This window comes from Nannobrachium achirus (assembly GCF_963921795.1).
Source record: "Nannobrachium achirus genome assembly, chromosome: 8".
NCBI lineage: Eukaryota > Metazoa > Chordata > Actinopteri > Myctophiformes > Myctophidae > Nannobrachium > Nannobrachium achirus.
This window is the reverse complement of record NC_137817.1, coordinates 3,082,936-3,189,067: the sequence shown is the minus strand read 5'-3', so window position 1 is coordinate 3,189,067 and position 106,132 is coordinate 3,082,936. Positions and strand designations below refer to the sequence as shown.

Sequence of the window (106,132 nt, the reverse complement as noted above, 5' to 3'; positions counted from 1 at the left end):
GCTCTGTTTACACAATGCTGTACCCCCTCCAACTGTATATAATTATGTTCCCCATTTTCAACTGTTTTTATTGTATTTGTGATACTTGCTTTGGCAATGTAAACCTATGTTTTCTCATGCCAATAAAACTCCTTTGAATTGAAAATTGAATTGAATGTCCGGAGGTAAGGACAATGAGGAGATGCTGATGCTGAATAGTTGGAGAATTCCAGTATAAACGACTATTTTAAATAGAACACACATGCAGTCCCCTTACTTATTTGGTGAAAAGGTCTGGCAAAAACATGTGTAGCAGCCATAGACTGTATAAAAGATATGGACAAAGCGAAGCCATTGGTTTCTATGCAGCGCAAATGACACAATATGAGTCCTTCGCATGGGTGTCGCCATCATCATAGATTGTAAAGGCACCGGAGGATGCTATTGGCTGCCAACGGTCACGTGCAACCGCAGAGATACATGGGAGAATGTGGTCGGAGCCTCCCGAAATACAGCACACGAAGAAGAACACAGCCGGCTGGTATCAGTTTAGTTGGCCACGCCCCCCGCAACTTTATCATCAATTTTAACATAAATGGGACCTTATTTTCACAAAACGCATATCATCGTGATTGAAAGGCAATTTTTAACTAGCGACAGGGACCATAAAGTATGTATGAAAGTGTTAATTAAGGTTAGAAAATGAAAGGGGAATATGAATGGGGTCCAATAGAGAACAATTCTTTTTGCGATTGGCCGGGGGGTAAAACAGCGCAACTAGCGGCCAATCATAGGAAGTTTTAGTTCCGTATTGGGCTCATTTTAAATCGGCAGAACTATGCCCCTGGTATAGCAGCTTACCTGCCACAAAATCAGCGACAGTGGGAGATTGTAATCACCCACTGTCAGGCCTGGCGCCACAGGGGTGCCACAGGGGGCCTGGCACCCTTAGTTGAAAATTCGGACCCCTTTTTAGTTTAGTTTTTATGTACATATTGTTTTATATAAAGAATTACGTGCCCCCTCGCCATTTTCCATCTGACCCCTCGGTCATTTCATCCTGGAGCCGAGCCTGCCCACGGTCCCTGATTTTTGCAGGCTGCTACATATTATGTTTCTGTTTAGTTTATTATCTTGTTTGTATTGTTTGTTAATATGACATTATTGTTCTGTCACTTTATAAATGCAGCGATATGAGACGAGACGGCTTGTGACTTTTAAACCATTTGGCCTAGAATGGCAGGCCCAAAGTAGTGACACCAGGTTGAAAGTAGTTAAGCTGCTGCATGGCATCTTTTATCCACATTATAGTGTGAGTGATGATGAACAAATTGTGGACTCCATTAGGCCTACATGTTTACTTGATGCAGATTTGTATTTTTAAAACAAAACCAATAAAAACAGGTAAAGATAAAGTATCAAATAAACAGTGGCGGCTCCAGGGGGGGCTAGAGGGGGCTTTAGCCCCCCCTGATGAAGGCTTAGCACTCCCTAAGCCCCCCCACCCCACAAACCCAATACTGATGAAAAATATTTAAGGAAAATGTATATGAATATGTGAACGACAATTGACTAACCTCTATGTAAACCATACTATAAAATCATACTTTTTATGCTGGAAAGCATCTTCAGCCTCACAAAAACCCTATCCGATCACCTACAGTCCTCAGATTTGGAACTGGAAAACTGACAATGATCTCATCTGTTCAGTTATCAGACAATACCCTAAGCGAGAGAATCTCGTTTGTCATATTAGTACTATTCATTATTGTTTGTTGACAAAATTAATTCGCCCCCGCTCTTAAAAAAGACAGCTCCCCCATAGCCCCCCCCCCCCCCCCCCCCCGTCACAATTCTCTGGAGCCGCCGCCACAAATAAATAAATCCAAACGGTTTCCTGCTGGGTCAAAGGATCAAGGTCAGGGACGTGCTGGCCATTGGGAAAAGCGGGACAACTCCCGAACGGTCGGTTCATTCCCGGCTGGTCCAGGCCGGCCATTAGGGAAAAATTAAACTGTTTGCACAAAAGTAAAAAATAAACTGTTTGCACAAAAGTAGTGAAAACAAGCACACAACGCCTCGCACCGCGAGGCGTTGTGTGCTTGTAGATCGGCTGTTTTCACTAGTTTAAATCATTTTTAAAATGATAAATACAAAACAAGCGGTTTTGGACATACAAGGTTTCCACCCGACAACGACAAAAATTATAACTCATGTAATTGGCCCACTGGCTTGTCACTTTGTCACAAATCTTTGAGTAGCAGCAGCGCTATAGAGAGAGATCTCTCTCTATAGCGCGCAATGAGGGCCTCTCCAACTCTTTTTCCCGGGCTGAATCAGGGACCCCAGCATGTCCTTGATCAAGGTTATGAGCCTGGCCTCAGTGACACACGGTGTCCTCTAAGGCCTGGGTCAGGTGACACCACATGTCACAGGGTATCACTCACACTCTGAAATATAGGATTTCAAAAATTGGATAATTTTGGACATAACCAGAACATGTGACCCAGAGAGGCAGGAAATATCCCACAACGCGCGCTGCACGCTCTCTCTGTCTGTCTGTCTGTCTGTCTGTCTGTCTGTCTGTCTGTCTGTCTGTCTGTCTGTCTGTCTGTCTGTCTGTCTGTCACACACACACATACGCACACGCACACATGCACGCGCACGCTTACGCACAAGGCACACACACACACACACACACACACACACACACACACACGCGCGCGCGCGCGCAAACACACACACACACACACACACACACACACACGCACGCACACGCACACACACACACAAACCATCTTTGGAGACATATTAGGAAGCATGATCTTTGAAAGATGGAGACAATGACCTAACCTGACCTAGATCAGGGTTTCCCAAACCTTTTTGTCTCAGGACACACCATGAATATATATTTTTTAATCAGAGGCACCACTACATTATACATTTCACTCCCAGCACCTTATATTTATAGCACGTCGTTGTCGGGTGGAAACCTTGTATGTCCAAAAACCTATAAAATGTACTAAACTAGTGAAAACAGCAGATCTACAAGCACACAACACCTCGCATCGTGAGGCGTTGTGTGCTTGTAGATCGGCTGTTTTCACTAGTGTTGTGTGACAGTCTTGTATGATGAAGCAGGGCTTTGCTTTACCAAAAGACGTACACATTTGAAACTCGGAGATACGAGGTTTCCGACAGTGACGATATTTTAGTGATTATGTTGTGAGGAAAACGTTGAGATAATAGCTATTTTGGTTAGAACTGACTGAAAATAACGTTGTACTTCAAGTTTTAAATGATACTAAATATTTTTTTCAAGTGTCCAGTTAAGAAGTACATTTTTTTCCCCGTTTCTACGGTTTCTTCACTTTCTTGGGCTGGATATGGCAGCCTGGAACGGTTGTTCAAGTGCAGCTAAACTTGGCATGTTAGTAAACGTGCCACAATTAACAATAATGCATTGCACCTGTGCAGCTGACCTGCGGAACCTGGGAATATACCATCTTGTCAAGATGGGGAGAATAAAAGTGTGGAGAATATAATTATAATACATTGTTAAAATGACCATTTTGTTAAATTTAGCATTTGTAGTTATTTTACAGTAATTTAACAACATAATAACCAGCGCAGATAGACAAAGAGACATTCATGGATTTAAAATTTAAAAATTTAAAAGTAACAGTTATTTTCCCCCCTGGACCCAGGGTATGGCAGCTGCATACCCCTGCCATACACAATTGACGCCCCTGGTACCTTCCTTTGTTATAGTTTCTGTCTTGTATTGCTTCTCTCTGTCCTCATGCTGCGTGCAACGTGAGAGATGGTCAACTGGTGGCCCGGGGGCCACATGCGGCCCCCACCTTCACTTAATGCGGCCCGCAGGTTAATACCGGAATACTGAATATATTATTGATTTCAGCTGTTACTATTCAGGTTCAGGTTCAGGTTCAGGTTCAGGTTTATTAGTCACATGCATATCCATACAGGTACAGACATACAATGAAATGCTTGTGCCAGGAGCACTCTCAGCCTTATTACACACAAAAACATCAACCCACAACAACAAGACAACAACAAGTCACCCAAGACAACCCAAAAAACAACAAAAACCATACAGTGTAACAGTGTACAGTTTAAAAACTGCGTACAGTGCACATGACTACCTAGGTCTCGCTTTCATCTCGAAACATATTCCAAACATGACCTGCTTTAATTCTGTCAGTCTATATTAGTAGCTTAATGACTAGCATTAAAATGTGTTTTTATTTCATGTCCAATGTATTTATTTGTATTTAAGTTCATAAAATTAACATGAATATAATAAATGTGTTTGAAATTCTTTCAAAATGTACATTTCAGGATTCCAATTCAAAAATAACAAAAAAAGAATTCAGGATTCCAATTCAAAAGAAGCAAAAATAGCAGATCTACAAGCTCAAAACGCATCGCAGCGCGATGCGTTTTGAGCTTGTAGATCTGCTATTTTTGCTTCTTTTGTATGAGATACTAGCATGACAAAGTAGGACGTAGCGATATGCAATGTGGCCCTCTGGAGTGAAGGTGGAAATATAGTGGCCCTCAGATCTCTCCATCATGGAAGTTGCCCACCCCTGCGCTATAGAGATGCTTACAACATTTTATTATTATTGCCAACATTATACTTTCCATTTCCTTTGTAGGAGAAAAACCTTTTCATTCAGATAAAAATGAAGAACCCAACATCAAAGCGACGAGATTTGATGTCCTCGGCCTATCTCTCTCTCTCTCTCTCTCTCTCTCTCTCTCTCTCTCTCTCTCTCTCTCTCTCTCGCTGAAAGCGGAGATGTATTTTGTATCGGTCCTTCGTAAAAATTAGATGAACTTCCTCTCAACTCGAAAGTCATCAAACATCAAATGCTCTCTCATCTGTGGTGAGTCTATTTATACGCTGGAGATCCGCTCTCCAGTTTAAAACACACTGCAGAGTGCTTGGATGCTGGGCGCTTTTAGCCCAGCTGTCAGCCTGTGTACAAGTCTTTACTCGCTGTGTGCTTTACTCCTTTCATTCTCAGCCTTTTTCATTTCAAGGACTACCATTTCATACCTTTTTTTATGAACCAAATGGACCTGTAGGGTATACTGTACTATACTGTACATACATAATACATACATAGCCTACACACATACATACATACACACATACATGCATACATGCATACATGCATACACGCATACAGTACATACCTACATACAGTACATACCTACATACATACATACATACATACATACATACATACATACATACATACATAGGCCTACATACATACATACATACATACATACATAGGCCTACATACATACATACATACATACATACATACATACATACATAGGCCTACATACATACATATACATACATACATACATACATACAGTACATGCATACATACATACATACATACATACATACATACATACATACATACATACATACATACATAGGCCTACATACATACATACATACATACATACATACAGTACATGCATACATACATTCATACATACATACATACATACATACATACATACATACATACATACATACTGTGCACGCACACACACACACACACACACACACACACACACACACACACACACACACACACACACACACACACACACACACATACATGCATACATGCATACATGCAAACATACATACATACATACTAGGGGTTTAACAATATAGTAACTGCATCGAAATATCGTTTTTAATTTGAAAAAATCAAAGTATATTGAAATGAAAACAGCTAAAATCGAATTGTATCGTTTTATTTTGTATCGTATCGAATCGGCAGTGCAAAGAATCGATTGTATCGATACTACCTACTTGTGCATTGTATTTAGTATTTTTAAAAATTAAAAAATTAAAAGGAGGGGTTTAATTACTTTTCCTTTCCATATAGCTACACTGGTCTATCGATAAATGTGTGTAATCTCTGGGTTCATGTCAAGGTGCAGGTTAATCAATGTGCATGTACTTGCTAGATAATCACAGTGTTTACTTATTTATATCCATAATAATACATGTTTCCCTTAAAGTCCTGCACTATCCACACCTTTCACCCAGATTTAATGTCTTTGCTAAATAGTTATATCGATTTTAAATCATTGAATCGAATTGTATTGTATCGCCATGAATGAACCAATATCGTCCATGTACTGTATGTATGTATGTATCGAATCGCTATAACACATCGGCTGCCCCTACTAGGGCCCAAGGTGGAGGGGCCCTAGTAACTTTAACTATTGAAAAATAGCAGATATACAAGCTTGTAGATCTGCTATTTTTGAAAAGTCGTGAAAATGTCTACAAATCTTTGAATATAATGTATTTTTTTAAGCAAACATTTGTAACTAAAACATTGCTTCTGGGGTGGTCCCTGGAACTAAATACTTTGAGATGGGGGTCCGTGGGCAAATAAATATAATTTGGGGGGGTCCTTGACATGTAAAGGTTTGAGCACCACTGACATGGAAACATAGGTTTCTTGCACACGTTTTCACATTTTTTCATGTATATCTGCTATTTTTCAATAGTTAACATTCATGGGGGGCCCGCAGTGAGTCCTTGTACCCAGGGGCCCAGAATTTGGTGTGACGCTCCTGTTCGCAGAAACCCACAAATGGCAAGAAACCACTCCATTCCCACTGAAATGCACAATCCACCGTCACAGGTAAAAACCTGCTCTGACTAAAAAGCCAGAGAAGGTCTTAGAGGTGATTCACCATGAAATTTCACTTTTCCTATTTTAAAACCTTTTTTTGGGGTCCCACTAGCACCTTCTATCCTCACAAAGTTCCATATCTGACCATTGTGTCTATCTCTGGTTTTGGGAAGGCGGAGGTTAAAAGCATCCCACGGGTTCTCAAAACAGGCTGTCCAGATTTGCTGCAGTCGCTGACGTCATCGACGGCCGTTTTTGAAGACAATTTCTTTTTTTCAAAACATTTGGCAGTTCAGGCCAAAGGTGGTACTGCAGCTGAAAATGCCCTGAGAGCCATCTAAAAATGAGAGAGGCTCTATCAGGAGTGGTAAATTTAGCCTCAAACCTTTTGAAAAACGCTTTTGGGACATAAACAATATGACATAAATACTTTTTAAATGCATGGTGTATCACCTTTAAAAATAGCGAAAATAGCTGATCTACAAGCTCAATGCTCTGCCAATCCACTGGAAATCTAGTGAAGTTTTGAAATGACACATCTGTACGCAGTGTTGGGGAAGTAAGGTTACATGTAACTGAGTTACGTAACTAAGTTACATTATGCTGTAACTTGCTGGTAACTTAGTTACATTCATATTTTTGTAACTCGTCAAGTAACTGAGATACTTTTTGGGTCATTTTTGGCTCAAGTTACAAGAAGTTACAAGCAGAGTTGTAATTTTACATTTAAGTTTTGTTAAGATTGGCGATCAAATGTCCTCAACAGATCATCATTTCTTCTTTTTTTAACTTTATATTAGGAACAGATGTTTACTAAAGACCTTTTTTGAAATAAAACATAAAACTCATATTTCTGCTGGCATGTGACTTTTTTTGTAAGATATTATTGTACTGTACACCAAATGTGCATTCTCAATTTAACCCTGGAAAAAAAAAAGTTACTTTTTCTATGTTACTTGAAACTTTATAAGTTACATTTCTCCAGGGGTATAACTTTAACTTGATCAAGTTACTGCCATGGTGAGTTACTTGTAACTGTACAAGTTACGCTTTCAAAGTAACTTCCCCAACACTGTCTGTATACGTACACATTATACATAATGTATATACATGTGTTTAATTATATGAATTCTTTTTATAATAATAAACAGGACACCAAATATTTTTTTTACATCATTCTTTTTTATTTTTTTATATATATTTTTTCAACAATCTTTTTCCATCCCACTGCGTGTTTTGCGATGTTCTTTTTTTTTTTTTTTAATCTTCTATTATATGACGCGTTATATGAAGGTGTCTTGAAAAAAGGTGCAAACGTTAGCAAACAAACGACATAAAAGAGTTCAGGGTTTTTTGGCCAAAGTCCTTTCAAAGATTTGCGACGATTACGTCGTCACTCCACGACGACTCCCCCCCCCTCCTTCTGTTCCTCACCTGGCCACCAGGGGGCAGGCCGTTGCAGGATCTGAGTGGCTTTATTATGACATCATAACATACTCGGGATGGGACGATAAGGCATATTATCGTTTATCGTGATAACAAAAAAAACACTCACGATAATCGTATCGTGGAGATTTCATTCATGGTGATATCGTCCTCCGTCATGCACTGGGATCAATTCACCTTTTATTTGCCCAAGCTGCATATCCGGTACCACTTAAACACTCTATAATTGGTAAAAGGTACTTATAATATACGCACTTGATACAGTCTTTTTTTCACTCTATCAAATGTCTTTGCCAAAAAAATAGCCGATCTACAAGCCCACAACGCATTGCGTTGCGACGCGTTGCAAGCTTGCAGACCTGCTATTTTTTGACAAAATTGATCCACCCCAGGATAATGGATTCTGATTATCGCGATATCGTAAATCACGATTTCTTTTGTCACAATAATCGTGATATGACATGTAGGTATCGTCCCATCCCTGTAACATACAGGTACACACATCGCTAGGGTAAAGCTTTAATTGACCTACTCCATCGCAGGAGGGTGGCTGATCTCCTAAACAAAAAACAAAAAAAAAACAGACCTACAAGCGGACAACTCATCGCGTCACGTACTTAAACAAGTACAAGCGACGAAAACCCTAACCCTTAGCTTGGCGATCTGTGCTTTTTTTTGGCGAGCGCCACCGACCGCTGCACCACGGCGTGTAAATCATGCTTCACCCCCCCCCCCCCCCTTTCACTTCTCACGTCATGACTTTCACTGAAAGTCATGTGACGTACATTACTGTCATGGACCAATCAGAGGCAGCGTAGCTGTGGATTGGGTAGAATGGACATATTATTCCCGTTCAGGTCCTCATCGGGACGATGGTGGCGTTTTCCCGCCAACAAGGCCTCACGTCATGAACAACAGTGTGATTCAACCTGTGGGTCGAGACCCCCAGGGGGGTCCCCAAATTATTTAGTTTTCTCAGATATCACTCAACAGTTAACAAACCCAACATAAAGTGTATAGGGGGGTATATGCGCATTTCTAAAGTGACAATTTGAGGACTTAAACAATGACCAAATTGTCAAATATTAGAGGCAGACATTGTGAAAATAGCCGATCTACATCCTCACAACGCCAATAGAATCGTGTTATACAAAATGTAATGCTTCAACTCTTAGTGCTCGTCAGGGGGGGGGGGGGGGGGGGGGGGTTAAAATATTATTATTTTGGGGGTCGCGGCCTGAAAAGGTTGAGAACCACTGACATAAACAACAGTGTTATTTAACCAGAGGCGGTTATGCATGGCTATAACAGGAATTCAAATTCAAAGTGTCCACGAAAGTATTAAATGATATTTCGTTACAGTGAGAATACCATCATAGATTTAGACTGGGTAGAACATAGAGCATTCCCATTCAAAATCACACCATTCTTAGATATTTTGATTGTGTGTTCTTGATTGTGTGTTCTTGATTGTGTGTTTGCGTGTATTTGAATACAGTGTTAATAACGCTGTATTTGCGGGACCTTGCAGAACAGTGTTCATTTAATTTCAGTTAGAATGTGTGTGTGCATGTTTGTGCGTGCGTGCGTGCGATTGACGCACCACAAATCCAAATTTAACTGGATTAAACGTATTTTCATTGCTCTAATGACGCAGTGAAGCGTCAATGAATGAATCATGTCTTGTGTCACAGTTTCCACCCCCCCCCCCCCCACACACACACACACTCCTCTCTCCCCACAAATCCTTCTCTGTTCCCTAAATGGAAGTAAAAATAATTCTTGGTGTTAACCGGATCCCTGTGCTGTTTAAAGGACAACTTTGTTTTTTACAACAAGGGTTCATATTTTAGATTATAATTAGGGAAAAGAAAAGGTGTGTGTTAAAATGTTTTCATTTGCTTCGTTCTATTGTTTTATCACGTTTACCATGCTAAAATGTAGGGCATGCGTACGCATGGGGGCATGTGTACAAGTGGCTAAATATGTCTTTTAACACAAGCCAGAAGTTTCTTTATTGCTATTTACAGTAACACTTCTAGCCCCCATAAGTCGCATCCAGCCATGAAAGGTTGCGTTCTATCTTGGGAATGGGCTTATTCTGTGTAAAATGACATATTTAGCCACTTGTACGCATGCCCCCAACCACTGAAATAAGAATCTCTAAAACAATAGAAAGAAGTAAATGAAATAATTTTAACACTCGTCTTTTATATTATTTAATTACAATCTAAAATCTGAACCCTTGTTGTAAAAAACTTAAGTTGTCCTTTAATCCTTTTCCTTTACGCAGCGACTCAGCAGCAACGTAGCTGAGCACACTTGGTGGTTTTGTCGCTTTTGTCAACGACAGAGCGAACCCAGCCTCGAAGTGAAACCAGAACAACACTGACCTGTCAGGATTCTAACATTGTGGACATTATGCAGGGGCGTCACAAGGGGGGGAAAAGTGGGACTGAGTTAACAGGGCCCAAGGTGGAGTGGCCTTAATTATTGTATACTTTAGCTATTGAAAAATAGCAGATATACAAGCTCACAGCGCGTCACGTGCCGCGCTGCAAGCTTGTATATCTGCTATTTTTGAAAAGTCATGAAAATGTGTGCAAATCTTTGAATCTTTCTAGTTATTATTACTACTACTAGTACAGGGGAATAACCTTTCTATGTAATTATATCTCATTCTGATGATGCTGTTCTAGTGTTCTGCTGTGTAGCAACTGCAGAGAACCACATCAAACTGAGTGAGTGTCTTCTCCCATGTCCGTTAGCCTCTTAAGCCCCATTTTCAAAAAGGACATTCTGAAATGTTCTGAAATGTTCTTAAATGTTCTGAAATGTTCTGAAATGTTCTGAACCTTTTCACCAATAATGATATTCCCAAAATAGGGCCACCAGGATGCGCTCATTCTGTCCTGCTTAACTAACTCCACCCCCCACTGGCCCCGCCCCCATGCTAGTGTCATTTCTCTATTGGAAGACGATCTTCGAGAGACAATGCTTCTGATTGGTTGCATGGTTTCTCTCCCCCCTCCCTCTCCCCCCATGTTGGAACAAATCAAATGCCACTTCACCTAAATAAATAAATAAAAACAAAATAAACTCCACTTACAACAAACAATGATCGGTTTAAATCCATCAACACATCATTAATAGCAATTATGGGACTCTTCTTCCGTTGTTGAAAAGTTCAAATCTATAATTTGGGTGGTTGTTGTGATTGACGACAAAAGCGCAATACACACTCCTTCCGAATTCTGAGCATTTTCTTGGGAAAGGGATATACTGTAACTGCAAGTCTGACGTCATTCTGAACTTCAGAACGGTGGTCTCAACTGTTCTCATGCACCTGCAGATGTCCTGACCGAAGCTGCATCCGAAGGAGTATGAATTGGACTTAAACGACAACAACAGGGTGAATTATGTTTTAGATTCCAGGGCAGTGAGTCTACATGATGTCATGCAAGGCAGTGTTCCTCAGATACACTCTGAAACACACGTTTACCACACACACATACACCTGGGAAACATAGGGACTATGATAAAACAACCGTTTTTTTGACTTCACATATAAAAGGGAAGCTCTCCTATAAAGGCCATATTGTTATGATGAGAGTTGAACATCACAGCAGGTCCCATAGAGCATAAAAAGGCTCTGCCATGGGGCGTTGGTAAAAGGTAGACGCCTCCACCGGCTCTGCCATGGGGCGTTGGTAAAAGAGGACTGGCAAACATGATTTCTTTTCGTAACGGCGAGCTGGCAAGCCCCACCCTGGCAGCGTGTGATTGGCCGTGCTGCAGTCCAAGGCACTACAGTCCCTTTGAGCCGCATTGTCGCTATGTCTACATGTTATCTTTTAGACAACCCAACTCTACCCCTAACCCTAAACCTAACCTCCGTGGGGTGTAGCCAGAAAAAGTGGCACGACCGGGATACGAACCCGGGGCGCATGGATTGGAATCCTAGAGACCAATCCATTAAGCCTTGCGAGGCTGCCACTCAAATGACGCCTGGCCAATCACAGTGCGTCTTTTCCGGGACTTGCTAGAGATTGCCGTTACATTTAGATATCACCCTATCACAATACAGTTAGTTTCAGTTACTAGAGGTGTAATAATTCACCATGGGGGGCCTTTTCCACCGACAAAGAAGCGGTTCGGGTTCTTTTTCCCCCGCCTATGGGATGGCAACTTTCTTGGAACCTTGGTTCTTTTTTGCGAACCGGCCGCGAACCAACTTTTACGGTTCAGAACCAAGTCCGGTTCTCGGTGTAAAAGCTCACCTCTGGTTCATCCCATAGGCGGGAGAAAAAGACCCCGAACCGGTTCTTTGCCGGTGGAAAAGGCACCCATGAGGTCATCATAGTAGACCAATGGGGGTGGAAATGGCAGGCTAAAAGAAAACAGGTTCGATTTATTTTTTTCTTCTTCATCATGCGGTATAGATGAAAGGCTTTAATCCAAAGCACCTTAACAGTATTACTGCATACATAATGTTTAGCATGGTTGGTTGGTCCAGTGGGAATTGAACCCCAAACCCTGGCAGTGACCTTTACTAAGCTACACAGGGCGTTGGGGAAGCGTCAAACCCTGGCAGTGTTTGGTGCCTTGCTCAACTGCAGCACAAGCTTGGCGAGGGGGGGGGGGGGGGGGGGGATTTAAGTGTCCTATAGCTGGAAGGATAAGCTAACGTGGAGGAGACAAATGGAAACACATCAGGTCAGGGACGTGCTGGCCATTGGGAAAAGCGGGACAACTCCCGAACGGCCGGTTCATTCCCGGCCGGTTCAGGCCAGCCAATTAGGAACAAATTAAATATAAAATGTCGGCCTTCGTTCCATTTTGGGGGATGTGCGGCCAACAAAGTCAGGGACAAACCTCGTATCTCCACGTTTCAAATTTGTACATTTTTTTCGCAAAGCAAAGCCCTGCTTCATCATACAAGGCCGTTGCACAAAAGTAGTGAAAACAGCAGATCTACAAGCACACAACGCCTCGCGGTGCGAGGCGTTGTGTGCTTGTAGATCGGCTGTTTTCACTAGTTTAAATCATTTTTAAAATGATAAATACACAACAAACGGTTTTGGACATAAGGTTTCCACCCGACAATGACGAAATATAACTAAAAATAAATAAAAATGAGGGCCTCTCCAACTCTTTTTCCCGGGCTGAATCAGGGGCCCAGCACGTCCCTGCATCAGGTCCAGTTTCCCACGTGCTGTGAAAGAACAGTCTGGTACAATGGCAGAGCTAGAGGGCGAGAGAGATGAGGGATGAGTGGAGAGCGAGAGAGAGAGAGAGAGAGTAGTGAATAAGCTACATAGGCAGAAGGTAAACGAGAAGATCCAACTATAGAGGAGATCACGACCGGAACCTTCAGTACAGTTCAACGTGAGGAAGTGCAGTTGGTTCACACCGGAGGAGAGTAAGACATCTCAGAACAAATATCAGCAAGCCGTTAAAATAAAAACACCTTCTTAATCCCAACTCGTCACATTATTGGCGACCCGTTGGCGTTCATGAGCTCAGGAATTGGTTGGTTTTCCAGAATTCCTGAACGTACAAATTAGTTTGTAGTGTTGTGTTGTGTGTTTTTTCTAGTGCCAGGTTGAAAGTGTGTAACACTCAAGGGTACCCATGTTTCAATGTGGTCCGATATAGAAGACATCTATATACCGTTGTTTACTGTTGAGATTGGCACATTTCCTGGTGCAAGCTGCCCAGATCACACAGGTCACGTGTCTTCTTATTTTTTTTCACTCTCAAAAAGCGCCTGCAGTGTAGTGCATTTGAAACTACATTGCAGTGCACATCATGGGGTGATCACTGCTTGCCTCCTGTGAATTGTTTTATTTTTATTTATTTTCTGTTTATTTCGTTGCTGAGGTCAGCAGACAAAGTGACCTGAGTGAGATGAAAAAACCTGGGTGAAATCTGCCAATCTCAACAAGACACATCGGTATAGAAGACAACATCTATTTCAGACGTCATGAGAGGCATGCGCTGTCACGTAACCGAGGACAGAATGCAGAGCTGATGGAGAACATTGTCAAATAAGTGAGATAAAAGCAAATCGCACACTCTTAGAAGTTGGATTTTACTCAGTGAACTGACATGGCAGTGCGGCTGCTGACCCAAGTGAGCGCCGAATGTTTTCGAAGCCCTCTTCTGGCGACTCTGCGCTGTCCAGCTTGCATACCGACGGCAGAAACGGTAGGGCGCCTAAACATAACGACTTGGGAGTGAGAATGCGTCGGCTAAACAAGGGAAATGTCACATTCTTATATTCACCAATGCCGAACCCACTAAACCCTGGCACCGCACCCCGGGTACCGCCCACATCAACACTGCCCCCCACCCCCCACCCACTCACGGATAGCCCCCCCCCCCCCTTTTTTGCACAATACCGGCCAGTTTCAAGTTGACAGAGGTGTGTACATTCTGAAAAAAGCTTTAAATAAAAGTGATTGTGTTGACACAAACACATGGCTTAAAATATGACAAATGCATCATTTTGTGACACATCTTTTAAAAATCCATACGTGTTGGGTGATCATATCATGTCATAATGTCATATCATATATATCATATATATATATATATATCATTTATATATCAACAAGTTAAAACGACCCTTCTTCCCCCACAGGAAGTAGTAAAGTTCATCAGTGATAATGGAACCAAACATGCATAATGTACGAACGCCCAGCATTGTGTGTGTGTGTGTGTGTGTGTGTGTGTGCGTGTGTGTGTGTGCGTGTGTGCGTGTGCGTGTGTGTGTGTGTGTGTGTGCCTGCCTGCTTGTAATTACTATCTGCGTGGGGATACAATGTCCTCTCAAGGGTAGTACAGCCAGACAAACGTAACTTATTAGAAAATCTTTCTGGTCCTCTTGAGGAACCATCGTTCTGGTCCTCTTGAGGAACCAGCCTTTGAGGAACCAGCCTTTGAGGAACCAGTCTTTGAGGAACCAGTCTTTGAGGTGTGCATCAGCCTTTTCTTGAGGGAAACGGGAACTCTTTCATGGCTATAAGAAAGATCTTTTAGGGATATTATGGTTACGATTAGTGAAGGATTCAGGTTGGAGTCGGGGTTCAGGTTAGGTTCAGGGATGGGGTTACAAACCCCCCAAATTAACCAATATTACACCAGAGGGTGTGCATTATCACGGTTATCCGGCACGACAGTCTTACCGCAGGAACGAGCCGAAGGCGAGCTCCGTAGGTAGGACTGAAGTGCAGTGATGTCATTACGTGCGCATCCCGCATCAAAAACTCATTCAAGTCGCCCAGGGACTCATTCATGTCATGGTCCTGGGGTCCCGGGGATGCGCCTCCATTGGAGTCCATGTTAAAATAATTTACCGGGTCGCGGTAAAAGAAAAACATTTAAAAATTCCACAGACACCACCATTGTTCATGGGTGAAAGCATCCTACTTTACCCTACGTTAACACAAATACAATCCACGTAGAAAGTCTTAGACAGGCGATAGAAACGCCAATGTTTTGATTCCACCGACGTCCGACGCCATTTTGCGCGCCCGAATTCATTAGGGGCACATGTTTTAGTAGTTTTAGTAGTTCTAAGTTCAAACATTAGCCAAATTGTAAAATAAATATAAGAAATAGGCAAACATTTTGAAAATAGCCGATCTACAAGCTCACAGCGCTCGAAAACATTGTATTGAGGACTCATAAAACTTTTCTGGGACCCATTTGAATGACCACCTGTTACCATTGACCACCATTACATTGAAAACCTAGTAACATCACTGGAAGTGCCAGATAAGCGTGATAAGGCAGACCCTCGAGTGTAATATTGCGATTATACAACTGTTGCCCTTAAGAAAAAAACACAAAAAAAACAGGTCAACTTCATTTCATTGTAATTAAGATATTCGATAGGAATTTGTAAATTTTTAATGCCACATTTAGCTACTATGTCCCTGAACTTCACATGAAAACTGCTAGCCTAGCCGCCTAGCATAGTGTGGGGAGAAGGATCTGCACAGCTGAATTCTTTGCTTGATGAGACAGTGCAGTAGTGCTCGTTATCTGCACTGTTGGAGAGACAGTTTCTCATTGAGAGCCCGACTACCCGTTGTATAATTTTACTTTAGACATCCCATGTGGATAGTAATACATGTGTGTGTGTGTGTGTGTGTGTGTGTGTGTGTGTGTGTGTGTGTGTGTGCGCAGAGGGCAGGAATTCTCCCAGAATTCAGTGCGTTTCAGTCGGCAGTGTGTGTGTGACTAAAACACAAGAGTGACGCCAAGGCAACCGAGCTTCAAACCAAACAGAAAAACCACAGAGAAGCAGAGTGAAACGTCAAGCTTGTATTCTCCAAAAACCAGGAACTTTGTTGTGTGCGTGTGCGTGCGTGTGTGTGTGTGTTTGTATCGTAACATGGCTTAAAGCTTAAAACAGTTATTTGCGATCCCACAAGACTTGAATATGATGGCGATGTTGACGACGATGACGCGGAAAGATGAAGGTGACGAGACAAAGTGTGTGTGTGCGTGTGTGTGCGTGTGTGTGCGTGCATGTGTGTGTGTGTTTCCCAGGCTTGGTGTCAGAAGGGTTTTTTGCATAAAATGTAAATCCCCCCTCCCCCCCTCACCCCCCATCACAGTCAAGAACTCCGCGTTTCATCTCTTTTTTTTCTTCTTCTTTTTTTTCCTTTATCCGTTATCGGTGATTGGTCAATAATGATCGCTGTTGTTGTCGTCGAGGAGGTTGTCGTCGTGGAGACGTCAGCGCTGCCTGTCCGTCGTCGTCGTAGTCGTCGTGGCTGTTCTGGTCGTCGTGTTGATTGTTGTCGAAACAGAGAGAAGGAACTTGTAAAGAGATAGAATGTCCTGTAGGCTACGAGTCAACCTGTAGGCTACGAGTCAACCTGTAGGCTACAAGTCGTCCTGTAGACTACAGGTCGGCCAGTAGGCTACAAGTAATCCTACAAGCTACAAGTCGTCCTGTAGGCTAAAAGTCGTCCAGTAGGCTACAAGTCATCCCACAAGTCAACCTGTAGGCTATGAGTCAACCTCTAGGCTACTAGTCGTCCTGTAAGCTACAAGTCAACCTGTAAGCTACAAGTCAACCTGTAAGCTACAAGTCGTCCTGTAAGCTACAAGTCAACCTATAAGCTACTAGTCAACTTGTAAGCTACGAGTCAACCTGTAAGCTACGAGTCAACCTGTAGGCTACAAGTCAACCTGTAGGCTACAAGTCATCCAGTAATCTACAAGTTGTCCTACAAGATACAAGTCAACCTGTAAGCTACAAGTTTAACTGTAGGCTACAAGTCATCCAGTAATCTACAAGTCGTCCTACAAGATACAAGTCAACCTGTAGGCTACAAGTCAACCTATACAAGTCGCCCTGTAGGCTAAAAGTCGTCCTGTAGGCTACTAGTCAACCTATAAGCTACAAGCCAACATGTAAGCTACAAGTCAACCTGTAGGCTTCTACTCGTCCTGTAGGCTACTAGTCATCCAGTAAGCTACAAGTCGTCCTACAAGATACAAGTCGTCCTGTAGGCCACAAGTAATCCTGTAGGACGACTGTCCTGCAGGCTACAAGTCGTCCTACAAGCTACAAGTCATCCGGTAGGCTACAAGACGTCCCGTAGGCTACAAGTCCTCCGGTAGGCTATGATCCATCCTGCGCTTTGAAGCTCTGGTCCTGCCCCTCCTCCTCTCCGTCGTCGCCCACCTTGGACCCCCCGTTCAGGAAGGTTCCCTCAAAGTCTTTACGTGTTCCCTCCTCGATCTCGTGAAGTGACGGCTCCTTGTACATACACACTGCGGAGGACACAAGAACACATTGTGTTTCTCTTAGACCAGAGTTGTGATGTGCATGTGTGTGTGTGTGTGTGTGTGTGTGTGTGTGTGTGTGTGCGTGTGTGCATGCTTGTCTTACTATACGTTTGAGGGCCAACTGTCGGTAATCTGCCCCTCGCCCCCCAACAACAGCTGACCAGTACAGTAAGTAGTCATACAGTCAGGCTATACAGACAATTAATGAGATTGGCTTATAAATGCGCATTCCCACATTGACATCATAAACATATTAACTTTATTTTAAGATGACTTCTTAAAGTGACAGTACCCCTTTAGGTGACAGTACCCCTTTAACTCACTGAACGCCATAAACGTCTTATACGTCTTTGGACCTCGGTGCCATAAACGTCTTTTACGTCTTTTTAATTAATCAAAAGTTTTATCATTTTTTCATAATTGTAATTTCAAAAAAATCGCTCTAGAAGTTGGCCATATGCCTCCGTGACCTGAGCGATACGGCCGATTTGACTGTAGCACCAGTGTAACACAGTCCGGCGGAAAATCGGTATAGCCGAAGATTGGTTCCGGCCGTTTAAATGTTATCTAAAACGTTCGTTTATACACTTTCCCGTGCATCCCTGACGAACTATAAGTACTCAAAAAACGCAGAAAATTCTCAGGATTCCAGCGGTGCCATCCATTCTTCTCTACCTATCCTTGATCGCGATCGCCAGGGTTCCGAAGTTGTGTAGCATGCTAGCTAAAAGGCCTGGCCAAAATGTAAACAACAGGCCCAAACCAAAAAAAAGATGGACGTCTTCTTCCTTCTTCTGTTAGTTGATCAGATAGTAGGAGACCACCCTCTGGTGGTTTTCAAATGGTATTGCACTCCAGATTGCACACAGGGCCCATCACAGCACACACATATGATGATGATCAAGACATCTTACACATGTTCTATTGAAGCCCAAATCTAATGATAGGATATATATATATAAATATACATGTTTTCCTTTGTAAGAGGGGTAGTGTGGCTTTCGATAGAAGCATAGATTTATATATGTAATTTAAGTACAAAATATGATTTTGGCCCCCATAAAAAGGCAAAATTAAGCAAAATGGCTGGCACCAGTTTTGTAGATTTTGAATAAAGGGTGGCATTCACTGAGTTAACTATGATAGATTCATCAAAAACACACATCTTTTTTTTTCCTTTCTTCTGATACTACCCTCCTAATACGTGAGCTGGCCGTGTTTTTTCGATAACATTTTTCATTTATTTTTAATAATTTATTATTGTATTTTTCCTTCCATTTTCCAAACAAAATTTGTTTGGAAATTAATGAATTATTAAAAATAAATGAAAAACTATTTTCGAGAAAACACGGCCATGCAGCTCACGTATTAGGAGGGTAATATGAGTCACCAGAAAAAAAAGGACGGGTGTTTTTGATGAATCTTTGATGAATCTATCAGGTGTTTTTTTATGTATCTATCATAACACTCTAGAAGTGTTATAGGCTTGTTCTGTTTTTCAAAGTGACTGTCAGAGCAAGTTGTCAGACTGGATTTAACACATTAATTATTCCTAGGATGGTTTCATTCTAATACGGGACCCTCGCTGCTTTGAAGTGCTGAGCTGATGTGACAGGAGCTGTTAGGAGTGACAGGCCCGACCGCTGTTCCATCACAGTGGCAGCTAGAGATGAGACGTTCGCAAACGAATGGAATCTTTTGAACGACTCTTTGAAGTGAACGATGGGATCCGGTTCGTGGAGTAGGGAGCCGTTCATTTGGTTCATTTTGGGGTGGAGGGGGGTTTAACCTATGGATTTAACACAAACCATGGTTGCTACTCAACTGAGCACTGACTTAAAGTACTAGTGGGAGAAATATGTAACAAAAAAAGGCAAATGTGTTCACTTCCGGCAGAAAGCGTGAAAATTTGCACCTAGGGGTATTTTTGTGTGCTGAATTCAAAAATTGACGGTCCCAAGCACTTTTCCCATGGGATCTGGTGGCTCTCATTCACTTACCATACTAGGGAAAAAAGACCCCCCAAAAAATCTTCTTCAAGTAGCATGTGAGGGGTCAAACTAGGTGTTTTTCGGGATTCTGAATCCATTGCAAGCATTTGTTTTGCACGAAAAACATTCCTTTCCGAGAAATGGACACAACAAAACTTTGAAAAGTGATGACTCATCACTAAACCATATAGTTTGTGGGGTCCATTTCTTCCACAAGGAATGTTTTTTGTGCAAAACAAATGCTTGGAATGGATTCAGAATCATGAAAACCCCCTAGATAGACCCCTCACATGCTACTTAAAGAAGATTTTTGGGGGGTCTTTTTTTCCTAACCCTAACCCTATGGTAAGTGAATGAGAGAAAAGTGAATTTGAGAAAAGTGCTTGGGACCGTCAATTTTTGAATTCAGCGCACAAAAATACCCCTAGGTGCAAATTTTCACGCTTTCTGCCGGAAGTGAACACCTTTTTCACATATTTCTCCCACTATACTGTGAGTGAGTGAGAGCGAGAGAGAACAAGGGGAGGAGCGATTTAATTGTTGCCAGCTTGTTTTTTTACACACTTAATTTACACACACATGTTTTATAAAAAGGGTAAATACAAAATTGTGATCTCAATTGTCAGCAGAGGAATGTGGTGCCACCTTGTGGATTCATGTTTCAACGAATGCTTCTTAAAAATATGTTAATATATACAATGAGCCAAATGAGCCAGTCTTTTGAACGGCTCTTTTAAGTGAGCCAGATCCAGATCTGCCACTACATTTCCCTGTGTGCTTTATCCAGTGCATATTAAATATCCAATGTTTGCTGACCACCACAGAATGTGTGATACTAACGTCAAAACAAGCGACGCGTTAAGGGCGAAACAATCGATTGGTATTCGACATACGTACATAATATACTCGGAAGGTTTGCTTTTAGTTTGTAATCAATGTCTTTTAAAAATAACCAAAAGGCTTTACTCTGAAAGGCCATACTGATTGTTCATGTTCATGGTTGACCTGACCTGAACGAGTTCTTTTTGCTCATAATTAGTGCAAAAAATCCCAAGACTGAAATATATTTTCAGACTATGTCCCAATACTGTATGTGATTTTTTTTATGTTTGGGTTGTTTCTCTGAAGTTCTGAACTGCCTGCACTGAATGTGTGTGTGCCAATCCAAGCGTCATTTTATAGAAGTATCTTCTGAAGTTCTGTTGTATTCTATGCTAGTCTGCACAATTCAAATACTCTGATCTTGAAATTATGAATGATCACGCACACGTGCTGATGTACGCATTGCGTCCATATGTATGTGAATAAATAACTTCAGGACATAGATCTTACCTTCTACAGGACAAAGATCTTACCTTCTACAGGACAAAGATCTTACCTTCTACAGAACAAAGATCTTACCTTCTACAGGTCTGGAGACAAAGATCTTACCTTCTACAGGACAAAGATCTTACCTTCTACAGGACAAAGATCTTACCTTCTACAGGACAAAGATCTTACCTTCTACAGGACAAAGATCTTACCTTCTACAGGACAAAGATCTTACCTTCTACAGGACAAAGATCTTACCTTCTACAGGACAAAGATCTTACCTTCTACAGGACAAAGATCTTACCTTCTACAGGTCTGGAGACAAAGATCTTACCTTCTACAGGACAAAGATCTTACCTTCTACAGGACAAAGATCTTACCTTCTACAGGACAAAGATCTTACCTTCTACAGGTCTGGGGACAAAGTGTGAAGAAGGCTTGGTCTTCTTGACTCTGTTCCCCTTCATGATGACCCCGTCCTTGTTGAGGCCCAGGAACCAGGCCCTGCCCGACTCGTGCTGGCGGTACAGCGTGGACGAGTAGATGACGTAGTAGTTCTCAAACACCGACTCCTTGAACTTACACTCTGCAGTGAAGACGTCCTGAGAGAGAGAGAGAGAGAGAGAGACAAAGACAAATCTTGACTAGGTACAGACTCAGTGAGCACAGTCTTGCAATCGAGAAAGGACGTCACAGGCATAACTGGCTCCCTAGAGAAAACAGACTTTGCACCCACTGCACACAAAATGAAGTGGAAACTGAGCTACACTTCTTAACCGCCTGTCCGCTGTACCAAGACATCAGAGACACATACTTCCCACAGATCATAACCACACAAGGAGAGTTTGAAAACATGACCAATGATGGAAAAACTCCCATACCTGCTGGGGGAAGTAAAACAATGTGCAAACACAGCAGCAAGATTTGTGAGCTGCTGCGATAGGAGAAGGATATCAAATGGAACCCAACCACCTTAAAAAAAAACAATGTATATATCCCTGCTCTGCCTGCATGTAACCGTGATGCATGAAAACTGTTTTCACCTGTACATATTTTGTTCTGACTGTATTGTATTGTGTACACTTCTGCTTTGGCAATGTAAACGTATGTTTTCTCATGCCAATAAAGCCCTTTGAATTGAATTGAGAGAGAGAGACACAGAGAGAGAGAGAGAGAGAGAGAGAGAGAGACACAGAGACAGAGAGAGACAGAGACAGAGAGACAGAGAGAGACAGAGAGAGAGAGAGAGAGAGACAGAGAGAGAGAGAGAGAGAGAGGTGAAGTGTGTGCAAACACGGCAGCAAGATTTGTGAGCTGTTGTGACAGGAGAAGGATGTCTAATGGAATACAACCACCTGGAGTTCTACAAATCACTGTGATTATTCCTGCACTGTCTACACAGAAATACCACACAGTAAAGGGCTTTGCACACAGACAAGTTTTTTTTTTTCACATAGAAATTTTGGCTGCGGCTATGCGTTTTTTTTTCCTCCAAATCGAACCCAGTTCGATTTGTGCGTCTTGTCGCATGCGGTAAAATCTTTTATGACTCCTTTTCAGATCCGCAGTGTGGATTCCACACAGCCTTGCTCACCAAATCCAATGCGTTTTAATCATGCAGCAAACGGAAAAAAACGCAACTGTCCTGTGTGCAAAGCCAAAAAAACTATTTAGCAAAACAATTCAATCTGTGTGAAACAGGGATATCACAAAGTAAACGGTGATTCTCCGGGCATTGTATTTACACACACATACGGTAAGGACAAACTCGCACCATGACAAGAACACAGAGATTACACACATTTATCGATAGACAAGGAATGGAAAGGTAATTAAACCCCTTTCTTCATTTTTCTTCTTAAAATATCTAAATACAACGCACAAGTACTTTCCGGGAGAATCGATGCAATTGATTATTTGCATTAATTGCAGATACAAAATCTAACAATGCGATGCATCGATACAATTACTGTATCGTTACGGTTACACCCCTACAAGCTAACCTTAAAGCCTCGATCAGAGTCGGCTCCGCGGTGGATAGCCTTCCACCGCGGTGTAGACTTTTTGAGTCATGAAACTAAACGTTACGTCATTCCTCGCGGTGAAGAGCTTTACACCGCAAGTCCCGACACATCTCTCTGTTTTTACTTTCAGACAGATAGGCTCTTCACCCCGTTCACTGATGGGTCGACCTGGACCAGTCAGTCACGGTGAATAGGACTCCACCGTGACTGACTGTGATGGCCTCCACTTATTTTCTGACTTGAGGTGGAAAGCTTTCCACCTAACATTTGCGGTGGATAGCTCTTCACCGCAGACTCTGATCGAGGCTTTAGTTGATTCAAATTTGAAAATAAATGTTGTTTATTGAAAACAGATTATGTGGGAGAAACAAGCTACCAGGTCTATGGAAAAAAGCCCAAAAGAAGCGGGCCATATGAGCACACACAACTATTTGAAAATAGCCGATCTACAAGCTCACAACGCGTTACGGTACGTTGTGAGCTTATAGATCTGCTATTTATAGATCTGCTAATATACGTATCAAGTACGTATATTATAAATACCTTTTACCGATTATAGTGTTTAAGTGGTACCGGATATGCAGCTCTGCAAATAAAAGGTGAATTGATCCCAGTGCATGACAGGAGGACGATATCACGATAAATTAAATCTCCACGATACGATTATATTAAGTGTTTTTTATCACGATAAACGATAATATCGCTTATCGTCCCATCCCTAAAGCAGACATGACAACGAGAGGAGAGCTAGAGAGAGAGCAGTGGCGTCAGTTCAGAAAGAGCTAAGGTATGGCAACAGGCACGATACATTTATTTTAAGAATTACATTTTATTTTTTCCCCCCATTTCTACGGTTTCTTGGGCTGGATATGGCAGCCTGGAACGGTTGTTCAAGTGCAGCTAAACTTGGCATGTTAGTAAACGTGCCACAATTAACAATAATGCATTGCACCTGTGCAGCTGACCTGCGGAACCTGGGAATATAGGCTACCTTTTTGTCAAGATGGCGAGAATACAAGAGTGGAGAATATAATTATAATACCTTGTTAAAGTGACCATTTTGTTAAATTTTGCATTTGTAGTTATTTTACTGTAATTTAACAACATAATAATCAGCACAGATAGACAAAGAGACATTCATGGATTTATATTTATAAGTAACTTTTATCTTCCCCCCTGGATCCAGGGTATGGCAGCTGCATACCCCTGCCATACCCAATTGACGCCCATGAGAGAGAGAGAGAGATAGATAGAGAGAGAGAGAGAGAGAGAGAGAGAGACAGAGACAGAGACAGAGCGAGGTGGGAAGGGGGTCAGAACTATGTCTTGGCCTCTAAATAGAGCAGACCCTGCTGGTAGAACAGGTTGGAGGGTGGAGATTACTGATCAATCAGAGCAGAACCCCCACCCTCACCCCAAAGAGTTTCATTTGACACCCTGGAGAGTTAAAGATCTATAAGGCAGTTTTCTCAACCTTTTTTCTGCATGGGCACACTTTTCATGTCCCAAGAATCCATGGGCACACCAACATGATACGGGGGTGTGAATATCGTCACTGTCGGGAAGAAACCTTGTATCTCCAAGTTTCAAATGTGTACGTTTCTTGGCTAAGTAAAGCCCTGCTTCATCATACAAGGCTGTCGCACAACAGTAGTGTAAACAGCAGATCTACAAGCACACAACTTGTGCTTGTAGATCAGCTGTTTTCACTAGTTTAAATCATTTTTAAAATGATAAATACACACTTGACCCTTCTCAGGGGCACACCAAAGGTCCCCAGGCACAGTGGTTGAGAAACACTGCTATAAGGGTTACCGGCCATTTGGTTACCAACTGCATTATTTAGCATGGGGACCACCTGGAACCCCCTCGAGGACCACTGGTGGTCCCCGGACCAATGGTTGAGAACCACTGTAATGTACATGATGTCATGTCAAAAAATGTACTTCTTAAAATAAATTCTCATGCCTGTTGCTAAGGTATGGCAACGACACCAGTCATGTTGCCATACCTTAGATTTTGCTGAACTAACGCCACTGGCTCAGACCATAGCTATATTGTAGCAGAGGTCTGCAACCTTTTTGAAATGAAGTGCAATGTTTTTATTTTCTAGTCAGTGTGCCATGTCAGCATGACATTTAATGACACGCCATTATAGTTTAAACTGTTAAAGTTTAGAATATCACGTGGGTCAACTTACCCCTTTACTTGGATCAACTTACCCCTCACCTGGGGCAAGTTGAACCAGATGACCACTTTTTTTTAATAAGTCATATTTTTATGGTCCTTTGTCATAGACACTTACTTATAATTTCAAATGATAGCAGACATCCTGAAATATGTCCAGATGTTTTGAATTTACTGCCATCTCACTTCTTCTTACTTCCAGGGCAACATAAGCATGAAGTGGTTCATCTTACCCCGTTCTCCCCTAGATATGACAAAATAATAACCTAAATGATTTAAAAATAAATAAAAAATCTTTGTGGAAGTAGCGGAAAACCCACATTGTGAGCTCATAGATCTGCTATTTCCACTATTTTTGGAAAATGACTCTATCTCTTTTACATGTGAGCATGTAAAAAATGTCTGCCTCTAATATTTGACAATTTGGACAATGTTTAATTTGCCATTTTAGAGGTATTAAAAAGTCCTTAAACTTTATGTTGGTTTGTTTACTGTTGAGTGAGAAAACAATGTTTCACACTAAGTTAATCATCTGGGGACCCCCCAAAATAATTGTCACACATGTGATGTCATCACATCACATGTGTGATGTGATGACGTCATCAAACGATAAAGTTGACTTCAGCTCAACTTTTTACTGAGTCGAGTCGACTTGCAAAAATCACAAGTCGTTAATGCCCTAACAGACAGACAGACAGACAGGCAGGCAGGCAGGCAGGCAGGCAGGCAGGCAGGCAGACACACAGACAGACAGACAGACATGTGCCTGTGGTAAGGAGACAGCAGAGAACAGAGTGTAACGACATCCCTTTTACGATATCAACAAACTTGCTTCTACTTTTCCTCAGCGCATGAAAAGTCCTCCAACTCTACCGGTGTGAAAGTGTGTAAAAGTACGGTAAGTCTGTCTCTATAGAGCAGGGGTTCCCAAACGTTTTTGTCTCAGGGCACACCATACATTTTTTTTTTTTATCCGAGCCACCCTACATTATAATTTTCACTCCCAGCACCTTATATTTATAGCATATCGTCGTTTTCGGGTGGAAACCTGGTATGTCCAAAACCGTTAGTTTTGTATTTATCATCTATAAAATGTACTAAACTAGTGAAAACAGATGATCTACAAGCCCACAATGCCTCGATCGACTGTTTTCACTAGTTTTGTGCGACAGTCTTGTATGATGAAGCAGGGCTTTGCTTTACTAAAATACGTACACATTTTGAAACATGGAGATTAGGGCTGTCCTCGACTCAGGATTTATGAAGTCGATTCGAGTCGCGGGGGTTAATCCGACGCGTCGACGAATCGTTTTATAGTCTACTTTGTATAAAAAATAAAAAAAAAGTGTTGCTTTAAACCACGTCAACATAATACAATAATACATTAAGAGATGAATTGAATACACAGTGTTTTCGGTGATATCGGTGCACGAGCACAAATGTTATCTGCATAGCAGTGTACAACCATAGAGTTATAACACACCGTTAAAACAAATAAAACATCTCCGCTGTTTCAACTCTGCCCCGTCTCTCGGCAGCGTGCAGTAGATGAGACATTCGCGAATGATTCCGCTCTCTTGAACAGCTCTTTTAAATGAACGATGGGATCCAGTCCGCAGTCGCGGGACACAGAGCACTGACAGAGTAATGAGTCAGTGTCGAGAACGGATTCATTTCAGAAACGGATCATAAAAAGGTGGAGGCACAGCTCCCGCTAGAGCCAGCAGTGTGGACATGTCATGGTCGTAAACACAGCGAAACACAATCATTCATCATGGATTACAACACTGGAACAATTCAGAAGCACTTTAATTAGAAAATGTAACTTGTAGCCTACACTTGTGTATGTTAATTTGACTTAAGAAGATTGTTTACTTCGTGGACGTGCGTTTGTGCTGTGGCAGGAGGTTATTTAATATGGGATTTTGACAGCGTGCTTCCTCCTCTTAATCCCGGCTCCGAATGTTTTAACGAAGCGGCGGTTCTGAACCGTTCTGGCCGTTCTGTCTCACTTTCACCCCTACGCTGGTGCGAGACAATAAATAACTGTTCGCCAATTGCTACTTCTCATTGGAAGTACATGACACCAGTCCAGTAGTAGGCTAACTGGTGATATAAAAAATATATATATTTTCGCCTCGACTCAAACAATTGGCGTCGATTCGCGGGGCTTAAAACGACACGTCGATTCGTCGATTTTTAGAGGACAGGCCTAATGGAGATACAAGGTTTCTGCCCAACAGTGACGATATTTTAGTGATTATGTTGCGAGGAAAACGTTGAGATAATAGCCATTTTGGTTAGAACTGACTGAAAATAGCTTTGTACTTCAAGTTTAAAATGATACTACATTTTTTGTGTCCAAATAAATTGCAAATATTATCAAATTTTGTAACCCATTTTTCACCCAGTGCCAATTGCCTATGTAATCCTGGGCTCTGCTCTCCCTCTACCGTGCCTGGGGAGACAACAGACTGACCTCATGCTTCCTTCTATGCATGAGGAGTCCAAGTTACTTCTTTTCACCTGACAGGGTGGATTTCCCTGGTTTGGACGTAGCACGTGGAAGGAACACGTTATTCCAACCAGTTCCTTTACCCTCCATCAGGCGCCCCGGCTGGCCAGGGGGAGGCATTATTGAGACCAGGATTACAGCATGTTTTTGTGAGGGTATCTACCCTAGGAGACACGGGGAGAACATGCAAACTCCACACAGAAAGGCCCTATCGCCAACCGCTGATGACACGGAGGGAGGAACACGACCCCAGCGTCCCCCGGCAGGAATCGAACCCAGGACCTTCTAGTTGTGAGGCAAAGCGCTAACCACTGCGTCACTGTGCCCCATGAATGACAATTTTTAAGTGGCAACAGTAAACCACTTCCGCTGCGATGCTCTATAAGAATGGAGAAACACGTGAAACAAAGTACCGTACTCTCTCTCTCTCTCTCTCTCTGTCTCTCTCTCTCTCTCTCTCTCTCTGTCCTCAATCCATCTCTCTCTCTATATATATAATTTGTTTTCATGCTGTGCACACAGCGACCAAGTAGTGCATTTAAACTTTTATAGAAGCAGCAGACATTAATAATGGATGGACAGATATACGTAGCGAAGCAGCAATACAAAGCACCTCTCTTCTCTTCTCCACCCTCTACTCTATCTCTCTCTCTCTCTCTCTCTCTCTCTCTCTCTCTCTCTCTCTCTCCATCTCTCTCTGTCTGGTTTAAACACTTTCAGCCTGCCGTCTCAAGGTTGGTCACGGCATCATCGTAGCTGGAAAGAAATACACGAAATGTATTCTATATATATATATATATATATATATATATATATATATATATATTTTTTTTTTCAAAATGTTCATAATCTGGAAAAAAATAATAATCTATAAACATCTATTTTTCAGATGTACTGTAAAAGCTTATAACAAGTTGCTAGGAAGCACATCGTGAGCATGTAGATATGTTATTTTCTGCCGCGCTGCGAGCTTGTAGATCTGCTATTTTTTGAAAAGTCATGAAAATGTTTACAAATCTTTGAATATATGTATTTTTAAGTGAACATTTGTAACTCAAATTTTGGTTCTGGGGGATCCCTGGAACTAAATATTTTGAGATCCATTTTTTGTCCATGTCCGTGGCCAAATACATATCATTTTGGGGGTCAACATGAAAAGGTTTGAGCACCAATGACATAGAAACATAGTTTTTTTTCAAAAAATCTTGTAAATGAAAAAGGTTATCGAAAAAACACGGCCTGCTCACGTATTCAGAGGGTGTCAGGAGTCACCAGAAAAAAAGGACAGTTGTTTTCATTGAATCTATCATGGTTAAACTGGAATGTGAAGTTATAATGGGTTTGTATAGGAAGGTCCTGGAAGGGGGCAACATGGGGGAAATGAATATCAATATCTAAATACTGAATGGAGACATTCAAAAACTGTCCTGGGTGTTCCCAAAAGTCTGATTAGACGATAAGATGACAAAACGTTTTTTGGAAAGTGAAATATCCCTTTAACACATCGGATGCCCACGTGGTGTCTACAAGTCAATTTCTTTGATGTGCCCACGACGCGTTTGACGTGTTGTACAGTAAACTATACTGTACTGTAGCTACTGCACTTGGCTACCGAGGTGATGAAACAAACTCCATTTCCGAACATGCAGCGCGCAATTACGTCACCCGGACGTGCTGTCTGTCTCGTTGACTTCCTGTTTAGCGGCTGCACAAAAATGCTGTTTTCTCCGGATTCTATTCCTTTTTTCATTTTTTTCTCAAAACGGCGGCCTCTTCTACCGGCCGTAACACAAACACTGTGGCTTAGAAATGATAAAAAACGGTCCTGACTGAAAAGAAAAGATTTTCGCGAAATAAACAGGACATACTCGGATTACATTTACTCGGATTACTTTTCTCGCCAGTACTCTCGCCGGTAGGTAAAATGACGTGTTGGAATGGGCACCAGCAAATTAAGACGTCAAAACCATGTGGGCGTCCGATGTGTTAAGGCCTCCTATTGGTAAACACGCGGTCGCCGCTACATCAGCTTCTGTTCTCTGCGTCTTCCGTCCTTTGTCTGACTGAAAGACCTGCAAAAAACACCCATCTTCCTCGGTCACTCCAAAAAACACTACAAAAAAACACTACTCCAGCCACCTGCAAGTCATCTCCCACCCCGATCCATAAACCTCCTTCCTCTATGACCGTCCTCCTCTCCCCTCAGCCCACCTCTGCAGCGCATGCAGAAAAACAAACATCCCTGGGCTCGTCCCAGCCTCTCCTGACGTTCCCCCCGTTTAGCAGCCTCCTCACGTCGTCCCGCTCCACGCAGGGACTGCAGTGGAGGGAGGAGGAGCCGCGGCCGCCGGGCCGGGGCCAAGCCAAGCAGTGGCGTCAGTTCAGCAAAAGCTAGGGTATGGCAAAGTCTTCATGGGAGTCCTCATGGAAAAGAGGCATTACATTTTATATAACACGGTTCTATTGTGAAAATAGCCGATCTACAAGCTCACAACGCCTCGCGCTGCGAGGCGTTGTGAGCATGTAGATCGGCTATTTTCACAATGTCTGAAAAAGACGAGTTTTGGCAGCTTTTCTTTTACACAGGTTTCTACAGTTTCTTGGGCTGGATATGGCAGCCTGGAACGGTTGTTCAAGTGCAGCTAAACTTGGCATGTTAGTAAACGTGCCACAATTAACAATAATGCATTGCACCCGAGCAGCTGACCTGCGAAACCTGGGAATATACCATTCTGTCAAGATGGGGCGAATACATTTATAATACCTTGTTAAAGTGACCATTTTGTTACATTTTGCATTTGCAGTTATTTTACTGGAATTTAACAACATAATAACCAACACAGATAGACAAAGAGACATTCATGGATTTATATTTAAAAGTAACTTTTATTTCCCCCCCCCCTGGACCCAGGGTATGGCAGCTGCATACCCCTGCCATACCCAATTGACGCCCCTGAAGCCAAGCCAAGCCAGGTGCCAAGGCTAGTCGAGCACTTGCACTTTTAGCCCTGTGAAAGTGTGTGTTCAATGCAAGTGTGTAGAATGCACCGCTGCAGCGTCAGCACTTTGGATTGACGGACGCTTGCCCTTGTAAATTTGTTAGTCTCTCTTAAACCCGGCCTAGGCCAAGAATTATTTAATGCTTTTAGCTATTGAAAAATAGCAGATATACAAGCTCACAGCGCGGCACCGAGTGCCGCGCTGTGAGCTTGTAGATCTGCTATTTTTGAAAAAGTCGTGAAAATGTGTGAAAATCTTTTGAATATATGTATTTTTAATGTTTAACGTTTGTAACTCAAATGTTGCTTCTGGGGGGGTCCCTGGAACGACATATTTTGAGATGGGGGTCCGTGGCCAAATACATCAAATTTTGGGCGTCCTTGACATGAAAAGGTTTGAGTACCACTGACATAGAAACGTAGGTTTAAAGAAAAAAAGAATTAGAAGGATTTAGAAGACACTTATAGAATCTTATAGAAATGTTTCAAGATTTTTCAAAAATAGCAGATCTGCAAGCTCGCAGCGCGGCACTCGGCGCTTTTTTTTACAACAAGGGTTCATATTTTAGATTGTAATTAAAGAATATAAAAGATGTGTTAAAATTATTTCATTTACTTCTTTCTATTGTTTTAGAGATTATTTTTTCAGTGGTTGGGGCACGCGTACAAGTGGCTAAATATGTAATTTTACACATAACAAGCCCATTCCCAAGATACAACGCAACCTGGTTGGATGTGACTTGTGTTACTGTAAATAGCAATAAAGAAACTGCTGGCTTATTGCGTCTAAAAAGACACATTTAGCCACTTGTACGCATGCCCCCATGCGTACGCATGCCCCACATTTTAGCACGGTAAACGCGATAAAACAATAGAACGAAGCAAATGAAAACATTTTAACACTCACTTTTTCTTTTCTCTAATTACAATCTAAAATATGAACCCTTGTTGTAAAAAAACAAAGTTGTCCTTTAATGTCTTTAACCCACCCGTGCCACGCACCCTGTGTGTCACTGTGCTGGAAGTGAGCTCCCACTCTGTCCTCATAGCGCTGTCCTGCGTCCTCTGGAGCGGCCGTACGGTGACTGTGCCAAACAAACATCTGTCCTGCGTCCTCTGGAGCGGCCGTACGGTGACTGTGCCAAACAAACATCTGTCCTGCGTCCTCTGGAGCGGCCGTACGGTGACTGTGCCAAACAAACATCTGTCCTGCGTCCTCTGGAGCGGCCGTACGGTGACTGTGCCAAACAAACATCTGTCCTGCGTCCTCTGGAGCAGCCGTACGGTGACTGTGCCAAACAAACATCTGTCCTGCGTCCTCTGGAGCGGCCGTACGGTGACAGTGCCAAACAAACATCTGTCCTGCGTCCTCTGGAGCGGCCGTACGGTGACTGTGCCAAACAAACATCTGTCCTGCGTCCTCTGGAGCGGCCGTACGGTGACTGTGCCAAACAAACATCTGTCCTGCGTCCTCTGGAGCGGCCGTACGGTGACAGTGCCAAACAAACATCTGTCCTGCGTCCTCTGGAGCGGCCGTACGGTGACTGTGCCAAACAAACATCTGTCCTGCGTCCTCTGGAGCGGCCGTACGGTGACTGTGCCAAACAAACATCTGTCCTGCGTCCTCTGGAGCGGCCGTACGGTGACAGTGCCAAACAAACATCTGTCCTGCGTAGGGATGGGTATCGTTCACCTTTTAATCGATACGATACCTTTTTCGATACCTGGGAATCGATACGATACCTTTTTCGATACCATTTTCGATACTTTTTATTTATTATTATTATTATAATTATTATTTGCCTTTTTCTATGGGCTATTTTATAGACGTTGGATCATTATCATAATAATAAACATTATAGGCTATTCTCTGCTATTTTCACAGTAACGAGTGTAGCCTACTAAAGCAGTCATTAAACTCTCAGTAGCCCAATTGTTACAGATGCGACCGGCAAGGGGTACATTCAAAAGTATCGAAACAAGGTATCGTTCGTTTTTACGTGAACCGATATCGATAGTATCGACGTCATTGAATCGATACCCTTAAAAGTATCGCCGACGATACCCAACCCTAGTCCTGCGTCCTCTGGAGCGGCCGTACGGTGACTGTGCCAAACAAACATCTGTCCTGCGTCCTCTGGAGCGGCCGTACGGTGACTGTGCCAAACAAACATCTGTCCTGCGTCCTCTGGAGCGGCCGTACGGTGACTGTGCCAAACAAACATCTGTCCTGCGTCCTCTGGAGCGGCCGTACGGTGACTGTGCCAAACAAACATCTGTCCTGCGTCCTCTGGAGCGGCCGTACGGTGACTGTGCCAAACAAACATCTGTCCTGCGTCCTCTGGAGCGGCCGTACGGTGACTGTGCCAAACAAACATCTCTGTCATATTCTTTTTGCTCAAACAACAGAACGAACGGCGGGCAGCGGCGGGCCAGATGATGACACAGGAACGCTCTTGAATGTCGCAGCGTGGAGAGCAGAAGCTCTGAAACCATAATTTTATTTTTATTTTTTTCTTATAATTTTATCCCACGATGTTGTAACCCATTTTTCACCCAGTGCCAATTGCCTATGTAATCCTGGGCTCTGCTCTCCCTCTGCCACGCCTGGGGAGACAACGGACTGACCTCATGCTTCCTTCTATGCATGAGGAGTCCAAGTTGTTTCTTTTCACCTGACAGGGTGGATTTCCCCGGTATGGACGTAGCGCGTGGAAGGAACAGGTTATTCCAACCAGTTCCTTTCCCCTCCATCAGGCGCCTCGGCTGGTCAGGGGGAGGCATTATTGATACCAGGATTACTGCATGTTTTTGTGAGGGTATCTACCCTAGGAGACACTGGGAGAACATGCAAACTCCACACAGAAAGGCCCTATCACCACATCGTAGCCCATTATGAGCTTGTAGATCAGTCAAACGACAAATAAATTAAAAAAAACTACACCGGTACAGTCTACATTAGCTGAATCGTTAAGCAGAAAAGTACCATAGGAAAGCCAAAGCAACTGTATTATTAATATAATATCAATATTAATTACATTAATATATTACTGCTGCATGGTCACTGTTCTACTCTGTTGTTGGTACTATTTCTTAAAGGACCACTTCACCCATCTTCAGCCTCCATCCATCCATCCATCTTCAACCGCTTAACCGGAATCGGGTCGCGGGGATAACAGTTCCAACTGAGACCTCCAGATTTCCTTATCCCGAGCAACTTCCTCCACTCCCTCAGGGAGTATATATGTCACGGTTTGATAGAGAAACAGTACGGTCGAGAAACGGAGCACTCGCCGTGCGGCACGGGGCGGAACAAGCGGTCGCCACAACAACGTCCTCCAGGCGGAGCCGGTCGATTGTCCACGACATTGCAAGCGGCGCGAAGGCCAGCGGACCTTGAGTGGCCGCGAAGAGCGGGCCAGGGCCGCGCGGCCGGCGGAGCGCCGCGCGAGTTACGAAGCCGTGGTGAATGCAATCGTTATATTTATGCCCAGGCCGTAAGGCCTGGGCAAGCCCACGATAAACGCCCTGTCCAAGTGACTACAATGGAGCGCTCCCTAGCTCATAGTAAGCTAATGGCTAAACACTGCCGAGCTAGGCTAGTAAATAAAGAAAGAGAGTCGCAAACGAGTGACGTCAGCGCCTTCACTAGTGAATGGCTGTCGTCGCCATCTGGTGGTGATTGGTGTGTGGTGAACGACAAAACAAGCGCTCTTACAATGAACGTACTGAGTTACCCAAACGTACTGTAACATATATATGTCCACTGGGACCCGCCCCCCTAATCTAGACTGAGTGGCAAAACATTGAGCAGCATGGAGCATTGGAGTTTGGAAGTGCTTGTTGCAAATCACTCAACGGCCCTGCACACCACCTGTTTCTAAATGTCACATAATGCAGGAGGCAGCAGGATGTTGTGTTGTTGAAAACGAGTGCTTCCAAACTCTGACACTTGAAAAAATAAAAACCTGCACAGAAAGTAGCTCATAACATGCCTATGGTGGATTTTTATGAAACAAAAACTTTGCAGATAGAAAGAGGATAATTCAAGCTTTCACTACAGCAATGTTGGTGAGTTTAACTTTGTTTATACAATCAGATAGGACATTTCTGTTTGGATGTATACAAAATTTGTTTTTTGCCACTCAGTAGGCGTTCCCACATAACTTCCAGCAACAGTGATGTCACACGGGTATAGAGGTATACCCTCTATACCGAGGCGTTCCCAAGCCAGTTTATAGCCAGTTTATGATCCTTCCATCTGGTCTTTGGTCTGCCACGGGGTCTCCTCCTAGTGGGACGTGCATCGAGGACCTTCCTAGGAAGGCGCTCGGGTCGGGGGGCATCCGTACTCGATGCCCCAACCACCTAAGCTGACTCCTTTCCAAGTGTAGGAGCAGCGGTTCTACTCAGCCCAGTTAGAGCCGGGCCTTCATTTTCAGGCCCGTTGAGAACTCTAGTCTCTGCTACACCGATAAACCTTTACCTTTAAAAGTGATGTAGACGGACAGACAGACAGACAGACAGACAGACAGACAGACAGACAGACAGACAGACAGACAGACAGACAGACAGACAGACAGACAGTCAGTCTTACTGTTGTGTAGATGAATCCCTCGCCGTTCATGGCAGCATAGAGGCCAGCCTTCACTCCCTGGATGGCAACGACCCTCAGACCAACTGGAATCAGGTTAAACAGAGCTAGAGAGACAGAGAGAGAGAGAGAGAGAGAGAGAGAGAGAGAGAGAGAGAGAGAGAGAGAGATATGACAGTTTTAAGTACTTGTAGTGACAGGTCAAAGTTGAGAGATCACAGACAAACAACATTACTAACTAGTAAGACTCCCTAATCGGGAGATAAGCGACCGTTGGTCGCTTATCTCCACAAATAGGCCAAAAGTTTGTTTTACCAATTATTACACTCTATGTGAACATTTACATCAACAAATCCCAAGTACTATGCAGAACGACCCATTTCAAGTTTTTAATGTACAACAATATTTAGAAAATAGGTCTACAAGCTGACAGTCCTCGTCCCTTATATTCCCATAGGTTATATGGAGATCTCAGTGTTTGTCAGTCCTTGTTCATTTATGCCCATATATGGACATCTCTATATCTACTGTAACAGTCCTTGTCCCTTTATGCCCATATATGGAGATCTCTTAACTGTAAGTCCTTGTCCCTTTTATGCCCATATATGGATATTCCTGATGTCATCAGTATATGAACATATATGGGCTTTCTGATATGCCCATATATGGAGATTTCTTAACTGTAAGCCCTTGTCCCTTTTATGCCCATATATGGATATCCCTGATGTCATCCGTATATGCCCATATATGGGCTTTCTAATATGCCCATATATGGAGATCTCTGTATCTCCATATATGGGTATAAAAGGATACTTCAGGTCTGACATCAGGTTTGTTTATATTGGGTTGCTAGGTTTGACATCACAAACTCTATGGGCCATCTGACCTAGAAATCTATATTTGGGCATAGATGACTCATCGTGACCTCATCACACGTCGACCGCACGTGTGACGTGCGGTCGACCGCACGTGTGACCGACGGACGGCCGGTGGAGGTTTTCATACTAAACTGCGACCTTACGGTCGCAATAAAATGTTTGATGTCATGTCATGTTGTGTTGTGTTGTAATTTTGTGTTTTTGAAGCGGTGAAAGCCGCTTCCAAGGAGTGGCTTTGTGTGTCCCATGGCCATATATGGTCATTTCAGTCCAGAATGAACAGTTTTTTTCAAAAACAAAATGTGTGTCCCATGTCCATATATGGTCATTTCAGTCCAGAATGAACAGGTTTTATCAAAAACAAAATGTCTGTCACCTCATGTCCATATATGGTCATTTCAGTCCAGAATGAACAGGTTTTATCCGTCCCGTACGTGCAGAATATGTGTGTAGTGTCCGACTGTCCGTCCCGGTCTGATGATTGGATACTTTGAGGATTGGTCAAGCTTCACATGACAATTCGGCGCTCCAGATAAAATCATTCATTCATTCATTCAGAATATAAAGAATGTACAGATCACAGACTTCATAACTCTAGAACAGGGGTTCCCAAACTTTTTTGTCTCAGGGCACACCATAAATATTTTTTGAATCCGAGGCAGCACCTTATATTTATAGCATATCGTCGTTGTCGGGTGGACACCTTGTATGTCCAAAACCATTCGTTTTGTATTTATCATCTATAAAATGTACTAGGCGTTGTGTGCTTGTAGATCAGCTGTTTTCACTAGTTTTGTGCGACAGTCTTGTATAATGAAGCAGGGCTTTGTTTTACCAAAAGACGTACAGATTTGAAACTTGGAGATACAAGGTTTCTGCCCGACAGTGACGATATTTTAGTGATTATGTTGCGAGGAAAACGTTGAGATAATAGCCATTTTGGTTAGAACTGACTGAAAATAACTTTGTACTTCAAGTTTAAAATGATACTAAATATTTTTTCAAGTGTCCAAATAAATTCCAAATATTATCAAATTATCTCGCGGCACCCCTGGACTGCCGTCGCGGTACCCCAGGGTGCCCTGTCACCCACTTTGAAAACCCCTGCTCTAGAACACATAGAATAACAGTTCACCGCTTCACTTGAAACCGAGGTTTGATTTTTAGTTGTACATTCCCACCCTGTACTGTAGTGTATCATGTCTTCTGAACAGGGTGTAGTGTACCCTACACAGTCATATTCTGCACACCTCTTGCTTACTCCCACAATAGTGTTCATGTGGTTATCCTGGTCAATTTGAATGCAAACCAATTGAATATGCTATTTGGCACTTCAAAATCTAAAATGTGAACAAGTGGCTTCACGACTTAGAAACAACAGCCTCATCTGCACTTTTTATCTGTCAGAATCACGAGTGAGAGAGAGAGAGAGAGAGAGAGAGAGAGAGAGAGAGAGAGAGAGAGAGAGACAGAGGGAGAGAGAGAGACAGTGGCATACTATATCTAAAATCTCTTCTCTTTTCTCCCTCTCTCCTGAGCTGTGCTCTTTCTCTTTCTAACACACATCTCTCTCTCTCTCTCTCTCTCTCTCTCTCTCTCTCTCTCTCTCTCTCTCTCTCTCTCTCTCTCTCTCTCTCTCTCTAGTTCTAGTCGTGTTGTCATCCTCTGGTGAGCATTATATGAACGCTGGAGCTACGGCTGTTCAGAGTTCAGTTCAGGAAAATCCAGTTCATTACTTGATGTCAACCGAGGATATACTGTAGGCCTGCACGCTTGTTTTAGACTGGCTTTATACTTCATTTCAGTTTCTCAGTGAGTTACCAGGGCCCAAGGTGGAGGGGCCTTAACTATTTTATACTTTAGCTATTGAAAAAGAGCAGATATACAAGCTTACAGCGCTGCGAGATTGCAGATCTGCAATTTTTTTGTCGCCGTGAAAATGTGTGCAAACCTTTTGAATATTATGTATTTTTAAAGCGAACATTTGTAACTCAAATTTTGCTTCTGGGGGGGGGGGGGGGGTCCCTGGCACTAAATATTTTGAGATGGGGGTCCGTGGCCAAATACATATCATCTTGGGGTCCTTCACATGAAAAGGTTTGAGCGCCACTGACATGGAAACATAGGTTTTTAAAAAAAAAACAACCTTAGAAGGACCTTTTCACGATTTTCAAAATCTACAAGCTTGCAGGGCGATAGCTGCTATTTTTCAGTCTCTCTCTCTCTCTCTCTCTCTCTCTCTCTCTCTCTCTCTGTACCAAAACACCGCTGATGACCTACAAGGCAACCAAGGGCAAAATGGCACCCGGGTACCTCCAGGACATGATGCAACCTGAAAACCCTGCTCCCCGCGCTCACTCTTAGTTTATCCAACACAGGGAACGTCTGTTCAGATATTCCCTACGCCGCCCTGGCCAACGCCAGGGCGTCCACATATATTGTTATAGATTGTGTGTAGCTGTGGTAATTCTGTGTCACAGAATTACCACAGCTACACACAATCTATAACACACGCTGTAAGAAAAAGACAGAGAACATCTTAAAGGATAGCAGTCATCCCGCCCATTCCTGTTCTATCTCCTCCCATCCAAAATACGTTACCAGAGCATCAAATCGCACACCACCCGTCTCAGTAATAGTTTTTATGCTCAAGCAATCAGGTTGCTTAACGAAGAGATGAAAGCGAGACCTAGGTAGTCATGTGCACTGTACGCAGTTTTTAAACTGTACACTGTTACACTGTATGGTTTTTGTTGTTTTTGGGTTGTCTTGGGTGACTTGTTGTTGTCTTGTTGTTTTGTGTGTAATAAGGCTGAGAGTGCTCCTGGCACAAGCATTTCATTGTATGTCTGTACCTGTATGGATATGCGTGTGACTAATAAACTGAACCTGAACCTGAACATGTCCTCGCCTCTTCTCCAAGGGTTCCCAAACGTTTTGGTCTCAGGGCACCCCATGAATATCATAAATTACATTATCATTTTCACTCCCAGCACCTTATATTTATAGCACATCGTCGTTTTCGGGTGGAAACCTTGTATGTCCAAAACCGTTTCGTTTTGTATTTATCATCTAAACTAGTGAAAACAGCCGATCTACTGTTTTCACTAGTTTTGTGCAACAGTCTTGTATGATGAAGCAGGGCTTTGCTTTACCAAAAGACGTACACATTTGAAACTTGGAGATACAAGGTTTCTGACTGACAGTGACGATATTTTAGTGATTATGTTTGCGAGGAAAACGTTGAGATAATAGACATTTGGTTAGAACTGACTGAAAATAACTGTGTGCTTCAAGTTTAAAATGATACTAAATATTCTTTCAAGTGTCCAAATAAATTCCAAATATTATCAAGTTATCTTGCGGCACCCCTGGACTCCAAGTACACAAGTACAATGTGTGATGTCATCAAGTTGTAATTTGCAATACAAATCCCCAAAATCAATCCTCCAGTTCTAGGCAAGGTATATTAATGACATGGTTCAATATTGAAAATGGGTGGTCTTCCCCTTTAATCCCCTAAGCCCTATATTGATCCCTTTGAGTTTACACTTTATTTATGTAACTATTTATGTTTATTATGTATGTTTATTGACCATTTACTGATCTAGTCACTGTGGATAAGAGTGTCTGCAAGTGCTAAATGCTTACATTGTAACTGAATTGAACAATTCTCTCTCTCAATCAACCCCTCGGTCTCTTCTCTCTCACACACACACACGCACACACACACATGCACACACGCGCGCGTGCGCGCAACACTGATGTTTGCGCACATGCGCACATACACGCGTGCACAAGGCTGGTGATATTTTAGCAGCACGACATGACAACCTTGAAATGAATAACTGAAACCTAAAACCTCCTCAAGTCTCACATTCAAGGGTTTGGTGTTCCTAAAAAGAGGAACTCTGGTTTCCAGTGAACCAGCAGCCCTGGGATCAGTGTCTTGCTCAAGGACACTTTGACACGTTCTGCAGTTTACTGGGGTTCAGGGGCGTCACAAGGGGTAGGAAAGTGGGACTGAGCCACTAGGGCCCCAAGGTGGAGGGGCCCTAATAACTTTAGCTATTGAAAAATAGCAGATATACGAGCTCACAGCGCGGCACCGAGTGCCGTGCTGTGAGCTTGTAGATCTGCTATTTTTGAAAAGCCGTGAAAATGTGCACAAATCTTTGAATATATGTATTTTTAAGTGAACATTTGTAACTCAAATTATGCTTCTGGGGGGTCCCTGGAACTAAATATTTTGAGATGGGGGGGTCCTTCACATGAAAAAGTTTGAGCATCACTGACATGGAAACATAGGTTTCTTGGCACACATTTTCACGATTTTTCAAAAATAGCAGATCTACAAGCTCGGAGCGCGGCACTCGGTGCCGCGCTGTGAGCTTGTATATCTGCTATTTTTCAATAGTTAACATTCATGGGGCGCCCGCAGTGAATCCTTGTACCCAGGGCCCAGAATTTGGTGTGACGCCCCTACTGGGGTTACTGCAGACAGAGGACTCTTCATGCCGCCTCCGACCACCCAACCTTTCGTCGGAAAAGGTCCAATTCAACTACAAAATGACGGCACTCGCATCTTCTGACAAGCTTTACCTCGAAATAGAATTAGAAAGGTGCGTGTCGGAAAGTCGGAACTGTCTGACGAAAGGTTCTGTGGTCGGAGACAGTATGGACAGCCCTTTGAAGGCCCAGTTCTCCTCTGGGACAACCAGGTCTTATTTTATTGTTGTGTGGGACACGATCAACACAATCCTGAGTTATTTTTTTAGTTCAATCTGTGTTTTGAGATATTTTAGTATTTCAGCATGAATGATGATGTATTTTGCATCATATGATGCAGCATGATGCATAAGAGCTGGTACTTAAAGGTGATATGATACACCATGAAATTTCACTTTTCCTATTTTAAAACCTTTTTTTGGGGTCCCACTAGGACCTTCTATCCTCACAAAGTCCCATTTCTGACCGTTGTGTCTTTCTCTGGTTTTGAGAAGGCGAAGGTTAAAAGTATCCCACGGGTTCTCAAAACAGGCTATCCAGATTGGGGGGGGGGGGGGGGGGGGGGGGGGGGCGGGGCGGGGCAGTTCAGGCCAAAGGTGGTACTGCAGCTGAAATGCTCTGAGAGCCATTCAAAAATGAGAGAGGCTCTCTATTCAGGAGTGGTAATTTAGCCTCAAACCTTTTGAAAAACGTTTTTGGGACATAAACAATATGACATAAATACTTTTTAAATGCATGGTGTATCACCTTTAAGACAATCAAAATACAGCCCAGACTGTTGTAGCTTTGTTGCCCCCCACAACTTCCAAATGCTTCAGCCTGATACAGTCAGAAGTAGGGCAGCAACAGTTAATTGAACTAATTTATGGAGCAGGTCACATAAATAACTCCTAAATTAGGAGAAGCCGATTTGTGCTAATCTTACTGCACAAAATAAATAACAAACAGATGACAGCTTCCTGTGTAGACGCAGTGTTGGGGAAGTTAAAGTTACATGTAACTGTATTACGTAACTAAGTTACATTTTGCTGTAACTTGCTGATAACTGAGTTACATTCATATTTCTGTAACTCGTCAAGTAACTGAGATACTTTTTGGCTCATTTTTTATTTTCATCATTCAAGTTACAAGCGAAGTTATAATTTTACATAATTACATTTAAGTTTTGTTAAGATTGACGATCAAATGTCTTCAGCAGATCATACATTTCTAATTTTTTAACTTTATATTAGGAACACAGATGTTTACCAAAGAACGTCAACCTTTTTCAAATAAAACCTAAAACTCAGCTGAGAGGCATATTTCTGCTGGCATGTGACTTTTTTGTAGGATATTATATTTTGATTCATGTACACCAAATGTACATTCTGAATTTAACGCTGAAAAAAAGTAACTCAAGTTACTCAAGTTACTTTTTCTATGTAACTTGAAACTTTATAAGTTACATTTCTCCAGGGGTATAACTTGAATTGTATCAGGTTACTGCCATGTTGAGTTACTTGTAACTGTACAAGTTATGCTTTCAAAGTTCCCAACATTGTGTAGACTTACTCGAAGATTGTGGAAACCCAAGAGTCATGAATGAGCAGAGCATAACTTTCTCGTGACAAAAACATTTCTAAAAGTTTCAGTCGTGTTGCCAACTTTCTTCAGCCTCTGATGTGCATCAGGCACACTGGAGCTAAAACTGAGAGTTCAGTTCAGGAAATCCAGTTCATTACTTGATGTCAACCGAGGATACTCGCTTATTTTAGACCGGCTTCACATTCCGTCGTCGCTCGCTGAAAATAGCAGATCTACAGGCTCACAATGGGTTGCAGTGCGACCCATTGTGAGCCTGTAGATCTGCTATTTTCAGCGAGTGACGTAGGCCGTTGTAGGACAGAGTATAAATTAAGAGTGTCTTTAATAGTTAAAGGCCTCTCCCTGGTGGGGATGCTGCAACCACTGGAAAAGTCTGATTGTTCTTTTGTGTTTGTGGCACGGCTCTTGCAGGAGCGTTGGCGCTATAGAGCATCACAGCGGAAGTGGTTTACTGGTGCCACTTAAAAATCGCCCATTCATTTTCCCCATAGTCTTTTACAAAAATATTTATAACAATTATGTTAAGCCTAGAACCAAGACATCCAGGATGGCAGTGAATCATGACCATAAAACCTTTGTGAAAATATATTTTAATATGAAATTATTTGATATACTACATTTAATAACTACCCTTTGTTTAGCGATTTTCAAAATGTTCTTTTCATAGAAACAAAGGTTTTATGGCCATGATTCACTGCCATCCTGGATGGCTTGGCTCTAGACTTAACATAATTGTTATAACATTTTTTGTAAAAGTCTATGGGGAAAATGAATGACGATTTTTAAGTGGCACCAGTAAACCACTTCCGTTGCTATGCGCTATAGGGGCTAACCGTAGGTGGCCATCCTGTGGGTGCCTGGGAGCTCGAGCACCCATGGGAGGGTGATCACCCAGTGATCACCCTCCCCTGTGCCAACATGTTGGTACCTGTGCCTGAGGTTGCCTTCCTTTGCCTGGGAATGGACCCCAGCTAAATGGTGGAGAGGTGACATCAATAGAATGCGTTGGTTCCAACTAAATTGTTAATCGTCAAACTAAAATTGTGTAATCGTGACAGCCAAACGCAAGAAAGCACACACACACACACACACACACACTCACACTCACACACACACACACACACACACAAATATAGATTTTAGACTGCATATAACACATATTGCATGCAGTCTAAATTCTGCCTCAGCCAACACATTGTTAAAATGTGTTTAATTAAATCAGAATTATTAAAATCCAAAATCTGTTTTGAGTTGAAGCTGAGTGGAAAATATGTAAATTTACACTGAAGACGACACTGTTGTTAGCGCATGATAAACTCACTGGCTGACATATTTATTTAACAACCCAACACCTCCTCTGTGTGTGTGTGTGTGTGTGTGTGTGTGTGTGTGTGTGTGTGTGTGTGTGTGTGTGTGTGTGTGTGCGTGTGCGTGTGCGTGTGTGCGTGTGTGTGTGCAGTGTTAGGGAGGTTAAAGTTACGTAAATAAGTTACATTTTGCTGTAACTTGCTGGTGACTGAGTTACATTCATATTTCTCTAACTCGTCAAGTAACTAAGATACTTTTTGGATCATTTCTGGCTCAAGTTACAAGAAGTTACAAGTGAAGTTATAAATTTACATTTAAGTTTTGTTAAGATTGACGATCAAATGTCCTCAACAGATCATAATGTTCTTCATTTTTTAACTTTATTTTAGGAACACAGATGTTTACTAAAGAAAATGTCAGCCTTTTTGAAATGAAACATAAAACACTGTCTCAGGCATATTTCTGCTGGCATGTGATTATTTTTTTTTGTAGGATATTATATTTTGTTTCATGTACACCAAATGTACATTCTCAATTTAACGCTGAGAAAAAAAAAGTAACTCAAGTTACTCAAGTTACTTTTTCTATGTAACTTGAAACTTTATAAGTTACATTTCTCCAGGGGTATAACTTTAACTTGATCAAGTTACTGCCATGGTGAGTTACTTGGAACTGTACAAGTTACGCTTTCAAAGTAACTTCCACAACACTGTGTGTGTGTGTGTGTGTGTGTGTGTGTGTGTGTGTGTGTGTGTGTGTGTGTGTGTGTGTGTGTGTGTGTGTGTGTGTGTGCGTGCGTGCGTGCGTGTGTGTGTATGTGTATGTGTGTGTGCGTGTGCGTGCGTGCGTGCGTGCGTGCATGCGTGTGTGTGTGTGTGTGTGTGTGTGACACTGACTGTAGTCGCTGTTCTCGTCCTTGTTGCCGTTAATGGCTCCATTGGGTGTCATCTGCAGATAGAATCCTTGTTCGCTGAACAGGCGAGTCACGATGCCTTTCAACTCCGGCTCTGTTGAAACACAACACACCTGGTTAGAACACTGTCTCACACCAACACATTCTCACCCCCACACCAACACATTCTCACCCCCACACCAACACATTCTCACCCCCACACCAACACATTCTCACCCCCAAGTAGTCAGACACCTGACGCCCTGTCAAGGACCCTAGCAGGGACGTGCTGGCCATTGGGAAAAGCGGGACAACTCCCGAACGGCCGGTTCATTCCCGACCGGTACAGGCCGGCCATTAGAAAAATAATAAAAATAAAATGTCTGCCTTCGTTCCATTTTGGGGGCTGGGCGGCCAACAAAGTAAATCGTCACTGTCGGGCAGAAACCTCGTATCTCCAAGTTTCAAATGTGTAAATTTTTTCGCAAAGCAAAGCCCTGCTTCATCATACAAGGCCGTCGCACAAAAGTAGTGAAAACAGACAATCTACAAGCACACAACGCCTCGCGGTGCGAGTCGTTGTGTGCTTGTAGATCATTTAATTTAATTCATTTTTTTAAATGATAAATACAAAACAAACGGTTTTGGACATACAAGGTTTCCACCCGACAACGACAAAATATAACTCATGTACAGTAATTGGCCCACTGGCTTGTCACTTGTCATGATCTGAAATGGCAAATCTTTGAGTAGCAGCAGCGCTATAGAGAGAGATCTCTCTCTATAGCACGCAATGAGGGCCTCTCCAACTCTTTTTCCCGGGCTGAATCAGGGGCCCAGCACGTCCCTGTACCCTAGTGCGTCACAAGAGGGGACGCTTTGGGTATGCCTACTGCTTCAAGTGGGGGACGCTTTGGGTAAGCCAAGTGGTCTAAGAAGAAGGGGGAAAAAATGTCATTCACGAAGTGGGATTCGCTGTTTCAGAACATCATTACAACATGATACTCATGTAAACACAGCATACTTATCACAGCGCATGCACACATATGCACGCGCGCGCACGCACGCACGCACACACACACACACACACACACACACACACGCACGCACGCACGCACGCATGCACGCACACACACACACACACAATGACCGAGACAGAAACACCTGGAGGGATATTGAAATATTCTCAAAATGCATATCCGGTTTCTAAAAGTGTTATATATATAATATGTGGGTTAGGGTCGGCCTGGTTCACACCCGATGTAAACATATAAGATATAATAAGTACGGTAGAGGATGATGAAGACTGGCAGGAGGAGGAGGAGGAGGTAGAATAATGTGGGGCAGAGGAACGGAGAAACATGACAAAAATACAGCAGGACTAATGTAGAACAGACCCTGTGCTACTTACACTGACTGACAATGGAGGGAGAGAGAGAGAGAGAGAGAGAGAGAGAGAGAGAGAGAGAGAGAGAGAGAGAGAGAGAGAGAGCAGGGGCGTCATTTGGGTATGGCAGGGGTATGCAGCTGCCAGGGGGGAAATACAAGTTACTTTTAAATATAAATCCATGAATGTCTCTTTGTCTATCTGTTCTGGTTATTATGTTGTTAAATTACAGTAAAATAACCACAAATGCAAATTGTAACAAAATGGTCACTTTAACAAGGTATTATAATTATATTCTCCACACGTGTATTCTCCCATGCAGCTTGACAAAATGGTATATTCCCAGGTTCCGCAGGTCAGCTGCACAGGTGCAATGCATTAGTGTTAATTGTGGCACGTTTACTAACATGCCAAGTCTAGCTGCACTTGAACAACCGTGCCAGGCTGCCATATCCAGCCCAAGAAACCGTAGAAACCGGTGTAAAAAAACTGACAAAACTCGTTTTTTTCAGACATACAGTAGTGAAAATAGCAGATCTACATGCTCACAACGCCTCGCGCTGCGTGGCGTTGTGAGCATGTAGATCTGCTATTTTCACAATAGAACCGTGTTATACAAATGCCTCTTTTCCATGAGGACTCCCATCTTTGCCATACCCTAGCTTTTGCTGAACTGACACCACTGAGAGAGAGAGAGAGAGAGAGAGAGAGAGAGAGAGGGGGAGAGAGAGATAGAGAGAGAGAGAGAGAGATTGATTTTAAAAGCCCTTTATTAAAAGCCTCAATTTAACTCAAATCACCACAAAATACAAATGATGTCAACCAAGCCAATACAAATCAAAGCCAGTATTCTCATAAATCACATTTGTCTTGTATTAAAAACCAAGAACCAGCTCTCCCCCTTCCTGTGATTGGCACAACGCCCCCCCAACAGCCCAGATGTTGTTGAACCCTTGCAGATTATTAGTTAGTGTATAGTATGCATGCTCAACTCTAAGTCGAGCAGCTACCATCCCTGTTAAGACCTGAACTGGATCTATGGAACCATCTCCCTTTATCTTATTTCGCCTTGTGATCCAGATTGCAAGTTTGGCCATTCCAGACATATAATTAAGCAGTGTATGTATGGGTCTTTTAGTGACAGAATACTTGGGACCAAAAATAAAATGTACAAATGAGAAAGCCTCACCCAATCGCACAAACCACAACTTTAGCAGATCAAAGACACTCATCAGCCTTGGACACCTGGTAAACAAGTGCTCTAGTGTTTCGAATTGGAAACAGAAAGGACAACCCTCCCCTATACTTGGATCTAGGTGTGCTAGATGTTTGTTGGTGGCTATGGCCCCGTGCACAATCCTCCACTGGAGGTCGGCCGCCCGCTTGTCAATTGGCCGTTTATACAAAGACCTCCAGCAGCCTTTCGGGGAAGAGACCTGGTGGAAAACCCCATCCCACCTTGATGCTCTGAACCCCGTCAGTGAGCGTGCATGCGACACCTTAACACAAGTGTGATAAGCTGCTTTCTTTCCCATCTCTCTAAGGTCCCCAAGCTTTGGGACTTTGAAAGAGAGTAGCTGGTCTTCAGCAGGAGTGACAATTAGAGATGGGACACTGAGAGAGAGAGAGAGAGAGGCCGTCACAATATGACGTTTTACATCCTATAGTGACCAACAGTAGTAGACTGTGGTTGTACTGGTCATCTCCTATAGTGACCAACAGTAGTAGACTGTGGTTGTACTGGTCAGCTCCCAGTGACCAACAGTAGTAGACTGTGGTTGTACTGGTCAGCTCCTATAGTGACCAACAGTAGTAGACTGTGGTTGTACTGGTCAGCTCCCAGTGACCAACAGTAGAAGACTGTGGTTGTACTGGTCATCTCCCAGTGACCAACAGTAGTAGACTGTGGTTGTACTGGTCAGCTCCCAATGACCAACAGTAGAAGACTGTGGTTGTACTGGTCATCTCCCAGTGACCAACAGTAGTAGACTGTGGTTGTACTGGTCAGCTCCTATAGTGACCAACAGTAGTAGACTGTGGTTGTACTGGTCATCTCCCAGTGACCAACAGTAGTAGACTGTGGTTGTACTGGTCAGCTCCCAGTGACCAACAGTAGTAGACTGTGGTTGTACTGGTCAGCTCCTATAGTGACCAACAGTAGTAGACTGTGGTTGTACTGGTCATCTCCTATAGTGACCAACAGTAGTAGACTGTGGTTGTACTGGTCAGCTCCCAGTGACCAACAGTAGTAGACTGTGGTTGTACTGGTCAGCTCCTATAGTGACCAACAGTAGTAGACTGTGGTTGTACTGGTCAGCTCCTATAGTGACCAACAGTAGTAGACTGTGGTTGTACTGGTCAGCTCCCAGTGACCAACAGTAGTAGACTGTGGTTGTACTGGTCAGCTCCTATAGTGACCAACAGTAGTAGACTGTGGTTGTACTGGTCAGCTCCCAGTGACCAACAGTAGTAGACTGTGGTTGTACTGGTCAGCTCCTATAGTGACCAACAGTAGTAGACTGTGGTTGTACTGGTCAGCTCCCAGTGACCAACAGTAGTAGACTGTGGTTGTACTGGTCAGCTCCCAGTGACCAACAGTAGTAGACTGTGGTTGTACTGGTCAGCTGACCAACAGTAGACTGTGGTTGTACTGGTCAGCTCCCAGTGACCAATGATGATGTGATGATCATGATGATGATAATGATAATGATTCTGAGCCAATTGTTCTACTAATTCCAGTTATTGATAATATTGATAGCTCATTAGCTGAAGTGGATTCCAAAATGAAACCCTGCCCTTATACCCGCATGTAAAAAGTGTCCTCTCCAGACCATGAATGCCGTTTTTACTATGGTGAAAGAAATGCAAATGTCCTCTTTTCATGCCATACCTGAAGGCAGAATTCAAGAGAATTGCCTTGTCCAAACTCTCCTGAACTTGAATGCAGCATCTTATGTTGAAAGAATGGCCCTCTCTGTGTAGAAATCCGTGCCGTTACTCCATATCTCCAGTATTGGCTAGATTATGCTTAGTTCAGAGTGGTATCAAGTACCGAAAATAGCCGACCTCCAAGCTCACAATGCGTCGCAGCGCGGCGCGTTGTGAGCTTGGAGGTCTGCTATTTTCGATATATTCACCAAAAGGCCCTTTTAGAAATGTCAGCCCCTGCCTCTCTAACATTCTCTGCACGTCCCTGGTGCCCAGATACAAACATGGGGATGGGATCATTCTACTACTATGCCACCGTAATGTGGAATGCCCGTCCACCAGAGATCAAACACTGTGACTCCCTGCCATCCTGTGACCGCCATAAGAGCAGGTGTCTGCAATTTGCAACTGGTCTTCTACAGTATCTAGGTCGTCCTCAGACGAGCCCTCCATCGTTGTTTCCAGTCATCTCGGTTCTCCATACATCTGGCCAGCTCATTGGTGTTCTGTGTCCCTACGTCTTCCTTGAGTACGTCCACGTATGTTTTTGTGGGACGTCCTCGCGACCGGTGCCCATGTGTTGGCTCCCACAGTACCAATTTGCTGGCTGGAAGCTCCTGGTGTCTTTGGCAGTGTCCTGCTAGTCTCATTCTTCTGGTGGCAATTTTCTCGCTTACCCTTGGTATACCCTCATACAGGCTCCTGTTGGTAACATGTGCACTCCTGTTGATGTTGAGTACTGCACGCAACATTCTAGTGTAGCACCCATTTAGAGACTTCTGCAGGGTTGGCTTCAGGGTCCAGCATTCACTGCCATAGAGGAGAACAGACTCCACTGTTGCGAAGAAGAAGCTAAGTTTGATTTGGCGGGGGAGGCTAGAGTTCCATACACTGTTCATGCCGTTCAGGGCCCTCCAAGCGAGTGCCTTCCTTACTTTAAGGTCTTTCTCAGTTGAGTCGACCCATGCAGTAGCTTGCCAAAAGAAATGACCCACCGCTGTTTTTCTGTAAATATACTTTTACTGCTTTTAGTATTGATTTGATTTCTTGTTGCGACCTGCAGATGACACCCAACGGAGCTATTAATGGCAAACCTCCACCGGCTGTCAGTCAGTCAGTCTGTCCGTCACGTCACACTTTTCCCCTACTCATATCTCTGCCACCGTTGCCCCGATCCATGCCAAACTTTGCACACACACACTCTCCTTGGCTGCCAGACCACAACCCCACCCCTCATTTCTTACATGGCCCTCTTCTAGGCTAGCGCCACCATGAGGCTGATTCTTGCAAGACACATTTTTGGACACTGCTCCTACAGATTTTGCCCTAAAATCATGCAAAGCGGTACACAGTATCTCTACAGTCATGTCATCAAAATGCATCTGTCCCATCTAGCGCCACCATTTGGATGATTTTTTAATAACCCATTTTTGGACACTGTTCCTACAGATTTTGCCACTAAAATCACACAAAGCGGCACAAAGTATCTCTAAAGTCATGTCATCAACATGGATCTGTCCCATTTCCCATATTCCCTCCTTTTCTCCCGATTTAGGGAGTCTTAGTTGTATAGTATTGTATGTCTGTATGAACTGAATACAAAGGACCACAATGGAAACAAGCCACCAGGGCTTTTTGTGTTGTCCTTTTAGCTTTATTTGTAAAGGAAGTATTTGCACATGCACTTCATTGGGAGGCAGGTGCGTTGGACAGTGAACACTGAAGACATCATCGGCAACTCTTTTTGAAGCGGTGAAAGCCGCTTCCAATGAGTGGCTTTGTGTGTCCCACGCCCATATATGGTCATTTCAGTCCAGAATGAACAGGTTTTTTCAAAAACAAAATGTGTGTAACATGTCCATATATGGTCATTTCAGTCCAGAATGAACAGGTTTTATCTGTCCCGTACGTCCAGAATATCAGTCCAGAATGAATAGGCTTTTTCAAAAAGCAAAATGTGTGTCCCATGTCCATATATGGCCATTTCAGTTCAGAATGAACAGGTTTTATCTGTCCTGTACGTCCAGAATATGTGTGTGGTGTCCCTCCCGTTCTGATGATTGGATACTTTGAGGATTGGTCAAGCTTCACATGATAATTCGGCCCTCCAGATAAAATCATTCATTCATTCAGAATATATAAAGAATGTAGAATTCAGAATATATGAAGAATGTATTAGATCACAGAGTTCATAACTCTAGAACACATAGAATAAAAGTTCACCACTCCACTTCGAACCGAGGTTTGATTTTTATTTCAATAAATAAAAAGAGCTGCTGAGCACGAGTGTAACGGAGGTGATCGGAACCTCCCCACCCGGCTTCGAAGCCGGGTCTCCCGCATGAAAGTCCAATATCTTAACCATTACCTCAAAGGGATATCCCTATGGAATGAGGGAAGATACTAGACTTTTGAGGCTTCAGGCTGGGGCTGTGACTCTCTCCGCCACACGAGCAGTGTGCGGGATTTTTTCTTCATGAAATAGTTTTTCATGATTGCTTCCTGAAGCATTAATTGTATAACTGTACCTGTACTGTACTTTTTACAAACTGTTAATAAAGTATTCAAGCATGTGGTGGGCATGTTGGTGTGTTTGTTGTTAAGGGAACATGGAGCCATCATTTTAACACCATAATGCATGCAACACTACACTGTCATTCATGGCATGCAATGAAAATGAAGATGGCCATTTTACAACAACCTCTTAGCGGGGGATATTATATTATATTCCCTCCCAAAAAGAAAAAGTGAATGCTCTTAAAAGTCCTTGTTTATTCCCTTCCCCCATGAGTTGTAATGACATCTTTGCTCTTGGTCGTACGCCAACATATCTTAAGTGATCCCTTCCATTTCCTTCTGCAACACAATGGCTCCAGGTTTTACCTGACCTGAATATTGATGTTGGTGTTTTACTCCTTTTATTGTCGTTTTAAATGTTCTTTTTTTTCCATATCCTGAATTCTTCTAAATGTCTAAAAGGGACATTTCGGTTTCAAATATTTTCGCATGTAACACCATGTATGGGCACAAAGATCTATCCTTTAGCTGTACCTCATTGGCTAAGGGCCCTGCCTTTGTACTGTCTGTGACGGAACTCACTATATAAATAATGAAGATAACGCTATAGACACATAGACATCAAAGGGGGCTTGAGCCCCTGCCCTTATAGCCGTCTGTAAACTATGTTGTCTTCATTATTTATATAATATAGTGAGTTCCGTCGCAGACAGTACAATGGCAGGGCCCTTAGCCAATGAGGTGCAATTTAGGGGTGGAAAATCTGGGAGTGGTGTTAGCTGGAGTATTGGTTGAGCTTCACATGACGGTTAGCACGCTGCAGAATATAGTCACGTTGGCAAACATACGAAATGAAGAACAACCGCTCCTATAAGTGGCTATGCGTGTGTCTGTAGCCTTTTTCCTCAGCGTTTTGCCACAGCAAAATGTGTGTGCGTAGCATCATGTTTGTCTAGTGATGTCATATGTCGTATGTCTGTAGCCTTTTTCCTCAGCGTTTTTCCATAGCAACACGTGTGTGTGTAGCATAGCCTGTACATCCTAGACTCAAATCCTAGTCTGAAGACGTTATGCATGCACAACCACCCCTCACTTCACATTGGATGTGATTTTTATTTTAGTTATAGTTGTGGGCTCGCCTGAAAGGCGAGAACACTATGTTATCTTTATTATTATATAGTAAGTTCCGTCACAGACAGCACTTCACATGATAATTAGCACGCTGCAGAATATAGTCACGAGCGAGCCCACACTGTTTCGTAGGAACGGTATTTCTAGTTATTATTATTAATAATAACAGATGTGTCATGTTATTAATAATAACAGATGTGTCATGTTATTAATAATAACAGATGTGTCATGTTATTAATAATAACAGACGTGTCATGTTATTAATAATAACAGATGTGTCATGTTATTAATAATAACAGATGTGTCATGTTATTAATAATAACAGATGTGTCATGTTATTAATAATAACAGATGTGTCATGTTATTAATAATAACAGATGTGTCATGTTATTAATAATAACAGACGTGTCATGTTATTAATAATAACAGATGTGTCATGTTATTAATAATAACAGATGTGTCATGTTATTAATAATAACAGATGTGTCATGTTATTAATAATAACAGATGTGTCATGTTATTAATAATAACAGATGTGTCATGTTATTAATAATAATAGATGTGTCATGTTATTAATAATAACAGATGTGTCATGTTATTAATAATAACAGATGTGTCATGTTATTAATAATAACAGATGTGTCATGTTATTAATAATAACAGATGTGTCATGTTATTAATAATAACAGATGTGTCATGTTATTAATAATAACAGATGTGTCATGTTATTAATAATAACAGATGTGTCATGTTATTAATAATAACAGATGTGTCATGTTATTAATAATAACAGATGTGTCATGTTATTAATAATAACAGATGTGTCATGTTATTAATAATAACAGATGTGTCATGTTATTAATAATAACAGATGTGTCATGTTATTAATAATAACAGATGTGTCATGTTATTAATAATAACAGATGTGTCATGTTATTAATAATAATAGATGTGTCATGTTATTAATAATAACAGATGTGTCATGTTATTAATAATAACAGATGTGTCATGTTATTAATAATAACAGATGTGTCATGTTATTAATAATAACAGATGTGTCATGGCGTACAGACCTGGTTTCCTCCTCACAGGCCTCTTCTTGCCGCTGCAGAAGCGGACCTTGGAGAAGACACTGAACAGGTGACACAGGGACCCCGGGCCCTTGGTGGGACTCGACCGCCGCTTGTTGGTCGACGCCTTCTCGTTGTTGGCCTCGCGGGCCTGCCGCTTCTGACGAATCAGAGAGCTGGCGAGGGCCGCCGCCATGACCGTCCACCGCGCGATGGGGAGCGAAAAACACCCCGAGGAGAGTCAATCGACGCGGGTTCGACTCACCTCCTCCGAAGGGATCGGGGCGCGTTCATTTCACTGATCTGAAGGATCTGCCAGTTCCTCGGTACGGCAAAACAAATCCACCGTTTTTTTTTTCAGAGCCCAACGCCTCTCCAACCAAACGCTGTCTCATTCCAAAACATCTGTCAGGATTCCAACGTCCCTGACTATGCTGAATGCGTGTCACCTGATGAGTCTTCACATCGATAAGGTGACCGTTTCATATCATTACTGAAGGTCTGAAGGATTCTGTAGGATCCAGAAGTTCACATGACAGGCAGGATCCTTGTGTAGGTCCAAGTTAAATCCAGTAGCCTTTGAATCACAGCTTGTAGATACTGTGTTGTTGTTTTTGACTTGTAGCACCAGAGCTGGAACGCAGTGGATGAATGAACTTTTGAGTTGGATTCCAAAACGTCTGTTGCCAAAAAATCCCCTTCCTCCCACAACAAAACACCTGAAACTTCTTTATAATATATTTGATGGAGGTCTTTTTTTCCCCCTTTTTTTTTTGATGAATGTTCCTAAAAACTTTCCAAAGAAAATGAGTCTGCAATCACTTTGTCAGTTATTTTTTCCCCACAAATTGTGATTCTCTTGAAAAGTTGTTTAAATTAGTTCCCTTACACCGAGAGAGACACATGCATCATGTACTGCACATGTCTTCAGTTATAGAACTCCAGTGAATCACATGGACACACGTGAACAGGTTATTTTAATCCCATGTCATATTAGGCTGCTCACAGGGTCAGATCCATGTGAGGGAGGTCTCTCTGCTGAAAACAGGTCGCTGCATCCCGTGTGTCCCGTGTCAGTCGTACTGGATCCTCCGGATCTTCAGGGTCCCCAGACTGGATCCACTGGATCTGCTGGATCTTTAGGGTCCCCAGCACCACTCTGTGGGGACCACCATCACACGAGCCCAACAAAAACCTGATTGGCAAAATGTCAGCATTTTTCCCTTTCTGGTAAGCAACAATCGGTGAGAGAACGGCGCGCGCGATCTGTGAGCGCTCGGTGCGTGCGGGCGCCACAGACGCACAACGCAAATACACCAGAGTGTACAAGTACTCGAAAGAAAGAAGGAAGAAAAGAAAAGAAATGATGGATAATTAGAGAGGAAAGACGAGGTCCCGTCTCCGTAGTAGCGCTGTATCACTCCTCTACTTTACTTTACTGTTCTGTTCATCCCTCGCTCCGTCAGATACACTCAGGAGCAACAGAGAGAGAGAGAGAGAGAGAGAGAGAGAGAGAGAGAGAGAGAGAGAGATGGAGAGAGAGAGAGAGAGCGCAGAATGCAGAGCAAGTGGAAGGAGGGTCTTTGGCAGCAACATCAGAGAGAGAGAGAGAGTGAGTGAGAAAGAGAGTGTGTGTGTGTGTGTGTGTGTGTGTGTGTGTGTGTGTGTGTGTGTGTGTGTGTGTGGGTGTGTGTGTGTGAGTGTGAGAGAGAGAGAGAGAGAGAGAGAGAGAGAGAGACGGAGAGAGAGAGAGAGAGAATACAGCGTTTCCTAAAATACTCCAGAGTGTGTCATCATCGGTGGACGCTGCCTGTCTCTCTCAGTTCAGATCCAAGCGGTCGTGAAAGAGTTAACTGTGGGTTATAATGAAACCGTTCATTAAAGAGTTAACTGTGGGTTATAATGAAACCGTTCATTCATCAAGCCATGCTGCGGCATCGCAGAGAGTCCTCACTGTAGGCTGTATGGAGCGCACGTCAACACACAACACACTGTAGGCTGTATGTAGCGCACGCCAACACACACTGTAAGCTGTATGGAGCGCACGCCAACACACAACACACTGTAGGCTGTATGGAGCGCACGTCAACACACAACACACTGTAGGCTATATGGAGCGCACGTCAACACACACTGTAGGCTGTATGGAGCGCACGTCAACACACACTGTAGGCTGTATGGAGCGCACGCCAACACACAACACACTGTAGGCTGTATGGAGCGCACGTCAACACACAACACACTGTAGGCTATATGGAGCGCACGCCAACACACACTGTAGGCTGTATGGAGCGCACGCCAACACACAACACACTGTAGGCTGTATGGAGCGCACGTCAACACACAACACACTGTAGGCTATATGGAGCGCACGTCAACACACACTGTAGGCTGTATGGAGCGCACGTCAATACACACTGTAGGCTGTATGGAGCGCACGTCAACACACAACACACTGTAGGCTGTATGGAGCGCACACCAACACACACTGTAGGCTGTATGGAGCGCACACCAACACACACTGTAGGCTGTATGGAGCGCACGCCAACACACAACACACTGTAGGCTGTATGTAGCGCACGCCAACACACACTGTAGGCTGTATGGAGCGCACACCAACACACACTGTAGGCTGTATGGAGCGCACACCAACACACACTGTAGGCTGTATGTAGCGCACGCCAACACACACTGTAGGCTGTATGGAGCGCACGCCAACACACACTGTAGGCTGTATGGAGCGCACGCCAACACACAACACACTGTAGGCTGTATGGAGCGCACGCCAACACACAACACACTGTAGGCTGTATGTAGCGCACGTCAACACACACTGTAGGCTGTATGGAGCGCACACCAACACACAACACACTGTAGGCTGTATGGAGCGCACACCAACACACACTGTAGGCTGTATGTAGCGCACGCCAACACACACTGTAGGCTGTATGTAGCGCACGCCAACACACAACACACTGTAGGCTGTATGTAGCGCACGCCAACACACAACACACTGTAGGCTGTATGGAGCGCACACCAACACACAACACACTGTAGGCTGTATGTAGCGCACGCCAACACACAACACACTGTAGGCTGTATGGAGCGCACACCAACACACAACACACTGTAGGCTGTATGTAGCGCACACCAACACACACTGTAGGCTGTATGTAGCGCACACCAACACACACTGTAGGCTGTATGTAGCGCACGCCAACACACAACACACTGTAGGCTGTATGGAGCGCACACCAACACACAACACACTGTAGGCTGTATGTAGCGCACACCAACACACAACACACTGTAGGCTGTATGTAGCGCACGCCAACACACAACACACTGTAGGCTGTATGTAGCGCACACCAACACACACTGTAGGCTGTATGTAGCGCACACCAACACACACTGTAGGCTGTATGTAGCGCACGCCAACACACAACACACTGTAGGCTGTATGGAGCGCACGCCAACACACAACACACTGTAGGCTGTATGGAGCGCACACCAACACACACTGTAGGCTGTATGTAGCGCACACCAACACACACTGTAGGCTGTATGGAGCGCACGCCAACACACACTGTAGGCTGTATGGAGCGCACACCAACACACACTGTAGGCTGTATGGAGCGCACGTCAACACACAACACACTGTAGGCTGTATGGAGCGCACGCCAACACACAACACACTGTAGGCTGTATGGAGCGCACGTCAACACACACTGTAGGCTGTATGGAGCGCACGTCAACACACACTGTAGGCTGTATGGAGCGCACACCAACACACACTGTAGGCTGTATGGAGCGCACACCAACACACACTGTAGGCTGTATGGAGCGCACGCCAACACACACTGTAGGCTGTATGGAGCGCACGCCAACACACACTGTAGGCTGTATGGAGCACACGCCAACACACAACACACTGTAGGCTGTATGGAGCGCACGCCAACACACACTGTAGGCTGTATGGAGCGCACACCAACACACAACACACTCTAGGCTGTTGCGCACATCAACACACCAGGGGTGTAACGATACATTTTAACAACGATACGATACGCATCACGATACATGGTTGACGATGTGATACATGGACGATATTGGTTCATTCATGGTGATACGATACGATACGATTCAATGATTTCAAATCGATATAGTAACTATTTAGCAAATACAATTAAATCTGTGTAAAACGTGTAAAAAAAATCTATTATTATGGAAGTAAATGCTGTGATTATCTGGTGAATACATGGACATTATATTTCAACACATATGGACAAACCCACCTTGACATGAACACAATTATCGATAGACCAAGAGTAGCTTTTCATTTTCCCTCTTAAAATTGCCAAATACTGTAATATATCTACTGCATAGTATTGTGTTCTATTCGTCTGTCAATGTTATGTTCAATGTTATATGAGATACTTCAATGGTTTCCTGTGGAAATAAGCTTAGTCTTTTCTAGGATCTCCTTTTATTAGACCTTGTACCAGTGAACTGTACCGTCATGAAACTGTACCTTTTCCTATGCAAACCTCTAATAAAGTCTTCAATCAATCAATTTTAACAACGGTCTGTGTTTGGACTGGGAATATAGCGTGTCCTTGTGTGAATAATCAAGTATCTGTGCGTTCTATTGCAGAGGGACTTATGCCTAATTTATTTATGATCCTTCGCGGACGGTAAATATAGCCGATATCTATAAGCTCTCCGGCGTGATGCATTGTGAGCTCACGGATCTCGCCTACGTTGCGGTTTTCGCGACGCCGCGGTACGGCGGATTATACACGATGGGCCTCTGCGGGGCCGACAAGGGCTTTCTCTTCTTCCTCACAGTTCTTCCCCTTCTTCTACTCCCCCTCTTTCTCTCTCTCTCTCTCTCTCTCCCTCTCTCATTCTCCTGACATACAGGGGCGTCACAAGGGGGGGAGTGGGACTGAGTTACTAGGGCCCATTAAGGTGGAGGGGCCCTAGTAACTTTAGCTACTTTAGCTATTGAACTTTAGCTATTGAAAAATAGCAGATATACAAGCTCACAACACAGCAGCACTCGGTGCCGCGCTGCGAGCTTGTAGATCTGCTATTTTTGAAAAGTCGTGAAAATGTGTGCAAACCTTTGAATATATGTATTTGTTTGGCAAATATTTGTAACTCAAATTTTGCTTGGGGGTGGTCTGGGGGGGGGGGCTATTATATGTATTATATATAATAATAATATATATTATATATAAAATAGCCTTCTGGGGGGGGGGGTGGTCCGTGGACAAATACACATCATCTTGGGGGTCCTTGACATGAAAAAGTTTGAGCACCACTGACATGGAAACATAGGTTTCTTGCACACATTTTCACGATTTTTCAAAAATAGCAGATCTACAAGCTCGCAGCGCGGCACTTGGTGCCGCGCTGTGAGCTTGTATATCTGCTATTTTTCAATAGTTAACATTCATGGGGGGCCCGCAGTGAATCCTTGTACCCAGGGTGGTGGGGGTGGGGGGGGCCCACAGTGAATCCTTGTACCCAGGGCCCAGAATCTGGTGTGACGCCCCTGCTGACATATATGTGCATTATTTTGACACCGGGCCAGTGTTTTTCCCATGATGCACTGCTGCAGAGCAGGAGTGATTCACTCGCCGATCCAGTGATCCCCCTCTGCACCACTTTACAATGTGTGTGTGTGTGTGTGTGTGTGTGTGTGTGTGTGTGTGTGTGTGTGTGCGTGCGTGCGTGCGTGCGTGCGTGCGTGCGTGTGCGTGTGTGTGTGTGTGTGTGTGTGTGTGTGTGTGTGTGTGTGTGTGCGCGCTGGTCTCTGACAGATGTCTGTGTTATCCCTTTTACAACATAACCAAAATGTCTTAAACCCTATACACCAGGGGTCTTCAACAGGGGGTCCAGGGACCCCTAGGGGGTCCTCAGAGTTACTACAGGGGGGGGGGCCGCCAAATCTTTGTGTGATAGAAACCTTTTTTATATTAACCACTTGAGCCCTAGCGTCCATATTCTTTAGCCAAAATAGCCGATCTACAAGCTCACAACGCCTCGCGCTGCAAGGCGCTGTGAGCTTGTAGATCGGCTATTTTCGGCAAAGAGGTTTGGTGTAGAGGGGAAAAAGAGCAGACTAAGTACAGAGTGAAAGGTCAAGTTTATTAAGTATTGACGGTTCAAGTGGTTAAATATCTGAAAAGGCAAATTGACATGAATCCAAAATACACTGATTGTGCTGTCAAACAATGAAACTATGGATCCATTTTTTCCGGGTAAAGGAACGCATACTCCAGCTCTCCAGGAAAGCAGGCCAACTGACATACAATGGCAAAAAGGTGTATATTTTCCCCGACTGGTCTGCTGAAACATCAAAGAGAAGGGCAGCTTTCGGGCCAGTAAAGGAATTCCTACGTTCCATCACCGCGGAAGGGGTTAAATACGGAATAAGGCACCCGAGCAAATTCTGGATAACCGTGGATGAGGCGACTTCTACTTTCAACTCACCCAAGGAAGCTCTGGCCTTTTGCAAGGATAAGTTCAAGACTCCAGGTGCTGCGGACGAGACTCTAGCTACGCAGGATGATGAGACGACAGTTACAGAGAACTAACTTTTACCAGGGACACTTTTGCTTTCGTGATCGCGTGCTTTCAAACACATTCTGCCGATGTGATATCCTTTTGCCTTTAATGGACTGTTGGTAAGCTGGCTGGGACTTTGGAGATGACTTTTACGCAGCGTCTTTCTTTCCTCACTCTCTCCTCCTCCTCCTCCCCAAAGGGTGAGTTGTTAATGTAAGCCTACTTATTGTTTTGGACTCATCATCTGACTTGACGTTGTGTTTTCAAGTGTTTCGTTTCATAATACCTATTTTATTTGTTTTATTTTTTAACAAGATCTGTAAGCAGATGGGTGTTACTCGTTTTAATTTAGGTTACCGCAAGGAGAGAGGATTTAGGGCTGCTAAAGCTATAAGCATAATTCACTGTCTTTTTTGTTTGAATATAATGGACATTGTTCTTGTTATTATTGTATTCCTTTTCTTTGCTCTTATTGAGCGTTGTGCTGCTTACTATATAGGTCTAGAGGGTTTTATCTCTCTCTGTTAGGCTTTGTCTAACGTGTTCCGTGTCGCGGTTCGGACGGAGCCTGCTCTCTCTATCGCCTTCCCTCTATGTCTCTCTATCTATCTCGGCTTTCCCTCTCTCTCTCTCTCTCTCTCTCTCTCTCTCTCTCTCTCTCTCTGGCTCTCTCTCTCGCTGTGTGTGTGTGTGTGTGTGTGTGTGTGTGTGTGTGTGTCTTTCTCTCTCTCTCTCTCTCTCTCTCTCTCTCTCTCTCTCTCTTTCTGTTAGGTAATGGCGGCTATGTTGGTTGTTAGTTTATGGTTCGTTTATGCCGCCTAAAACGCTACTTTTTCGGGTAGGAGGGCGAGACTGGGCTTTGGCCTTTGTATTGAGTAATGTAGCCTACTGTTTAAGGTGAAACAGATATAAATAATATGGTCTAAATTGTGAAGGCTCCGCGGTTCCAGAGACCACTCGCTCTCCCGCCCTTTCTCTATGTCTCTCTACCTATCTCTGCTTCTCCTCTCTCTCTCTCTCTCTCTCTCTCTCTCTCTCTCTCTTTCTGGCTCATTGACTCGTTCTTTTTTTTTCCTTTTTTTTCTAATCTCAATAGCTGGCGGATGTACGATCTCGTGGCGCGTTGGCTCTACGTGCTTGTGGATCCGCTGTCTGGGGGGGGGGGGGGGGGGTAGTTATTTACCTACTTTACTTGTTAAAATGTTAATTTACTTGTTAAAATGTTAATTTCTTGATGGGGGGAGAGGGGAGCTCTGTATTGGGATATTTATTTTGTAGTCGTGATTGGGTAGGTTCACTGTTTGAAGTATGGTAGTTTACTGTTTAAGACGGAAACAGACTTAACTAATATGATTGACATTTATCTAAGTTTGCACTGGCCTTTTGGGCATGTACAGGGAGCTGTATATGGCGCAGTATGCATTATGTGTGCTGTGTTGTATATGGTTTCCTGATCATACATAACTGTGTTTTATGTAAATACTTATGTATACAGACTTTTCTTTTCTTTCCTTTTTTTCCCCCTTCTAATTAGTAATTGTGGTTTGTATGCATGGATGCATGGGGGGGCTGTATGTGGCGCAGTATGCATTAACACTGTGTGTGCTTTGCTGCATATGGCCCCCCGGATGTGCTTTTAATTTCTATTTCTAACTACATATGTAAGTGCATATATTTTTATATCATATACACTGATTTCCTTTTTTATTTATTTTTATTATTAATATTATATTAGTGCCTTGTCGTGGTGACAGCCTTATTTCCACTTATCTGTCACAAGTGTTTGGTTATTTGCATTAGCGTGGCTTATAGGGCTTTATCACATTCTAAGTGGGCCTAATGCTGGACTGATTATTATTATTACAGTTGTTATAGTCCCCTCAATTTTTTTTTTTCCCTTTATTCTTTTCTTTTTTCTCTCCCCCTTCTTTACTAGAAATGTTAACATACCATTCTCATTTATTTAAGTGATATGAAGTGGGGAGATTGATCATAATTTGAGCTGATGGAATGTTTGAGAGCTATTCAGCCACAAGAAGGCACTTTTTTGTTGTTGTTGTTTTTACTTTGGTGATCTGTTATATATTTACATAACCACCAGAGGGCAATGTATGGTTACTTTTGGGCAGTTACTTGTTTGCACTCTCTGACAGAGTGAAATGAAGGTTGACTAATAGGTTGATGGGGTGGGGAACTGTTTTTGTGCACTCTGATGCTAATGGGGTTTTCCCCCTCAAGCTTCAATGTTATGTGTTTTTTTATGTTCGTTTGATGTTGCTTTTTCCTTTCTGTTCCTTTTGGGGTTGTTTTGTTTTTCTGTTGGGAAGGTTTGTTGTGAGGGACCAACTAGGAAATTCTAAAATGTTCTACTGTGCTTGCTGTGCGTATGGTTTGAACCACAATTATGACAGAATATAAATTTCTAAGTTTCAATGTAAGGGGAGCGAATATACCGCATAAGCGAACCAGCATTTTGGGGGTTTTGCGATCTAAATCAATTGACTTTGCATTTATACAGGAGTCTCATCTTTTAAAAGAGCATTCCAACCGATTGGCTAATAAACATTATCGTGTTTTAGCCTTTTCAGCTGCTTCTTCCAAAACCAAGGGAGTAGCCATATTGGCTAGACGTAACCTTAGGTTGGATTCTTTGGGTGATTGGTCTGACAGTGACGGGAGGATAGCTGTTGCTAAAATCCGCTTGGAGGGTAAAATGCTAGCACTAGTCTCTGTGTATGCTCCAAATGTTTTAGACAAAGAGTTTTACAAATTACTAACTAAAACCTTATTGGAACTGACGGATTTCAAAATCATTGTTGGTGCTGACTTCAATGCAACATGGCAACATAACCTAGATAGATCCACTGGGGTAGAAAGCAGAGAACAAGCACTAGCGTCTGCAGAACTACGTGCTTGGGCAAACTCAACTGGCTTACTCGACATCTGGCGTTTAATGAACCCAACGGTTAGAGATTTTTCTTTTCTGTCGGGTAGGCATGCTTCATTCTCTAGGATCGATTACGTTTTTGCCCCTGTTAGCTTGTTTCATAAAATTGCCAAGGTAGAGTTGCTCCCAATGTCACTCTCGGATCACAAGGCGGTGCTGTGTGTTGCTTCACTGAAACAGGTTATAGATAGAGCTCCTAGATGGCGGTTTAACACCACACTGCTGCGCGATGCGGCATTTGTAGCTCAGTTTCAAACTGGTTTGCGTGAATTTATAAATATCAATACAGGCTCAGTTGAGGATCCCAGAATTCTTTGGGATGCAATTAAAGGCTTTATCAGGAGTAATACAACCCTCTATGCGTCCACTCAGAGAAAATTAAGGTCAGCCAAACTGGTGGGATTGGAATCTCGGTTTTCTACTTTGGATAATTCTCTCCAAAATAACTTTGATGTTAGTACAGCAACTCAGAGGGAGCTAGTTAAGAAAGAAATTAACTCCATTCTCAAGCGCCGCTCAGAATTTCAAATGAAACGCACAAGGCAAAACTACTATTTTAATAGTGCAAGACCCAGTCACTTACTGGCTTTACGTCTTAGATCCAATGAGCATTTTGCTGATATTGTTAGTGTCAAATCAACAACGGGAGCCATGGTTACAGAACCCAAAGAGGTCAATGCCACGTTTCGTGCTTTTTATGATGAGCTCTACACCTCCGAGGTCATTCACGATGATGCAGTATGCAATAATTTTTTATCCAACATACAGTTACCAACCCTTAGCGAGGCGGATGCGGAAGCCTTAGATAGACCGCTCCATCTGGCGGAATTACAGGAAGCTGTGCTCGCAATGCGTAGGGGCAAGTCGCCTGGTTTGGATGGGATACCCCCTGAACTTTATGCCATCTTTTGGGAAGATCTAGGTCAGCTGATGCTAGACATGTTTCGATATGCAATTGAAAGTGGCTCTTTCTCCAGGGATGTGAATGTAGCTATTATATCATTATTGTTGAAGAAGAACAAGGATCCCACAGATTGCGCAAGCTATAGACCGCTTTCACTTTTGAATTCTGATCTAAAAGTTTTTGCTAAGGTGCTTGCGCGTCGCTTGCAGGGTTTTATGACCACCTTAGTACACTGTGATCAGACAGGTTTCATAGGAACTAGACTAGCCTCTGATAATGCTAGACGACTATTGCATATCATCGATAGGGCTAAGGAGCTGAGGACCCCCGCCGCAGTGTTGTCGCTCGATGCGTTGAAGGCATTTGATCGTCTGGAATGGTCTTACCTGTGGGCTGTACTAGATAAAATGGGATTTGGTGCTTCATTCATACATTTTGTTAAAGTACTTTATTCTAATCCGTCAGCGATGGTCCTAACCGGTAAGATCTGTTCGCCGCTATTCACGATTGGCAGATCTTCGAGGCAGGGTTGTCCCCTTAGTCCTCTCCTTTTCGCACTTTCACTCGAACCCTTGGCTCAGACAGTGCGTCAGTCTGCAGATATTACTCCTGTTTCGATTAACAACACACAGCATCGCATTTCCCTATATGCTGACGATATTCTACTGTTCATTGAGAATGCACCACAGTCAATTACTCATGTCCTTCAAATCTTTGATCAGTTCAGTTCCATTTCCGGCTACAAAATTAATTGGACGAAGTCAGCCCTTCTACCTCTAAATGATCAGATGAGATCTGCTATCCTGCCGCCCATAATCCCAGTAGTAAGCCAATTCAAATATCTTGGCATAGATATTTTCCCCTCTCTTCAGGCTATTGTTAAGAACAACTATGGTGACACTCTAAATAAGATTTGTCTTGATTTAGATAGATGGTCATCTTTGCCCAACTCTCTCCAAGCTCGAGTTTCAATCATAAAGATGAATGTTCTTCCTAGGGTTAACTTTGTAAGCTCTATGCTCCCTTTGCCACCACCGCCGCAATACTGGAATAAGCTTCACTCTTCGATATCTAAGTTTGTGTGGAAAGGGAAACGCCCTCGTCTTAAACTTTCTCTATTACAGCGTGCTAGAGATGATGGCGGCCTTTCATTGCCCAACTTTAAATTTTATTATTGGGCCTTCACGCTCCGCCCCCTTTTAAATTGGTTTAACCCAGCAAATAAGGTTTCTTGGAGAGAGCTTGAGGAGAGTTTAGTGCAGCCTGTTGAATTGAGAGATCTTATCTATTCAAACATAACTACACATCAATGCAAAGTTCGCTTTGGACCTATCATTTCTCATTTAGTGGCAGTATGGAGAGCAGCTGAAAAGATGTGTAAGATTGATTGTAAATGGAACTTATTTTCCCCAGTGTTCAATAATCAAAGACTTTTAATCGAGGATCGCCCCATTCGCTTTCCAAGGTGGAGGGCTAAGGGGATTCGTACATTAGGGGACTTATTTGATAGAAATGGTTTACGACCTTTTCGAGATTTGTGTGACATCTTCAATCTGCCTGGAAATACCCTTTTTTTCTACTTCCAACTGAGATTGTCCATGAGGACCTATGGGGTCCCATGGCAAGCTCCCCTTAGATTGCACCCCTTCCATGAGTTTATCTGTGATGGTAACAGAACAAGAGGTTTGGTTTCCACCCTCTATGGTTTTTTATTAGACTGTAGTTATGGGCCCCTATCTGTTGATACTGTTTGGAGGAATGATGTACCAAATTTGGACCCTGACTTTTGTTGGGACACAGTGTGGTCTAACATTAGGCTATCTTCTAGAAATCCAGACCATCAACAAATTCATTTAAATTTTGTTCATCGGACTTATTTAACTCCCCGCAGACTATGTGCTATGAGGATTTTGAATAATCCCAACTGCACTCTCTGCGCCTCAAATAGTATTGGTACCTTCCTTCACATGGTTTGGGAATGCCCAAATGTGTCGTCATTCTGGAATATGGTTGCCTCAAAACTTTCAACTATTTTTAGTATTAATATCATATCTTCTCCTTCTTTATTTTTATTAAATGACGTCTCACAGTTGCAACTAAACAATATACGCAAGCGCATCTTCTTTGCTGGATTAACGGCGGCGAAGAAGATGGTAGCTACGCGGTGGAAACCTCCTCATACGTTAACGTTTCGCCAGTGGGCCTTAACCTTTCTAGATATAGTATATTTAGAGCAGTCGATAGCAAGGTTACACGGAGCAAAAGAAGAAAACATTAATATGTGGTCGGACATTGCAGATAAGCTTAAGGCTATGATTCAAGAAATCACTATATAGTGGTAACAGCCTAGCACAGGCATGCACTATTGTACATTCCGTGTTGGTCCGGGGAAAGGGGGTGGGTGGGTTTTCTTTTCCTTTTCTTGTTTTGCTATTGTTTGTGTTTGTCTGTTAATTGCATTTTTCTTTTGATTAATGTTTTACTTTTTCTTGTTCTATTCATATGTATGTCTCTAATTTTATGTTATGGAAAATAAAAATAATTGATAACAAAAAAAAAAAAAACAATGAAACTATATGGAATCTATGAACAGGTTGTGGGGGTCCCTGCTTCATCTCTCTCTCAACTAAGGGGTCCTTGGTCTGAAAACGTTGAAGACCCCTGCTATACACGGAGCCCCAGGGCACTGTATTCCCCTTACATCAAACACTGTATCTCCACCCAGCTTGTAGACCTGTCATTTTCACTGAAAGTTCGCCCCAGAATAAGGACACTAGACAACAGTGGAAATATGCCCAACATTGTGATCATTTAGAAAAACAAAGGCCCCAAATCCATCTGCTCCAAACAGCAGAGGCCAACAGTCTCATTGTTGGAAGGGTCCCAGCCAAAGTTGTTCAGGCAAAAACAAAACTAACATTAGCCGAACGGGTCGTACCATAGTCACAGTGCAGAACGGGTCGTACCATAGTCACTAGGGGTGTAACGATACATTTTAACTAATTTCCCGCGATCCCCGTCAAAACCGTTTATTTCCCGCTGTACCACGCCGCGATGCCCGTCGTTCCCGGAAATGTAATTAGCTTTAATCATCATGAAACAGTTAAAAGTATGATCGCTGTATATAGCCGTTTCGGAGTCTTAGGCCCGCCTCCTAACTGTATCCTGCCGTATTTCCGGTTCTGACCGGATCTAGGTTTCCGTATCCTGTCCATGGCCCAATCGTAGCTTCCGTCCCATCTGTTTACATTGTAAACAGAGGAAGGAGCAGCACGTTCATTTCAATTTGATAGCTGTTTGATTCTTGTGCCCGCCTGGCATATGATCCGCGCACATATCGTCTGTTATGTGCGGGAACGTGTCCACGTGTTACCATAGCGCACAATTGGCCGTTTCCAATGTTTTCTTATGTAACACCGGCGGATACAGCAGGGGTAACAGCCTGGCAACGGATTTGTCTATTCCAATGGATTTTTTTTTATTCGAAAGCTGTCATCTTGTCTACCGGTCTACTACATGAGTCGCGCACAGATCATGCACTATGCGTGCACGTGCCCACGTTAAAAGGTAAGGACAATTTGGCAGCTGCTTACTACAGCTATGTTTAAAATGGCAGCAAAATTGTTAATAGCCAAGCTCCCTTCCAGCACCCCCATTAAAAATTGCCTGGAGCCGCCACTGTCTCCCCTTAACTTTGACAGTGTTCACATGTGTACTGTACACTGTCAAAGTTACAGACTTGCAAGGGTCAATTTAGACCCCCACGAAGGAACCTAGAGAGTCTCTGAAATGGACTTTGAGAACCACTGGAGTAAGGCTTGGCTAGTCTGGGATCAATAAAATGTTTTATTTTTCTGATCTGGTCTGGAGCGGAAATAACTTTACGTCATCAGGTGGTCCGGAACTCACGGCCAGAACCAAGCGTGCCGTGCACCGCCAAAATGATTTTCCCCTATAGTTTAAAATGTGTTTAGTTTGGTACAGCACAAAGGTTACATTTCTAATCTTTTGGTATATCTATTTTTAGTCTACTCTAACTCGTATAGCGCAACTAGTCAGACTAAACGAATTGATTTCCACATTGCTGTATGGATTTGATACCCAACAATATCGACTCAGGTCAGGTGGCCTAAGCATGTGTATATTCGCTTTCCCAAACCGAGGACATCTTCGCAGGGCCGTCTACACCAGGGGTTCCCAAACTTTTTTGTCTCAGGGCACCCCATAAATATTTTTAATCCGAGGCACCCCTACATTATAATTTTCACTCCCAGCACCTTAAATTTATAGCATATCGTCGTTGTCGGGTGGAAACCGTGTATGTCCAAAACTTGTTCGTTTTGTATTTATCATCTATAAAATGTACTAAACTAGTGAAAACAGCCGATCTACAAGCACACAGTTGTAGATCGGCTGTTTTCACTAGTTTTGTGTGACAGTCTTGTATGATGAAGCAGGGCTTTGCTTTACCAAAAGACATACGCATTTGAAACTTGGAGATGCAAGGTTTCTGCCTGACAGTGACGATATTTTAATGATTATGTTACGAGGAAAATGTTGAGATAATAGCCATTTTGGTTAGAACTGACTGAAAACAACTTTGTACTTCAAGTTTAAAATGATAAGTGTCCAAATAGATTCAAAATATCAAATGATCTCACGGCACCCCTGGACTGCAGTCACGGCACCCCAGGGTGCCCCGTCACCCACTTTGAAAACCCCTGGTCTACACTACAGCCCGCTACACCTTGCTCAGTGCACATGGTGGGCATAAGAAGCATTTCAGGGACCAGCGATGAAGAGATGCCAGATCAACTCCTCTTCACTAGAGGAGACCTTGCTTCGATCAGGGAGTGGATTATTGACCGTTATCCTCCAGGGCGGCGCCATTGCCCTTTTCTGCTGCTTCATTCAATATCTGGCCACTTCCTCATTAACAGGCTGCAGGTGTAATGCAACGCTAATCAGTGGGCTGCCAGACTTTGAGAGAGAAACAAGTGGCCAGGTCTATGAAAACAAGCCCAAAAGAAGCAACTAGGCTAAGTTTAATCATCGGCTATTAGATCTAAGCTTTTTTGGTCCCATCCTCTTTTACAGTACACTTTAAGACATAATAAGACATAATAAGACAGAATAAAGCCTTAATAAGAAATAATGTGTTGGTAATTAGAGCTAATATATTTTATTAGACAGAAACAAAGACAGAATAGTAGAAAGAGCGAATACATTCTCTGGCACCGTCACCTGCCGCGGAACTGCAGCGGCAGACACTGCCGCACGACCGCTAGTTCGACCAGCAGTCGCACTGCATCGCCGGCGATAGGACCAGCAGTCCCGCCAGTTGGACCGGCGGCCGCCGCACGGACCGGCAGGTCCTGTAGCGGTAAACTGCCCGTCCGTGCGGTGGTGGCTGAGACAGAATAGCAGAAAGCGAATACATTATCAGGCACCGGCATCGCTGGTAACTGCCGCGGCAGCCACCACCGCACGGACGGGCAGTTTACCGCTACGGGACCTGCCGGTCCATGCGGCGGCCGCCGGTCCTACTGGCGGGACTGCTGGTCCTAACGCCGGCGATGCAGTGCGACTGCTGGTCGAACTAGCGGTCGTGCGGCAGTGTCTGCCGCTGCAGTTCCGCGGCAGGTGGCGGTGCCAGAGAATGTATTCGCTCTTTCTACTATTCTGTCTTTGTTTCTGTCTATAAATATATAAAATATATTAGCTCTAATTACCAACACATTATTTCTTATTATGGCTTTATTCTGTCTTATTATGTCTTAAAGTGTACTGTAAAAGAGGATGGGACCGCTTTTTTATAGATTTTTTAACAACACAAATCTTGTATGGGACAAACCCTGGTACAAATACAAAAAGCCCAAAGTTGCTTATTAAAAGCAGACATGGCAACATTGGTAACCAGGAAACTCCTTGTCAAAGGCCACGCCCACAGTGGGTGTGGTCAGGAATAAGGTGAATTGGGAGAGTGTTTTCCGCTGGTGTTTCAGTCCGAGTGTATCAAAGGGTGCGTTCGGAAATGCACACCGGGTGTGTGCTCAGTGTAGTGAGTGCCTAAACCTAACCCTAACCCTAAACCTAACCTCAGTAAAACTATGCCTAAAACGAACCCCAACCCTAACCCTAACCAGACCCGGTGCGCATTTCCGAACGCACCCTTTGATACACTCTGACTGAAAGACCTGCAGAAAGACCTGCTCTCCCAAGGTGAAATATGGAAAACCAGGACACACACATCATCATCGTGAAGCAAAGCGCGCAAAGATTCTCCTCAGAAAGATTCAACAGAACGATTCAATAGAATCGTGTCAAAAATATTGAAAGACTTACAGTAGTAAAAGCATAAAATAACAGTTAAAGTGGTTCAAATTTAGTGACGCAGCAGATCTGGGTTCAGGCATAATTAAATGGTCCAAAAAAGTCCAGGACCCTAATGTAAAGTGAAATTTTCTTTATCGTAACCATGGCCGACCCTATCGGCACTGCTGGTCCCTGGTAACCACGGCAACCCTTGTGTGCTGCAGTGCTGGTTCAGCTGTAACCATGGTAACGACCATGGTAGAACAGTGTTCCCATGTCAGCCAATTAAGTGGAGTGGTGCTGAGGACATCAAACATGAAGACAGGACTGCTTAGACTCAGCGCAGACACATGACAGGACGGGCCTCAGAACCAGAGGGGCGTCCACTTCTTTACACACTCATTATGGGGGTCTCTATCATATAATAATAGTGAATGGTAAATGGTGGATTTATATACTAGCGCCTTTATCCAAGGCGCTTTAGAATATGTGCATTAAATTCACCCTTATTCACACACACACACACACACACACACACACACACACACACACACACACACACACACACACACACACACACACACACACACACACACACACACACACACACACACACACACACACACACACACACACACACACACATATATTTGACGGCAGAGGAAACCATGCAAGGCACCAACAACCTTCTCATCGGGAGCAATTAAGGGTTCAGTGTCTTGCCCAGGGACACCCGGGATCGAACTGGGAACCTTCCGATCCCACGCTGCCGTAAGTGATTTTGCTTTGTTAAAATAAGTGTTAAATAGTTCTATAGTCTGATAGCAACCCTTGCTATAGAGCAGGGGTCTTCAACGTTTTCAAGCCAAGGACCCCTTAGCTGAGGGAGAGATGAAGCAGGGACCCCCGCAACCTGTAAATAGATTCCATGTAGTTTCATTGTTTGACAGCACAATCATCAGTGTATTTTGGATTCATGTCAATTTGTGTTTTCAGATATTTAACCACTTGAACCGTCAATGCTTAATAAACTTGAACTTTCGCTGTACTTAGTCTGCTCTTTTTACGCTCTACACCAAAGCTCTTTGCTAAAAATAGCTGATGCAAGGCGGTGTGAGGCTTGTAGATCTGCTATTTTTGGTTAAAGTTCTCAGAATATGGACACTAGGGTTCAAGTGGTTAATATTAAAAAGGAGGAAAAAACTTTCTATCACTCAAACATTCGGAGGACCCCCTGTAGTAACTTTGAGGACCCCCTAGGGGTCCCGGACCCCCTGTTGAAGACCCCTGCTATAGAGTGTTTGTTCAGTAACAGGGCTACATATATAAGGCTGAAGTGCTTATTTTAATAATCAAAATCTACAAAGCAACTAGTGTGCAGTAACTAAAGCTTTTAAATAATTGTAGTGGAGAACAACAATAATATATTTGTCTCTGAGATGTAGTGGAGTAGAAAAAAAGGGAAAGGGGGAAAGAGAAAAAAAAGAGTTGAAATCAGCACAACCAAAAACAGTGATGATGTTGGCATGTTTTGCAATGTGTGGCTACAGCACATAACGTTGCATGCCATTTCAAACAGTTTTCAGAGAGACCACGTGACTTACTGTAACATACATGATAATGTCAGAGGCTCTTTACATTTCAAATTACTTTAAAGTGTTAGTTTACCTATTTTTGACATAAAGCTGTGTGAAATACTTGCCATTAAAATAGTGGTTACAAATGTATTAATTAATTACCAGAGTCCCGTGGTCAGAGTTCTGGTCAGTTTTAGATGAATATAAAGTAGTTCTGGTGATTTGGCAGGGGCTCATGGCCCAATCATTAAAAATAGATGAATCCACAAAACTAGCGTCATTTGTATTGTTGACCTATTTCTACCAAATAGATCAACTTTCGTTCAACTTTGACCCCTCTGTCACATGGTACTATTTTTTGTGTCCAGTATCACTACGCCACTGCAACGTATTTCCCCAAAACAAGTTGCTTTGCAGTCAGCTGATCAGAACGAAACCTTGCTCTATATGGTAGAAATAGGCCAACAATACAAATGACGCTAGTTTTGTGGATTAATCTATTTTCAATGATTGGGCCACGCAAAATGGCCCCCACCCCATTGGAACTACTTAATTGCGACCAAAGGTCGCATATACCCTGAAAAACCGTGTCGCTTGAGTGACCTTCCTTCCGTAACCTTCCTTCTGTAACCTTCCTTCTGTACGGGAGTGATGTCAGTGTGATGTCAGCCAGTTGTGACATCACTTCCTGTACGGGGCGGCTACACGAAAGGTGGATAACACTATGGAGATAGTCCAGTCCATCATGTCATATGGGACTACCGTCATAGACAGTAGCCAAAAGAGAAGGTTACACAAGACTAAGAAAGACAAAAAAAGAGAAGAATAAAAAAGAAAAAAAAGGAGGAGGAGGATAAAGATACCAAAAGGAGAGAGAAGAAAGGGTGGATGAGGTACAATGTGTCTCAGAAAAGAAAATGTAACAAGGAGGTGGCAACGGGGCGGCTAGATAAAGTTATTAGGCCTGGATCCGACTTTAAGTCGACGCACAGGATTCCAGAAGTGTAGCGCTTATTCGCTCTTGTATCAAACTGGTACTCGAAACGTTCTTAGAATTTAATATATATTTTCTAAAGTAAATATGGGGGCGGCTGTGAAAAAAAGAGAAGAATAAAAAAGAAAAAAAGGAGGAGGAGGATAAAGATACCAAAAGGAGAGAGAAGAAAGGGTGGATGAGGTACAATGTGCGGTATCCTCCTTGTCAAGCTCGACGTTGGGCATTTGGACCTATACATGGAGAAATAGAGCGAACCTGTTTGGCCTAAACATGGAGATGTGGTACAGAATGACTCATATATGGGCATAAAAAGTATGTCATGTGACATCACTTCCTGTACAGACAGTCAGACAGACAGCCATTGACTCCGGCCTAACAATGGCTACTGTCTATGACGGTAGTCCCATATGACATGATGGACTGGACTATCTCCATATATAGTGTTCTCCACATCTCCATGTTTAGGCCCTATCGCTCACACCCTAGGTGGGGTTGGCGATAGGGCCTTGCCTTTCTGTGTGAAACGCTGTGGTTGGCCAGATAGTCAAGAATTGGCGCGACCTCGCCCTTTAGGGCGAGGTCGCATGTCACCCTGAGGTCGCATTCCACCCTCAGGTGTCTTACTAGTATTCATTAGAAACTGACCAGAACTCTGACCACGGGACTCTGGTAATCAATTAATACATTTTTAACCACTGTTTTAATGGCAAGTATTTCACACAGCTTTATGTCAAAAATAGGTGAACTATCACTTTAAATTCCTTCTTCTCAGAACTTAAAGGCGATTTGGCACAGTTTTACACTGTACTTGTCCATTTGGTTTCCTTTTGGCTCCAACACCTCACCCAAGTCTACTGGCTTTTATAAAAAAAAAATCTCTCACTATTCTGTATAATTTGTGTACACAAACATGTTATTACAATTATTATAATTAACATAACAATAATGCATCGCCTGCGTTCTTGTCTGCCGGCCAATCGAGCAGAAGGACACTGATGTAGGACTAAGTCGGCCAATCAGAAAACGGGTCAGTTACTTTAATTACCATCATGTATTTGTAGCACGGTACCTGACTCACACACGCACACACATCGTATGTATAGCATAAAAGAGAAACATAACATTTATCTTACAAACAGCTCCTTGCCACAACTTAGAGCAGTGGTTCTCAACATATTCAGTCCGCGAAATAATGATATTTTAACTGGGGAACCGTCAATACATCACTGCTCTTCTTTTTCCTCTATACACCAAACCTCTTTGCCAGAAATAGCCGATCTAGATCTGTTATTTTTGGCTAATGTGCCAGAATAGGGATGCTAGGGTTCAGGTGGTCAATGTAAAAAACATGATCCTATCACACAAAAGATTTGGCGCTCCCCCCCCCCCCCCCCTGTAGTAACTCTGAGGACCCCCTACGGGTCCCGGACCCCCTGTTGAAGAGCCCTGGTCTAGCAGGTGCATATATACGTGATGAGAGGATGTCTTATGATGTTCTGACAATCTGAATATAGAAACAGTATGCCACTTCATGATAGGCTGGTACTGTATTGTTGTGACTTCAGCTTCAACACCCCCCCCCCTCCCCTCCCCCATCTACATAAACCCGTCTGTTAGAAGCCCAAACAGCAGCTCACAATGTTACTTGCAAAAGGTACATAGTGTAGAGACAGGTTCATGTAATGGGCTCTGTATATGCATGCCTTGTGTCTTATTGAACATTCCCTATTGCTACTTAAAGATATATCACTTATGAGTGTAGTTTTGTATCATTTACAGCAACATCTACCTCTACCTTACACTATTTGTACAATGTCAAGCATAGGAATACACGCACGCACACACACACGCATGCACGCACGCACACACAAAATATATGAACTCCTCTGTTTGTGTGTGGGTGTGTCTGTCTGTCCGTCTGTCTGTCTGTCTGTCCGTCTGTCGAATGTCCTCACATTAAACTTTACGACAAAGATTTCTGAGATCTGAGCTAATCTTCCATTCCAACGCCAAGGACCAGTATCAATCCAATATAGCCTGTGTCAGAGATACTAGACAACACAAATCTCTCCAATCCCTCTAAAATTACAAATTAAACATCGGCCAAATTGTCAAATATTAGAGGCAGAAATTGTGAAAATAGCAGATCTACATGCTATCGAGCGATAGAAACGTTGAAAAAGCTTTTGTACACAATTTGTATCTCAGTTACATTTGATTCTTGACCCTCATTTAGTGTTAAGTCATTTTATCTTGGTTCTTAACGATGAGCTACGAGCTAGGGGGATAAAAAGTATGTATCTCTGGTTAGAGCAGCAGATTGGCGTGAATTTCATCACCTCAGAAAAGAAGTGCTTTTGCTATGATTGGTAAGGCTAAATCAGTTTGTTCCCACCTTGTCAGATTGTAACGGAAATCCAGCTTAATTCCGGTGTGCAGTCAAAACCATTATCACTATGTCACGCCCCATCGCTACATCATTATGAGATTAACCCATTTAGACCTGAAAATTATCTTAAAAAGTCTAACCGTTTTCTGAAAAAACTATGTTTCTATTTCAGTGGTTTTCAAGCCTTTTAATGTCAAGGACACCCTAGAATTATATGTTTTTGACCACGGACCACTCATCTGAACATATTTTGTTCCAGGGACCAATCAAGAGACAGAAGGATTTGCGTTAAAAACAAAGATTTGCACACATTTTCAAGATTTTTCAAAAAATAGCAGATCTACAAGCTCACAGCACAGCACTCGGTGCCGCGCTGTGAGCTTGTATATCTACTATTTTTTTTAATAGCTAAAGCATAAAATAATGGTTTAAGTGGTGACACAGATATGCGTATAACCGGTCTAAATGTGATTAATAACACCTCATCCACATCATAATGAGATTAATAACACCTCATCCAGTCTCAGAGACAAGAGTAAACGGTGTGATGTTTTTAATGAGCTCTCTCTGAGAGAGCTGCATATCACATTATCTGACGGATGGAAACCCCAGATGTCCACAACCTGTTATACTTTTCAGGATTCAAGTTGAAAAGCATAAAAAGAAGCAGATATACAAGCTCAAAACGCATCGCTTCGCACTTTTAATACTTTTGTGTGACGCTGGATGTAGAATGGTCAAATAGGGCAGGGATACACAAACTTCTGAACCTATGGGCCACATTACAAAAATGACAAGGGGCCAGTTGATGAAATGACATTACTTGATAACCTTTCTCTTTTATTTGCTTTATTTCCACATAACTTAAGACAAGTGCAATGCACATTATTTTATGGCTATTCCGTTTAGCCTATATTCTGTCAATGACACAATTTGTAATCAAAGTAGCCTAAATGGCAAAATCTTCTCTCTTTTCCATAATTCTGTGAAAACACTAAAACAAACTAATGTACATTTGTCTGCTATTTGTCTGGGTTGATATCTGTCTGCCTGCTATCAAGTGAGATACCATTAAAGATAGCTGAGCACACAAACACTACTGCATATGAAATGCATTCACACAGCAGGGCTGTAGGGATTAGGTTGTATTAAACACAGTTTTTCTTTTTTATATTTTGATCCCACGTTTTTGCAACCCATTTTCTCACCCAGTGCCAACTACCTAACCTGTAGTCCTGGTTTCCGCTCTCCCCCTGCCGCGCCAGGGGACATTGGGGAGCACCTGGCTGGCTAGGGGGAGGTAGTATAGAAACCAGGACTACTGCATGTTTTTGTGAGGGCATCTACCCTACGGAGAGAACATGCAAACTCACCACAGAAAGGCTCTATCGCCAAGCACACCTAGGGTATGGGTGCTGATGACGCGGAGGGAGGAACACGCACCCAGCACCCACAGCGTCCCCCGGCGGGAATCGAACCCAGGACCTTCTAGCTGTGAGGCGAAGCACTAACCACTGCACCACCGTGCCCCCTCTTTTTGTCTTTTTCAAACTTCTATGTAACTTTGTAAATAACCTTATACTGCTGTGCTGCCTCTGGGCAACTGATTTCCCCCCTTGGGATAATAAAGGTATCTATCTATCTATCTAGGCACAGGAAAAGTATTTTTTTTTTCCCCCTCCAAAAGTATTGCAATGCTACAGCCTGAAGTATCCATACAGTTCTGGGAAATGGAGGTAACATGTTGAACAGTACAGTAGTGTTGTATTGGAGGCAGCATCTTGAACAGTGTTAGTATTCTGACAGCATGACATTACTGTGACCTCTGATCAGGCACTTTGTCTATCGATTGGGAAAACACACCGCCAATACACACACATGCACACGTGCACACACGCGCACACGCACAGACGCACGCGCACACGCGCACACACACACACACACACACACACACACACACACACACACACACACACACACACACACACACACACAGGGACAGTCCCTGGCTCCATTTCAGGACAGGGAGAACAGGAATCACATCGCAGCACCCTGGCAATCAATGTCAGTGTGTGTGTGTGTGTGTGTGTGTGTGTGTGTGTGTGTGTGTGTGTGTGTGTGTGTGTGTGTGTGTGTGTGTGTGTGGGTGGGTGGGTGGGTGGGTGGGTGGGTGTGTGTGTGTGTGTGTGTGTGGGGGTGTGGGTGTGGGTGTGTGGATGTGTAAGTGTGAGCGTGCATCTATAAGATAATCGTCCGTCAGACAGACAGACAGACAGACAGACAGACAGACAGACAGACAGACAGACAGACAGGCAGTATGTCCTCTAAGTCAGTGCTCCTCAACCTTTTCAGGTCGCGACCCCCAAAATAATCATATTACCACCCTACGAGTTCAGGCATAACCTTTTGTATATCGTTGTTGTCGGGTGGAAACCTTGTATGTCCAAGACGGTTCGGTTTGTATTTATTATTTTAAAAATGAACTAAACTAGTGAAAATAGCAGATCTACAAGCACTGTGCTTGTAGATTGGCTGTTTTCACTACTTTTGGGCGAAAGTCTTGTATGATGAAGCAGGGCTTTGCTTGGTGAAAAAACGTACAAACTTGAAACTTGGAGATACGAGGTTTCTGGATACACTTAAACTTTATTTTGGTTTGTTTACTGTTGAGAGAGAAATCAGTGTTGCACATTAAGTTAATCATCTGGGGACCCCCCAAAATAATGTGGGGACCCTTCTGGGGAGCCCGACCCACAGGTTGAGAACCACTGCTCTAACGGATACAGGTCAGGTGGGCACTAGGGCAGGGGTCTTCAACGTTTTCAGGCCAAGGACCCCTTAGTTGAGAGAGAGATGAAGCAGGGACCCCCACAACCTGTTCATAGATTCCATATAGTTTCATTGTTTGACAGCACAATCATCAGTGTATTTTGGATTCATGTCGATTTGTGTGTTCAGATATTTAACCGTCAATACTTAATACACTTGACCTTTCACTCTGTACTTAGTCTGCTCTTTTTCCCCTCTACACCAGAGCTCTTTGCCAAAAATAGCCGATGCGAGGCGTTGCGCGAGTCGTTGTGAGCTTGTAGATCTGCTATTTTTGGCAAAAGTTCTCAGAATAAAGACATCAGGGTTCAAGTGGTTAATATAAAAAAGGAGAAAAAAGTTTCTATGGTTTGGAGGACCCCCTGTAGTAACTCTGAGGACCCCCTGTTGAAGACCCTTGCACCAGGGACATTTGGGAACCTTGATGTAAAATTGGCTATTTTGTCAGAAATGTAAAAAATATATATATTTATATATATATATATATATATATATATATATATATATATATATATATATATAATATATTTGAAAAATGGTATGCAACGTAAAGTATACATGATGAGAACATGCAAGCTACATCATTATCAGACTTAATTTTATTCAACTTATAAAAAATACAAATAAAACATATCTATCTATCCCCCCCCCCCACCACACACACACACACACACACACACACACACACACACACACACACACACACACACACACACACACACACACACACACACACACACACACACACACACACACACACACACACACACACACACACACACACACACTATAAAAGCTATGTGATTAATATATTTATATAACAGCTGTACTGTTATTAATACTTAATCACAGATATCTAAAATATTGAAGTCTGTGTTAAGAAGTCTGGAAAAAGAGCACACAGTGCCATCTAGTGGGCATTTATGGGAAACGCTTTTATCAAATCAACTATGCCATCTGGGTACCTGGATTTGTACTGTAGCACCAGCACAGAGCACACACACACATGCACGCACGCACGTGCGCACACACACAAATTTACTCGTGAGGACCTCGATATTTTAGGACAGCAAGGTGTCGTGCAAGACTATCCCTCATAAAACATCTTTTCAGAAAGGTCTTAGGATTTAGAACATAAAGTTTAAGTGTATAGAGGGTATCTGCATATTTCTAAAGTGACAATTGAAGGACTTTTTAATACCTCTAAAATGACAAATTAAACATTGGCCAAATTGTCAAAGTAACATTAGAGGCAGACATTTTGAAAATAGCAGATCTACATGCTCACAACGCCTCGCGTAGTGGAGTAGAAGTAAAAGTACTGAAAATTGGAAATAGTTATCAAATACCTCAGTGAACTGCTAGCAAACCAAAACCCCACTCGACTCAGTAAAAAGTTGAGTTGAAGTCGACTTTATTGTTTGATGACGTCATCACATCACACTCTAACCCCCAATTATTTTGGGGGGTCCCCAGATGATTAACTTAACTCTCCCCACGCTTTGAACGATAACGCTCGCCCCATTTTTTACAGAACCTCGATGCCAATACGGCGCTCGTTCGGTTCGTTCGTCTGATGACTGTAAGCTGATGAGGGGTCGCGCGGCCGTTTACTGTAAACACATTTTCCGCTGTGATGGTGTAAAAATCCATTATGCGTTAGATCAACGGAGAACAATTCACTTCCTTGTTGATTTCCTCTGGCCCGGAGGCTCTGTAGCCAGTGACTGCTCTGAATGTACGGCAACACATAGCAGGACAATTCACATTCATTCTCGCATGACGCCGCCCTCTGCTGCCTGGCAGACCAAAGTGCACTATTGCACAACCAAAAAAAATAAAAATAAATAAATAAATGTCTGTCTGTCTATCTACTATAACGTCGCAAAGGTAAGCCGCTTTTTGATGGCGCCAGACCCAATAAATAAATAAATAATCTGGCAGTAGGAGAGTTAATGTGCAACATTGTTTTCTCACTCAACTGTAAACAAACCAACATAAAGAGGGTATCTGCACATTTCTAAAGTGCCAATTTAAGGAATTTTTAATACCTCTAAAATGACAAATTAAACATTTCCAAATTGTCACATATAGTGGCAGAAATTGTGAAAATAGCCGATCTACATGCTCACAACGAGCATGTAGATCTGCTATTTTCACAATAGATTTTTTTTTTTTTTTACTTCGACTTTCGACTTTCTCTGGTGGGAGTCGACTTGTGTAATGAAGTCGACTGACTTGTCGACTTTTCCATTAATATCCTAGTTCACAAAAATAGCTGATCTACAAGCTTGCAACATGTCGCAATACAACGGATAACGAGATGAGCTATCTTCACTATAATTATAATTTTGTTTTCTCATTTTGTGAAACTAAATGCAATATTCAAATGAATAAATAAATAAATAAACACATTTATAAAAAAAAAGAAAAACTATAATGACTTGATGATAATAGAGATGCCAATATATTTCAGGGGAATGTGTCTCTAAGTTGAAAATAATAATAATGTGTTGTATAAAATTGTGTTCTAAATTGAATATTTTCATAGATTTCTGAAACAGCGTAGACTTGTTTGACAGCAATGTCATCAGTGTAGGTTGTTGGTTTAATGTGTATTTTTAGACACTGAACGACTTGAACCGCCAATACTTAGTCTGCTTTTATTTTCCCTCTACACCAAACCTCTCTGCCAAGAATAGCAGATCTACAAGCTCACTGCGAGGCGTTGAGAGCTTGTAGATCGGCTATTCTTGGCTAATGTTCCACACAGAATAGGGATACCTACTAGGGTTCAAATGGTTAGTGTAAAAAAGAAGAAGAAAAAAGAAAATCTTATCACACAAAGATCTGGAGGACTCCCAGTAGGAACACTGAGGACCCCCTAGGGGTCCCGGACCCCCTGTTGAAGACCCCTGATATATATTATTGCAATAATATACAGCAACTTGTAAATACACTTGTAAATAAATGTACAGCAACTTGCAATGGGCCTGGTGTACAAGATACACTACACCACTATGATACCCATGTACCTGGCAAAATACTTTATAAACGTTAAGGATGTCCACAATTACAACACCAGAGGCAGCGCCACAGATCATGTTCAACCCAAAGTCAACTCAAACAAAGGGTCTCGTTCTTCTGCTATACAACCAAAATGTGGAACACCCTACCGAAGGCATCCTAGCATCCTTTAAAATCGCCCTGAAAAATCACTTACAGTCGGCAGCCATTCGCAAACGGCAATAACAAACCTAGCCCAGCCTCCCCTGACCCTTCTCTGTATTTACCTACTGTATATATTTTTGCACTGTTTATATTATTTGTATTTACTTTTTTGTTTTAGTATATCTACTGCATAGTACTGTATTCTATCTGTCTGTCATTCAATGTTATATGAGATACTTCAATGGTTTCCTGTGTAAATAAGCCAAGTGCTTTCCTATAGGATCTCCTTTTAGTAGACCTTGTACCAGTGAACTGTACCGTCATGAAACTGTACCTTTTTCTATGCAATCAATAATAATGTGTGCCAAAAGATAATGTTGCGACAAAAGAAGTCTAGAAACACAACCACCCTAAGGACTACAAACCATGGATTGACATCTAGACCTACTGCACATACAGTACTGTATGAAACAGAGCTGATACCTTTAAATGCATTTTGAGGAAAATAATGCTGCTATTTGTACCCTGTATATAAAATGTCACAATGCGACGTAGCTCTATTTACACAATGCTGTACCCCCTCCAACTGTATATATGTTCCCCATTTTCAACTGTTTTTATTGTATTTGTGACACTTGCTTTGGCAATGTAAACGTATGTTTTCTCATACCAATAAAGCTCCTTTGAATTGAAAATTGAAATAAATTGTGTGCCTCTCACAAAATCAGTGTTCCTTGAATCCAGCGTGTGAGAAGCGCTGCTCTATAGCTACTGCAACACCTCCACCTCCAACTATGGGAGCACTTTACTTCTAATCAGATCTAATCTAATCTGATCAGACTAATCATTAGACATGGAATGCGACCCCATTAGAGCCAGCTGGGGGCTGGAGGGACGTGACTGTCACTGCTAGTAATTACAACTAATGAACCAAACTGCTCTTTGTGACTGCAGTCTCTCTGTAATGCATGTCTTTACTCCAATGCTGACTCCATCCAATTGAAGCAGCAATAATGTAATATAATAGAGATGGGACGATATGAAAATGTCATATCACGATTATTGTGACAAAAGAAATTGTGATTTATGATATTATCACAATAATCAAAATCCATTATCCTGGGGCGGAACATTTGCCAAAAAATAGCAGATCTACAAGCTCACAACGCGTCACAACGCGTCACAAGGCGTCACAGCGTTGTGAGCTTGTAGATATAGCCAAAGACATTTGATAGAGTGAAAAAAAGACTGTATCAAGTACGTATATTATAAATTTAGCGTAGGAATATAATGACGCAGCCAGTCCGGGGGAGTGGTCTGGAGGTTGCGTGCGCTCACGTGGCCGGGACCTGCGTGTCCCGCCCCCTATCCACAGTACTTAGGTACTAGGGATGTGAATCTCGACCACTGAGGCGATACGATACGCATCACGATACACTCCCAGCGATACGATATAATTGCGATACATTGAAATCTTGCCGATACGATACATCACGATACACCCCTGACCCCGATACGATGCGATATGATTCACGATATTTTGCGATACACCCGATGCTTACGATGCGATACGATTCACGATTCGGTGCGATTCAACACAATGCAAAGGATTTATATTAAAGCCCATGTAAATTTCCCCCCCCAAAAAATTACTAAAAATGCATTACATTTAATTTCCAAACAATTTATTGTTTCACTGTAGTACTAGGCTCTGTCTAACAATCCAACTTATTGAAATCCGGGAGAACACTCCTTGCTGGCTGGTAAAATTGTTTGATTAATACTATATCATTATATCATTATTATATATCATTACATCCTCAACAGGTGGTCAGGGACCCCTAGGGTCCTCAGAGTTATGTGAGGCGGCCAAATATTAATAGTTCGTTTTTACAGTAACCAATTGAACCCTAGCAAGTAGCAACCCTATGGGGGAACATTAGCCAATACATTAACACTTATTGAGGGTTTAAGAGATAATAATTCATGGATTATAATGAATAACATAAATCCATCATATTAATAGAAAAGATAATGTGTGAACAAATAAACACAACATAGTAATGTATTAATGTCACTGATGAAATAGTGCTGTCAAACAAGTCTCTGACAAGTTTTAATCTGCAACAGTTTTATATAATAGCCTACAGTAGTCTAAAATAGCCTACAGTGGGGGTCCCTGCTTGATCTCTCTCTTCTCAGTTAAGGATCCTTGACCTGTATTATTATTATATTGTATGAATATAATCTAGGATTTTGCCATTTCTAGCCAAAATGTTTCAAAACGTAGATATTTGAGTCACAACGCGTCGCGTTGTGAGCTTGTAGGTCTGCTATTTAGGTGCGTGCGCGACACCGTCGAGCTGCCAAGTATAAATCAGGCTCCAGCCTCTCTTTGCAGAGGGAACAGCAGCAGCAGAAGAGTGTTCTGCCTGCTACAGTAACAAGTTGTGAAACAGTGTCAAATACTTTGTTTTAATCGCTAGCTGCACGCCCAGTATCGTTGTTGTAGTTCATACGTTTGTGTAGTTAAAGCGTGGAAGCTTCTGCTTTGTTTAAATCAATTCCGTCGCAGACTCGACAAGAAGAACAAACGGGTGTGGAATGTGGATCATAATATCACGCAGCGTGCTCCAGTCCAGTGACACAACAACGGATCACATCAGCGAACATTGGACAGGGATGTTATAAAGCTAAACGTGGTACTAATCTTGCATGTTTAACCAGTGGGCTCACGAGTGCTGTCTGTCTGTCTCTGCATTCCGTCGGGTCGGGTGTTCACTGCACTCCGCTGAGCAGCTCAGTGCTGCTGTAAAAGACGCATGTCTGTAGAGTCGCTACAAGTGCTTTTTGGGGGAGGGCTGATGGGGCGGTTATTCAATGCGCCTCGAAACACAGTATAGAATGAAATACTATTATGCAAAAACCGATCCAACTGTGGAATGTACCGATCCAGACAACTCACGATACGAAACATCACGATTCCAGCCGTCAATTGTACCGATCCACCCTGAATGAACCGATTCACTCGTATTGCGCACGTTTGTATCGCGATTACGATCCGTACCGGTATATCTTCGCATCCCTATTAGGTACTCCTGCCCGCAGTTATAGTTATTCTTACTGCAAGCTGCTGCCCCGCCACCACCCCAGCTCCACCGTAGGTTATGTGTCAGACCCCGCGGGGGGTCTCGGGTCATTGCCTGCAGAGAGATGTTAAGCCCACGATGTACATGGCCATACATGTACTTCACCGTACATGGTACACGTGCGATCGGCCATACATGTACTCACCGTACATGGTACACTTGCGATCGTGGGCCTGCAGGAAATGACCCGAATACAGAATCCATCGCCAAAGCTATGCTCCTGCTTAGGTTACTATAGATGCTGTTCTTATTCCTAGGCTGTTAGTATGCTGCTGCTTTAGTATAGTATCACAGTTATATATGTCATGCCATGCCGCTCTCCTGCTGCTGTTAGTATGCCTATGCCTAGTGTATGCTGCTGCCTCTATGTATTGTGCTGCTGCCTTTCATATCCTGCTGCTGTTTATGCTATGTTGTTGCTGCTCTCTATCTGCCATTCTTGTCAATAAAGTATACTTAACCTAAAGAACGCTCCCCTGAAGTACCTTTAACCAATTCCAGAGGGTTTAAGTGGTACTGGATATGCAGCTCGGCAAATAAAAGGTGAATTGATCCCAGTGCATGACGGAGGACGTTATCACGATAAATTAAATCTCCACGATACAATTATCGTGAGTGTTTTTTTTTATCACGATAAACGATAATATCGCGTATCGTCCCATCCCTATAATATAAGCAGTAAGTGTACGAAAGGGTAAGAGGCGACCTCGGACTAAAGGACGAGGTTGCGCTGAAACAAACAGAGACTGGCACAATATGTCCGTATATGGGCATTCCCAGATATGGGCTTAACTCAACGGGTGCCCACGAGGTGGCAACGCGTCAATCTCTTTGATGTCTACGTGTACCCAACGACGCGTTTGCCGCGTTGTACAGTAAACTATACTGTACTGTAGCACCTGTACTGTACTACCGCGGTGATGAAACAAACTCCATTTCCCAAAATGCAACGCGGGATCACATGACCGGGAAGCGCTGTCTTCTCGTTCACTGCCCTGTTTAGCTGCTGCACAAAGATGCAGTTTTCTCCTAATCTAGCTTTTAAATCACTTTCATGTTCAAAACGGCGGCCTCTTCTACCGGCCGTCACACAAACGCTGTGGCTTAGAATTGATAAAAAAACGTCCTGACTGAAAGAAAAGATTTTCGAGAAATAAACAGGACATGCTTGGATTACATTTACTCAGATTACTTTTCTCGCCAGTACCTCGAAGGTAGGTAAAATGGCGGGTTGCCATGGGCACCAGCAAAATAAATGTTGAATAATTCTGGGCATCCAATGTGTTAATATTGATGACATCAGGGATCTTCATATATGGGCATAAAAGTGACAAGGACGGAATTAATTTGGCAAGTGTCGCGACAAGCTATCATGAGACTGACAAAATATGTGCATATACTGTACTGTATATGGGCATTTCCAGATATGGGCTTAATATTGATGACATCAGCCAGGGATCTCCATATATGGGCATAAAAGGGACAAGGACAGAATACATTTTGGTTGCTGTGACACGAGTCACAATTGCAAATGAATTCTGTCTTGGCCGTGTGACATGAGGCGTGACGGACATGAGCTGCAGGTTTTCACAGTAAATGCGACGTAAGGTCGCAATAATAGTTACACACACATAGCACTAATAATGGTGTCTGCGTCACAAATTGTTATTTAATACACTGACTGTCAGACTGTCAGGTGGAAATGTTCTGCTGTGTTCCAATGGATTACATGTAGTTAGCCTATTATTTATACCAGTAAGACTCCCTAATCGGGAGATAATCGACCGTAGGTCTCGCTAGAAGAGGGCCATGTGAGAAATGAGGGGTGGGGTCTCTGCGTTGCCTTGGCGGACGAATAGGTACCGGCCCCGGCTCTCCCGGACGCTCCTAGGCCGAGTTAGGGCATTTTATGTGAGCTGCAGTGGAGGGGGTCCTCCACTGGGGGCGCCACCACTTTTGCATCCGTTCTGGAGTAGCAGGAGTGGGTGGTCCCCGGGAATTCCCCGTGAGCAGCCCCGTGGGGGTGGTCATTTGGTCATTTTTGCACATTTGGTATTTTTTTTACACCTGGGGGTCCCCCAGGGACCAGGTAAGGAGTGTGTGTGCAAAATCTGGCATGGATCGGGGCAACGGTTGCGGAGATATGAGCAGGGCAAAAGTGTGACGTCTGACGTGTGACGGACGGACTGACTGACTGACTGACTGACGCACGGACACCTGGTGGAGCTTTCTGTAGTAAGTGCGACCTACGGTCGCAATAAACATGTGGATTGCATTCAATTACAGTCTCTCTCCCACTATTGAGCTCTCTTTCCATTTCTGTCATTGTTGGTCTGTCTCTGTCTCTGTCTCTGTCTCTGTCTCTGTTTGTGCTGGAGCCCAGTGGTGGATGTTTTACTTAAGTAAAAGTATCAATACTGCACGTAGAAGTACTCCGTTACAAGCAAAAGTCCAGAATTCAAAATGTACTTGAGCAAAAGTACGAAAGTATTGGCATCAAAAAGTACTTAAAGGAGTAGTTCACCTCCAAAATGACTTTTTTTCTATTGATTAGTCACGCCATGGAGACTAGAGTTCAATAATATCTTTAGTTTTTTGTCGCATTCCTAAGACAAAAATGTGATAACAATAAATTTACCCCCATTCGTTCCGGATGGTGACCCGTTTCGAAACGGGTCACCATCCGGAATCAATGGGGGTAAATTTACTCGAATCAAATTTTTGTCTTAGGAATGCGACAAAAAACAAAAAATATTATTGAACTCTACTCTCCATGGCGTGACTAATCAATAGAAAAAAAGTCATTTTGGGGGTGAACTACTCCTTTAAAGTACCAAAAGTAATCATTAGACATGGAATGTGCTGCTAATGCGGTCTAACGGTCTACAAGCTCAAGCGGTGTGAACTTGTAGACCGGCTATTTTCAAACAGCCTAGGTAGGTACAGTACTTAAGTAAATGTACTTAGTTACTTTTACTTTGCACCACTGCTGGTGCCCATGTCTCCCTCTTTCCTTCCACCCATTACTCTATTCATGTGTAAGCCTCTAGAGGGCGCTGATACTCCATTGAACTAAAACAGTAGGCCTATTATACATTCCATTCTGTTAAGGCATCTAATAGTTTGCATCAATATTAACACTAGGTGGAAAAATGTCCCCCTTGGGCTGTGATTGGACGAGCTGTCTCCTAATGCAGCCAATCACTTTGACAGGTAGTTATATATTACTGCAATACCGTCATTTGTACGATTAGACTTCAGCTGTACAATCCTGACAACCATTCTTGCCCATTCTTCCACAGATTATTCATAGCTCATCAGTTATCTGTGTTCATCTTTCAGCGCGGTTAGCTCGGGCAGGCCTGTCTGTCTGTCACATTTATTATTTCATCTCTGCCGGGCGCAAACCTCATATTTCCAAATCAGGATTTAAATTCAAAATAGCAAAAATAGAAGATCTATCCACAACTTTCCAACATCCCATCATGCATTGCACAGAATGTGCAGGCAGCTTCCGGCAGTCGCAGCCGAGAGTGATCTACAAGCTCACAACGGTTGCATCTGCAACGCGACGAGAGCTTGTATGTCTGCTGTTAACCGTAAGTGTCCTGCAAATAACGCTACAGTAAATTCTCGCGGAAACTGGTGGATACAAGCTCATCTGAAGCTTGGTAGGGCGTTATTTACAAACACAAACAGTTTGAATATGGACAAAATAGTTTTCTGCCTGATAGCAACAATATTATCACATAATCATCCGGATTATTATATTTGCAATTATTTCACAATTATAATCGCTTGACACACTTTATTCATCTGTATGAAAAGAGCTGGATGAAATACAATGTTCTATTAAGTTAACCACTTTCATCCTGGCGTCCCAATTCTTTCAAATGTACAAGCATGATGTGACATATTGTGACCTTTATTTTTTACTTATTTAAGTATGAAAGTATATGGCCATAGTACATTGTTTATTTAGAATATTGTTACCACACGTCCGCCACTGCAGCCCGCTAAAAAGGCCGTAACTCGCCCCCTCAGTGACCGAGAGAGACGGGGCCGGCACCCAGGGGGTCCCCAGAGGCCCAGCCACCACCGGGGCCCCCAGCGGACCCCCGCGCCACCAGGAAAAAAATATGGGAAAATAGTTAAATGTAACCGATCATACATGTGACCTGGCGGTCGCTTCTCTCCCGATTAGGGAGAGAAGCTGGTACAACTTATGTCTCTGCAAGACATCACTCTATAAGCCATATCCAAAACCGGTGGGCCAAACTGCATAACCAATATGTCAATATGTCATTCTCTACCATGGCCGGCTCCCTGTCACAGCTGGTCACGTATTCTCAACTGTGCATTTTTTGTTTACGATGCATAAAAAGGAAGGTTATTGATTCATGTTGTACCATTTTCAATCCCCACCAAAAACCAAACAAACAAACGCAGTTAATCACATTAATCACAATTATTTATCTAACTATTATTTTGCTAGTTGTTTTTATCGCTCTGACCTTTGGACACTGCACTATTAGGTTGTGTTAGTAGTTTTCTTTTAGTATTTCTGCTTGTGTTTGACATGATGTAGAGATACTTGTTGCACTAACTAGCATTGACTGTTATGGTCACTTTGATTTGGGCACTGAATTATCTTTTGATAGTCGTGCTTTAAGACACTTTATGTATATATATTATTCGTTCCCTTTCCTGTTGTACCTTGCTCTTACTGTACTTACTGTACTCTGTACTCTGTTCTTGTTTTGTCTTTTTATCTTTTTCATACTTCTCTGTAACTTTGTAAATAACCTTATACTGCTGTGCTGCCTCTGGGCAACACATTTTCCCCCTTGGGATAATAAAGGTATCTATCTATCTATCTATCTATCTGCCGTTTGTCCGTCTGTCTGCATGCTGACATCACTGATACTAAACAGTGTCACAGTGTAACAGTCACATGCTGAAACAATGCTCAGCTGTCTCTGACATCACTGACTGACATCACTACAGTGCCTATATTTGGAGATGACATCACAGACTGGCCTGGACACGGAACACCATGTATGGGCATAAAGATCTGCCCAACAGGCACTCCAACATGGAACACCATATATGGGCATAAAGATCTGCCCAACAGGCACTCCAACATGGAACACCATATATGGGCATAAATATCTGCCCAACGGGCACTCCAACATGGAACACCATATATGGGCATAAAGCTCTTCCCAACAGCTACTCCAACATTAATTCTGAGACTCCTACATTCAATCCCTCAGATACTGTGCACACCCCCGGGCACAAGGACGTCATAGTACTGACGTCACATATTACTGGCCTGGACACGGAACACCATATATGGGCATAAACGGGTGAAACAGTGCCCACATTTCTGACATCATTGCGACGCGTTGTGAGCTTGTAGGTCGGCTATTTCCACTATCAATTTCCTTTTTTAAGTCTAAAGTTGTCAGATATGTCAGTAATTTCTTTGCATATTTAGGTTATGTGTCATATCTGCCATGTGCAACTTCAAAGCCTGGAAGCCAAACTGAAATGTAATTGTCAACGACAAAAACACAATCGAATCGTTAATGGCAATTATTTGAGAAAGTCGTGAAAATGTGTGCAAATCTTTGAATATATGTATTTTCAAAGCGAACGTTTGTAACTCAAATTTTGCTTCTGGGTGGTCCCTGGAACTAGATATTTTGAAATGGGGGTCCGTGGCCAAATAAATATAATTTTGGGGGTCCTTCACATGAAAAGGTTCGAGCACCACTGACATAGCAGTCTCTCAAGAACAGACTAACTGAGCTCCAGTTAAGTGAAAAGGACCTTTTCTTTGACGATGGCTGGCCAGATTGCTGACATATAGAAACATAGGTTTTTCAAAAAATCTTAGAAGGATTCAAAAGACACTTATAGAATCGGGTCAAAATTCTAATTTTCACGATTTTTCAAAAATGGCAGATCTACAAGCTCGCAGCGCGGCACTCGGTGCCGCGCTGTGAGCTTGTATATCTGCTATTTTTCAATAGTTAAATCATAAAATAATGATACACAAAATGTGTACCCGTTCTAAATGGGTTAACCGTCAACTAAAGGTTTGATGCTGGCCTGCCTGCTAAGCCCTGCAGTCTGCTCTCATAACCACAGTCCTCTGTCCAGAGGAGAAGCAGTGAGGTTGACGGTAACGAGGATTACTGTGGAGTTGGAGAGTCACCACGGATCAATGTTTTATAAACTCACTCTGGGTCAGGATCAGGGAGCGCTTCTTAAAGTACAGTAAGTACAGTAGCCTTGGAAACCAGTGCTTTCAGAGCCATTGGTGTACTAGCATCATGTCCAGCACATGATGCTAGTACTAGGGATGCGGTATCGGTACTCGCAGTATCGGTACTCGCCCCGATACCTGCCTATTTTGCTGTACTCGTACTCGTCCGATATTGCTCACGGCAAGCGCCAGATACCATTTTGTTTCATAAATATGTTGGTAACAACATATCAAAAGGGTTACACCCCGCCACTCCAACATGTCTCCTTTCCGACATGTCTACATTCCGACACTAACCCTATCTCTAACCCTTACCCTAAACTTAACCTCTATGGAAGTGTCGCCACTCCGATAATAAGAAGTCAATTTCGGAGTGGCGACATGTCGGAATGGAGAGCAACACCCTATCAGAAGTCCTAAAACACAGTGTTGTGTGTGTTAATTCAACTAATGCACAGTGTTTTCACCTTCTCTCACTCTAGTCATGACAACATAATTATTTAAAGCATTTTATTTTGGAGCGCCACACACTATTTAAGCACTTGTACAAAAACGTAACTTACAGTATCGGTATTCGGTATCGGCAAGTACTCAAATTAAGTACTCGTACTTGTACTTGGTCAGCAAAAAAGTGGTATCTGGACATCCCTAGCTAATACGGTATGTCACATAATGTATTCAATTCAATTCACATTCAATTTGTTAAATTCTCTCAGAGAGACATCAGCCAATTTGGTTTATTTCTATTGGACAAGCGTGTATAATTTACTTTTAGATAGACATTTCAATTACGCTCTGATTATACAGTAGTTAAACAATAAATCAGAGTGTATGAACCAGGGCTGGAATTTCATCATTTTAGGGGCAAGGCCACTTGGCCTTTGAGGTTGTCCATTTTTTTAAGGCACAAAGGCCAAATGCCAGGGCAGGAAGGCCATCAAATAAAACAAGATTTTAGTCCATTGAACTAATTAATAGAATTTAAGGGTTGAATTTAGAATATCTGCTGTGAAATAAATAAATAAATAGGTATTTACAATCTGATACTCAGCCCTGCACAAATCAAAGATGCTGGATTGTTTTAAAATGGGGACTCAACAATACACTGGTGTCTACATGACAAGAAAAACACTGGTGTCTACATATTGACAAGACAAAAACAGAGCAGAAAGTAGTACAGTCACCTGGGCAGGGGCATTAAGGCCACTGTGGCCTCAGGGCATGACATTTTTTGGAGGGGCACAAGGCCAAACTGAGGGGCAACGGCGGCCATGGCCTTCATTCCTGCCCTGGTATGAACTCATTTGTACTTAGTAGTTCACCACGCTATCATACTCATAACTTGGGCCATTCACACTCAGCACTATAACTATGAAAATATAGTTAAGTGGATGACATAGTTCACAACTATAACAAAAATAAAAAATAAACACAATACATATATACAATACGATATAGTTATTGTTATAGTTACTGTATAGTGCTCAGCGAGAATGGCCTTTTACTCAAGTCTGTTGAATGACTTGTTTTCATTGCTATTTGTTATATCCATGAATTGAATACCAAGGACTTCCGACGTTAAAAAAAGACCGTAAAGTGACTTATTTGGGATGTTCCCTTTAGGCAGGGTGTTTAGCTGTACTTGTACTGTACTACATTATTTTAATGTATTGACTATACTTGTTCTAGACTGTTCTCCACCTTTGTCTAATAAAATACTCAATCAATCGATCAATACACACCACCGGTCTTTGATATGCCTTGTCCGGGGATTGAACCCCTGACCTCCCCGTCTCCACATTGTAACCACTATAGGCCACTATAAAGCTATCAGGACAGTTTCTGTAGAGTTAAATCAAATCAGCGAGGCTCCAATAATCCCCAGTGAAGCTCATATTCACCACGCAACAACAGATACAGTAGCAGCAAAGTAAGCGTTTCTGATGAGAGAAAAAAGCCAAACTCTTGCTGGAATTACATCTTTACTGCTGAGCAATATTCCTAAAAAGTGCTTAGAGGATGGCATTAACCCATTTAGGCCTAGAATTATTGAATGCTTTAGCTATTGAAAAATAGCAGATATACAAGCTCACAGCGCGGCACCGAGTGCCGCGCTGCGAGCTTGTAGATCTGCTATTTTTGAAAAAGTTGTGAAAATGTGTGCAAATCTTTGAATATATGTATTTTTAAATTGAACGTTTGTAACTCAAATTTTCTCCTGGGGGGTCCCTGGAACTAAATATTTTGAGATTGGGGTCCGTGGCCAAATAAATATCATTTTGGGGGTCCTTCACATGAAAAGGTTTGAGAACCACTGACATAGTAGTCTCTCAAGAACAGACTAACTGAGCTCCAGTTAAGTGAAAAGGACCTTTTCTTTGACGATGGCTGGCCAGAATGCTGACTCAGAAACATAGATTTAAAAAAAATATATTTGAAGGATTCAAAAGACACTTACAGAATCAGGTCAAAATCTGGTCAAAATTCAAATTTTCAAGATTTTTCAAAAATAGCAGATCTACAAGCTCACAGCGCGGCACTCGGTGCCACACTGTGAGCTTGTATATCAGATATTTTTCATTAGTTAAAGCATAAAATAATACTCGATAAATAATGTGTACCCGTTCTAAATGGCTTTAATGTGTTGCGTGGCAACGTTGGCCCGTTGAGCGTAGTATTAGAAAGCACTGAGAAATATGAAGCTGTGACTGTTATGTCTACTCTACTGTGAGGCTGCAGCTATCCATTACTGTCTTAGCGATTACTCCATCCATCAGAACTTTTTTTGATGAATCGGAAAAATTGATAAAGCCTGTTTCTAGCGAAAATGTAACTAATTCAGCGACAGTAACATTAGTGTTGATTAGTTGATTCTTCATATCCATATGAGTCAAACCGCTGAGATAATTTGTTTATAATTGGAACACAGTTCTTATATGACGAACTAGTTTGTTGAAGCTTATTCATTGTAATGATCAAAATCGCTATGACCGCGCCGGGCCGTACCGCACATCACCGCACCATGTCTATGCAAGACTATAATCCACATAGCGATTAAGGGAAACCAGCCAATCAGAATCAAGGAATGGAACTAGCCGTTTAAGAAAATACATTAATTTACCAGTAAGACTCCCTAATCGGCCTAATCGGGAAAACAAATCGGCCTGATGGTAGTGTGTACAATTAGCTGTTGCACCGATAACTAGAGTGGAAAGCAGAAACCTTCCTTGCATATCTCGGGTCACAACTTCATGTTGTTTCTATCAGGAAATGTTGCGTAACATTTAGCCAAGTCTCTTTGCTTATTGGCCGGAATTGTGTTTGTTGCCAGGCAATGGCCTCTGATGAAATCTAATCCCCACATCCAAAGTGAATCAGGGTTCTGCAGGTGATCCACTGAGACAATAATAATAATCATGTGCTGCCTCTAGAATGTTTGCTGGGTACAGTAGCTCAGTGTGTCTCAACCTTTTCTGGCTGCGACCCCCAAAATAATCATATTTTAACTGGGGACCCCCCCCCCCCCCACACACCCTGACGAGCACTAAAAGTTGAGGAATTACATTATGTGTATAACATGGTTCTATTGTGAAAATAGCAGATCTACATGCTCACAGCCCCTCACATTGCGAGGCGTTGTGAGCATGTAGATCTGCTATTTCCACAATTTCTGCCTCTAATATTTGACAATTTCGCCAATGTTTAATTTGTCATTTTAGAGGTATTAAAAAGTCCTTAAATTGTCACTTTAGAAATGTGCAGATACGCTCTATACACTTAAACTTTATGTTGGTCTGTTTACTGTACTGTTGAGTGAGAAAACAATGTTGCATCTGAGGACCCCCCCCCCAAAAAAAAATAATAATAATTTGGGGACCCCCCTGGGGGTCGTGGCCTGAAAAGGTTGAGAACCACTGCAGTAGCTGACCAGAAGAGCCGCTCTCACCCCCACAACCAACCACAGGACGAATCTCACACTTATTAGTAGTGGAACGCAAACCTATCCACAAGTTTCCAACGCCCCATAGTGCATTGCGCAGACGTCTGCACCGAACTTCCGCCGCCGATTTACAAGCTCACAACGGGGTGCATCTGCGACGCAACGTGAGCTTGTATGTTTGCTGTTAAACCCGGAAGTTTGGTCCTGATAGTCTCCAGTAAACTCCCGGGGAAACTTGTGGATAAATATATCACTGTCAACAGCAGGGTGTGAACTGTCCTACTCTCTCCTACACTGTCTCTCTCTCAGCTGTCCTACTGTCTGTCTCTCCTACACTGTCTCTCTCTCAGCTGTCCTACTGTCTGTCTCTCCTACACTGTCTCTCTCTCAGCTGTCCTACTGTCTGTCTCTCCTACACTGTCTCTCTCTCAGCTGTCCTACTGTCTGTCTCTCCTACACTGTCTCTCTCTCAGCTGTCCTACTGTCTGTCTCTCCTACACTGTCTCTCTCTCAGCTGTCCTACTGTCTGTCTCTCCTACACTGTCTCCCTCTCAGCTGTCCTACTGTCTGTCTCTCCTACACTGTCTCTCTCTCAGCTGTCCTACTGTCTGTCTCTCCTACACTGTCTCTCTCTCAGCTGTCCTACTGTCTGTCTCTCCTACACTGTCTCTCTCTCAGCTGTCCTACTGTCTGTCTCTCCTACACTGTCTCTCTCTCAGCTGTCCTACTGTCTGTCTCTCCTACACTGTCTCTCTCTCAGCTGTCCTACTGTCTGTCTCTCCTACACTGTCTCCCTCTCAGCTGTCCTACTGTCTGTCTCTCCTACACTGTCTCTCTCTCAGCTGTCCTACTGTCTGTCTCTCCTACACTGTCTCTCTCTCAGCTGTCCTACTGTCTGTCTCTCCTACACTGTCTCTCTCTCAGCTGTCCTACTGTCTGTCTCTCCTACACTGTCTCTCTCTCAGCTGTCCTACTGTCTGTCTCTCCTACACTGTCTCCCTCTCAGCTGTCCTACTGTATGTCTCTCCTACACTGTCTCTCTCTCAGCTGTCCTACTGTCTGTCTCTCCTACACTGTCTCCCTCTCAGCTGTCCTACTGTCTGTCTCTCCTACACTGTCTCTCTCTCAGCTGTCCTACTGTCTGTCTCTCCTACACTGTCTCACTCTCAGCTGTCCTACTGTCTGTCTCTCCTACACTGTCTCCCTCTCAGCTGTCCTACTGTCTGTCTCTCCTACACTGTCTCTCTTTCAGCTGTCCTACTGTCTGTCTCTCCTACACTGTCTCCCTCTCAGCTGTCCTACTGTCTGTCTCTCCTACACTGTCTCCCTCTCAGCTGTCCTACTGTCTGTCTCTCCTACACTGTCTCTCTCTCAGCTGTCCTACTGTCTGTCTCTCCTACACTGTCTCACTCTCAGCTGTCCTACTGTCTGTCTCTCCTACACTGTCTTCCTCTCAGCTGTCCTACTGTCTGTCTCTCCTACACTGTCTCCCTCTCAGCTGTCCTACTGTCTGTCTCTCCTACACTGTCTCTCTCTCAGCTGTCCTACTGTCTGTCTCTCCTACACTGTCTCTCTCTCAGCTGTCCTACTGTCTGTCTCTCCTACACTGTCTCACTCTCAGCTGTCCTACTGTCTGTCTCTCCTACACTGTCTCCCTCTCAGCTGTCCTACTGTCTGTCTCTCCTACACTGTCTCTCTCTCAGCTGTCCTACTGTCTGTCTCTCCTACACTGTCTCTCTCAGCTGTCCTACTGTCTGTCTCTCCTACACTGTCTCCCTCTCAGCTGTCCTACTGTCTGTCTCTCCTACACTGTCTCCCTCTCAGCTGTCCTACTGTCTGTCTCTCCTACACTGTCTCCCTCTCAGCTGTCCTACTGTCTGTCTCTCCTACACTGTCTCTCTCTCAGCTGTCCTACTGTCTGTCTCTCCTACACTGTCTCTCTCTCAGCTCTCCTACTGTCTGTCTCTCCTGCACTGTCTCCCTCTCAGCTGTCCTACTGTCTGTCTCTCCTACGCTAGTCTTGCGTAGCCAGACAACTATTCCACAATCTCTGAATGCTATATAGAGTCTGGAACAGCAGCTCCTGAACGGCGAGTAATGGAAACGGGCATTACCGTTCAAGAAAATATATTTTAAAATGTCATTTCTGCTAAGCAGCAAGCTAAACATGCTTATATGATTTTTATTTATATAATGATAAATGTGTGCGATGTGAGACTGAAACGGAAGTGACGAGGAGGCTTCACTTCCGCTTTAACCGGTACTCATCGTTCTTCTTTCGATGCACCAGACTGTATGCCGGGAGCATTTCCAAATCGCGGAGTCAACAGTCTGGTCACGCGAGACTACTCCTGCGCTGACACCTAACTTGGTTTTGTAGGTCTTAGATTCTTGGTACTGATAAAAAACTGACTTCAGTGATTTGTAACCTAAATCCAATCACTTTCACTGTGATGAGGGCAAGTGAAGATCTGACATGACACTTCTGTGTTTTGCACCAAGCACTCGCTTTCAAAGGCTCTATCGGTGGACTCTGCCTGAGTAAAACACACTGGAATGTTGGGGTTAGTTTTAAGGTTTCTGACATGATAATAAACAACGGGTTTCAAATCATTTTAATGTCTCTTCTGATATATTTGTGATAAGCTCTGTGGCGCCAAGCCCGGTACATTTGTCCAAGGGGCGTCACAAGGGGGGGGAAGGTGGGACTGAGTTACCAGGGCCCAAGGTGGAGGGGCCTTCATTATTTTATATTTTAGCAATAGCAGATATACAAGCTCACAGCGTGGCACCGAGTGTTGTGAAAATGTGTGAAAATCTTTGATTATGTATTTTAAAGGGAACATTTGTAACTCAAATGTTGCTTCTGGGGGGGTCCCTGGAACTAAATATTTAGAGATGGGGGTCCATGGTCAAATACATATAATTTTGGGGGTCCTTCACATGAAAAAGTTTGAGCAACACTGACATAGAAACATAGGTTTTTCTTGCACAAATGTTCACGTTTTCTTCAAAAATAGCAGATCTACAAGCTCGCAGTGAGCTTGTATATCTGCTATTTTTCAATAGTTAAAGCACAACATAAGGCGTAATAATGCGCTCCCAGTCTTAATGGGTTAAACACCCTCCTCCCCCTATGAAGAACATTCATTGGGGGCCCTCAGTGAATGCTTGTACCCAGGGCCCAGAATTCGGTGTGACACGCCTGCATTTGTCCTCAGTAGTCCTGAAGACCAGCGGGGCGGGGCCAAAGGGGCGGGGCCTCATCATTAAGTGCAGCCACAGCAGCAGACCAAGAACAAAAGCTGCCAACTCTGTTAGATAATAGATATGTGATACTCTGACACCTGTCTGTCTCAATCCTGGGGGTACTTTTACATTCCAAGTACCCCCCCCCCCCCCCCCCACTGCATTTGCAAGTGACACAGATCTGATCTGTGCGTTCTGACTGATTTTAATGTAGCCATGAGTTTTTCTCTTCAATGTCCTACGTTGCCATGGTTACCATAGACTTCCATGTAATTGCGCAATTGTGTAAAAAGTGCACGCCCATCCCTAGATGATGCACCACGTGTGTGCGCACTGTTCACAGCTTTCAAACAAAAAAATCCGCTTGGAAATCCGTTCAGGCATTCATGATTTATCAGCCATTATGTTTTCTTCAGATGTAAACAAACATGGCTGCCATGTTTGAAAGAATGGGTTGGTATGGGGGTTAAACATGCAATTTTGCGATCGCGATCATGCCTAATACATTTCTGGAGGTCCAAAAAAGATTTTAGATTTTTTTTTTTCTTTTTTTTTTTTTCAAAAACGGCCCAAACTCGGGAAACTCGGGGTTGGCACAGCGTTGGTACCAATACAAACTCGGGAAACTCGGGGTTGGCACCATATGTGTTAACAGCGTCAGCCCAAAGCTGCCCTGCGTCTACATATCTGCTTTGGTTACCGTGGTAACGACGTCGGCGTCATGACGTCACGTCACAACGTTGATGCTAGTTGATTACGTGTTCAGGAAATGCGACATAACAGACAAGTGACAACAACAAAAACTTTTTCTCTCCTTTTCTTCGCTCCTTCGTGTTTCGCTCTTCTTTCTGGTTGTATCTATTTAGCTCACGTGTTTTCTCTCTCCTCTCTTGTTTTTCTCATGTGCTCAGCGCGCTGTAATATGCGCTTGAATCAAATAGTAAATAATCGCACTCTGTAATGACGTCGGCGCTCCGCGCTCTGGTTGCGCAGCAAGTGACACTTGGCCAGTTTGATGTGGCTTGCATGTGACTTGCGTATAACTCAATGGGGTGGATGTGGTTGCTGCTTTCAGACTGAGTCAGATGTCTTCAGATCCGATATGGATTGGATTTGAAACCACCTCTGGATGTGGTTTTTCAAAATCGGATTTCATGTGACCTGCATGTGACATGTATCTCTACAGATACATGTCACAGATCTATCAGAGTCCAGGGTGAAGAGCTATTCACCGCAAATTTTAGGTGATAAGCTATCCACCTAAAGTGAGAAAACAAGTGGAGGCCATCATAGTCAGTCACAGTGAGTCCTATCACTGTGACTGACCGGTCTAGATCGACCAATCAGTGAACGGGGTGATGGGCCGATATGTCTCATAGTAAAAACAGAGAGATGTGTCGGGGTTCGCGGTGGATAGCTCTTCACCACGAGTAATGATGCAATGTTGTAGTTTTATGAATTAAAAAGACTACACCGTGGTGGATAGCTTATCACCGCGGTGCCTACTATGATAGGGGCATCAGGGTCCATTTGGGAACCCCTCAAGGAACCCTAAGGGTCCCCGGACCCCACTTTGAGAACCAGTAATGTACTAAAACCTCCACCTTGCATCTCTCTACCTCAAAACTCTTTCTCTAAACCAGCCTGTATCTCTAAAGCTCTGCTATCTCTAAAATGATATCTCAAACCTCCCTCCGGTAACATCATTTGGAATGTACAGTATGACCAACAGTTCCAGAGTTATAGGCCTGTTAGGGAAGACATTACAATCAGTGTGGCATTTCTTCCTTGGCATAGTGCAAAGTTCCACTGCAAATGCTGCATTCCTGACACACTGACTGACTGGCGAAAACATCGACACTGATTGTAACAGTTGATCTACCCCAAACTTTAACCACACATTGAGGGGCCTCTAAACAAAGCAGAGCCGAAAGCCATTTCACTTCCAACCATAGGGGATGCCACACATCTAAAAATGTCACTGGACAACCTGTGTCCCATTATCTTTACTATACAGGAGGGGCCGTTTTCAGCCCAAGGAATGTTTTTCGTGCAAAACACTTGCTTGCAATGGATTCAGAATAATGAAAAACCCCTAGTTATAAGACCCCTCATATGCTACTTAAAGCAGATTAGTTTTTTGCATTTTTCCCCTGTATAGTAAAGTTAATGGGACACCAACTCTAGCGGCTGATAACACCAATGAGTGGACAGGACATCAATTTATCAAAAGACTACAAGGTTTATTTACAATTAGTCCTATTAAAATCATAATGGTCCTGCCATTTACAGAAAAGGTATCAAAGTTCTCAATGATGTTTCACACGATACAATGAATATTAATGACATCAGATGGTCAAATTATCATCATATCATTACATGTTAGGGTTAGGACACGAAGGCACAAGAAAAGGTGCGTGATTCCTAAACCCACCAGGAATGAGTTAAGACCCGCCTCCTCTCCATAATCTTAAGTATGAAAGTGCCCATGAACGTTAGTGCTGCTCGCTCAAGTGCAAAGTACCTACTACCTACTGATCCATTACAATAATACACGCAGCATAATAGGCCCAAAGCCATATCCAAACCATAACAATTTAACTGATAATCAGTAAGAGTTTTTATTTTGAGCACAGTAGTGACAAATTAATAGCTATCTCAGTACTGTACGTTTTTCTCTCAAAGTTACAAAGTTTTCCCTTTATTAAGCACAGTACAGTTAAGTCAGTTTCAAGATTTTTTTTAGCATAGTTTATTTTGAGCACTGTAGTGAGAAATGAATAGTTGTGCATTGTGCAAATGCAGGCTTTTCTCAAGTACAAGTCTTCATGCCTCTGACTTTATCCACCCTCCATGTGTCAGGCAAGGATTTCAGCCACTCCTGGAAGTCCTCGCGTTTCCACGAGGCGGGTCTTAACTCAAGCCTGGTGGGTTTAGGAATCACGCGTTGGTACCTCACACAACAAAATAGGCCATTACCAGATAGTCGAGTCGCTAGTGTAATTTCGTTCAAATTTTCGGGGGATTAAGAAAACTATATATTTTTGGAAACTTCAGAGTATAACAAATCAGAAAATCTATGATTCCATTTGAGAAATCCCTAGGGGGATTTTTTGACAGCTGCTGAAAGTTGGGGCCCATCCACTTACTATACACTATACTACAAAGGAAAAAAATACCCACAAAGAATTCTGCTTTAAGTAGCATGTGAGGGGTCAAACTAGTTTTTTTTTTAATGATTCTGAATCCATTGAAAGCATTTGTTTTGCATGAAAAACATTCCTTTGGTTAAAAAAGGCCCCAACAAGACTGTGAAAAGTGATGACTCATCACTAAACCATAGTTGTGTTGGGGCCGTTTTTAGCCAAATTAATGTTTTTTGTGCAAAACAAATGCTTTCAATGGATTCAGAATCATTAAAAAACCCTAGTTTAACCCCTCACATGCTACTTAAAGTTGTACTATGTAACTTTTTTTATAAAACAAATCTTAAAATTCTCCTAACTATTAAATCACAAAAGTTTTAGAAGATCCGCGCCGTGAATTTCAGCCTGTAAAGCCTTCTCTGTATGTAAACTGAGATCCTTGCCGTGGACCGGATCTCGCGCCAAAATTGCGTCATCACACTACCGGCCAATCACAGCGAGGGTTATACAACTGCCGGCCAATCACAGCGCATCTTGAAGTGGGGTCGCTATGGCAGCCATATTTGTTGTCGCCCGTTTGTACCATCCCTTCTCTAGGTAATTTCGCCTACCAGGCAGGGTGAAGGAGTCCGTATCTCTGGAATTACTGAACGCACAGGAACAAGGGACCCCTTAAAAGATAGATCTCAGCGAGGTGGAGGCAGACGCGGGGGTCTGAAGGTACGAAAAACGTCCGAAAGACGCGGACGCGACCGCGGTTTGCTATAGGGCTAATGACCACTAGTTGGGCATCTTACACAGTATGGCTTTAAAGCAGATTTTTTTGTGGGTATTTTTTTCCTTTGTACTTTGTGTGTACCTTTGTATCCCAACTTTCAGCAGCTGTCAAAAAATCCCCCTAGGCATTTTGCAAATGGAATCATGGATTTTCTGATTTGTTAAACTCTGAAGTTTACAAAAATGTATAATTTTACAAATCCCCCCAAAATTTGAACGAGCCCTCATGTTTGGACATATTGAACTGGACTAAGAGAACAGAAGCATAACCAAACCAAAGCAAACAGATCCCTTTCTATCTCAGGCTGCTTCTCCCTTCTCCCTGTGACAGTGGCTTCAGGTGAGAGAGGTTGTTCATCCTTGAAGCTCATTAAGACGTAGCCTACCTTGGCTTAGATCAACCTGTCAACCAGGAAAGGTCGTCTGGCCTCCCTGTTCTCTCCATTAAGATGGACAAAAGAAAGTCATTGGATATGCAGAGTGTGAGAGCACAGTATGCTGAGGGGAAAGCACGCTAAGGTCACATTGAGTAGAGACACATACTTCCCACAGATTACACACACCCAAAGTGAGTTTGAAAACATGACCATTGATGTAAAACTCCCATACCTACTGGGAGAAATACAACAATGTTCGAACACAGCAGCAAGATTTGTGAACTGTTGCGACAAAAGAAGGCTAGAAACACAACCACCCTAAGGACTACAAACCATGGCTTGACATCTAGACCCACTGCACATACAGTATGAAACAGAGCGGATACCTTTAAATGCATTGAGAAAAAATAATGCTGTTATTTGTTCCAAAAGCTTTACCCTGTATATAAAATGTCACAATGCGACATAGCTCTGTTTACACAATGCTGTACCCCCTCCTATGTATGTTTCCCATTTTCAACAGTTTTTATTGTATTTGTGACACTTGCTTTGGCAATGTAAACGTATGTTTTCTCATGCCAATAAAGCTCCTTTGAATTGAAAATTGAATTGAGTAGGCTATGTCTCCAATAAGCAGACACACACATCACCTAAGACTTAAAACTAAAAAGGACAAAAAGCAACAACAATATATATATATAAATATAGACACACACACACACACACACACACACGCACAAGCACACAGTTCACAGCCAGTCCAAGAGAGAGGGTGAAAAAAGTACCCAGTGAAATATATAGGCTACATTTAGTTTTTCATGCCATTGTGTTTCCATTTCTACCATTTTGTTTTGTTTTCCTTTTAGCCAGGGCCCTCATGTCTGACTGTAGCCTACCACGTGCTGTTTACATTCCTGGCTAATAAAGTAGGCCTATTCAATCAATTAAAACATATATGACACATCGAGTCAATTATTGAAAAAAAGAAGAAAAAAAACAGTATATAAGTGTATAAACAAAAACGTACTTTTCAATTATTCAAATAATTGAAAAGGTGATTTAAAATCCCTTAGAAAATAATGTCTGTAGCCTACACTCAACTTTGACTCTAAAGTGCAGACACGCACGCACGCACACACCAACAACATGCACGAATGAATCCACAACAAACAGGGATATAGCTATGCACACGCACGCACCGTTAGAAGTGCTGTCTTTAGACCGTCTCCCACAGAGACACTGCAGCATAAGAGCGCCTTGCTTCAGGAGAGCTCTCTTCAGTATCTTCATTGGATCATGTGAGCGGGGAAACTGGATCACAGTCTCATCAATCAATCAATGCATCAGCTGGGTGGTCAATGGAAGCGATCAGTCGATCGATATCAGCCGCGACTCAGTCGTATAGTAGAATCCCCAAGGACTGTAGAAGTGGCATCGCCGGCAGCCAGATCATTCAGGACGCGTATAGAGGTGTCTCCACTCTCCACAGTCCACACCAAAACAGCTTAGGCTACTTCCAACGGTTCCTAACTGCAAGTCCGTTGTCCGTTGGACGCTGTAGGAAGGACTAAATGATGATGATGAGTGTGATTGCATGGCAGCGCAGCAGGGGACAGTTCAGTGGTCCATGCTGAAGAAGAGGAAGGACTTCTTCTTGATGAGGCTGGGTGGAGGAGGAGGGGGTCCGCGGGATCATCTGGAGTCGCGGTGTCATTGAGGAGGCAGCGAGTATAGCAGCAGGGGGGATGAATTCATCCAGTCATGAATTCATCCAGGAACTCTTCACCCACCCCTCCACCCCTCCACTCATCCATTCATCCATTCATCTAGCTGGGGACCAGGGCAGGCCGTCAGACAGTGACAGATCATTGTTGAAGAAGCTCCAGTCCAGTTCAGACGCTCAGAGTGAAGCCTGCTGCTGATTAGAGAATGGGACGTTCGCGAACGAATCGAGTCTTTTGAACGGCTCTTTCTTTGACATGAACGATGGGCAGGGGCGTCCAGTGGTGTAAAAAGTACTTACATTCTTTACTTAAGTAAAAGTATCAATACTGCAATGTAGATGTACTCTGTTACAAGTAGAAGTCCGGTATTCAACATTTACTTGAGTAAAAGTACAAAAGTAGGCTATTGGTATCAAAAATGTACTAAAAGTACCAAAAGTAAAAGTACTCATTGTGCAGAATGTCCCGTTTCAAGTTATCAAATGTATAAAAATCATTTGAAAATAGCAGATCTACAAGCTCACAATGCGTCGCGATAAATGCCCCAATGTATACGGCTGAAGTGGTTAATGTATGTTTTGTATTAACACTATCAATCTTCAAAGTAACTAGTAACTAAAGTTTTCAAATAAATGTAGTGGAGTAAAAGTACAATATTTGGATCTGAGATGTAGTGGAGTAGAAGTAAAAGTATTGGAAATTGGAAATACTCAAGTAAAGTACAAATAACTCAAAAGTGTACTTAAGTACAGTACTTAAGTAAATGTACTTAGTTACTTCACCACTGGGGGTGTCACACCAAATTCTGGGCCCTGGGTACAAGGATTCACTGCGGCCCCCCCATGAATGTTAACTATTGAAAAATAGCAGATCTACAAGCTAGTAGATCTGCTATTTTTGAAAAATCTTGAAAATGTGTGCAAGAAAAACCTATATGTTTCTATGTCAGTGGTGCTCAAACGTGTTCATGTGAAGTAAAGGACCCCCAAGATGATATGTATTTGGCCACGGACCCCACATCTCAAAATATTTAGTTCCAGGGACCCCCAGAAGCAAAATTTCAGTTACAAATGTTTGCTTAAAAAATACATAGGCTATATTCACATACACAGTTACTAGGGCCCCTCCACCTTGGGCCCTAGTAACTCAGTCCCAATAATAATAGCCTACTCATTATGCAGAATGCCCCATTTCATAAGTTTCCAAAGAATAAGATGTAGAAAAGTCATTTGAAAATAGCAGATCTACAAGCTATCTTCAAATGGATGTAGACTAAATATGGCCGAAATGTATAAAGGGTTGAAGTTATTTGTAATTATAATCAAAATCTACGAAGTAACTATAATTAACTAAAGTAACTAAAGAACGAGCGAGTCCTTTGAATGGCTCTTTGAACTGAACGGATGCCAGAGATCCAGCTCACTTCAAAGCACCATAAATCCCATCTCTACTGGCGAGTTATGGTCCGTCACTACCACGCCCCTCTCTCAGTGGCGTCAGTCAGAAAAAGCTAAGGTATGGCAACAGGCACGATACATTTATTTTAAGAATTACTTTTTTTCCCCCATTTCTACGGTTTCTTGGGTTTGATGATTGATTGAATACTTTATTAGAATTTTGCATAGGAAAAGAAAAGGTACAGTTTCATGACGGTACAGTTCACTGGTACAAGGTCTACTAAAGGAGATCCATTAAAAGACTAAGGCTTATTTCCACAGGAAACCATTTAAGTAGGCCTATCTCATATAACATTGAATGACAGACGAATAGAACACAGTACTATGCAGTATATGTAAATAAAAATAAATGAGAGAACAAAAAAAAGAAAACAGTAAGTCTAAACAAACAGTAAGTAGGCCTATATACAAAGAAGGGGCAGGGGAGGGTAGGGTTGGGTTAGTTTTTTTACCAGTTGTGAACGGCTGCTGCCTGCAAGTGGTTTTCCAGGGCAATTTTAAAGGATGCTAATGATCCACACTCCTTTATGGCCTTCGGTAAGGCTTTCCACATTTTGGTGG

At 42.9% G+C, this 106,132-nt stretch overlaps 1 protein-coding gene across 1 annotated transcript; it reads right to left on the bottom strand.

The window, feature by feature from the left end:
* Positions 1–17,781: 17,781 nt before the first annotated feature.
* Positions 17,782–53,969, bottom strand: LOC308289447 (fibroblast growth factor 12-like; the record flags this gene model as incomplete). Its single annotated transcript, XM_080731136.1, has 5 exons — positions 17,782–17,933; positions 21,654–21,852; positions 35,573–35,676; positions 44,745–44,855; positions 53,777–53,969. 5 exons carry the CDS (start codon positions 53,967–53,969, stop codon positions 17,782–17,784), a joined length of 759 nt encoding a protein of 252 aa, XP_080587262.1.
* Between the last annotated feature and the right edge of the window lie 52,163 nt (positions 53,970–106,132).